This window comes from Loxodonta africana, chromosome 10 (assembly GCF_030014295.1).
Source record: "Loxodonta africana isolate mLoxAfr1 chromosome 10, mLoxAfr1.hap2, whole genome shotgun sequence".
Taxonomy (NCBI): Eukaryota; Metazoa; Chordata; class Mammalia; order Proboscidea; family Elephantidae; genus Loxodonta; species Loxodonta africana.
The window spans coordinates 4,110,399-4,237,084 of NC_087351.1; the positions used below are offsets into that span (position 1 = coordinate 4,110,399).

Genomic DNA, 126,686 nt, shown 5'->3' on the forward strand with positions numbered 1-126,686 from the left:
TCTGTGGGGCTCTTCTACTGTCCTATAGGGTCGCTTTGGCTGGAATTGACTTGATGGCAGTGGGTTTGGTTTTTTATTCTTTTATTAAAAACTTTGGAATTGCTGGGTGGTACAAATAGGTAAGTGCTTGACTACTGGCTGAAACGCTGGCAGTTTGAATTCACTGAGGAGCCTCCAAAGAAAGGCCAGGCCATCTGCTTTCAAAAGGTCACAGCCTTGAAAACCCTATGGAGCAGTTCTACTCTGCACACATGGAGTTGCCATGAGTCAGAACTGATTCAACTAACACTACAAACGCTGGTATTTCCATGTAGTCTTCTATTTGTACATGGAGGGAGAAAATGTGCCAACGTCAACTTCTCTTTTAGCCATTATAGTTCTCATTATATAGTAATAAGAAACACTGGTGGCATTGTGGTTAAGTTCTACAGCTGCTAACCAAAAGGTTGGCAGTTCGAATCCACCTGGCGCTCCTTGGAAGCTCTGTGCGGCAGTTCTACTCTGTCCTATACAGTAGCTATGAGTCTGGATCAACGCGACGGCAATTTTTTTATAAAGTAAAAACAGAGGTGTTTGTATTAGGTAAGTTTTCCAGGAACTTGGTCCTTCTGACTCCCTTCGTCTGAGCACCTCTAGAGCAGTGCTTCAGAAATTACCTATCATGAAAGACCATAAAATTCTTTATATAATAAAAATAAACTGCTAGAAAAGGCAAGTAAAACAAAGACATATGATACAAACTCAAAATTTTTATTAGATCCACACACAATATTACTGTTAAATTGCTGTAAGTTTCTGAATTCTTACTCTCAGTTTCTGCAAATGCCTTGCCACAGATCAGTAACAAAGGGTTCATAAACTGGCAGAAGCCATATCTTTGGTGATATTGCTCTAGCGTACTGAGAAAAATCAAAATTCTAAATTTGCAGGTCTGAAGGCAGTGCCTGGACCATGGGCATCCAACTGAAGGGTTGCCCTTAGTCCTGAGTGATTAACAGGCCACCTAGTGGCTTCTTAATGCTTCAAGCACGATAATGTAACTCCCAGCTCAGAAACCTTTGTTCCCCATATCTCTAGGGTATAATTCCAATTCTTTAGCCTGTCATCCAAGGTTGTCCAGGCTGATTCCAAACAAGTTTTATTTTTGTCTCATTTTCTACCATCTTCTATTCCACTAGATTACACTGTCCCATACGGCTGCAACTAGAATGTGGCTACTGAACACCTGAAATGTGAGTATGACTAGTAAACTGAGAAAATTAATTTTTAATCTTTAAAATTAAATTTGAAAAACTGATACTTGATTTAGTTATTGGGACATGTGTAAGTAGGTTTAGAATGACTTGGGTACGTGAATCTACTTTTTCAATCATGTATTTTATGAAATCTGAACACAAATCAACTATTGAGATGAGCTGTAAGTGCAAAATACTAAATTTCAAACACTTAGTAATCAGATACAGCACATAAAAAGACCCAATAAAACACTTAAAAATATTTAATAACTTTTATACTTACCACATATGTGAAATGGTAATATTTTGATATACTGGGTTAAATAAAAGATATTAAAGTTAATTTCATCAGTTTCTTCTTACTTACCATAAAAAAATAGCTACTAGAAAATCTAAAATTACACATGTGGCTTGCATTATGTTTCTATTGCACAACACCAACCCAGATAACCACACCCAATATACCTAGGAACGAATCAATCTTGATTCCTCTCTTTCCTTCACTTTTCACGTCTGATTGACTGGTCAGGTCTAATCACAAAATGTCTTGCATCCATCCACTTTCTCCATCGTTACTGCCAATATCCTAGCCCATGCTACTCCATTTCTTAAAACCCTTCAGTGGCTTCCACAGCACTTAAACCTTCTCACTAAGGCTGTGGAACTCTTCTACCATTTTTTTCTTTGCTCACTAGTCTTCAGCCACACTGGCCTCTTTTTGTTTTTGTTTTTTGTTGATACTGTGTTTACAGTATCATTTACATCACACTCAAGTAAAATTTTGCTGAAGATCATTCAAAAGCGGCTGCAGCAGTGTATCAACGGGAAACTTCCAGAAATTCAGGCCGGATTCAGAAAAGGACATGGAACCAGGGATATCATTGTTGATGTCAGATGGATCCTGGCTGAAAGCAGAGAATACCAGAAAGATGTTTACCTGTGTTTTATTGACTACGCAAAAGCATTCAATTCTGTGGATTATAACAAATTACGGGTAACATTTCAAAGAAAGGGAATTCCAAAAAGCTTAATTGTGCTCCTAAGGAACCTGTACATAGATCAAGAGGCAGTCATTTCAAAAGAACAAAGGGATACTGCACGGTTTAAAGTCAGGAAAGGTGCACGTCAGCATTGTATCCTTTCACCACACTTATTCAATCCGTATGCTGAGCAAATAATCTGAGAAGCTGGACTATATGAAGAACAGGGCATCATGACTGGAGAAAGATTCATTAACAACCTGCATTATGCAGATGACACAACCCTGCTTAAAGTGAAGAAGACCTGAAGCACTTATTGATGAAGATCAAAGACCATACCCTTCAGTATGGATTACACCTCAACAGAAAATTCTAACAAAAGGACCGATAAGCAACATCATGATAAATGGAGAAAAGATTGAAATTGTCAAGGATTTCATTTTACTTGATTCACAATCAATACCCATGGAAACAGCAGTCAAAAAATCAAAAGTTGCACTGCACTGGGGAAATCCACTGCAAACGATCTTTAAAGTGTTGAAAAATGCAAAGATGTCACCTTGAAGACTAAGGGGCACCTGACCAAAGTTGTGGTGTCTTCAATCGCCTCCTATGCATGTGAAAGCTGGACAATGAACAGGAAAGGCTGAAGAATTCGTGCCTTTGGATTGCGGTGTTGGCGAAGAATGTTGACTACACCACAGACTGCCAAAAGAACAAACAAATCTGTCTTGGAAGAAATATAGCCAGAATGCTCCTTGGAAGCAATGACGGCGAGACTACGTCTCACATACTTTGTGCATGTTATCAGGAGATATCAGTCCCTGGAAAAGGACATTATGCTGGTAAAGTACAGGGTCAGTGAAAATGAGGAAAACTTCAACGAGATGGATTGACACAGCAGCTGCAACAATGGGCTCAAACTTGACAATGGTTGTGAAGATGCTGCATGACCAGGCAGTGTTTCGTTCTGTTGTACACAGGGTCGCTATGAGTTGGAACTGACTCACTGGCCCCTAACGACAACAGAACACAACAAACTCCTCCTCACTTTAGGGCATTTGCTGTTATTTCTTTGGTCTGGCATACTGCCCGACTTCTTTCCACTCAGGTCTTAGAGAATACCTTCTCAGTAAGACCATGTCTGACCAACTATCAAAAATGTGCCTGCTCTCTCCCCTAGACAAACACTTTATTCAATTATCCTTTTATTTTCTCCATGGAACTTATCATGGGATATTATCTTTCCTAGTCTTTTTTTTTTTTTTTACTTGTTTACGGTCTGTTTCTCTCCAATACAAACAGGAGTAGAAACCCTAGTTGTTTTAATGCTACTATGTAAATGACGTGCCGAACAGTGACAGACAAGGAGTAAGTGCTCTTGAAACTGCTGAATGGACTAACATCTACCGGTAAGTGCCTACTGGCCACGTCTGCCTGGCTGGCTTACAGGCACTTCAAAGTCTACATGGCCAAAACAGAACCTTATTCCTACCCAACATGCTGATTTCTTATTCCCTTGTTTTTAATTTCAGTGAAGATATTAGCATCCTATGAGTTGCTCCGCCAACATATTTATGAGTCATCTTTGATGTTTCCCTCTCAGTCATTTCCTCATCCAGTCAACCAAATCACCAAGCTTTCTATATTCACTTTGCCCATGTTTCTTCACTCTTATTTGCCGCTACGAGTCGGAATTGACTCCGTGGCAATGTGTCTGGTTTTAGTGCGTGTCATTACTCACTTCTGCATCTGTGTTTTCCCCAAATGGTTTACCTTGCCTCCAAGTTTGCATTATGGTGCTCTTTCTAAAATGCAAATCCAATCCTATGATACTGTTTTAAAATCTCTCACTGGTTTCCTACTGGCTCTCAGAGACGAATTCCTGCACACAGCATTTAAGGCCCTTCATGACTACACAGGAACTATGTCTCTACATCTCATCTGAAACAAAACAGCATTGCCTTCTTCACCTAACAGTCTCCCTAGTGTGTTGCCTCCTAACGTTTGCACTTATTACATCCTCTGTCTTGAAGGCTCTTCCCTAGCTCCCCTATTAAACCTAATTGCTTCTCCAGTCCCACTCCATTCCTCCCTTTGTCCCTACCTTCCCAGGTAACGGGTTCCTCATCTATGAGATTCTATTCAGCAGCTTTCCACATTCATACTACTGATGATGCCTATTGACTGGTCTGCATTCTACTGCATTACATCAGGGGGCAAGAATTTATACCATTCATTAGCTGAACATTTGCTCAATGTTAAAGAAAAGCATGTGACATAAAAAAAAATCTGACAAATGTTTACCAATTGAAGCCATGGAAACTATCAAATCAAAACACAGAATATGTGCCCCTATATTATTTATAGTTTGCTTCTATTTTTGGCATAACTCTAATAAGTTACACAACGACTACAAATCTTTACTACACGTTACAAAACGGTAAGTGGAGACAGATTACTTATCCGAGGCCACACAAAATCAGCGGGGAATATAGTATGAATTTCATTTAAGTGCATCTCCTGTCCTGCATTAAACTCTTGGCATTGTCCCAGATATCCCCGACTCCTAGACATAATACCAAAAATACCACGATTAGCAGGTTGCGAAGCCATTCCCATGCTCCTCTGCTAAAAACATACCACTGTTGAGTTCCTCAGCAAATCAAACATGTAAATTAAGCCCATAAGGTATTTCACCAAAGCAAATCACCATTTCAAAATAAAACTTTGCTTTCCTAATAAAACGCAACACTTAACAAACATCTTGACGTTCTAGCCACGGAAAAACAGATCTCTACCTACTTGCTGCAGTGACAGCGTTAGCAATCCAGGGAACAGTTACAGGTTCTACGAATTATGGACACCACGTGAACATAGACATATGTATACGTATTTTAAAAAAGACTACAGGAACAGGTACATCCTCATCATAACGCTGACTGCTCAGTTCACGTGACGTGGAGAAGGAACATCCTTCGCTCCTCATTTTGTACCTCAATAGCGACTCCCGCCCCAGTCTGCCCAGCTGAACGTTGGGCCACTTGATGTTCAAAACTAGCCTCTTGAATGCCCTTCCAGTCTCCCAAGATTCTGCTAGGCCGCTGAGTTGGTAAGCTTAAAGCCGAAGGAGTCCGGATCCCCCGTCTTTCAACGGTCACGTCGGAGAGAGAAGGTGGTTAGCACACGCACCGCACGTAAGTTTCCAAACTCCTGCCCAGCAGAAAGAGGCGGGAAAGGTCTGCGGGCGCCCGGCAGCCCCGTCGCGCACATGGCCGGCCGCAGCTCCTCCACCGCTGCCGCGCAGGCGCCAGGCGAGCCGGGACTTGCGGTCGCGGAGAGCGGATCATTCCGCCGTTTCTTTGTGTGGCTGAGGCTTTAAAAAGTACATATTTTCCTCCGCTCCGTTAAAAAGAAAAATCACATCTCTCGCCCCTTTCTCCCGCCAGAATGGGGTCAGAGGGTGGGTGGGAAAAGGATCTACAGACGACGACAGGGGCGGAAAGGGCTGAGGCGTGGGGATTTAGAGGGCCGGTCGGGAGGGATGCTGGGAACTTTCACTCACTCGCACGCCATGTGTCCCTCCGCGCGCAGCACGGGGGACTTTTCGGTGGGGATTTTGGGCGCCGACCAGACGCGGCATTTTCGGAAAATAGCGGCCGGTGCAGCTGAAGCGCTTTGTGTGTAGCGGGGCCGCGTCAGCCCGGCCGGGTACGAGGCGCCTCGGGTCCCCGCACCACCTCCTGCTGCTCCCCCGTTGCCGCTCCCGAAGCTTTTCCAGGTCAGTGCGGGTCTGTGTAGGGCCCTGTTACCACCGGATGTGGAAGTTGATCTCTTCGCTGGTAAAAAATAATTCCACTTCCCCCGGAACCCAGATCATCCCCGCGATTTCCTGTTTATTGCATTAAGGCGCCGGGTTTCCGGGGCTCCTGGCCCCGCTTATTCCGTGGGGGTCGGCGGGGTCGGCCTGGCCCCCGGTTCCACCCGCGCTGCCGCCGTGCTTTGTCCGCTGGGCACCGCGCTTCTGGGAGGGGCGGCAGACATGGTGGCGGCCGCCGCCCCCTCCTCGGCCTTGCGCGCCGCGGCCTCCCCGCAGCTTCCTACCGGACCGGTCCCGAGAGGCAGGGCCGGGACGGGATCGCGCGGAGGCGGCCGGGGCTCAGCGGGCGTCGGGAGGAGGGCGGTGGGCGGAAGAGGGAAGGAGGCAGGCGAGGCCCAGACTCCGCGTTCATCGCCGCCCCCCCCCCCCCGCGCCCCTGCTCCTTCGGGCGGCCTGACGGCCCTGCCGGGCTCCCCGGCGCGGAGAAGGAGCGGCGGGCCCCCGGCGCCTTGTGCTGCGGGGCCCGCGGGGCTGGGAGGCGCTTGGGCCGCAGCGGGAGCGGACGGCCCGGAGAGGGTTAACGGGGGAGCCCAGCCCTTCCCGCGCGGGGCGGCGCGACGACAGCCTCGGCCTTGGGAACTCGGGTCCCTGAGGGGACGAAGCCTGTCCTTCTGGATGCTCGGGACTTACGTCTTAGGGGCTTTGCAGCGGGACCAGCCAGCGCACGGCTTCGGGAGAGAAGTTAAGAGTTTTGCCAGGTCATTTCTGCCTGGACACAGTTACTCTGTGTGTATTTCACGTGTTTCGTTGAAGCGCTCCAACCTTGTTGAATCAGCTTGCCTAGCCGCCCGGATGCATCGTGAAAACAAACCAAAGGAATGATACAGGGTGCTTAGTGTGTGTTTTCTCACTTTGCACTTATTTTCAGTATACATACCCTTGTTTTAAACCTGATTGGACTGTGACGAAACAGATATCTGTTCAAAGGAAGGGCCGAGACCACGATACTCCTGAAGAGGGCTTGGTATCGGCAAATATTTTAAGTTCTCTGTCTGGGGACTAATTTGCTGAGTCGATTCAGGCAAGTTACTTCCAAACGTACGGTGTTTTGTCTGGAAAAAGATTTGATATCGTTAGTAAAAGGTCCTTGTAAAACAGCTTTCCATTCCAGAGTTAAAGATGCGCCATAATTCATTATGTGGAAGTTAATGGTCAAAAATTGTTTTTGCAGATGCTTTATTAACTGACATGTAACCATCAGCCTTGATGCGTCCTCTCAGACTTTGAATTTAAGGAAGCTAAAAACAGCTTTATGTTTCTTAATTTTCTCACTGATTCATTACATGTTAGCATAAATGGCACATAAATGAAGAGTAACATTGTTTCGCATTTCTGTACATCTCTTTTATTATAATTTATTTTACTTTTGTTATTGAGAATATACACACTAGAACATACACTGATTCAACAGTTTCTACATGTACAGTTCAGTGACATTGATAACATACTTGGAGTTGTCCATCCATTGTCACTCTCCTTTTCTGTCTTGTTCCTCCCTCATTAACGTAAACTTGCTTCTACATATCTCTGTAATACTGGTTTAATAGAAGACAGATGGTTAAATCTACTTCTGCATTTAGTTTTGGGGGGTATCATACCATGTAACCGCTGTAGAACTCCATTGTATGTTCATAACCTCTTTTTTTTTTTTTTTTTTAAGTTAAGCTGAGAAATGTGTCATTCCTGTGGTGTCTTACCATACAAGTCACATTAAGATATTATGTAAGACACATATAAGAGATAGGAGTAAGAAGGTTGATTCCTGTACCTTTTTTCTTGGGCTGTAACTGTTTTCAAAGTTGGGATTTAGGTGCATATACAATATCAAAAATAAAGAATGCATAGACTGCATATGACCCTGGAGATTCAAAAACATTTGAAAATATTTTAAGGGGTTAAATTTAATTTTTAATTTCATTAGTTATTTTTGATGATGCACACAAGTTAACGCTCGATGGATTTTGAAAGCTTGTGTGTAAATACAATTTTTAAAGATGGGACACTAAAAGCACCAAAAGAGCTCCAGATTGAAAAGGAACTCTGCAGTGTAACCTTTGGTGAAACGAAGACTGCTTTTAGTAATGCATGTATGTACCCTTAGAGTTGTCAGTCTCCTTGAATTAATCTGGGTTTTCTAGGTTTAGGGACAATTATACTGTGATGTGTGAAACTTCTAAGGCCATGTTTACTTTGGTATAAATGGTTTTGAGAGGAAGCTGAATTCATTCCTAGTTGTTTCTGTGAACTCTAATCGGAATCTGTCAGTCTGTAGTTCTCTACCGTTCCATCAACAGGAAGCATCTGGTCATTCTTCATGTAATTGTTAGAAAATGCCAGGTATGTCTTTAATGTTTGCCGTTCGAATGGAAATAAATACCACATTGGATCTTGGTTCGTTTTACCTGATTGTAGCGCCCCCCGCCCCCCATCTCTAAGGTACCTTTAGAATTACTGAGGTGTTTTTAGGTTTCATCTCCTGTAGAATGGACTTTTTTTTTTTTCACTCTTGAGTATGTTGTGTGTTAGAAATAATAACGGGTAAAGCAGACAAGGCATTAAAAAAAAAAAAAAAAAAACTTGCTGTCGAGTTTATTCCACTCATAGAGACCCTATAGGACAATAGAATTGCCCCATAGGGTTCCAAGGGGCAGCTGGTGGATTCGTACTGCTGTCCTTTTGGTTAACAGCCTAGCACTTAACCGTTGTGTCACCAGGGCTTCACAAACAAGGCATAGGAGTTAAGAAATCATTACATGAAATTTGTATCATGGGTCCATTTTTGAGAATGCATGAGGCCCTTACCCAGCGCCCCTCCGCGGTATCCCCAGTGTGGATGAACTCACTGTGGGCATCATCTCTTTGCAAGCGTAAGAAACAAACCCAGAGAAGCAAAATCTTAAAAGTTCTGGCATAGTTTAGTTTTCTGGGTATCATTTCTTTGGCCTCATTGCTTTCCACTGGTAATAATTTGTTTTTATAGTACTTTGGGACCTGTAGTAGTATACTTTTCTGAAGATGTTCCATTGTGCTTTCTAGAAGTTAAGTCTGTTAGTATTAGGGCTTTGTGCTTCCTCATCGTGCTGACGGCAGTGCTCTGCGCAGAGATGTTCTGGTGCAATCAGCCATCAGTTCTGTGATTGGTGGAGTAGTGTACTTTTATTTGGTCTTAGTATGTCTGTGATATACCTGTAGAGGCTTGAGCTTGAAGTGATTTCTCCCTTAAAGATAAATCTGTTTGCAGGGCCTTTGGTAAGTTTAGAAAAATCTATTTGCAGGGCCTTTGATAAGTTTAGAAATCGAAATCTAAAACTCTTAGGCCTAGTTATCTTAAAGGCTGGCATTTAAGGGTCCAAAATACTAATATACAAAAAGAGGATGTGGGAAAGACTTGATCATTTTAACTGATTATATATTTAGTGTTAATCAATCCTGGTATAATTAAAGAAGTAAATGTAATTTTAAGTAGGTAGAACAGTGTATAGAAAAAGGAAGGTGTTAGCTGCTTTTTTTGTACTGGTCATATTATACTTGGAGTATTGTGTCAACTTTCTGGGTAGCATACTATCATAAGTAGTTCTTTACATCCATTCTCAAACTTTAGTATCAGAATCACCTGAAGAGCTAATTAAAAAACAAGCCCAGGCTTGGGGAAGTAAGACAAGATCTGGGCCTCAGTATTTCTCTCAAGATCCCGAAGATGATAGACACCCACGTTTAAAAACCACTAACTGTAGAGCATACTCATGAAGTAGGTAATACAATCCCATTTTTCAGAAGAGAAAGCAGGCATAAAAAAAATGAAGTGGCTTGCCCAAGGTAACAGCTGCTAAGTGGAAAAGCCAGGACTTGAACCCAAGAAGAGCCAGTATTTTTTTTTTTTTTTTTGGCATTCCACTTTTTTTTTTAAATTTTTTATTGTTCATTAAGCGAGAGTTTACAGAGCAAATTAGTTTAATTCCACACTTTTTTTCCTTACCGTTATGATTAATGGGATTAATTATGCTTTTTTTTTTTTTTTAATTATCTTCCCCATTTTTAAGGGTACAACTTAGTGACATTAAGTGCATTCACGATGTCATGTAACCACCATGATTCCCAGAACTTTTTCATCGTCCTAAACAGAAACTCTGCACCTATTAAACAACAACTTTCCATTCCTACACCCCTCAAGCCCTGGTAACCTCTAATCTATTTTCTGTCTCTATGCATTTGCCTAAGGATCCCTGGTGGCAGAGTGGATAAGCGCTCGACTGCTAACTGAAAGGTTGGAGGTTTGCACTCCCCACCCGCTCCCTGGGAGAAAGCCGTGGCAGTCTGCTTCTGTACAGACTACAGCCTTGGAAACCGTATGAGGCAGCTCTACTGTGTCCTGTAGGGCCACTGTGAGTTGGTATCAACTTGATGGCAGTGGGTTTATGGCATTTGTCTATTCTACATATTTTATGTATTCCACTTAACATAGTATTTTCAGGGTTCATCTCCGTCATACCATATATCAGAATTTCATTCTTTTATTGCTGAATAATATTCCTATTGTATAGATATGCCACATTTTCTTTATCCGTTCATCTGTTGATAAACATTTGGTTGTTCCCACCTTTTGGCTCTTGTGAAAAATGTACTGAACATTGGTGTACAAGCATCTTTTTGAGCTCCTGTTCTAAATTCTTTGGGTTATATAGTTAGGAGTAGGCACATTCTTTTCTATTACCATTTTCATTAACTGTTCCAAAGAAAGATGACATTTATTGAATACTTTTAAGCTCTTCCTGGGAATTGTGCCCTCGTCACAACCCTGTAACCTGTTGGTGTCCAGTTGGTTCCAACTCAGTGATCCTGTAGGACAGAGTGAAATGCCCCCATAGGGCTTCCAAAGGTGTGATCTTTATGGAAGCAGAATGCGCCATTTTTCTCTTGTGAAACTGCCAACCTTTCACTTAGCAGAGCCAGCACTCTTGATTGCTGTGCTGTAAAATTACAAACAACCAGCTGCTCCATAGTGATTGTTAGGGTACATCTCTGCAGTGGAGTACTATATAGCCATTAAAATAATGGTGTTAGAATAAAGTGAAGACACAAAATCATGTCTTAGCATATACAAGTGAAAAAGATTTAGAAACAGTATGAACAATATGATTTCATTGTGGTAAAAAAAAAAAATTCACATCTGAAAGGATATGTACTAAATTGTTACGTGGTTATTTCCAAGTGTGGCTTTGCAGGTAATTGTGTTTATCCAAATTTTCTAACTTCTGCAGTGAATTTGGGTTATTATGTGTACTTTTAATTAAAACCAGGTATTAAACTTGTTGCTGTGGAGTTGATTCTGACTCATAGCAACCCTGTAGTACAGAGTACAGCTGCCCCATAGGGTTTCCAAGGCAGTAAATCTTTAGGGAAGCAGACTGCCATGTCTTTCTCCCATACAAAATGGTATTAAGATGTTATATTTCAGTAAAAAAAATTAAAGGTATTGACCTAAGTTGAGATCGGATTTTGTACTATGTAATATATGCATGTTGACTTAGGAATTGCACACAGATGAGTTTGTAAGTGCATGAAATGCCTTTTTTTTTTTTTTAAGTTTGAACTCTCACCATTCAAGAAGTAATGTGTGTTAATTGAATATAGAAAAATATCACTGCCTTCCTACCATTCTACCCAAACCAGTTCTCTATTTTGTTGTGTTTTCTTTGTCTTAACGTGTAATATTTTAAATGTATTCATCCTAGAGTAATCCCTCTCTAGTTCTGTTAACTTCAGGCAATTTACTTAATTCCGTTGTGCCTCCTTTGAAAAACAGATAATTATAGTACCAACCTCATGATGTCTATGGAGATTAAATGAGTTAATGCACGTAAAAATGATCAGAACAGTGCCTGATACGTAGGTAACCGTGCAGTGAATGTTAGCAATTGCTGTTATAGAATCATAGTCTACTATCCAGAATTCTTGGGGTCTAATATGCTTTGAAGTAAATAGTTCTTCAGATTTTGATAAGGTAGTAATATTATTTAACCTTCAGTGGAGTCCAGCGCAATATCCCTTTTCAAATATGTTACTGTTTCTGCAGCAAAATATATAAATATTCATTCTAAATGGGTTAAATAGTTGGATGTCAGTTTAGGTAAGGTTTTGCTGCCAAATGAGTTTTGCTTTTTAGGGCCAATTTGGATTTTGAAATGGTAGGCAAGGAATCTCTAAAATATTTACTTAATTTTGTTGCTCAGTTTGGTGTTAAAATGTATACCTTTTCATGGTATTACGTAGCTTTATAATGTGTGGTAAACTAAAAATTAAATCAAAATGAAAATAATGGAAAATGTTCGCTTTAATATCTTTTGGTTAACATATGTTAAACCCATGGGTACAGTGAGACTAACATACTCTAAAATACGTTTTCTGGAAGAGAAGCTTGAGAGTTTCTCCAACTCTGTAGTTTTTTTCTGTCTCATCACACTTGAAGGATAAGATATTTCTGTCTTAGAGATTCTTAACGGGGCGTAAGGGGAGTCACCATGATACCTCTAATGCAACCCTCCCATTCTATAGATGTGGAAACGAAGGTGTTAACTTGCTTTAGATCATAATATTAATCATAGAACTGGACATTAGAATTAGGTCACTCCTCTCATGATGAACGTACTTGGATGGGCAGCCCCTTCTCATTCTTGTACTTTTTTGTAACTCTAACAGTTAGCTTGTATCCAGAATAGTGTGTAGTCAACAGACAGTAATGATAAGTTTGATTTTAAAAATTTTTATTTGTATTCCATCTCATTCTACAGAAGAATTTATGGTGACTTTTGAATATTCAGATACTATGAAAGTGTGAATGAGGGTTGAGGATAAAGGTAAGAAAATTAAGACTAGGAGAGAGATTAAACATGGGAAAAAATTGTATTCGAACCCTATAAAGTATAGGTGAATGATATAGACAAATCTCCCTTATATCCTAAATGGCTTATATGAACTTTTTCTATTGTGATTTTTATATATATCATCACTCAACCTCTGTTCCTTTATCCATTCTGGTCATAGAGACCCTCAACTTTTGTGCCTTAGCTTATACCTGCTTATTGTTAGGTGCAGTTGAATCAGTTCCTGCTCATAGTGACCCCGTGTACAACAGAACGAATCACTGCCTGGTCCTGCCCCATCCTCACGGTCTTCACTATGCATGAGCCCACTGGTGCAGCCACTGTGTCAGTCCATCTCATTGAGAGTCTTCTTCTTTTTCTCTGACCTTCCACTTAACCAAGCATGATGTCCTTCTCCAGGGACTGGTCCTTCCTGATAATGTCCAAAGTACGTGAGATGAAGTCTTGCCATCCTTGCTTCTAAGGAGCATTCTGGCTATACTTCTTCCAAGACAGATTTGTTCGTTTTTCTGGTAGTTCATGGTATATTCGGTATTCTTCATCAGCACCATAATTCAAAGACGTCAGTTCTTTGGTCTTCCTTATTCATTTTCCAGCTTTCACAGGCATATGAGGCAATTAAAAATACCACGGCTTGGGTAAGGCACTCCTTAGTCCTCAAAGTAACATCTTTACTTTTCAATACTTCAGCACCTTAAAAAGGTCTTTTGCAGCAGATTTGCCCGGCACAGTACATCATCTAATTTCTTGACTGCTGCGTCCATAGGTATTGATTGTGTGTCCATTTTGTCGTTCTACATTTATCATGATGTCACTTATTGATGAGGATTTTTATTATCTTTTTGTAGAGGTGTAGTCCATACCGAAGGCTGTATGGTCTTTGATCTTCATCAGTAAGTGCTTCAGATCCTCTTTACTTTCAGGAAGCAAGGTTGTGTCATCTGCACATCACGGGTTGTTAATGTGCCTTCCTCCAGTCCTGATGCCACATTCTTCATATAGCCCAGCTTCTTGGATTATTTGCTCAGCTTGAATAAGTGATGGTTGAATAAGCATGGTGACAGGATACAACCCTGATGCACATCTTTCCTGACCTTAACCCACGTGATATCCCATTGTTCAAATAACTGCCTCTTGGTTTCTGTACAGGTTCCTCGTGAACAAAATTAAATATTCTGGAAATCCCATTCTTTGAAATATTATCCATAGTTTGTCGTGGTCCAGAAGTCACTTCTTTTTTGTGTTGTACTGGGCTCCTGTTGTCAAATCTTTCTACCATCTATGTCCTGTGTTTTTCTTCACAGGTTGCAGCATATTTGTGGAGGAACGTGTATAGTTATGAGATTTCTTGTCCACTATAAATGTTTGTTGAACAATTCCAAATGGGCTTTTGCCACGTTGTGGCAATCTTTTTTTTATCTAATTTTTCTGTTGTGTATCTTTTTCCTCTTTAACTCTTAGTTGATGCGATTAACTTCAACTTAATTAAAAAAAAAAAAGATAAGTAAGGTACAAGCTTCCACTTTTTTCCCCCATTGCCACTATGACATAATTGTTTATCTTCTTATCTAATTTTATAAACTGAATGGAAGAGGAATCTTCTTAGGCTTTCCTGAGGAATCTTGCCGCCACACTTGGCCCTTCTTTGGTCCCTTTTATTATTATTTGCATTGGTTTTTTCCTCCCTACCTTCAAATTTGTATTGACTTATATTTTAGGTGGAAAAAAAAAAAGAAAAAACTTTAACTCCTGCTGTTTTTCTTTCCAGCTGCCTCATTCATTCGTCTGAAGACCTCAGTTACACTTGCTGCCCTCAGCTCTTTTACTGCCTTCCCCTTAACCTACTGCAGTCCAGCTCTTACTGCTTCCACCTGAACCTACGGCAGGTTTGGAATGTTGTTGCTTGCCCTCAAGTCGATTCCTGTCACATGGACCCCACGTGATAGAGTAAAACTGCCCCGTAGCTTTTTCTTGGCTGTAATCTTTATGGATCGCCAGGCCTTTCTCCCACAGAGCTGCTAGATGGGTTTGAACTGCTAACCTTTCAGTTAGCAGCCAAGCACTTAACCAGCTGCAGTTGTGGAATACCATATTCAGACTGTTACTTTAAAGGCTCAAGGAATTTCCATTACTTTTAGATTTGTTATTACCCAACCTCCTACCTACTTCCGGTTTTTCTGTCTTTGCTAGTTTCATATAATTATTCTTAAACCTTGAAGTTATCTGTAGTGTATACTTTGTCATTTCTTATATCTGTCAGTCAGCATGATTTTTTAAATTAAGGATCTCAATTTGTTCCGGTGTTTTACATTGCCTATTAATTGCGCTTTCTAACTTTATATTTTTCTTCCTCCCATCCATCCTGCATACGATTGCCAGAATAGTTTTCCCAAAGGTTTTTTGAATCTATTGCTACTGAACTCTAAGCAACCCGAGGAGAGAACAAAGTGTTGACCTTTGCACTCTACATTGTACTAAGCAAAGTGAATTGAACTTGTGCTGAATACATGTTTGGATGGGTCACCTTTTGCTCAAAACTTCTGTGATTCCCAATTTTCTGCTGGATAAAGTCCAAACTTTGTTTTCTGGCTTTCAATCATTTTCATATTCTGATTGCATTCTGCTTTCAACCTTGTTCTTTACTCTTTAACATAATCAAGCTGGTCACTTCTCTGTAGTATACCATGCCTTGTCACAAATCCATGTGTTCTTCCTTTTTCTTTGTCAAACTTATTTATTCAAGAATGTTCTAGTAACTCTTCTAGGTTTTGGTGTTTTAGTGAACAAAACAAGACAGTCTGTTTTCTTGGAGCTGACATCCTAATGAGGGGAGACAGTACACAAATGTAAGATACCAGGCGGTAGTGAGTTCAGTGAAAAGGAATAAAGCAGGGTAAAGGGATAGAGTGGTAGGAGGTGATTGCTAATTTAGGTAGCCAGGGAAAGCTTTCTTTGGGAGACCTGAATGAGGGAGCAAGCCATTCCATTATCTAAGTGGAGTGCAGAGGAAACAACGTGCAAGACCCGAAGGCGGAAACATGTTTGGCTCCCTTGAAGGATAGCCAAGAGACCTGTGTGACTAGAGCCCAGTGACTGAGGGGGAGTGGTAGATGAGCTTGGAGAGGTGGTGGGCAGTCAGATTATGCTTCACATATCCTTCATCTAAGAAGCCTTCCTTGATTTCTTCATCTTGTTTGTTACTTTAAACCTTCTCTGACTCCACACAGCAATTGAGAGTAGCTTTCAAATTATTATTTATTGAGACCCACAAATGTATTTTATATCATAACTGAGTATATATGTGATTTTATGTGTGTACTTATGTGGGATAACTAGAAAAAGGTTTCATGAAACAATATTTATATTTGCTACATGTGATATATTTTCTGTTCTGTTCTACTTAAAAAAATGTTCACCTTAACCCACTAAAGTGATTTCATAACCTGGTAATAGACATGACCCACAGTTTGAAAAACAGGGATGTATAGTATATACCCACTTTAAAAACAAAACTCAACTATAGATTGCTTTCTGATTATAAAATATTTTCGGCTGAGGATCAGGGCTTCCTTTTTTATAGGTTTTTTTTTTTGGTATAATGTTTAATGCTACATGGAGAATACTTGTTTTATTTAACTAATTAGAAACACATAAGAATAAGATAAATCCTGCCTGACATCCTAAGGCTTGTGGAAGATGACAGCTTGTAAACAAATCATATATGATGTGATGAAGTCCATAATAAGAGAACAGAGCAGTGATTATTTTTACTGAGAAGGTCAAGGGGAACTTGTTAGAGGAGGTAATGTCTGAACTGGAGGAAGAATAGAAATATTTGTCAGGAAAGTTGGGGTAAGGGGAGACTTCTTAGGCAGAATAACGTAAAGGGATGGTATCATGAGAAAGAATGGCACATAAAGGTAATTGTAGATAACTTTGTATTATTGGAATATAAAATCAGGGGGGACATGGTGAGTTATGAGGTAGGGACCAGGTCCTTTAAGGATGCATTAGAGTCACCACTTATTCAGTGAGCATGCATATAAAGTAAAAATGATGTATAGTCACAGTTACTCCTAGGAAGTTGCCTCATGGGAAGTAGAGATAGCGTTCTTCAATAAGTCCAATAAGGGAAGTTTTTAGTTTCCTCAGTTGTGCCCTAGAGGAAGTTAGCCTACATTTATGGGCTATGTTGAACCAAAAAAAAAATAAAAAAGGGCTCTTAAACATTAGATTCTCACCCATTGCAATAAGAAGTTCATAAGAAGCATTTGAGAACTGAGACTGAGGAAGTGGGAAATTCACATTTCAGGATAATCCTGGGATTTATGTTTATGAAATAGAATGGTAGATGGCCTACTATTTAATATTTCACTTCAAGTTAAATATAAATGATTCAGTTTTACTGTATTCTGTAGGTGATTGGAATACATGATACATTTTAGAAAGACATTTCATAAATACGACAAAACCAAAATTTAGGACTGATGTTCAAAATGGCATCCTGGCAGTGCAGTGGTTAAGAGTTTGGCTGCTAACCAAAAGGTCAGCAGTTTGAATCCACCAGCCGCTCTTTGGAAAACCTGTGGGGCAGTTCTGCTCTGTCTTACGGGTTCTCTGTGAGTTGAAATCGACTCAACAGCAATGGGTTTGGTTTTGGTTTGATGTTCAAAATATACAAATTTAAAACACTGGTAGGAATACTTGAAACATATATAATAAATCAGAAATACAATGCATTTCCACGAAGAGACAATGACAGAAAAATAGGTAAAGAATATAAACAGGCAGTTTCAGAAGGGGAAACAAGTGACCACCAAATATTTGGCAAGATATGCAACCTTATTAATAGTTTGAGAAATGCACATTAAAACAATGATAATATTTTTTACCCATCATATTGGCAAACATTTTTAAATAGCTTGATAATACTACGCATTGACCGTAATATGGGGAAATAAATATTATAAACTACTGTTGGGAATATAAAATGATATAGCCGTTTAGGGGTGTGAATTGGTGTGGGTAATTTGGCAGTATCCATTAATTTAAAATGCTTATACCCAACAATTTCGTAATTCCACTATCCATTTTATGCAGTAGAGAAGCACTTGTATCTGTATATAATGAGATATGTATAAGGATGTTCACTGCAGCATTGTTCACAATAGTGAAAAACTGGAAAAGTAAGCAAAAATGAGCATAAATAGAATGACCAAATAAATCGGTACATTCATACTATGGAATAGTGTGTATTGATTTAATTTAACAATTTACATGTACTGTTGAATGAAAACTTGTAGAACAGTACGTGTGTGCTGAGATAGCATTTATGTAAATAAGAAAAAAACAGAAAAACACTATATTTTGGAGGGATGTTACATAAGTAGTTAGGTGCCGTTGAGTTGATTTTGACTCATCGCACTCAGTGTAGTACACAGTAGACCTGCTTCATAGGGTTTTCTTTTTTTTTTTTTTAGTTTTTATTTGCTTTAAGTGAAAGTTTACAAATCAAGTCAGCCTTTCACATAAAAACTTACATACACCTTGCTACATCCAGTTGCTCTCCCCGTAATGACACAGCCCGCTCCCTCCCTCCACTTTCCCTTTTCATGTTCATTTCGCCAGCTTCTAAACCCCTCTACCCTCTCATCACCCCTCCAGGCAGGAGATGCCAACGTAGCCTCAAGTGCCCACCTGATCCAAGAAGCTTACTCATTATCAGCATCCCTCTCCAACCCATTGTCCAGTGCAATCCATGTCTGAAGAGTTGACTTTGTGAATGGTTCTGTCCTGGGCCAACAGAAGGCCTTGGGGCCATGACCACTGAGGTCTTTCCAGTCTCAGACCATTAAGTCTGGTCTTTTTATGAGAATTTTTTGGTCTGCATTCCACAGCTCTCCTGCTCCCTCAGGGGTTCTCTGTTGTCTTCCCTGTCAGGGCAGTCATTGGTTGTAGCCAGGTACCATCTAGTTCTTCTGGTTTCAGGATGATGTAGTCTCTGGTTTATGTGGCCCTTTCTGTCTCTTGGGCTCATAATTACCTTATGTCCTTGGTGTTGTTCATTCTTTGATCCAGGTGGGTTGAGACCAATTGAGCTTCTTAGGTGGCCGCTTGCTAGCATTTAAGACCCCAGATGCCACTTTCCAAAGTAGGATCCAGAATGTTTTCTTAATAGATTTTATTATGCCATTTGACTTAGGTGTCCCCTGAAACCATGGTCCCCAAACCACAGGCCCCTGCTATGCTGGTCTTGGAAGCATTCAGTTTATTCAGGAAATTTCTTTGCTTTTGGTTTAGTCCAGTTGTGCTGACCTCTCCTGTATTGTGTGTTCTCTTTCCCATCACCTAAAGTAGTTCTGGAAACCCTGGTGGCGTAGTGGTTAAGTGCTACGGCCGCTAACCAAGAGGTCGGCAGTTCAAATCCGTCAGGCACTCCTTGGAAACAATATGGGGCAGTTCTACTCTGCCCTATAGGGTCGCTATGAGTCTGAATCAGCTCAACGGCACTGGGTCTGGGTTTCACGTAGTTCTTATCTACTATCTAATTAGTGAATACTCCTCTCCCACTCTCCCTCTCTCCCCCCTCTCATAACCACCAAAGAATGTTTTCTTCTCTGTTTAAACTATTTCTCGAGTTTTTATAATAGTGGCCTTATACAACATTTGTCCTTTTGCATCTGACTAATTTCACTCAGCATAATGCCTTGCAGATTCCTCCATGTTATGAAATGTTTCACAGATTCCTCACGGTTTTTTATCGATGCGTAGCATTCCATTGTGTGAATATACCATTATTTATCCATTCCTCCATTGATGGGCACCTTGCTTGCTTCCATCTTTTTGCTGTTGTTAACAGTGCTGCAGTGAACATGGGTGTGCGTCTATCTGTTCGTGTAAAGGCTCTTATTTCTCTAGGATATATTCCAAGGAGTGAGATTGCTGGATTGTATGGTAGTTCTATTTCTAGTTTTTTAACGAAGCACCAGATTGATTTCCAAAGCGGTTGTACCATTTTATATTCCCACCAGCAGTTTAAAAGTTTTTCATTCTCTCCACAGCCTCTCCAACATTTATTGTTTTGTGTTTTTTGGATTAATACCAGCCTTGTTGGGGTGAGATGAAATCTCATTGTAGTTTTGATTCGCATTTCTCTAATGGCTAGTGGTCATGAGCATTTCGTTATGTATCTGTTAGCTATCTGAATGTCTTCTTTAGTGAAGTGTCTGTTCATATGTTTTGCCCATTTTTTAATTGGGTTATTTGTCTTTTTGTAATTGAGTTTTTGAAGTATCATGTAGATTTTAGTGATCAGGTGCTGATTGGAAATGTCATAGCTAAAAACTTTTTGGCTAAAAACTTTTTCCCAGACTGTAGGTTCTCTTTTTCCTCTTTTGGTGAAGTCTTTGGATGAACATAGGTGCTTGATTTTTAGGAGCTCCCAGTTTTTTACTTTTTTTAAACCAGTTATCTGGTTTTTCTTCTGCATTGTTAGTAATGTTTTGTATAGTGTTTATGCCATGTATTAGGGCTCCTGACATTGTCCCTATTTTTTCTTCCATGATCTTTATCATTTTAGATTTTATATTTAGGTCTTGGATCCATTTTGAGCTCCTTTTTTTGCATGGAGTGAGGTATGGGTCTTGTTTCATTTTTTGCAGATGAATATCCAGTTATGCCTGCACCGTATGTTAAAAAGACTGCCTTTTCCCCATTTAACTAATTTTAACTGTCTTATCCTCTAATTTTTTCATTATTTCTTTTGCCTGATTAAATCTGTCAGTAAGTCCTTCTATTGTGTTTCTCATTTTATTTATTGCCCCTTTCCATTGCAATGTCTTTTTTAAAAAAATTTTTTATTGTGCTTTAAGTGAAAGTTTACAAATCAAGTCAGTCTCTCATATGAAAATTTATATATACCTTGCTATATACTCCTAGTTGCTCTCCCTCTAATGAGACAGCACACTCCTTCCCTCCACTGTCTTTCTTCATGTCCATTTAGCCAGTTTCTGACCCTCTCTGCCCTTTGATCTCCTCTCCGGACAGGAGCTGCCCACATAGTCTCATGTGTCTTAATCCAAGAAGCTCACTCTTCACCAGTATCATTTTCTATCCCATAGTCCAGTCCAATCCCTGTCTGAAGAGTTGGCTTTGGGAATGGTTCCTGTCTTGAGGTAACAGAAGGTCTGGGGGCCATGATCTCTGGGGTCCTTCTAGTCTTAGCCAGACCTTTAAGACTGGTCTTTTTACGAGAATTTGAGGGCTGCATCCCACTGCTCTCCTGCTCCCTCGGGGGTTCTCTTTTGTGTTCCCTGTCAGTGCAGTCATTGGTTGTAGCTGGGCACCATCTAGTTCTTCTGGCAATATGTCATTTTTTAGATCTTGCATTGTTTTCCTAGTTTCTTTTAGCTCTTTGTTTTCCCTTAGTTCTTTAATTATGTTTAATGTTATTGTATTCTTTTTTTTTTTTTCATTATTTGCTTATCCCTAGATGTACTTTCACTCCCTTTGTCATGTTCATTGTGTGTCTTGTGATTTTTTTTGGTGGGGGGGCGAGGGGCATTGGATTTTCAAGGATGTTACTTTCTCAGTTTTTCCCAGTATTTGGTGCTTTTGCCTGCAGTACTTTCTGCAAGAAACTCTTAGGTGAGCAGAGCCTTCAACCTTTGCTTACCTTTTCCTCTCCTCTGTGATAGCCCCTTCTCCCTTCCTGGTTTAATTGGAATTCAGAAGTTCCAGATCTTGTTTTTCAACTTTCGGTCTCTCCCAAACATGCCAGAGAACACACTGTGATCAATCTGTCCACCAGCAAACACCATCACTCAGGTGAGAGAGATATCATATACTAATCCATCTGTCCACCAGGAGACGCACACAGTCCCCTCTCGTTGGTTATTACTCCCTTCCTTTTTCTGTTTCTGCAATCAGGTTCTCAGTCAGAAAACTCACACCCAGTGATCTCACTTGAGGGCTGGGTGTTGCCATCTGGTTTTGCCCAAGGTTTCTGTTCCTGCTCTGTGGGGGCTGCTTGTATCTGAGGTGGCATTCAGGAGAAGTATAGGTAGACTTTTCTTCTGTTTCAGGGAGAGGAGGGGATGGCACTCTCAGAAGGACCTCCAGAAGCTGTTGGTTTCAGAACCCCACTGGCCCTGTGGTAGCAGGAGCAGTCTCCACTTAGGTGACCCACCTTCTGATGCCACTGTAAAGAACTTCTGTAGGAGTTCATATCAGCCCAGCAGCCAAAAGTTACTAGTTGGGGAAGGGGTAGTCACACTCCAAATGGAACCGTGGGAGGTCTGCCTTGTTGCTATCTGAGCTTGCTCCATAGTATGTTGACTGTGTGTGAAACTTCCACTCAAGATGCCTGCTTCCTAGGATACAGCAGCTTCTGCCACTCCTGCTTCCTAGCAGCCTCAGTCAGCAGTCCTCAGTGCCAACTGAAAGCAGAGCAGACTAACCCTAATTGACCTCTAGGGAGATCTGTACTGTTGGTTTCAGAGACCAGAGCTATGAAGTATACAGGGAGGCAGGTAGAATGCTGACTGTGGGAGTGGACTCCACTGCAGGGCCCTTCTGTAATGATTCACAGCAGGCTTGCAGGTGACAGTGTCCAGGTTAGGGAGGGGTTGTCATGCTCCAAACGTACCTCCAGAGAGGTCTGCCTTGTTGCAATCAGAACTCTCCCTGTAGTATATTGGCTGTAGGTATAGCCTCCGTTAAAGATATCTGCTTCTTAGCACACAGAAGCATCATTCAGCAGTCCTCAGCCCTGACCTGAGCTGACTCCCCACGAGGTCTGTCCTGTTTGTTTCAGAGGCCTACACTATGGGGGTGCACAGGGAGGCCAATAGAGTGTTTACTGTGGGAGCAGACTCCACTGCATGGGCCTTCTGTAGCAATTCATAGTAGGCTTGCAGCCAGCGGTGTCCAGGTGGGGGAGGTGCTGGCAAACTTCAGATGGGCCCCAGGGAAGTCTGCCTTGTTGCTGTCCGAGCCTCCCCTGGAATATGTTTGCTGTGGGTATATTCTCCACTCAAGATGTCTGGCAGCCTCAGTCAGCGGTCCTTAACACAGAATGGAATGGCGAGCAGGCAGACCCAGACTGAATCCCTGGGAGGTCTATCCTGTTGGTCTCAAAGGTCTGAGGTATGCCGTGCACAGAGAGCAGGTAGAGTGTTGAATGTGAGAGCAGACTCCGCTTAAAGGGGCCTTCTATAGCAATTCACAGTAGGCTTAACAGCCAGCAGTGTGCAGGTGGGGGAGATGCTGGTATACTCCCAGTGGAACCCTAGGAAGGTCCTCCTTGTTGCTTTTAGAGCAGAAGCTTGGGGCCTTGTCATTCTTGTATAGGCAAGGCGTATGGTGGTTAGAAAAACAGGGTTTTTTGTGGGGCCACTTTCCCAGTTCACAACAGCCAGTGGCCCCTGTGGCTGAGGGGAGGGGTAGGGACAGTGGGAGAAGCTAATTTCCTACCACATGTGACTCATTGTTGATCTTTGCCTGTTTGTATTTCCCTGCTGTTTTCCTCTGAGCCCTGATTCAGAGTTCTTTAAAGCCAAGCACTGTTTCCTGGTTGTATTTCTTGTGTTTGTGGGGGAGGACCAGAACAATGGTTTGTTTACGCCATCATCTTCCCAGAATTCTCCAATGAGGAAAGCTCTTGTATAGATGAATGCCAGAAAATAAATGTAGAAGGAATTATAGAATTAGAAAGTCACAATTTGTTACAACACCTAATGGAATAATTGAGTTGGGTTAGGTTGATTGGAGCCCTCGTGGTGCAGTGGTTAAGAGCTCGGTTGCTAACCAGAAGGTCAGCAGTTTGAATCCATCAGCCACTCCTTGGAAACCCTATGGGGCAGCTCTACTCTGTCCTGTAGGACCACTATGAGTCTCAGTTAACTCAGTGGCAGTGGGGTGGGCTAGGTTGACTGGATATTCATATGGATATTGACATCAGTCCACAGATTACTAGTTGGTCTCAGGGGAAATAATATAACTTTTCAGTGGAAGGATCAGGCTATCACCAATCCAGTTATCAATATTAGTATCACTAAAAATGAAACAACTGAAAAACAAATGCTTCCTTATGTGATTGAATATCAAGTTTATGGCTTCAACTATGAAATATTTCTGTGCAAACTGTTTAATTTGAATTCAATAAAATTTTTAAAACTATCGGTTTACAAGATACATGGAAGCTAAAGAAGGAAATGCCATCCCAAGTAAGCAATCAGAAAAATCCAGAATGTGAGATATTCTACAGATGAACCGCCATTCTCTTCAAGAGATCATTCTCATGGGGTTGAAAAACAGGGACAAGGTGGATGGAGGAAAGGGATATCGTTCTAGGTTAAAATTTACTTAGAGATAAAACACTTGAATGCAGTGTGTCAGCTATAAAATAAGTTTTTTGGAAAGGAGTAGAATGAAGCAAGATGGTCAACTTTTAATTTAGAATGTGAGCTATGAGTGTATGAGCATGTGTGTATATACACACACATACATACAGTACATGTGTATATATATACTTTTTCTATATTTAAAAAAGTTTATAATAAAATTTAAATTTTTTCTGTTGATGGACATATAAGTTGTAGTTCCTTTTTTTCTATTACTAATGATGTTTCTATAAACATTAAGAATTTTCCTTCAATGTTTATGTATACATGTTTAAGAGTACTCGAGGAGATAGAATAGTTTCCTACTAGTGGAATTCCTGGGTTAAATGGAAGGCATATCTTCAACTCTGCTAGATAATGATAAATTGTTCTTTGAATGGTTGTACTGATGGGTTTTTTGAACAAGAGAACCACAAAATCTATGTTTTTACTAGATTGTGAATTTTTTGAAGGCTGGTACTATGTAGACACTCACATGCAGAAATATTTAAATTGATTGAAAGTATATTGTAAGGGGATTGCCTGGCAGCAGCATGGAAAGAGTGGAGTTAGGTCAGCCAAGAGGCCATTGCGACGTTTACAATGAGTGTGTAGGAGTGGAGATAGTAGAGAGAAAGGAATGAATATGAGAAGTCTTAGAAAGGAACAAAATGTACACATTTTTTTGATGGACAGGATAGTGATAGTTCACTGTTGTGACTTATAACAGCCAGCAATTTATTGACTTCACTTTGTAGTAAGCAGGTAAGTTGTGCTTCTCTGATTAATTAAAAAATGTCTACTAGCTTAGTTCCAGTAGAGTTATGGCCCTATCTCATTCTCTTCTTCTACTTTTTCAAGCCTCTTCTTGGGTACACTTCCTGGGTATAATATAGTAGCACATGTGTTTTAAAAGAGCCTAGTAGTTGAATGTGATAAAGTCAAAGTGCGTCTCAAAGATGAAGAGAATTTAGTAAAACCCATGGGTATCTTAATCCCCAAATGAATTTGAGGAGTGTTACAAGGACAAAGGCCATATCCTCCCATAGTTTTTAGAGAGAATTATCATAACAGGAATAACTCACCAAGTGCAGTTTCCCTTTTCTTTTTAACTCCACATATTTTATCTAAAAAGGTTATAACTTTTTGCAAATTCTAAAGTTGGTGCCTTCAAGAAGCTTTGGCTAATAGTTCTAGAACAGCTATGTCCAATAAAAATGTAATGCGAGCCACATATTTAATTAAAAATTTTCTGCTAGTCACATTAAAGAAAATAAGAAACAGGTAAAATAAATTTTAATAACATATTTTATTTAACTCAGTGGAACCCTGGTGGCAGAGTGGTTAAGAGCTCAGCTACTAAGCAAAAGATTGGCAATTCAAATCTACCAGCAGATCCTTGGAAACCCTATGGGGCAGTTCTACTCTATCCTATAGGATCACTATGAGTCGGAACCGACTTGATACCTGACAACAGCAACAACATTTAACCCAGTATAACCAAAATATTACCATTTTAACATGTAATCTACATAAAAGTTATTAATGAGATATTTTATACTCTTTTTGGTGCTAAATCATGAAAATCTGGTGTGTTACACTTAAGTCATTATTGTTAGTCGCTGTTAAGTTGGCCCCTCAACATGGTAACCCCATGCACCACAGAACAGAACACTGCCTGGTCCTTGGCTGTGATTACAGGTTGGGCTATTGTGATACCTAGGGTTTTCATTGGCTGATTTTTGAAAGTGGGTCACTGGGCCTTTCTTCCTAGCCTGTGTAAGTCTGGAAGCTCCGCTGAAACCTGTTCAGCATCCAGGCAACAAGCGAGCCTCTGCCGACAGACTGGTGGTGGCTGTGCGTGAGGTGCTTGTTCAGCGTCAAGGGAACAAGCGAGCCTCTGCCGACAGACCGGTGGCGGCTGTGCGTGAGGTGCCTGTTCAGCGTCCCGGCAACAGGCGAGCCTCCGCTGACAGACTGGTGGCGGCTGTGCGTGAGGTGCCTGTTCAGCGTCACAGCAACAAGCGAGCCTCTGCCGACAGACCGGTGGCGGCTGTGCGTGAGGTGCCTGTTCAGCGTCACGGCAACAGGCGAGCCTCCGCCGACAGACCGGTGGCGGCTGTGCGTGAGGTGCCTGTTCAGCGTCCCAGCAACAAGGAGCCTCCGCTGACAGACTGGTGGTGGCTGTGCGTGAGGTGCCTGTTCAGCATCAAGGGAACAAGCGAGCCTCCGCCGACAGACCGGTGGCGGCGTGAGGTGCCTGTTCAGCGTCACAGCAACAAGCGAGCCTCTGCCGACAGACCGGTGGCGGCTGTGCGTGAGGTGCCTGTTCAGCGTCACGGCAACAGGCGAGCCTCCGCTGACAGACTGGTGGTGGCTGTGCGTGAGGTGCCTGTTCAGCGTCAAGGGAACAAGCGAGCCTCTGCCGACAGACCGGTGGCGGCTGTGCGTGAGGTGCCTGTTCAGCGTCACAGCAACAAGCGAGCCTCTGCCGACAGACCGGTGGCGGCTGTGCGTGAGGTGCCTGTTCAGCGTCAAGGGAACAAGCGAGCCTCCGCCGACAGACCGGTGGCGGCTATGCGTGAGGTGCCTGTTCAGCGTCCCAGCAACAAGGAGCCTCCGCTGACAGACTGGTGGTGGCTGTGCGTGAGGTGCCTGTTCAGCGTCACAGCAACAAGCGAGCCTCCCCCGACAGACCGGTGGTGGCTGTGCGTGAGGTGCACTGGCAGGGAATTGAGCCCCAGCCTCTTGCATGGACGGTGAGAAGTCTGTCACTGAACCACCAATGTGTGGCACTTACAGCACATCTCGGTTTGGGTGAGCCACATTTCAGTGCCCAGCAGGCACATATACTAGTAGCTACTACATTGAACAACTCAGTTCTAGAAGATACTCAGATGAAGCCTTTGAACTCAGCTTGTTATTGATTTGATCCACTGTCATTGAGGGTGGCCCTGAGCTGATCTTGCTTCACAGTTTTATTTCTCGTTATTAAATAGTGGATTTTTTTTTTTTTTTTTTTACCCAGATACTTCTAACCTGGCAGGTCCAAGGGTCCCAGACAAAGCCAATATCCAGATTTATTATGTTTGCAGTTTTTTCTTTTGACTCAGAAAACATAGAATTGACCTCAGATTTTCTGAGTCAAGTTTGTCAGTTTGAGTTACTCCCAGTAAAAGGAGACAGCTTCAGGGGGTGTCCAATCTAATTTGATTATAAGGAATTTAGTTATAAGACAGACTTAGGAATTCAGTAAGCATTCTGTTAATTATGGTACTCCCTGGAGTTTGAGGGACAGTCAGCTTGTTTACTTGAAAAAAATCAAATAGTACTCTCTTGGTTATCCCTAGTACTTCTGGAGTTTCTGTGGTGTGAAACAATGTTTATTCATTTAGTGAATGAATATTTATTCAGCATTTACCATTTACCGGGGACCACAGTCCAGGCACAATATCAAGTCATAGCCATGTAAACAGGCAAATTTAATGTGGAATGGTAAATGCCATGATAGGGATAAACTTAGGACACTGGAAGAACACATGGGAAGGGCACTTTGAATTAATTTAGGGAGATCAAGGAAGGCATTTCTGAGGAGGTAAGCTGAATTCTGAAGTACTGGAAGGGGTAAGAATGGCAAAAGTGGGCATGAGAAAGAGAGCATTTTCCTGGCAAAGGAATGCTTTGTTTAGAGGCCCACAGGTGAGAAAAAGAGTGTAATATGACATGCTTTCAGCCTGTCTGGAGTATAGAGTTCAGTGAGACTGGGGATAAATAGTGGGGATGGGAGTGATGACAACAGATGCCAAATGTGAAAGGCCTTGTATGCCAAGCCAAAGAGTTTGACTTGAGCTGAGTTAACTGAGAGAAGGACATGGTTCTGTTTAATAATCATGAAGAAGTTTGGTAGCAGAGTGGAGAATAGATTAGAGGGGAGCAAGACTGAGGCATAGACACGTGTTTGGGGGCTCTTTAAGAGAAAGAGGTTGAAGGCATAGGCAAAGATTGTGACAGAGGAGAAAAGCCAGCCAACAAACATTTATTGGAGGCCAACTATGTATCAGTGTAAAGAAGTAGAAGGATTGGAGACAGATTTAGGAGGTAAGAGTGACAGCTCTTGGTTCATTGGAATTGGAGGATGAGGGAGAAGGAACCAAGGCTGACTTTAAAGTTTATGAGCCAGAGAATTAAGCTGATACATTTACAATTTGAATTTTATTTTTCTTAAAAAAAAATATTTTTTTGGTGAAATGTGTGTAACAGAATTTGTATGCCTTAAGATTTATAGGTGGAGATGTCTCTCTACAATTGCATATTTGGGTATGGTGCTATGGAGAGAGGCTTAGACTGAAGATAGAGTTTTGGAAGTCATTAGGTAATCATGACTAAGGAAATAGATAAAATTCCCTAGAGGAGAGAATGTAAAGAAGGAAAAAGAGGGCTGAAGATGGAACACTGAGGAACACCAGTCTTTAAGGGGAGAAGAAAAGGAACGCAATTGAAAGACATAAGCTACCGTCCTTGCTTCCAAGGATTTTATAATTTAGCTAAGACACACAAACATGAACCATTTGATGACCAAGAGTATAATTTGGTGCCAGTTTTGGTTGTATCACCTCTGTGTTCTGTGTGAATGAAGGTGGGTGGGTAGAGATAGTGATTAGTGTTTAGGCTAGGGAGTTGCACTGGTGGGACTACATTCAGTAGGGGCAGTCTCGCCTATGGTCCCTAGGAGGATTCAGACCTTGGGGTATAGCATAATGATTATACACATGGGTTCTGAAGCCAGACTGCATTGGTTCAAATTCCCACCAACACAATATGACCTTGGGCAGTGTGACCTTCTGTTATGGATTGAATTGTGTCCCCCCAAAATGTGTGTCGACTTAGCTAGGCCATGATTCCCAGTATTGTGTAGTTGTCCACCATTTTGTCACCTGATGTGATTTTCCTGTGTATTATAAATCCTGTCTCTATAATGTTAATGAAGCAGGATTAGAGGCAGTTATGTTAATAAGGCAGGACTCAATCTACAAGATTAGATTGTATCTTGAGTCCATCTCTTTTGTGATATAAAGAGAGAAAGCGAGCAGAAAGACAGGGGGACTTCCTACCACCAAGAATGAAGAACCAGGAGGGGAGCACGTCTTTTGGACTTTAGGTCACTGCACTGAGAAACTCATAGAACAGGGAAGATTGATGACAAGGACCTTCTCTCAGAGCTGACAGAAAAGGCCTTCCCCTGGAGCTAGCACCCTGAATTTGGACTTCTATCCTCCTAGACTGTGAGAGAATAAATTTCTCTGTTAAAGCCATCCACTTCTGGTGTTTCTGTTATAGCAGCACTAGATAACGAAGGCATCTTCTGTGCCTCAGTTTCTCCATTTGTAAAATGAGGATAATAACTCTTACCCTATAGTGTTTGAGATTAAATGAGTTAATGTAGCATTAACTGGCACAGTCTATATAGTATTATATGAATGTTTGGAATTATTATTATTTAATAATTGGTAATTTGGTGGGTCAGACGAAGGCCCATGTTTTGGACAGGATAGACAGATACTAGAGAAGGAAAAGCCTCCCAGACAAGGAATGCTCATTCCCTGTATAGAACTTAATGTGAACACATACGGTTTTGGCCAGGCTTTCACTGGTAAAGTGGGTGAAATATGCCATGACAGAATCTAAGAAGGGCATTTTTTGCCTGACTACCAGTCAAAGAAAGCCCTTTTAACACAGGCTGCAAAGGTGGTGTTAAAACAGTTGTATCCTTTACTTCTTGCTCTCCTAGTGTGGTAGTGGAATTCCCTCAGATCACAGTTACCGAAAGAGAGTTAGCCTGGAAGGGAGTTTTTCATCAGCTTTGTGAGTGTGACATCGCTGGATACTTGGTCTTGACTTTAACCGAACCAAACCCGTTGCTGTCTTGTCAATTTCAACTCATAACCTTGACTTTAGGAAGACTTAAATCTAGGATCAAGGTTCTGGCTTTGGGAGTAGAGACCTTGGATCCAGACTTTGACACATTAGGAATTCAGATTTCTGCAAATAGTATGATCAGGAGTAAGAGAAAACATGGAAGAGACAACAGGAAGGAGGAAAAATGTGAGTCAAAGCACCAAGATCTTAACCACGCAATGCTTATGGAGCAGTGGCCCCTTTAAAATTGGGGGTGGGGGGAGGGGGAGCTGGAGGCAAGAAGAGGGATTAAGAATATGGATATTATCTTTACATTGAAACTAATGATTTTTGGTAAATCTTTTTACTTCTTGTCACCTTTGCAAAATAGACACAGTAACTATCTTAGAAAGGCTGTTCAGATTTAATGGGACAGTGTAAATAAAAATTAGTATAAAGCTAAATGCCGGGCACTATTTTTATGATTTTTGAAATTTTCTTAGAAGATGTAGACAACTAAATTCTGATGCCCAAGAATATTTTCATGTATATATACATATACGTGTGTATATATGTATGATATAGTCACACACGTGGTTCTGATATGCTTAATTTTACTTGAAGTCACGTTCTACATCTTTTTATTATTTAAAAAAAAAGTTATTTCAACTTTTGAGAAGAACATCATGCTTGGTAAAGTAGAGGGTCAGCGAAAAAGAGGGAGACCCTCAGTGAGGTGAATTGACATAGTGACTGCAACAATGGGCTCAAACATAACAACTATTGTGAGGATGGCTCAGGACCTGGCAACGTTTTGTTCTGTTATATATCAGGTCACTGTGAGAGTTGGAACCGACTCAACGGCACCTAACAAGCCTCTCGGCAATCTAATTAATTTCGATGGAAAGCTTTCCTAAAAGTTTATTTTAAATTATGTGAGTAAACATATGATCATTATAGAAAACCTATGCAATAGAGAAGAGTAGACAAAAAGGAAGAAATCTGTAATTTTCATTAGCTTGGTATATAATTTCCAGACAGTTTCTTATGAATTTTTGTATAGTTATTCAAAGTGTATATACAATGTAGAGTCCTAATTCTTATATTGTTACATGCTATTTGTAAAGAATACTTAAAAATGGCTACAGTATTATGTGCAATAGATGTTTTTTATCTTTTAGAGCCATATATAGAAATATTTACAGATAAAATGTATGTGTAATTCTTGCTTCAAAATAATATGAGTGGGCAGGAAGTGGGCTGGCCATGAGCTAATAATATTTAAGCTGGGTAGTGGCCACGTGGGGGTCCATTATAGTACTGTGTCTACTCTACTCTTGTATATGCACAAAATCTTTCATAATAAAAAGTAAAAAAAAAAAAAGAATATAGTATTCCATTATGACATATCTTAATTAATCATTATAGTTGGGCATTTCAGATTTTCCCCATTTTAAATAATATTACTATTAATATATTTATGTTTCAGATAGTTTCCTTATGATGGATTTATATGAATGGAATTACCAGTCAAAGGGTATAAACATTTTAAGGCTTTTGATACATAGATATGGCTAAATTGATTGATGAAAAACTTTAGAAGAATTTTATTAAATTTATAGTTGTACTCATTGAGGAGAGGAGTGATATAGCAACTTTGTCTGCGAGACAACCAAGGTTTATTAAGTATATTACGTTGTTGAGTCAGCTCCGATTCATAGTGACCCTATGTACGACAGCACAGCCTTGCGCCATTCTCACAGCCCTTGTTGTGCTTGAACCCATTGTTGGAGCCACTGTGTCAGTCCATCTCGTTGAGTGTCTTCCTCTTTTTCGCTGACCCTCCACTTTACCAAGCATGATGTCCTTCTCCAGGGATTGGTCCCTCCTGATAACATGTCCAAAGTATGTGAGACAAAGTCTCGCCATCCTTGCTTCTAAGGAGCATCCTGGCTGTACTTCTGAGAAATTTTGTTCTTTCTTTTGGCAGTCCATGGTACAGTCAGTATTTGCCAACACCATAATTCAAAGGTGTCAGTTCTTCTTTGGTCTTCCATACTTACTGTTCAGCTTTTGCATGCATATGAGACAACTGAAAATGCTATGGCTTGGGTCAGGTGCACCTAAGTCCTCAAAGTGGCATCTTTGCTTTTTAACACTTCAAAGAGGTCTTCTGCAGCGAATTTGCTAAGTGCAATATGTTGTCTGATTTCTTGGCTTCCGTGGATGTTGATTATGGATTCAAGTAAAATGAAATCCTTGACAACTTAAGTATTTTCTCTGTTTGTGAGGATTTTTGTTTTCTTTATGTTGAGGTGTAATCCATACTGAAGGCTGTAGTTTTTTATCTTCATCAGTAAGTGCTTCAAGTCCTCTTCACTTTCAGCAAGCAAGGTTGTGTTATCTGCGTATCTCAGGTTGTTAATGAGTCTTCCCCCAATCCTGATGTTGCTTTCTTCTTCATATAGTAAAGGTTCTCGGATTATTTACTGAGCACGCAGATTGAATAACTATGGTGAAAAAGGATACAACCCTGATGCACACCTTTCTTGATTTTAAACCATGCAGTATCCCTTCGTTCTGTTCAAACAACTGCCTATGTCCAGGTTCCTCATGAGCACAATTAAGTGTTCTGGAATTCCCATTCTTCACATTTTTATCCATAATTTTTTATGATCCACATAGTCGAACGCCTTTGCATACATAATAAAACACTGGTAAACATCTTTCTGGTATTTATTGTCTGCTTTTAACCGTCTGACATCAGTAGTGATATCCCTCATTCCACATCCTCTTCTGAATCTGTCTTGAACTTCTGCCAGTTCCGTGTCGATGTATTGATGCAACCGCTTTTGAAAGATCTTCAGCAAAATTTTACTTGCGTGTGATAGATAGTATTGTTCGATAACTTCCATATTCTGTTGAATCACCTTTCGTGGGAATGGGCACAAATACGGACTTCTCCCAGTTGTTTGGCCAGGTAGCTGTCTTCCAAATTTCTTAACAGAGATGAGTGAGCACCTCCAGCTCAGCATCTGTTTGTTGGAACATCTCAATAAATATTCCATCAAGTCCTGGAGCCTTGTTTTTCACCATTCACTTCAGTGCAACTTGGACTTCTTCCTTCAGTACGGTCAGTTCTTGATCATATGCCACCTCCTGAAATGGGTGAACATCCAATTCATTTTAGTACAGTGACTCTGTGTATTCCTTCCGTCTTCTTTTGATGCTTCCTGCATTGTTCGGTATTTTCCCTGTAGAATCCTTCAGTACTACCACTTAAGGCTTGAATTTTTTCTTCAGTTCTTTCAGCTTGAGAAATGCTGAGCATGTTCTTTCCTTTTGGTTTTCTAACTCCAGGTCATTGCACACTTCATTATAATACTTAGTCTTCTCGAGCCACCCTTTGAAATCTTCTGCTCAGTTCTTTTACTTCTACATTTCTTCCTTTTGCTTTAGCTACTATATGTTCAAAAGCAGGTTTCAGAGTCTCTTTTGAAATCCATTTTGGTCTTTTCTTTCATTCCTATCTTTTTAATGACCTTTTGCTTTCACGTATGATATCCTTGATGTCATTGTACACCATGTCTGTTCCTTGGTTATTAGTATTCATTGCAGCAAATCTGTTCTTGAGATGGTCTCTAAATTCAGGTGGGATATACTCCAGGTCGTATTTTTGCTCTTGTGGACTTCTAATTTTCTTCAGCTTCAACTTGAACTTGCCTAGGAGCAATTGATGGCCTGTTCCACAGTCGCCCTGGCCTTATTTTGACTAATTATACTGAGCTTCTCCATCATCTCTTTCCACAGAGGTAGTCGTTTTGATTTCTGTGTATTCCATCTAGTGAGGTCCACATCTGTAGTCACCACTTACGTTGCTGAAAAAAAGATATTTGCAATAAAGAAGTCATTGGTTGTGCAAAATTATGTCATGTGATCTCCAGCCTCATTTATATCACCAAGGCCATATTTCCAACTACCAATCCTTTGTTTCCAACTTTTGATTCCAATTACTAGTAATTATCAGTGCATCTGGATTGCACCTTTGATTAATTTCAGACAGCAGAAGTTGATATAAATTCAATTTTCTCATCTTTGGAATTAGTGGTTGGTGCATAAATTTGAATAATAATCATATTAACTGGTCTACCTTGTAGATGTATGGATATTATCCTATGACTAACAGTGTTATATTTCAGGATAGATCTTGAAATGTTCTTTTTGATGATGAATGCGACACCATTCCCCTTCAATTTGTCATTCCCGGTATGATGTATGTCAGCTTCACTTGGCCATGAATCTCAGTGTTTATATGTGGTCACTCCTGTGATGGGATCTGGTGCGAGTGGCCAGTCGGTTGAAGGGGATTTTCCTTGGGGGTGTGGCTTGCATCTGAATATAAGCAGACATTCTGGCTTTTTGCGCACTCTGCATCCTGCGACTGCTTACTGTTCATCCAAACTCCAGTTCCTGGGACTTGACCTAATAGCTTATTGGCCAATCTTGGGTTCGCCAGCCCCTGCAGCTATGTGAATCAGGAGAAGCCTTGAGGTCTTGCCCACCAGTCTTGGCATTCATTGATATTCACAGCCTGTGAGCAAGAGCCCTGCTTTCCGACATGCTGATTGATCTTGGGTTTGCCAGCCCCTGTGGCTATGTGAACCAGGAGAAGCCTCTATCCTAATCCCTGGACTTGGGATGTTCCAGCCTCTACAGTTGCATGAGCCGTTTCTTTGATGTAAACCTCTGTATACGTATATATGCTTTACTAGTTTTGTTTCTCTGCTGAACCCAACCTCAGACATCTGGCGTAGTAGAGCATATGGTTGTCTGATTCGATATGGCCAATACCAATTCATTTCAGCTCAGTAATGCCTAGGATATTGGTGTTTATGTGTTCCTTTTCATTTTTTGATGACTTCCAATTTTCCTAGATTCATACTTCTTACTTTCCACATTCTGATTATTAATGGATGTTTGCAGCTGTTTCTTCTCATTTTGCTACCTCAGCAAATGAAGGGTCCCGAAAGCTTTTCTCCATCCACATCGTTAAGGTTGACTCTATTTGAGGAGACAGTTCATCCCTGGTCATATTTTGAGTGCCTTCCAAGCTGAGGGGCTCATCTTCCAGCACTACACCAGACAATGTTCCGCTGTTGTTCATAAGGCTTTCACTGACTAATTTTTTCAAAGTAGACCCCCAGATCCTTCTTTCTAGTCTGTCTCAGTTTGGAAGCTGCATTGAAACCTGTCCACCGAGGGGTAACCCTGTTGGTATCTGACATACCGATGGCATCACCTCCAGCATCATAGCAACATGCAATCCACCACAGTACGACAAACTGACAGATGCAGGGGAAAGTATATTACAATAGCCTTAAATTTTTCGGTGTTTTTTATTCATGCATTTTTATTTAAGAGTGCTGGTAACAATTCCTGAATAACTAGTACTTCACAGTCTTATAGAGAGTTTTCACATCCGGGAGATGCTGTCATCCTCACAACAACTGTGTGAGCTATGAATTACAAAAATCCAAAACAAAATAGACTTTAAGCTTTAAAGTGTGATTATTGGTAGCACTTCCTATTTCCACTAGATGGCCCTGTCAGCATGTACTTTGGAGCAAAAGTAGCTACTTTGTAGACATTTTGAAGTCTCCCTGTAGATCTTATTAAAATACATCTTAACTGGAGTTAAAAAATAATGATTTTTGCCAGATTGTGAGAAGTTTATTAGAAGTAGTAACGAAATTCAAGATTGAATTTATTAATGATTTTTTTTCGTGGTTATGTTTTTCCTTAAGAAGAAAGCAGAATTAAACTTGATGGCATTTAGTGTCATCTAGAGTAGATTTTCAGCATTTTCAACCTCGTTAGAAGGTATTGAATTACGCATCTTTATTTGATTTGAGGAAAAATTATTTGCCGTGCCAAAAAAAAGCAACATATTTTTATTGCTAACTCTATAAATGGGTTTATTTAAATTTAACACTTTACCTCTGAGGATTTAATATATATTGAACTGAGTAAATTGGGGGCCAAATCTGGAGCAATTAACCCTTGGTTAGTTTTGTTGTCTCATGCAATTGAACTTCTTTAGGGGTCGTAATTATTCTACTGTCATGTGTGTAGTTCCTGGCATGTGAGAATCAAAAGTGAAATTCTGTTTTGGTATTTTCATTATTTCAAGTGTTAGTACTTATATTGACAAGAAAATTGGAGTACTTTTGTTTTTGGTCTTATTTGATACCATGTTTGTTTTCTTCCACTGATTTTTTAATCTCATCAGATCCATTGTTACCTTTTTAGAATAAATATTTTTATTGTTCCTTCTGCTTACTTGAAATGAAAATCAGTTAATATTTTCTATCTGTATAATTTTAAAAAATTCACTACGATGCCCTAACTGTAATATAAAAAGAGAAATAGAAGGAAAAATTGGGGATTCATTAACACTGTGGAAAAAGGCATATTGTTTACATGTTAGTTAAGTTCCCGGTTTAGATATATTTAGTGGAAGCTAAATCATCTATGACATGTGACAATTCTTTGCCACATGGGATTGTTCTCTGCATTACAGGACCTATGGTATTGCTGGCATTTGCTCATTAAGTGCTAGTAGAGCCTCCTTCCAACACTGCCCCCCACCCCATAAATCCAAAAAATGCCTCCACAAATATCCAGAGGGTCCTCTAGGGAGCAGTGTTCCTACCGCTGAGAACCACTAATTTAAATTTCCAGCTACACTGGTCTACTACACAGCTGTATTGTGCGTGGACTTTTAAAGTCAAAGCACCTTTAAGTATACTAGGTCCTTAAATATGGCATGTTTTGAACAATTAAGATAGTTTCAGAATTATGGCAGAAGTTGATTTATTCAAATATTTCATTCTTAGAGCAGTAGTTTATTTTTAGCCCTCAATATCCTGCATTTTCTTATTTTTTCCACTTTTCTGTTTAGTCAGCCAGTAGTATATAACTTTCTTTAATGTCATTACTTTGATGGCAGTCATATAATGTAATTACCTTAAAAACACTTTTTAAATTAGGGAGATAATATAGTAGCATTATTAAGTGGAGATAAAATTTCTCATAATCATACCACTCTAATGATTGTTAATATTTTTCAGGGTTCTGTTCTTTATATGCATATTTTCACATTCAAAAATTAGTTTTGTATCTTAAATTTTCACTTAATATGGCACTAATTTTTTATGTGGTTATATGCCTTCAAAACTATTTTAAGTTGCTAAATCTCATTCTGTTAGGTTCCACAGTTTAGCCATTTTCCTGCCCTTATATTATTCACATTATAAATAATTACTATATATAATATATATGTGTGTGGAACGTGTGTATGTGTATTATTTTTATCTATAGATCTGTTTCAATATATACATATTTTTTCCTTAGAATAGATTCTCTGAAGTAGGATCATTGATTGGGTCAATAGACTTAGAGATTTTTGTAACTTTTGTCAATGTTGCTCTATTGGCTTAAAAAAATAAAATTGATCCACTTTATTTTGCTACTAGCAAAATGAGAGATGTCAGTATATGAAAGTATCGGTTTTCCCTCATCCTCGACTGCATTGGGAATTACTATAAAATTACTAACTTTACATTTATTTGGGTATCATTTAGGCTGAATATATTTTATACTTGTGAGTTATTCCTGTTTTCTCTTTGTTAAGTGTATGGTTATATCCTGTGACTAGACTCTTGGTGTTTATTTTTTTCCCTTTTCATTTTGAGTCATACCTTTTAAATAATTAAAATATTGATGTTACTTCCAGTAATTTTTATGGTAAACGGTTTCCCCTTCTGTCTTTTGATTTTATTTTTAATTCATAGTTTCAGATTTTTATGAGACGTGACAATTATCACATCTATGGTATGTGATATCAAAGGAAGAACATGGGATGGAGAATCCAAGAAATCATTTATGGAGGAAGACATTTATAATACATATACCTGACTCATATCCAGAATATACATACAGAAAACCCATTGCCGTCGAGTTGATTCCAACTCATAGCAACCCTGTAGGACAGAGTAGAACTGCCCCATAGGGTTTCTAAGGAGTGGCTGGTGGATTTGAACTGCCGACCTTTTGGTTAGCAGCTGTAAATCTTAACCACTGAACCCAGGGCTTACAAATCAATAAAAAATGGGGAGACAGCTCAATTTCAAAAATGGGGAAAAGACATGAGCAAGCACTTCATAAAAGATATCCAGATGTCTGAACTACCTGGCAGTATATGTTCTGAATGAATACAAACTGATTTTATACTACCTGTGTAAAACATGTTAAAATGGACTAAAATATACCACTGATCATGAAGATGGCATGGATTGCATAACATTTTGTACTGTTATACGTAACATTGACATGGGTCAGCCGCTAACAACAACACGTAGAACATTTTAAAATGTATGTTTCATATTTGAGATATCATATTTAATTTTAAAGCCAGATTTATGTTAAATTATGGCTATCCAGAGGAGACACTGTATTTGTTAGTGTGCAACTTTAGATTTTACTGTACTTCTGTAGGAGAGAGGTTAGTTTCTTTTTGCCTTATCCTGCCTTAGGCAGGATATCACTACAAGTTCTTTGCCTTTTGAACATGATGTTAATTTTTGCTGTTCAATTGCTCACATTCTCTAGCAAAAATCCTTCGTTAGCAATCACTAATCTGTTTATATCTTAATATCTTTAGCAGGATAAAAGACAGTCTTGGGATTCAGTGACTACACCAAGGTATAAATGTGAGAGAATGGAAGGAAAAAAGAAAGGAACCCAGAAATTCAAGTTTGAAAATATTGCACATGTCACACATACACCCTGAAAACACTCGCACACACAAAATTGCACAGAAACTCCAAGTACCTGTGGTGGTTTTTCTTATTCTTCACCATAGGATATATTCTGAAATATTTTTATCTTATCAATGGAGCAACTCTAAGAAATTCTTTCCTGTTTTGTGACAAATACCTGTCTTGGACATAGATAATCTTACCTCATTGTGCAAGCCTCCCAGTATTAGCTTCAGTTCCTGGTTACTCATTCTAGGCTTGATTGTTCCCATTTTAGGAAATCTACTAAAAATTTGTAGTAATCTAACCATAGTTCTGTATACTTTCAGGGACGTCTTTTCATATAATTACTCCTTTTAGATACCCTAACATCCTAATTGGAAACCCTAGTGGTGTAGTAGTTAAGTGCTACGGCTGCTAACCAAAAGGTTGGCAGTTCGAATCTGCCAGGTACTCCTTGGAAACTCTATGGGGCAGTTCTACTTTGTCCTATAGGGTTGCTACGAGTCGGAATCGACTTGACGGCAGTGGGTTTGGTTTGGGTTTGAACATCCTAATTATGTAGTACATTTTATTCCTTCCTGTCGTTGTTGTTAGGTGCCATTGAGCCGCTTCCGACTCATAGCAACCCCATGTACAACAGAACGAAACGCTGCCCAGTCCTGCACCAGCCTCACCATCGTTGCTCTATGCTTGAGGCCATTGTTGCAGCCACTGTGTCGTCCATCTCATTGAGGGTCTTCCTGTTTTTCACTGACCCTCTACCAAGCCTAATGTCCTTCTCCACACCTGATGGATTCAAACTGCCGACCTTTTGGTTAGCAGCTGTAGCACTTAACCACTATACCACCAAGGTTTCCAGTGCCCTTCTCCAGGGACTGGTCCCTCCTGATATCATGTCCAAAGTATGTGAGATGAAGTCTCGCCATCCTTGCTTCTGTGAGCATTATCATTGTACTTCTGTCATAGGGAGCACCATCTGTGAACTTTGTTCTCAGACACATACTTATCTCCCCTTCTTGAGTAATATCTGTTCATGAGATTGGGATGTGCTAATCAACTTGACATTCTTCTCTTATAACTTATTTCCCCCTTACATAACCTTCAAAGAGTATATACTTTTTGGGACAAATTTATTCCCCAGGCTTATTTTTTCATGTATAAATCTAAGAGGTTTTGTATCTGTCCCTCCCCATAGCCTTCAAATTTTACTTGTTACCTTTCTTCAGGATATTCCATATGTACATCTTTGGTAGTCTTGTGGCTCGATAGTCTTTCAGGATTTGGAAACTTTCATCTCAGAACTGTTATCCCTTGAAACTGAACATCTCTGATATGTTCAAATCTTTTATCACCTATGTACTCCTGTGATGATCCTTTTATAACTCCTATTTCTGTGTTTCTTATTCAATGTACACACATGCATACACTGTGCTGGGGATTAGCTTTTTCAGATATCTTGAGTTGAAGTGACATTGTATACTTTTCTAGCTTCTTTTATTATGTTTTGTTATTGAGAATAGACACAGCAAAAACATACACGAGTTCAAGTTTCTACATTTATAATTCAGTGACATTCATTACATTGTTCCAGTTATGCAACCATTCTCAACCTCCTTTTCTGAGTTGTTTCGTCCCATTAACATAAACTCACTGCCCCCTAAACTCACTATCTAATCTTTCGAGCTGCTATTGTCAATTTGATCCCATATAGATGGATCTTAAAAGAGCACAATGCTCAAGGCAGACATTCTTTATTGGTAAAACTAAACTATTGTTTGTTTTTAAGAAGACATCAGGGGATATTTTTGATTTAAAGATTATATCAGGGCAGTAGTTTCAAGGGTTCATTCAGTCTCCATGGTTCCAGAAAGACTGGATTCCATGAGAATTTGAAATTCTGTTCTGCATTTCCCCCCTTTTATCAGGGTTCTTCTATAGAGTCTTTGATCAAAATGTTCAGTAATGGTAGCTGGCACCATCCACTTCCTCCTCCTATTCTTGGCTCTCCTTATTCCTCTGTTTGTCCAGGCAAATAGAGACCAGTTGTTGTGCCTTGGATGGCTGCTCGCAAGCTTTTAAGACCCCAAGCGCTACGCAGTGAACTAGAAGGTAGAGCAGAACCACTAAACACGTTATTAGGCCAATTAACTGGGATGTTCCATGAAACTATAACCCTAAATCTCCAAACCAAGGAACCAAATCCCCTGAGGTGTTTGGTTATACATAAGCAGCCTCAGCAGCTACTGGTTTTCTTTTTTTGGTTGTAAATATATCTGTCACACATCTTTTGCCAATACAACTTTTTACAGTTATACAACTTATTGGCAGCACTTAGAATAATCAGCTATGCAATCCTACCCTTAATCAATACGATTTTTCCACTACCATAAACCAAAATTCATATTCTGTAATCAGTAATCTCCTCTTACCCCCTTCCTCCCATCCCTGGTAACCACTAAGAAACTTTGAACTGTCCATATTTGCCTGTTCTTGTCTTTTTAATATAAGTGAGATCATACAGTATTTGTCCTTTTTGTGATTAACTTATTCTAGTCAACATAATGTCTTCAAGCTCCACCTTATTGTAGCATGTATCAAGACTTCATTTCTCTTACTGGCTGAGTAGTATCCCATTGTATGTATTTATCAAATTTTGTTTATCCATTCATCCCTTGGTGCGCACTTTCTAGCTTCTTAATGAGACTTACACTGTATTCATAATACTGTTAGACTCTCTCTTCAGTTTTTTCTTAGAATGTGAATTGTGCTCTTTTCTGGAAGAACTTAAATGTATATTGCATGTACAAGGGTGAGAAATAACTTATCTCAAAATTCTGAACACAGTTGGCAAAAAAGTTATAGTAGATTTAATTTGTATCAATAACAGAGGACAGTATCTTGTACCTTATTTCTGTATTCTTTTGTGAAAAACTTTATTGCTACAACTCTTCCAGTGAAAACAATTAGTTGTCAAGTTTAAATTTTACACCAGCTTTTCTTTGCTACTTACCTCTTTTGTTCTTAGAAAATTCAAACTAACTTTTTATCCAGTAAAAAACTTAATGATAAAGGCACCCAACCAAAACTCATTGACCTCGAGTCAATTCTGACTTGTAGCGACCCCGTAGGGTTTCCAAGGCTGTAAATCTCTACAAAAGCGGACTGCCACATCTTTCTCCCACAGAGCCGCTGGTGGCTTTGAACCGCCGACCTTTTAGTTAGCAGTTGATCACTTTAACCACTACACCACTAGGGCTTCTTTGATAAAGGCACAGCTACTCCAAAAATCCACATATAAATTGCTTTTATGTGATGTGTAGTTTTAGATTAAACCATGCCACAACTTTTTGAAGAGATAATTGAGAAATGACATTAATAAAGACAAGAGGGGAAAAAAGTCATGTCATAACATGTAAATGGAGATGTTGATGTTAAGTTCATCTATATATATATATTTTTAGATGTCCCTGGTAGACTTGGGAAAGAAGCTTTTAGAAGCCGCACGAGCAGGTCAAGATGATGAAGTTCGTATTTTGATGGCAAATGGAGCTCCTTTTACTACAGACTGGGTAAGGAATGCTTTTAATGCTGTAGTGGTTTTTTTCTTCTCATTTTTGGGTTTTTCTAGATAGTAATTTAGTGTTGCATTTATAAATAGTAAAAATTAATTTTTTTCAAATTTGCTTGTTATTTTAGAATTTTAGCTATCTTTTAAAAGGAATGGTTTGTATCTTTTTTTTTTTTTTTAATTGAACAGCCTTATCCAAATATTCTGTCCACAGAGTGTTTTTGTTTTAGACTGTGGAATACAGTAGTATAGGATGAATATAAAATGTATTTGTTTGGGTTTTATCTCACATGTCTTACAAATAGCACAGGTGAAGTTTATAATTCAGAAAATAGTAAAGATTGAGGTTAATATTATGACTGCTCCTAAAAGGAAAAAAAAATGTGTTGCAGTTGATACTTGTAAAATCATTGTAATCATGACCAAATGGAAGAAAGGAAAGGGAACAAGTTCCTATATCTATAAAAGACAATTGTGAGGAAGGCAGAAAACATAACTGTTTAATTTTGGTGTTAAATCAAAAAAGGTCTTGGATAATGTGGGAAGCTAGAAATGTGGATGAACCCTCCCACTGCTAACAAGTAAAAATTCTGATTTTTTTTCTTTGCTTATTTATTCCTTTTCATTAAAAACAAAAAAGCACAGTTTTTATTATGAAAAATTTCAAGCATATATCAACCCTTGTATACCCTTCATCATCTTCAAAAATTACCAAATCATGGCAAATCTTATTTCCTCTATTAATTCTATCAATTTTCTCTGTTCAGTTTTTTTTAAGCATATCATTTCATCTATAAATATTTTAGCACCAATCTCTAAAAGATTGACTTTTACTAAACATTTTTAGAAAATCTTAAGTGCACTGATGATTTAGAAAGAAAGGGATTATCAGCCTGAAAAACTAAGTAAAGGCTGGAACCCAGAGAATTTTTACCCTGAGAGGATTTGCTGAACTGAGTAAATTCACCTGTTGGTTTTTTCACTTCTCTGGCAATGGGTTTGGATTTTTGGTGGCATGGGATGGAGTCCTGGTGGTGCTGTGGTTAAGCTCTTAGCTGCTAACCAAAAGGTTGGCAGTTCAAAGCCACCAGCTGCTTCACGGGAGGAAGATGTAGCAGTCTCCTTCCATGAAGATTTCAGCCTTGGAAACCCTATGGTGCAGTTCTGCCATGATCTACAGAGTTGCTATAAGTCTGAATCAACTCAATGGCAATGTTTTTTTTTTTTTTTTGGCATGGGGTACTGAAGACAAACCCCTGGGACCACTCGTGGAGAGAAATCTATTAGGAGATCCTCTCCCCATAATTTTGGAATGCCAAACAACTCTAACTTTAGTGTAAGGGTAGGCCAGAAATACCTGCTTTCCTACACCTACCTGCTCCTTCTCCTGCCTCTGCCCCTAAAAAAAAAAAAAAACTAGGGAACTGCAAAGAAAACTACCTGATTTGAACCAAGGCAATGAATGGAGAGAGGAAAAAATTATTGGTGAAAGTTGGGAATCTCAAGTCATCCCTCACACGTTTACAGCCTAAACTCAGTACTTGTGCATTCTGAAAAACTGTAAGCTGAGAAATTAATTTAGGACTAGGAAGTACCTCGGGTCCCTGGCAGAAACAAATGCATATCCTCTCTGGAGGAACCTAGCTTCATCCCAGGCTTCATATCTACAAATTAAATTCTAAGGAAAAGAGCAGTCAAAAATAAGTTAAACAAGGACACGGCAACTTGAGCAATAACCTACTGAAACAATCAACAACAGAAGGAGACCTACAGAAATTTTAGATAAGATTTTAATAGGAGATTAGAAACAACTAAAGAGAAAATGAGTAAACCAAAAGATATGAAAAAAATTATACAGAATGAAGCACAGAGAAAAATAGATGGAAAACATAAAAGAGAAGTTGGACCTTGAAGTGTAGTATGAGAAAGTTGTATATATCTAATTATAGATCTAGAAGAAGGAGCATGAGAATAGGGATGAAATAATTTAAAGAAGTAATGGCCGAAAATGTTCCAGAACTGATTAAAGATGACACCCCACAGAATCAAGTAGCCTAATAAATCTCAAGCAGGATCAATGAAAAATCTTTATCTAGACACATCATAGTAAAAAAAAAAATTTAGGAAGGGTTGGTGTCCAGAACATAAAGAATACCCGCAGATCAATAATAAAAAGGCAAACAAGACAGTAGAAGAATTGGCAAAGGACTTGATACAGTACCAAAGAAAATATTTGAATGATCAGTAAACATGAAAAGATACTCAGTTACATTAATAATTGGGCAAATGCAAAGTAAAACCATGAAATACCATCATATTATCAAAACAAATTTGACAGTACCAAACTTTGTTGAGGATATAGTAAAATGGGAACTCTCAAACACTTTTGGTGGAAGTGTCAACTGCTATAATTACTTTGAAGGACAGTTTGACAGTACATAGTAAATTTAAACATGTGCACACACTATAACCTAGCAATTCAGCTAAGTATATTCCCAAAAGGAAGTTGAGGCAAGCCAACATGACACCCTAGGCGGACGTACTATGCTGTCCCTCTGCAGCAGAGACTTGAAAAACTGAGTAAACAGATACAAACATCAGTTCTGGAACTCTAAGCATCAAATGAAGGGATAAATAACTAGATTAAACACCAAGTAGAAGAGTAGAATAGAAGAAGAAACTGACGGAAAACAGAGAACAAGGAGAGATACAGAGTGGAGGTCCTTGCCAACTAACATGGCACAGCATCACCATATTGGGATAAAGACAGCAGTGACCCCGGACAGGGAGTATGGGAGGGCAACTTCACAGAACTCCCATCTGGCACCAGAGAAACACAGTTTCCCACCCCTCACGCTTCTGGTGAGTTGAAGCAAGAAGCCCCCATCCAGGCAGCCCCTATCACCAGGGTCCACAGTATGAACCCCCTACCCCGGGCTCACCTGACCACCTCCCGCTCTGTGACCTTTATTTTTTTTCCTCTTCCTTTTCTTTTTCCCTCTCACCTAGCCTCATGCACCACCTCCCCCCTTCCCCACCGGCCCCCACCACACCACCATGGCTAGAGAGCAACCAGCCCACCACTGCCTTGGGTCTGTCCCACCCCCATCCACTGGCTCCTGCTGTGCTGCCATTTTTTTGTTTTTTTTCTTTTTCTGTCTTTCTCCCTCCAACCTATCCCTGTATGCTACCTCCCACGCACGTCCCACCAAACCCACCACGCCATGCTGGTGTGGCTAGAAAGCCACCAGCGCACTGCCACCCTGGGTCCACTCCGCCCCCACCCTCTGCACCATCATTTCTTTTCTTTTTTTCTTTCTCTTCTGTCTTTTCTTCCTCCTTGCCACCTAGACCCTTATGTCACCTGCCTTCCCACTAGCCCTCGGGTAACCCCTGCCCCTACTCACTGGCCCCACACTGCCATTTTTTTTTCCTTTTTAATAATTATATTTTTTCTTTCTTTTTCCCTCTTTCTTCCTTTTCTTTCTGCTTCCCACCTAGCCCTCTATGCCACCTCCCTCCCTTCCCACCAGGCCCCACCACACTGCCTGGGCTAGAGAGCCACCAGCCTACCGCTACCCCAGGTCTGCCATGCCTTCACCTGCTGAACCCCACTGCACCACTATGTTTTGTTTACTTCTCTTCTCCCTCTCATCTAGCCCCATACGTCACCTCCCTGCCCTGCCCACCAGCCTCCAGGTCTACCATGCCCGTGTGCACCGATACCCACCATGCTTCCTTTTTGTTTCCTTTTTCTTTTTTTATTCTCTCTTTCTTCCTTTTCTTTCTCCCTCACACCTAACTCTGTACACCATTTTCTCCCCTTCCATCAGCCCCTGGGTCCACCCAGCCCCCATCCACCGGCTACCACCGCACCTTCCTGTTTTGTTCTGTCTCTCTCTTTTCTTTCTCCCTGTCACCAACCCCCCTTCCCACCAGCCCCCTGCCATCCCACAGTGGGCACAGTGCCTCTGGCGATCGGTCTGCCATTGCAGTGGGCCTGCATTGCCCCTGCCCTCCCAACACTCTATCAACTGCTGAACGGTGGGAAGCAGGCTCACAACACTCCTCATATCACACCCCAGTCTATCTGGTGAGGGGCCCTGAAAGCTCCCACACTACTGGAACCAACATCAGAAGACTCACAGCACCTTCCCAGTCCACCCTCAGCCACCTCACCAAACCAATGTACAGAGAAGTGGGCTTGCCTTGCCTGCTGCTGGCCTGCTCACAGATGAGCAACGAGCAAAGCGTGCCTGCCCAGCCATCCTAACATCAAAACAAAACAAAAACGCAGGATGAAACAAACAATAATAAGTAAGAAAATAATACCTTAATATGTGGAAGACAGACAGCAGATAATATCAAAACATGTAAAAAAGCAGGACAAGATGGCTCTAACAAGTGACCAGAATAAAGAATCAGATAACCTCCTGGTAGAAGAAAAAGCAGTGGAACTACCAGATATGAAATCGAAAGACTAATGTTTAGGGCTCTACAAAAGATTATGGAAGAGATTATGGAAAACACAGACAAAACCAAGGAAAAGTAATAGACAAAATCATGGAAAACACAGACAAAACCAATGAAAATGTAGGCAAAATCAAGGAAAACACAGGCAGAGCTGTAGTAGAATTCAGGAAAATAATACAAGAACAAAACGTCAAAATAAGTAAACAATTAGAAATCATACAAAAAGGCAACTAGAGATCCAAAAGATAAAAAACAAAATTTCAGAAATGGACAGTGCAGTACAAGTTTTTGGAGCAAATTTGGAAAAGTGGAAGGCAGAATCAGTGAGATTGAAGACAAATCCATGGATGCCACTTTGAGGAAAAATAAGAGAAAAGAATAAAGAAATATATGGGACACAATCAAGAGCAAAAATTTGTGGGTGATCGGAGCTCCAGATGAGAAGGAGAAAATGGAAAACAGAGAAAATTTTTTGAAGATTTGCTAGCAGAAAATTTGACAAATATGAAAGACAAAAAACTGACCATCCAAAAAGCTCAACAAACGCCATATAGGGTAAACCTCAAAAAAAGATCACCAAGGCATGGTAATTACACTTGTGAAAACCAAAGACAAGGAAGGAATCCTGAGAACACCTCAAGAAAGATGAAAAGTCATGTACAAAGTGGAAACAAGATTAAGCTCTGATTATTCAGCAGAAACTATGCAGGCAGGAAAACAATGGAATGACATATATAAAACCTTGAAAGAAAAAAGCTGCCAACCAAGAATGATATATATGCAAAACTTTCACTCAAATATGATGGTGAAATTAGGACATTTCCAAATAAACAGAAATTAAGGGAATTCATAAAGACCAAATTAAACTTAACAAGAAATATTAATTTGGTGGTTTGGTTAGAGAACCAGCAACATCAGACAACAACCTGAGTCTAGGACACAGGACAACATCAGCCAGATACCACCCTAGGTAAATAACGCTCAATAATAAAGCTAAGAGTGAAACAGAAATGTCAATTGGTAATGATGACAATGTCAAAACAGTAAAAGGGGGAATAAATGGTATAGGTATAGAACTTTCAAAAGGAGAGGAAGTCAGGTGATATCAAGTAATAAAAACTGGTTAAAACATAGGGAGATAAGGGTAAATTTCAAGGTAATCACAAAGAAAGTTAACGAACTTACTCATCAAAATAAAAAAAGAAGAAAATCATAAACACCCAGCACATACAAGATCTGTAATAACAAAGAAAACACACAGCAAAAGGAACTGAGCACAGGAAAGTAAGACGAACAAAGAAAATGTCAGCACCACACACACACACACAAAAGCACAACAATATGACGAAAATAAACTCATACCTATCAATGATCACCCTGGCGGCAAAGTGTTTAAGAGTTCAGGCTGCTAACCAAAAGGTAAGCAGATCAAATCCACCAGCCGCTCCTTGGAAACTCTATGGGGCAGTTCTATTCTGGGTTGCTATGTCGGAATTGACTCATCAGCACACAACAACAGCATCGATGATCATATTGAATGTAAATGGCTTGAATGTACCTGTTAAGAGAAAGAGAGCGGCAGAATGGTTAAAAAACACAACCCCTCAATATGCTGTCTACAAGAGAAATACCTTAGAAAAAAGACGTAAATACATTAAATATCAAAAGATGGAAAAAAAATATATCAAGCACACAGTCACCAAAAAAGAGCAGGAGTGGCAAAATTTATCTCAGATGAAATAGATGTTAAGGCAAAATCAACTATAAAAAACAAGGAAGGACATAAAAAGGTTAAAGGGACAGTCTACCAAAACGACATAACCCTAATAAATATTTACACACCCAACGACAGGGCTCTGAAGTACGTACAACAAAATGTAACAGCATTGAAAACAGAAATAAACAGTTCCATGATATAGTAGGAGACTTCAACACACCACTCTCAGTAAATGATAGAACATCTAGAAAGAAACTCAGCAAAGATACAGAAGATCTGAAGGGGACAGTCAACCAACTTGACTCCATAGACATATACAGAACACTCATTCCTGCCAACAGCAGCAAAGCATGCATTCTTTTTCAAAGCACATGGAACATTCTCCAGATTAGGCCACATTTAAGCACAAAGCAAAGCTCAATAAAATCCAAAACATCGAAATAATACAAAGCATTCTCTCTAATCACAACACTGTAAAAATAGAAATCAATAACAAGAAGAGCAGGAAAACTGAATAGCACCTTGCTTAAAAACTACTAGGTAACAGAAGAAATCAAAGAGGGAATGAAAACAAAGTATAATCAAATGAGCATGAAAACACATCATACCAAGACCTTTGGGATACAGCAAAAACAGAGGTCAATTTATAGCAATAAATGCACAGAAAGGGCCAAGATCAAAACACTGGCCATACATCTCGAACAAGTAGAAACAGAACAGCAAAAGAAGCCCACAGGTACCAGAAGAAAATAAATAATAAAGATTAGAACAAAAATAAATGAAATAGGGAACAGAAAAAAAAATTGACAAGACCCAAGTTGCTTATTTCTGAAAAGATCAACAAAATCAACAAACCATTGGCCAAACTGACAAAAGAAAAACAGGAGAAAAAGCAAATAACCCAAATAAGAAATGAAATATGCACCATTACAACAGACCCAACTAAAATAAAAGAAATCATAACACAATACTATGAAAAATTCTACTCCAACAAATTTGAAAACCTAGAGAAAATGAACAAATTTCTAGAAACACACTACTTATTTAAAGTAACTCAAATTGAGTTAGAAAATATGAACAGATCCGTAACAAGAGAAGAGATTGAAGAGGTAATAAAATAAACTGTCAACAAAATAGAGTTGGGGCCTGGACAGCTTCACTGGAGAATTCTACCAAACATTCAGAAAAGAGTGTACTCCAGGTACTACTCAAACTATTTCAGAGCATAGTAAAGGAAGGAATTCTCCCAAATTCATTCTGAGAAGCCAGCATTACCCTGATACCAAAGCCAGGAAAAGATACCACACACACCAGAAAATTACAGGCCAGTATCTCTAACGAATATAGATGCCAAAATTCTCAGCAAAATTCTGGCAAATGAAATTCAGCTTCATATCAAAAAAAAAAAAAAATAATACACCACAACCAAGTGGGATTCATACCAGATAGACAGTGATGCTCCAATACATCTGTCAGTGTGTCGTGCTTTGGGGGCTTGTGTGATACTGGAAGCTCTGCCACTGGTATTCAGATACCAGCAGGGTCACCATGGCGGACAGGTTTCAGCTGAGCTTCCAGACTGAGACATACTAAGAAGAAGGACGTTCAGCATTTCTCAAGTTGAAAGAACTGAAGAAAAAATTCAAGCCTCGAGTTGCAATATTGAAGGTTTCTACAGGGAAAATATTAAATGACACAAGAATATAAAAAGAAGATGAAAGGAATACACAAAGTCACTATACCGAAAAGAATTGGTTGAAATTCAGCCATTTCAGGAGGTAGCATATGATCAAGAACCGATGGACTGAGGAAGAAGTCCAAGCTGTACTGAAGGCATTGGCAAAGAAAATGGCTTCAGGAATTGATGAAATACCAATGGAGATGTTTCAGCAAATGGATACAGCACTGGAAGTGCTTACTTGTCTATGCCAAGAAATTTGGAAGACAGCTACCTGGCCAACTGACTGGAAGGGATCGTATTTATGATTATTCCCAAGAAAGGTGATCGAACCGAATGAGGAAATTTTCAAACAATATCATTAATATCACAAGCAAGTAAAATTTTGCTGAAGATCATTCGAAAATGGCTGCAGCAGTACATTGACAGGGAACTGCCAGAAATTCAAGCCAATTCAGAAGAGGACGTGGAACCTGGGATATCATTGCTGGTGTCAGGTGAATCCTGGCTAAAAGCAGAGAATACTAGAAAGACGTTTACCTGTGTTTTATTGACTATACAAAGGCATTTAACTGTGTGGGTCATAACAAATTATGGATACCTTGCGAAGAATGGCACAGGACCAGGCAATGTTCCGTTCTGTTGTACACAGAGTTGCTATGAGTCAGAACCAACTCGACGGAACTTGACAACAACAACATAAAATGATGGTTCCATATTAGAAAGTAAATCAATATAATCCACCCATTTCTGGTTAAAAAAAAAAAAACTCTCAATAAAATAGGAATAGAAGGGAGATTCTTCAACATAATAAAGGGCATCTATACAAAACCAACAGCTAACATCATTCTTAACGGAGAGAGGCTGAAAGCATTTCCCCTGAGAACAGGAAAAAGACAAGGATGCCTTTTATCCCCATTCTTATTTAACATTGTGCTGGAAATCCTAAGTAGATTAATAAGGAAGAAAAATAAATGGCACCCAAATTGAAAAGGAAGAAGTAAAACTATCCCTTTTTGCAGATGTTGTGCTATAAATAGAGGACCCTGAAGATTCCACAAGAGAACTACTGGAACTAATAGGTTCAGCAGAGTAGCAGGATACAAGATCGACATAAAAAAAGTCAGTTGAATTCCTGTACAACAACGAAGAGAACTTTGAAAAGGATATCAGAAAAACAATACCATTTATATTAGCCCCTGAAAAGATAAAATATGTGGTAATAAATCTAACCATAGATGTAAAAGGCCTATACAAAGAATACTATAAAACACTGCTACAAGAAACAAAGAGAGACCTATATAAATCAAAAAACACACCATGCTCATGGACAGGAAGACTCAACTTGTGAAAATGTCAATTTTACCAAAAAGTGATCTACAGGTATAATACAATCCCAATCCAAATACCAACACCATTATTTAATGGCATGTAAAAACTAATCACCAACTTTATATGGAAAGGAAAGAGGCCACAAAGAAGCAAAGCATTATTGGAGAAAAAGAAAGTAGGAGGCCTCACACTACCTGATTTCAGAACCTACTATACAGCTACAGTAGTCATAACAGCCTGGTACAATGACAGACACGTAGACCACTGGAATGAAATTGAGAACCCATCCAATAAATCCATCCAGTTATGGTCAGCTGATCTTTGACAAATAACCAAAGTTCATTAAATGGGGGAAAGATAGTCTTTGTAACAAATAATACAGGCAAAACTGGATGTTCCTCTGTAAAAAAAATAAACAGAGCCCATACCTCACACCATACACAAAAACTGACTCAAAATGAATGAAAGACCTAAATATAAAACCTAAAATGATAAAGACCTTGAAAGAAAAAATAGGGACAATTCTAGGGGCCCTAATATGCAGCATAAATACAGTACAAACAGTAACTAACAATGCACAAACACCAGGAAATAGGCTAGGTAACTGGGAGCTCCTAAAAACTAAACACTTATGCTCATCAAAAGACTTCAGTAAAAGAGTAGAAAGAGAACCTACATACTGGGAAAAAAATTTTGGGCTACGTCTTATCCTATAAGGATCTAATCTCTAAAATCTCTAAAATACTTCAATGCCTCAACAACAAAAAGACAAATAATCCAATTAAAATATTGGCAAAGGATATGAACAGACATTTCACTGAAGACATTCAAGTGGCTAACGGCTCAAGATCATTAGCCTTAGAGAAATGTAAATCAAAACTGCAGTGAAATACCATCTCACCACTACATCAAATATTGGAGAGGTTATGGGGAGATGGGAACTCTCATACAGTATGCGCTGCTGGTGGGGATGTAAAATGGTACAACCACTGTGGAAAACTATATGGCACCTCCTTAAAAAGCTAGAAATAGAAATACCATACGATCCAGCAATCCCAATCCTGGGAATATATTTTAGGGAAATAAGAGCCATCACATGAATAGGCATATGCACACCCATGTTCACTACAGCATTATTCACAATAACAAAAATTTGGGAACAACCTAAGTGCCCATCAGCAGATGAGTGGATAAACAAACTATGGTACATACTGTAGTGTGATAGATCACTTTCGTGTGGCCTTTCTAGCCGTGATCTTGTAACAGCCGTCCTCATGATTGGGTGGGACTGTGTGATAGGGTAATTGTGGCCCACCAAAAGGATTGGTCAGTTTTGCCATCCTTCTGGGTTTGAAATGATCTACCCCAGAGAAAGGAAAAGAGAAGGTCCCCCATCACCAAGGAAGAACAATCAGGAGCCCGCGTGCCATTTAGACCTGGGATCCCTGTGCTGAGAAGTTCCTGGAAGCAGGATACTGAGAGAGAGAGTCAATGAGCTGTAATCCCGAAGGTGGTGAGAAGCAGTGGCATGAGAGACCCAAGAGCAGGAGATGGCACAGAGAGAGAAAGGTGAGTGCCTTTGGGCAGAGGCCTACAGCCAGAGATTGGTCCTGTCCTATCTGGAGGAAAGGAGAATGAAGAAAACCAGAGACACAAGAAAAATATTAGTGCAAAGGACTAAAGGACCGCATAAACCAGAACTTCCACAAGCCTGAGCCCAGAGGAACTAGATGGTGCCCGGCTATCACCACTGAAGGCTCTGACAGGGATCATAATAGAGAGTCCCAGACAGAGTGGGAGTAAAATGTAGAACAAAATTCAAACACACACAAAAAAGTAGACCAGCCTTACTGGTCTGACAGAGACTGGAGGAACCCCTGAAACTATGGACCCTGGACAGTCTGCTAAATCGGAACTGAAGCAACTCCTGAAGTCTACCTTTCAGCCAAAGACTAGACAGGCCTACAAAACAAACAATAACACACGTGAGGAATGTCCTTCTTCGTTCAATCAAGCATGCTAGACCAAATGGGCAACACCTGCCCAAAAGCAAAAACGAGAAGGCAGAAAGGGACAGGAAAACCGGAGGAATGGACATGGGGAATGGGTGGCGGGGGGGTGGAGAGAGAAAGGGGGAGAGTGCTAACACAATGTGGGAATTGCAACCAATGTCACAAAACAATTTGTGTATAAATTTTTGAATAAGAAACTGATTTACTCTGTAAACTTTTCACCTAAAGCACAGTAAAATTAAAAAAAAATAAACTCTTGTTTATGAGCCTAAGGCATATGCAGTACATTTTAGCAGCAGCATTGTTTATAATAATAAAATACTGGAGACAACCTGTATGTTCACTAGTAAATTTGTTAAATTAATTGTGGTTTAGTTGTTGAATGAAATTTTATAAAACAGAAAATTATTGAACTACACTTACATTCATCAACATGGATGAATCTCATGAATGTAGTATTAAATAAAAGGCAAGTCACAGAGAAATGCATGGAATGATTCTGTTTAAATAAAGGTCACAACAGGCAAAACTAAAGTATATTATTTAGAGACGTATAAGCAATTAAACAAAATAAAACCAAAGATATGATTATCACAAAATTCAGAATAGTCGTTAACTTTTGGGACTGAGGGAGGGACTTGTGATCAGGGAGTGGCATGTGGGAAGATTTTAAATAACTGCCAATGCTTTATGTTTAGGCCATTGTGGTCGTTTCATGGGTGTTTGCGTTGCTATTTTTTTTTCAGGTACATATATGTATGTGTGAGTACTTTCAGCAGCCTAAAAGGGAAGGTCTGAAATAAAAAAAACACAAAATGGACTGTAATATCACAGTAAGCAAAAGTTGTGGTTGCCAAATGGGCTATTGAGATACTTCCATTAAATCTTAGAATTTTAAAAGTGTAGAAAGGGCTCTTTATGGAAAAAGATGAGAAGGAATGGAGAAAGAATTCTTCAAGAATCTTTTTTTTTTTTCCCTGCTAGAATGACCTTCTCTTAAAAATATAAGGTTTTTAATAATAACAAGATAGTTATTCCCAGGGCAAGTGATTTCCATTTTGCCAATTACTGAGAGAGGACAGAACACATGCCTAACTTTGTATAATGGCTCTTACTTGTGTGACTTTAGACAAATTACTAACCTTCTGCCAAATAAGGATTATATAATAGGACCTATCTTATGAGGAAATTCAATGAGATAGTATGTGTAAAGGTCTTAGAATAGTGCTCAAAAAACCTTAGTTGCTGTTATTACAGTGATGGTTGTAGCAAATTTCATGTCCTACGTGAAATATCTTTGGCTCTTTGGAGCATCAGGGAGTTGGTAATCAGAGTTGTAGTTACTTTTTATACCTCTGAAGACATGTAATATAACAATTCTAATTTTCACCTATTAAAAGTTATGCCTCTGATATGGCTGTCCCTTTACTCGTATTGGAAACCCTGGTGGCGTAGTGGTTAAGAGCTACAGCTGCTGACCAAAAAGGGTTGGCAGCTCACATCCACCAAGTGCTCCTTGGAAATTCTATGGGGCAGTTCTACTCCGTCCTATAGGGTTGCTGTGTGTTGGAATCAACTCAGTGGCAACGGGTTTGGTTTTATTTGGTTTTACTCATGTTAGGAGTCCTTGATGACACAAATGGTTAAGAGCTCGGCTGCTAAAGGAACGGTAGGCTGTTCGAGTCTACTCAGAAGCCTCAAATAAAGGCCTGGTGATCTAACTCCAAAAAATCAGCCACAAACAACCCTGTGGAGCACAGTTCTATTCAGACACACTTGGAGCCATCATTAGTCAAAATGGACTTGACAGCAGCTGGTTCACTTTTTGGTTTTTTACTTATATTTTAGTACTTTCCTTTTTATATTGTGGATGTAGTATCAATTCAGTGGGTATGCCACATGGAACCAATTTCAGGAGAACTAGGCTGTTTTGTTTCTGTCCTGACTTACTTTTGGCAAGTGGACTTAAGATTTTGCCCTTGAAAGATGACTATGAGTTCCTTTTGAAAAGATAACTGAGGTGCTTTAATTTATTAAGTCCTGCAAAACAATTTTGATCCATTCAACATAAAAATGTGCACTTTGGTCCATTTAACATAAAAATGTGCACTGTTACATTTATTTGGTATGACTTTTATAGATAGAAAGAAGTTAATATAGCAAGCTTTGAGTGATTGATTCAAGGAAAACATTTTAATACTCAGAAAAGTTTCTCAAACCCTAATTATCTGAAATTAATCTTATTTAGGTTATTTTTCTGATAAACTAATGAAGGAAGCAAGTTTGAGTTAAAGCAAATGCTAGCATTTCTTCTTCGCTGAAAAGTATATGGAAATTCTTGGCCTCTAGAGGATGTGTTAAGCATTAATTTATTTCAAGTTTTGAGTTGCTTTGTAGACAGATAATATAACCTGTTTACTCTGTAAGCAGGAAATATAAAAGGTAGTAGTAGTAGTGTGTGGAAGTAGAAGTGACTACAAATGTGGATTTTTTCCTGTGGCATAGCTGGGAACTTCTCCACTTCATCTGGCAGCACAGTACGGACATTATTCCACAACAGAGGTGCTCCTCCGGGCCGGTGTGAGTAGGGATGCCAGAACTAAAGTGGACCGGACACCATTACACATGGCAGCTTCTGAGGGCCATGCCAGGATAGTTGAGGTGTTGCTTAAGGTATGTTTTTTCTCTTTGCTCTTTGCTTTTGAAAATAAGCCCCTAACGCTTTTATGGTTTTATAAAAGAGAGAAGAGAGCTAGTTTCATTGAATGTCTACTTAGTGTTTTTCCTATGTTCTTCATTTTGTGTGTGTGTGTGTGTGTAAGTCCATCAAATGAAAATTATCTTAAAGTTTTCCTTTGTCGGTGGTGGGAGGGGGGGTGTTCCTTTACGTATAGTCTTAGTTAAATGAACAATTGATGTTTTAGACCTTGAGGCACTCTATGGTAAGGGGCTACAGCTTTGTGTTCTGCACTTTTGACTGTACTCAGTATACTGTTAAAATGCTCATGGAAGGTAACATTAGGACTGAATGATTGATAAACAAATGGGAATTTTTCTGTAGTCATCTAAGTGCCAAAGAGTTATATAGAAAACTGTGAAATGGAGAGTGTTAGATTTAGACGCTATTCGTCATCCTTTTTATGCTGGAATCTAGATCAGTGCTATCCAAAAGAAATAGGTTGTAAGCCACAAGTGCAAATCACGCGTAATTCTAAATTTTCTAGTATCATATCTACATTTAAAAAAGTAACTTTAATATTATATTTAATTTAACCCAATATGTGCAAAGTATTATCATTTCAACATAATATAAAAATTATTAATGAGATATTTTACCCTTTTGCTGCTACTAAGTCTTCTTTGGAACTCAGCGTGTATTTACACTTACAGCCCATCCCTATTCAGACTATTACATTTCAAGTGCTTAATAAGCACATGTGTCTGGTGGCTACTATATTGGACAAGCCTACCCCTAGATGATAGCTCCCTTTTAATGCCTTCTGTTGAACTGGTTTTGAAAGCAAAGGATATATTTGTATAAATGAGGAACAAGGTAAACAGCTCCTTTAACAGCGTTAAAAAAGAGTTTGGAGGACTACTTATATTTTTCCTTCCCTTCTGATGCCTTTTTAGCCCTTCATGCCCATAGCTGGATATTGAAAAAAATAATTGCTGGCTTCCTATGAAATTAGAAGGAAAGCAGTTAGGAAAGTCAGCATGATAGAAAAATGATTGACAGATGGGTGGTGGTGATTTCTGGAATTTATGGATTATTTAACACAAAGAAATGAATAGTTTATGTTGGTAGCAAATTTTTGCTTTGAAGCTTAGTGGCTAGTATTTTCAAATGAGAAATTCATTATATTTCATATTTTAGCAATCTCTTATTTTGAAATAATTTTGTAGCATGGTGCTGATGTCAATGCGAAGGACATGCTGAAGATGACAGCTCTACACTGGGCCACAGAGCACAATCATCAAGAGGTGGTGGAGCTTTTAATCAAATATGGTGCTGATGTACACACACAAAGTAAATTTTGTAAAACTGCATTTGATATTTCAATAGACAATGGGAATGAAGATTTAGCAGAGATACTACAGGTAACTTTTGGCTTTTAACTTAAGAAAATCAACAAAAGGAAGGTTTTATTTATGGCTTTCTGTCCTGTGGATAAGTTGAATTATTTAACTTCAAGCTTTTCATTTTGAACTTAGTTGCTTTGGATAGGTCTTTTCCTCTTTTACTTTGTCTTTGTTCATTACCGTTCACACTTATGAGTATATAACCACAGTATTTTTTTTTTTTCCTATTATTCATTGTTATATTCCTCAGTGCCTAGTACAGTGATAGATAACAGGTAAAAAAGAACCAACAAACAAAAACAAACCCATTACTGCCAAGTCAGTTCTGACTCATGGCCATGCCGTGTGTTGCAGAGTAGAACTGCTCCATCAGGTTTTCTTTCTTTTTTTTAATTTTATCGTTGTTGAGAATATATACAGTAAAACATATAACAATTAAACAGTTTCTACATGTACCATTTAATGATATTGATTACATTCTTCAAGTTGTGCAACCATTCTCACGCTCTTTTTCTGAATTGTTCCTCCCTTATGACATAAATTCATGGTCCCCTAAGGTTCCTATCTAATCTTTCAAGTTGCTGTTGCCAGTTTGATCCTATATAGATAGTTCCTTTGTTGTGAGGTGCTGTCAAGTTGGTTCTGACCCACAGTGACCCTATGTACAATAGAACAAAACACTGCCCTGTCCTGCACCATCCTCACAATTGTCATGCTTCAGCCCATCATTGCAGCCATTGTGTCAGTCCATCTCATTGAGGGTCTTAGTATTTTGCGTTGACCCTCTACTCTACGAAGCCTGATGTCCTTCTCCGGGAACTGGTCCCTGCTGATAACATGTCCAAAGTACATGAGATGAAATCTAGCCATCCTTGCTTCTAATGAACATTCTGGCTGTACTTCCTCTATTGACAGATTTGTTCTTGCAGTCCGTGGTGTATTCAGTATTCTTTGCCAACACCATAATTCAAAGACTTCGATTCTTCTTCAGTGTTCCTTATTCATTATCCAGCTTTCACATGCATAGAAGGCAATTGAAAACACCATGGCTTGGGTTAAAAAAAAAAAACCCATTGCTGTCGAGTCAATTCCGACTCATAGTGACCCTATATAGGACAGAGTAGAACTGCCTGGTAGGGTTTCCAAGGAGCTCCTGGTGGATTCAAACTGCCAACCTTTTGGTTAGCAGCCAAACTCTTAACCACTAGGCTACCAGGTTTCCATGGCTTGGGTTAGGCACATATTAATCTTCAAAGTGATATCTTTGCTTTTTAACACTTTAGAGAGATCTTTTGCAGCAGATGTGCCCAATGCAATGTGTCATTTGTTTCTTGACTGCTGCTTCCGTGGGTGTTGATTGTAGATCCAAGTAAAATGAAATCCTTGACAACTTCGGTCTTTTCTCCATTTATAATGATGTGGCTTGTTGGTCCAGTTGTGAGATTTTTGTTTTCTTTATGTTGAGGTGTAATCCATAATGAAGGCTGTGATCTTTGATCTTCATCAAAAAGTGCTTCAAGTCCTCTTCACTTTCAGCAAGTAAGGTTGTGTCATCTGTACTTCTCAGGTTATTAATGAGTCTTCCTCCAATCCTGATGCCATGTTCCTCTTCATATAGTCCAACTTCTCAGATAATCTGCTCAGCATACAGAATGAATGAGTATGGTGAAAAGATACAACCCTGACACACACCTTTCCTGATTTTAATCCACATGGTATCCCCTTGTTCTGTTCAAACAACTGCCTCTTGGTCAAAGTACAGGTTCTTCATGAGTGCAATTAAGTGTTCTGGAATTCCCATTCTTTAAAATGTTATCCATAATTTCTTATGGTCCACACAGTTGAATGCCTTTACGTAGTGAGTAAATCACAGGTAAACATCTTTCTGGAAACCCTGGTGGTGTAATAGTTAAGTACTACAGCTGCCAACCAAAAGGTCAGCAGTTCTGATCCACCAGGTGCTCCTTGGAAGCTCTATGGGGCAGTTCTTCTCTTCCTGTTAGGTCGCTATGAGTCGAAATCGACTCAACGGCAGTAAGTTTGGTTTGGTTTTGGGAAACATCTATCTGGTATTCTCTGCTTTCAGTCAAGGTCCATCTGACATCAGCAATGATATCCCTGTCCCAAGTCCTCTTCTAATCCGACTTGAATTTCCGACAGTTCCCTGTCCATATACTGCTGCAACCACTTTTGAATGATCTTCAGCCAAATTTTACTTGCGTGTAGTATATTGTTGATAATTTCCTCATTCTGTTGGATTACCTTTCTTTGGAATGGGTGCAAATATAAATCTCTTCCAGTCGACTGGCCAGATAGCTGTCTTCCAAATTTCTTGGCATAGACTAGTGAGCACTTCAGCATTGCATCCGTTTACTGAAACATCTCAATTCATATTCTGTCAATTTCTGAAGCCTGTTTTTTTCCAGTGCCTTCAGTGCAGCTTGGACCTCTTCCTTCAGTTCTTCAGTTCTTCAGTTCTTGATCAGATGCTACCTCCTGAAGTGGTTGAACGTCGACCAGTTCTTTGTGGTATAGTGACATTGTGTATTCCTTCCATCTCATTTTGATGCTTCCAGCATTGTTTGGTATTTTCCCTCTAGAATCCTTCAATATTGCAACTTAAGGGTTGAATTTTTTCTTCAATTCTTTCAGGTTGAGAAATGCTGAGTGTGTTCTTCGCTTTTGGTTTTCTATCTCCAGATCTTTGCATGTTTCATTATAATACTTTACTTTGTCTTTTCGAGCCAACCCATGAAATCTTCTGTTCAGTTCTTTTGCTTCATTATTTCTCTTTTCGCTTTAGCTACTCTGTGTTCAAGAGCAGGTTTCAGAGTCTCTTCTGACATCCATTGTGGTCTTTTTCTTTCTTTCCTGCCCTTTTAATGACCTCTTTCTTTCTTCATGTATGATGTCCTTGATGTCATTCCACAAGTCATCTGGTCTTTGGTCATTAGTGTTCAGTGCATCAAATCTATCCTTGAGATGGTCTCTAAATTCAGGTGGGATATACTCATGGTTGTACATTGGCTTTCATGGACTTGTTCTGATATTCTTCAGCTTCAGCTTAACTTGCATATGAGCAATTGATGGTCCATTCCACAGTTGGCCCCTGGCCTTTTCTGACTGATGATATTGAGCTTTTCCATCATCTGTTTTCACAGATGTAGTCGATTTGATTCCTGTGTATTCCATCTGGTGATGTCCACTTGTATACTCACCATTTATGTTGGTGACAAAAAGTATTTGCAATGAAGAAGTCGTTGTTCTTGCAAAATTCTGTCATGTGATCTCCCCGTCGTTTCTGTCACCAAGGCCATATTTTCTAACTACCAATTCCTTCTTCTTTGTTTCCTACTTTCTCATTCCAGTCACCAGTAATTATCAGTGCATCTTGATTGCATGTTTGATCAATTTCAGACTTCAGAAGTTGGTAAGAACCTTCAATGTCTTCATCTTTGGCCTTAGTGGTTGGTGCATAGATTTGCACAATAGCTGTATTAACTGGTCTTCCTTGTAGGCGTATGGACGTTATCCTATTAGTGACATTGTTAGGTCTCGAAATGTTCTTTTTGACGATGATTGTGACACCATTCCCAATCTGTCATTCCTGGCATAGTAGACCATATGATTGCCTGATTAAGAACGGCCAGTACCAGTCCATTTCAGTTCACTAATGCCTAGAATATTGATTTTTTTGTGTTCATTTCATTTTTGACAGTTTCCAATTTTCCTGGATTCATACTTTGTACATTCCATATTCCTGTTATTAATGGATGGTTGCAGCTGTTTCTTCTCATTTTGAGTTCCGCCACATCAGCAAATGAAGGTCCTGAGAGCTTGACTCCATCTACGTCTTTAGGAGGCAGCTTTGAGGAGGCAGCTCTTCCCCAGTTGTATTTTGAGTGCCTTTCAACCTGAGTGCCTCATCTTCCAGCACTATATCAGACAGTGTTCTGCTGCTATTCATAAGGTTTTCACTGGCTAATTTTTTTTCAGAAGTAGACTGCCAGGTCCTTCTTCCTAGTCTGTCTTAGTCTGAAAGCTCAGCTGAAACCTGTCCACCATCAATGAATCTGCTGGTGTTTGAATGCTGGTGGCATAGCTTCCAGCTTCACAGCAGCTTGCAAGCCCCCACAGTACAACAAACTGACAGATGGTTGGGGGAGATAGTTCTTATAAGAGCATAATGCTCAAGGCAGACATTTTTTTTTTTACTAGTTAGACTAAACTATTGTTTCATATAACCACAGTGTTTTAATGTAGCATCGGAAGATTAGATAAAGTGATTACTCGGCATGTTTTAAGTTCCTAAATTCCTCTTCTAGATATTTGATTCTATTAGGTATTTTGTTGCATTATTTGGATCTCATACGGGTTTTTCAAAATCTCTTACACTTTCTTTAAAAAATATTTTTTTAGCGAACATGATAATATCCATTAAGTGAGTGATGCAGCCTTTATCGTTCGTTTCTTTTATTTATCACCATTCTCAAAGGTCTGTTTGCAACCATAGTTATTTCTAGTTTTAAGCAGATTTTTCTAGTAACCAACATTATTTCTCTTTTCTTTGGTTAGGCGACATTGATGTAAATTATCTTCTTTACTTACTGTCTCTTCTTTCCTATCTTCTTGTTTCCCTTCTCAGTGGAACTCTTCCTCCCTCAGACCATTTGACTGCATTGAACTTTACCTAATTGCTTAAAAGATGCTCTGTGTTCAAGATAATGAATTTTGCCATGTCTCTTCTCATTCTTTTACTCCTAGGAGTGTAGTTTGGGGGCTGGGATTGAAGATAGGGAACAGTAATTGGGAAGATTTGCCTTATATATGTTATGTAATGCTGAATATAGCAGAGAGGAAATAGCTTGATCATTGTATTTCTGTAACCACAGGGTGGCAGAATATCTTTCAATGTACAGTACATCTCTGTTCTTTATAGCCTTTCAGATACCCATTTCTGCTCCCATGGAATGTTGCTGCTTTACCAGATAGAGGAACTCAGGATGTAAATTCGTAACTGCAGTTTAGCACTATGCTCTCAGTAGACCATGAGGAAAGGTGTCCATTTTGTATTAGATGCTTCCTCTTAAATTAGAGAACGTTCTTTTTCATGTGTATATACTACATTGAGAATCTGTGCTATACGTGCTGGTTATAACTCTGAAACCATTGTGGTGACTTGTCCTCTAGATTGCAATGCAGAACCAAATCAACACAAACCCAGAGAGTCCCGACACTGTGACGATACATGCTGCAACACCACAGTTTATCATCGGACCTGGAGGGGTGGTGAACCTAACAGGTCTGGTATCTTCAGAAAATTCATCCAAGGCAACAGGTATTGAGATGCATATAGGGTAGCTGTTGGACAGTTGTTATGCTTTTAGTAGGCATTCATCCTTTTTAAGAAAGGACTGTTGGAGAATGAGGGTAAGATTATATCAGCTGCGTTGGTCTTCTTTGTATCATTGGCAGAAACAAACTTTTTTGAGACAAAATAATCTAAAGAAGGAGAATATTGCAAACACACTGCAATATTATCTTTCAAAAACTAATGCTTTCCAAGCTTGTTTTTTTATAAAACAAATACTATCCAAGCTTCATGTAAGAGCTGAATAAAATAGAGCATCAGGAGTAAGCATTTCATTAAACGCCTTAAAAATTCAAACCTATTTTTTTCTTTTCTCATAGATGAAACGGGTGTATCTGCTGTTCAGTTTGGAAACTCATCTACATCAGTGTTAGCTACGTTAGCTGCCTTAGCTGAAGCATCTGCTCCATTGTCTAATTCTTCAGAAACTCCAGGTTAGAAAATCAAGTCAAATATGTACATTAGAAGTTGCAGATTCCAATACTTAGAAAGGCTGGGCAGACTATGTGGGCAAGGTCGAGATTATGTTTGGTGGAGAGCGTGGGGAAGTGCAGGGAGGCACATGCTACTTGCCTGTAGTGGGTTATAGCCGTGCACCTGGTTTATCAGATTCTCTCTTTTCAAGGGAAGCTGGAAACCTATATTTTAAAATATTAAATCTTGGTATTAAATGTTGGCCACTAACTGAAATTAAAAAAGAAACTTGTGGCTCACAGAAAACATATCCATGTGTCCAAATTGGCCCTTTTGAATTAATAAAGTAGATAATATATATGAAGTTCCTCTCTTTTTCTTAACTTTTAATTTATGGTAGTTAGAATCACATAGAATCTTAGTGACAGAACCAGGAAATAGCCTACCAAAACCACCATTAAAGGAACATCTGTTAAATGATGACCCCCCCCGACCCCCCCAAAAAAAACATTGCCATCGAGTTGATTCCAACTCATAGCAACCCTGTTGGAAGCGTAGAACTGCCTCTTAGGGTTTCCAAGCAGCACCTGGTGGATTTGAACTGCTGACCTTTTGGTTAGCAGCCGTAGCTCTTAACCGCTGTGCCACCACGGTTTCCAAATAATGACCAGCAGTATGAATTAATAGCTGCTGTTTTTTTTTTTTTTTTGTAGACAGGGATTTCCTTTATACTTAACCAAAATACTTATTTTTTAAAATTAAAATTTTATTTTATTGTGGTAAAGTATATATAACATAAAATTTGCCATTTTAACCATTTTTAAGAATACAACTCAGTAGCATTAATTATATTCACAATATTGTATAACCATCACCATTCTTTATTTTTAAAACTGTCTGATTGCCCCAAACAGAAATCTCATACTCGTTAAGCAGTAATTCCCCATTCCTCTCTACTTCCAACCTCTAGTAACCTCTAATATACTTTTTGTCTCTGAATTTACCTATTCTAAGTGGAATCTTACAATATTTGTCCTTTTGTGTCTGGTTTATTTTACTCAGCATGTTTTCAAAGTTCATCCATTGCATAGCATGTATCAGAACTTCATTTTACTTTTATGGCCAAATAATCCTCCATTGCATGTGTATATCACTTTTTGTTTATCCGTTCATCTGTTGATAAACACTTGGGTCGTTTCCACCTTTTGACAGTTGTGAATAATGCTGCAGTGAATATTGGCGTACAGGTGTCATTTGAGTCCCGGTTTTCAATGCTTTTTTGAGTATATACGTAGAAGTGAAATTCCTGGGTTTTTTGGGAATTCTGTGTTAAAGTTTTTGAGGAACCACCACCAAACTGTTTTCCACAGTGGTGACACCATTTTACATTTCCACCAGTAATGCCCAAGAGCCCCAGTTGCTCCACATCCTCACCAAGACTTTTTTTTTTTTTTTTTCTTTTAATGATAGCAATACTAGTACATGTAAAGTAGTATCTCGTTTTGGTTTTGAATTATATATTCAAAATGACTAACGTTGACTGTCTAGTCATGCACTTATTGATAATTTGCATATCTTCTTTGGAGAAATGTCTAATAAGTTCTTTGCCCTTTTTAAAATTGGGTTGTCTTAAGTTGTAGGACTTCTTTGTATATTCTGGTATTTTCCATTCTGTAGGTTGTCTGTTTACGTTCTTCATGATGTCCTTTGATGCATAAAAGTTTTTAATTTGGATAAGGTCCAGTTTATCTCTTTTTTCTTGTTGCTTGTCCTTTTGGTGTCATTTCTAAGAATCCATTGCCAAATTTAAGGCCATCAAGATTTACCCATATGTTTTCTTCTAAGAATTCCATGGTTTTAGCTCTTGTAGTTAGGTCATTGATCCCTTTTGAGTTAATTTTTATATATGGTGCAAGGTAAGTGCCCAACTTCATTCTTTTGTGTGTTAAAATCCAGTTATTCTAGTACTATTTGTTGAAGAGACTATTCTTTCCCCATTGAATGGACTTGGCACGCTTGTCGAAAATCAAGTGGCCATAGACAGATGTATGGGTGTATTTCTGGACCCTTAGTTCTATTCCATTGGTCTGTATGTCTACCTGATGCCACTACCACACTGTTTGATTGTTGTAGCTTTAAAGTGTGTTTTAAAATTGGGAAGTGTTAGTCCTCCAACTTTACTGTTTTTCAAGATTGCGTTAGCTGTTCAGGGCACTTTGCAAATTTAATTCCATGTGAACTTGAAGATTGGCTTTTCCGTTTCTGCAAAAATGGCTATTGGAATTTTGATAGGAATTTTGTTGAATCTGTAGATCACTTTAGGTAGTATTGATATCTTAACAGTATTAAGCCTTTAGTCCATGAGCGTGGAATGTGTCTTTCCATTTATTTAAATTCTCTTTAATTTTTTTCAAGGAGTCCTGCTGGTGCTTTGATTAAGCACTTGGCTGCAAACTGAAAGGTTGGTGGCTCGAACCCACCAACCGCTTTGCAGGAGAAAGATGTGACAGTCTGTTTCTGTAAAGATTACAGCCTTGAAAATCTTACGGGGCAGCTGTCCTCTTTCCTGTAGGGCCTCTATGAGTCAGAGTCAGTTGAGTTGCAGTGGATATTTGGTTTTCTAAGATGCTATTGTAAATGGAGTTATTTTCTTAATTTCCTTTTTGTGTTGTTCATTCCTGATGTATAGAAACACAGTTGTGTGTTTATCTTCTACCCTGCAACTTTGCTGAATTCGTTGATTAGTTCTAGCTTTCTTGTGGATTCTTTGAGGTTTTCTATGTATAGCATCATGTCATCTGCAAACAGATGTAGTATTACTTCCTTTCTGATTTGGAAGCCTTCTATTTTCATTCCTAATTGTTCTGGCTAGAACTTCCAGTATAATGTTGTTGAATAACAGTGGTGAAAGTAGCCATCCTTGTCTTGTTCTTGATCTTATAGGAAAGCTTTCAGTCTTTCACTCTTGAGTATATCAACTGTGGATTTTCCATAAATGCCCTCTATCAGGCTGAAGAAATTCCGTAATGAAATACTTCTTGCTATAATTATTATGTAAGTAAAAACTAAAATTTATTCAGGAAATTAAATTAAATTAAAAAACTTCAATAAAATGTTCATTTTAATACAGTTCTTAAGCCATTATATTTGGATCAATTCTTCAGTCTTCCTTATGCTTTTCATGCTTCCAGCTTTCACATGCATTTGAGGTGATTAAAAGCACAATGGCTTGGGTCAGGCACACCTTACTCAGCAAGGGGACATCTTTGCTTTTCAACACCTGAAAGAGGTCTTTTGCAGCCGATTTGCCCAGTGCAATGTGTCTTTGATTTCTTGACTGCTGCTTCCAAGGCTGTTGATTGTGAATCCAAGTAAAATGAAGTCTTTGACAACCTCAGTCTTTTCTCTGTTTATCAGGATGTTGCTTATTGGTCCAGTTGTGAGGATTTTTATTTTATTTTATGTTGAGGTGTAGTCCATACTGAAGGCTGTGGTCTTTTATCTTCATCAGTAAGTGCTTTAAGTCCCCTTCACTTTTAGCAAGCAAGGTTGTGTCATCTGCATAACACAGGTTGTTAATGAGTCTTCCACCAATCCTAATGCCTTATTCTTCTTCATATAGTCCAGCTTCTCAGATTATTTGCTCAGCATGCAAATTAAATAGATATGGTAAAAGGATACAACCCTAACCTATACCTTTCCTGACTTTAAACCATGCAGTGTCCCCTTGTTCTGTTCGAACGACTGCCTCCTGATTCATGTACAGATTCCTCATGAGCAGAAGTAAGTGTTCTGGAATTCCCATTCTCTGCAGTGTTATCCGTAACTTTTTTTATGATCCACACAGTTGAATGCCTTAGCATAGTCAGTAAAATACAGGTAAACATCTTTCTGGTATTCTCTGTTTTCAGCCAGAGTTCATCTGATATCAGCAATGATATCCCTGGTTCCACGACCTCTTCTAAATCCAACTTGAATTTCTGGCAGTTCCCTGTGGTTATACTGCTGCAGCCACTTTTGAATAATCTTCAGCAAAGTTGTGCTTCCATGTGATATTGGTGATATTGTTCAACAATTTGGTCATTCAGCTGGATCACCTTTCCTGGGAATAGGCATAAATATTGATCTCTTCCAGTTGGTTGGCCAGGTAGCTGTCTTCCAAATTTCTTGGCATAAACGAGTGAGTACCTTTCCACAGATGTACTCAGTTTGATTCCTGTGTATTCCATCTGGTGAGGTCGATGTGTATAGCTGCCATTTATCTAGGTGAAAAAAGGTATTTGCAGTGACGAAGTCGTTGGTCTTGTGAAAGTCAATCATGTGATCTCTGGGATCATTTCTATCACCAAGGCCATATTTTCCAACTACAAATCCTTCTTTGTTTCCAACTTTAACATCATCAGTGCATCCTGATTGTATGTTTGATCAATTTCAGATGGCAGAAGTTGGTAAAAATCTTCAATTTCTTCAACTTTGGCCTTAGTGGTTAGTACATAACTTTGAATAATAGTTGTCTTAACTGGTCTTCCTTGCGGGCGTGTGGATATTATCCTATCGCTGACAGTGTTGTACTTCAGAATAGATCTCGAAATACTCTTTTTGACGATGAATGCAACATCATTCCTCTTCAAGCTGTTGTTCCTGGTGTAGTAGACCATATGATTATCTGATTCAAAATGACAGTAGCAGTCCATTTCAGCTCACTGATGTGCCTAGGACATCGATGTTCATGTGTTCCATTTCATTTTTGATGATTTCCAATTTTCCTAGATTCATACTTCGTGTTCCAGGTTTCGATTATTAAAGGATGTTTGCAGCTGTTTCTTCTCATTTCGAGTTATGCCACATCAGCAAATGAAGGATCTGAAAGCTTGACTCCATCCACGTCATTAAGGTCGACTCTACTTTAAGGAGGCAGTCCTTCCCCAGTCATGTTTTGAGTCCCTTCCAACCTGAGGGGCTCGTCTTCCGGCACTGTGTTAATGTTCTGCTGCTCTTCATAAGGTTTTCACTGGCTGATTCTTTTCAGAAGTAGACCATTGCTGGGTCCTTCTTCCTAGTCTGTCTTGGTCTTGAAGGGACATCTAGGGCTAAGGAAATATAATGAGACCCTCATTTTTCATCTGATGAAATTGAGGTTTATGTATAATAAAACACTCCTGGATACCAAACAGCTAGAATGTACCTACAGATGGACTTTTTTTATTTTTTGGTACTTTAGCTGAAGGTTTACAGAGCTAACTAGTTGCTCATTAAACAATTATATACATATTGTTTTGTGGCATTGGTTGCCAACCCAACAACATAACACTCTCCCCTTCTCAACCTTGGGTTCCCCATTACCAGCTTTCCTGTCCCCTCCTGCCTTCTCATCCTTGCCCTGAGCTGGCGTGCCCATATAGTCTTCTTTTCTTTTATGGACCTGTTTAATCTTTGGCTGAAGGGTTAACCCCAGGAGTGACTTCATTCCTGAGTCATAAGGTGTCCAGGGACCATACTCTTAGGGTTTCTCCAGTCCCTGTCAGACCAGTAATCTGGTCTTTTTGTTTTTTGTGAGTTAAAATTTTGTTCTACATATTTCTGCAGCTCTGTCCTGGACCCTCTATTGTGATTCCTTTTAAGACCCCCGGTGCTACTCACCAAAGTAGAATGTAGAACATTTTCTTTATAAACTATGTTATGGCAGTTGAGCTAGATGTTCCCCAAGACGATGGTCCCCACAGCCCTCAGCCCAGTAATTCGATCCCTCAGGGAGTGTGGATGTGTCTACACAGCATCCATGATCTTGCCTTGGACAAGTTGTGCCAGCCTCCCCAATAATGTGTACTGCCTTACCCTTCACCAAAGTTACTAATTATTTATTGTCTATTTAGTATTTTTCCCTCCCATAGTTCCCGTCCCTCGTATCCATCAAAGATTGTTTATTTTTCTGTGTAAACCTTTTCATGATTTTTATAGTAGTGATCTCATACAATATTTGTACTTTTGTGATTGACTTATTTCACTCAGCATAATGCCCTCCAGTCATCCACTTGTAAGATGCTTCGCAGATTCATCATTGTTTTTTATTGATACGTAGCATTCCATATTGTGTGTGTATCATAGTTTGTTTATCCATTCGTCTGTTGATGGGCACCTAGGTTGTTTCCATCTTTTTGCTATTGTGAACAAAGCTGCAGTGAACATGGTGTGCATATGTCTATTTGTGTGATGGCTATTATTTCTGTAGGGTATATTCCTAGGAGTGGGATTGCTGGATCATATATTTCTATTTCTAGCTTTTTAAGGAAGCGCCATATCGTTTTCCAAAATGGTTGTACCATTTTGCATTCCCACCAGCAGTGCGTATGAGTTCCAATCTCCCCGCAGCCTTTCCAACATTTGTTATTTTCTGGGTTTTTTTTTTATTCATTCACACCTGTAATGCTGGGGTGAGATGGCATTTCATTGTGATTTTGGTTTGTATTTCTCTAATAGCTAGTGATCACGAGCATTTCCTCATGTATCTGTTACCACTTGAATGTCTTCTTTGATGAAGTGTCTGTTCATATCTTTTGCCAATTTTTTATTGGATTATTTGTCTTTTTGTTGTAAAGGTGTTGGATTTTCATATAGGATTTAGAGATTAGACCTTTGTCAGATATGTCATAGCCAAAATTTTTTTTCCCAGTCTGTAGTTTCTCTTTTTACTCTTTCGATGAATTCTTTTGATAAGTATAAGTGTTTAATTTTTAGAAGATCCCAGTTACCTAGCCTATCTTCTGGTGTTTATGTATAGTTAATTATGGTTTATGTCCTATTAATGCTGTATTTTAGGGCCTTTTTTTTTTTTTTTAGTGTTGATCCTATTTTTTCTGCTATGATCTTTATAGTTTTTGGTTTTATATTTAGGTCTTTGATCCATTTTGAATTAGTTTTTGTGTATGGTGTGAGGTATGGGTCCTGTTTCAATTTTTTACATGTGGACATCCAGTTTTCCCATCACCATTTGTTAAAAATCCTATCTTTTCCCCATTTGGTGGACTTAGAGACTTTGTCGAAGATTAGCTGACCATAGGTGGGTGGATTTACATCTGGCTTTTCCATTGGTCAGTGTGTCTGCTGTTGTACCGGTACCAGCCTTTTTTGACTACCATAGCTGTATAGTAGGTCTTGAGGTCTGGTAGTGCAAATTCCCCTACTTTATTCTTTTTCAAGAGTGCTTTACTGATCTGGGGCTTCTACCCTTTCCATATAAAGTTAATGATTAGTTTTTCCATCTCGTTAAAGAGTGCTGTTGGTGTTTGGATCAAGGTTGCATTGTATTTGTAGATCACTTTTGGTAGAATTGACATTTTCACAATGTTAAGTCTACCTGTCCATGAATGTGGTATGTTTTCCTGCTTGTGTAGTTCTCTTTTGGTTTCTTGCAGTACTGTTTTATAGTTTTCTTTGTATAGGTTTTTTACATCCCTGGTTAGATTTATTAACTATTTTATTTTTTTTATAAATGGTATTGTTTCCCTGATTTCCTTTTAGTCATTTTTTTGTTGGTGTATAGGAATTCAGCAGATTTTTGTATGTTTATTTTGTATCCTGCTATTCTGCTGAATCTTCCTACTAGTTCCAATAGTTTTCTCATGGAGTCTTTTGTGTTTTCTCTGTATCACGTCATCCACAAATGGTGACAGTTGTACTTCTTCTTTATCAATTTGGATGCCCTTTATTTATTTATTTTTCTTGCCTATTGCGTTAGCTAGGACTTCTAGCACAATGTTAAATAGGAGTGGTGTTGAAGGGCTTCCTTGTCTTGTTACTGTTCTCAAGGGGAATGTTTTCACCCTCTCTCCATTAAGAATGATGTTTTCTGTTGTTTTTGTATAACCCAGTGCATGCCCTTTATTATGTTGAGGAATTTCCCTTCATACCTATTTTATTTAGTGTTTTTATTAGGAATGGGTGTTGGACTTTATCAAATGCCTGTTCTGCATCAATTGAGATAATCATATGATTTTTTTCTTTTATTTATGTGATGGATTATGTTGATTGATTTTCTAAAGTTGAACAATCTTTGCATGCCTGGTATGAATCCCACTAGATTGTGGTGTATTTTTTTTTTTTTTTTCTATATGATGCCAAATTCTATTGGCTAAAATTTTGTTGAGAATTTTTGCATTTATATTCATAAGAGACATTGGTCTGTATTTTTTTTTTTTTTTTCGGTGATGTCTTTGCCTAGTTTAGTATCAGGATTATGCTGGCTTCATAGAATGAATTTGGGAATATTCCTTCTTTTACTCTACTCTAAAATAGCTTGAGTAGTACTGATGTGAGCTTTTCTCTGAGTGTTTGGTAGAATTCTCCAGTGAAACCATCTGGCCCAGGGCTTTTTTTTCGTGGGAGTTTTTTTATTACCTTTTGAATCTCTCTTCTCTTATGCATCTGTTCAGATTTTCACCTTAGGGTTTTTTTTTTTTTTTTCCAATTTGGGTAGGTAGTGTGTTTCTAGAAATTTGTCCATTTCCTTTAGGTTTTCAAATTTGTTGGAGCATAGTTTTTCATAGTACTGTTAAGATCCTTTTTATTTCAGTTGGGTCTGTTGTAATGTACCCCGTTTCATTTCTTATTTAGGCTGTTTGCATCCTCTCCTGTTTTACTTTTGTCATTTTGGTTAGAGGTTTATCGGTTTTGTCGATCCTTTCAAAGAACCAAATTTTGGCTTTGTTGATTCTATTATTTTTCTATTCTCTCTTTCATTTATTTCTGTTCTGATTTTTATTACTTTTCTGTGATTAGAACATACTTGTATTGTCTCAATGTCTTGGGTTTGTTGAGGGTTACCTTGTGGCCTAAGATGTGGTCTATTCTGGAGAATATTCCATGAGCGTTGGAAAAGAATGTGTTCTTGGCTGCTGTTGGGTGAAGTGTTCTGTATGTCTGTCAGGTCAAGTTGGTTGATTGTGGCCTTTAGATCTTCCATATCTTTGTTGAGTTTCTTTCTAGATGTTCCGTCCTTAACTGAGAGTAGTGTGTTGAAGTCTCTTCTACTATTGTTGTGGAGCTGTCACTTTCTCTTCCATGCTGTCAGAGTTCATTTTATGTGTTTTGGAGCCCTGTCATTGGGTGCATAGTTATTTAATGTGGTTATGTCTTCCTGGAGGATTGTCCCTTTAGTCATTATATAATGCCCTTCTTTGTCTTTCATGGTGGATTTTGTTTTAAAGTCTATTTTTTCTGACATTAGTATTGCCTCTCCTGTTTTTTTTTGGTAGCTGTTTACTTGATGTATCTTTTTTTTCCATCCTTTGATTTTTAATAAATTCTTTGTTTCTAAGGTGTGACCCTTGTAGACAGCATATTGGTGAGCCCTGTTTTTTTAATCCATCCTGTCACTCTCTGTCTCTTTATGGGTGTACTTAAGATTTGTGTTCAGTGTGATTAGTGATAGGTGTGAGTTTATTGTTTTCATTTTGTAGTGCTTTTTTGTGGTGCTGATGTTTTCTTTGTTTGTCTTATCCTTCTGTGAATTCCTTTTTTTTTTTCCTGTTTTTCATTTGTGTAAATTTTGTGTTTACTGAGACTTTATGTTTTTCTTCATTTTGATGAGTGCATTTGTTAACTTTCTTTGTAGTTACTTTGAAATTTACCCCTATCTTCCTAAATCTAAACTGGTCTTTTATTACTTGGTAAAGCCTTGACTTCTTCTCCAGTTGAAAGTTCTATACCTACATCGTTTATTCCCTTTTATTGTCCTGATGTTGTCATTTACAGATTGACCTCTCTGTTTCCCTGTTGCAATACTTTTGATAGTCCTTGAGAGTTCATTTCCTAGGTTGGCATCTGGCTGATGGTGTCTTACGTGCTGGATTCAGGTTGTTGTCTGATGTTATTGGTTCTCTAACCGAAGGACTACTTTGATAATTATTTTAAGTTTGGTTTGGTTTTTGTATTCCCTTAATTTCTGTTTATCTGGAAATGTCCTAATTTTACCATCATATTTGAGTGAGAGTTTTGCAGAATATATTATTCTTGGTTGACAGTTTTTTTCTTGCAAGATTATGTATATGTCATCCCATTGCATTCTTGCCAGCATGGTTTCTGCCGAGTAATCAGAGCTTAGTCTTATTGTTTTCCCTCTGTATGTGACTTTTTGTTTTTCTTGAGCTGCTCTCAGGATTCTTTGTCTTTTTTTTTAGTGTGATTATGATATTTCTTGGGGATCTTCTTTGAGGGGCCTATCCTGTATGAGGTTTGTTGAGATTGGATAGTCAGCTTTTTGTTTTTCATGACATTAGGAAGATTTCTGTCAGAAAATCTTCAGTGATCCTCTGTGTTTTTTGTTTTCTCCCCATTCTGGAACTCTGGTCACATGCAAATTTCTGCTTCTGTTTGTATCCCACATTGTTCTCAGGGTTTCTTCATTCTTTTCTCTTATTTTTCCTCACACAAGGTAGTATCCAAGGATTTCTCTTCGATTTTCTGATCCTGTCTTCCATTGTTTCAAATTTGCTCCTAAAACCTTCTATGACAATGTCCATTTCTGAAATCTTGTTTATATTTTGGATTTCTAATTGCTGTTTTTATATGATTTCTAGCTGTTTGACATTGTTTTGTCTATCTTTTCCATGATTTTGTCTATTTTTTCCTTAATCTTTTGTCTGCATTTTCCTTCATCTCTTGGAGAACCCTGAATATTAGAGTTCTGAATTCTGTATCAGGTAGTTCTAGTGCTTTTTCTTGTAGCAGGTCATCTGGTGTTTTATTTTTATCCCTTTCTGGAGCCACAGTCTTCTGTTTTTTTATATGTTTTGATATTGTCTACTGTCTCCAAGACATTCAGGAATTATATTCATTTAATGATTGTAGATTTGCTTGTTTCATCCTGCTTTTTTGTTTTATTTGGTTATTTCTGGGCAGGCACACTGGGTGTGTTTTGTTGCTTGCTCGCCTGTGGGCATGGTACTTCTCACCACCTTTTCCTGATGTGCAGGGCTGGTCACTCAGCTATGGTACAGCAGGGCAGGTCGAGTGGGGATAGAGGGGTGGGGGTGGTTAGTTTGTGGCACAAACTGGGGGTGATGGAGTGGGGCTGGGGAGCAGTGCATTGTGGGGTCTGGGGAACCATGTCAGTACTGCTCGGGGGTGTGGCACTTGGTGCATTGTGCAGATAGGCAGGAGGGAAAGGAGAAGATGTGATGTGCAGAGCTAAGTGGGTGGGTAAAAGAAGAGAGAGAAAGACAAAGGAAAAAAATGTGTTATAAGAAAAGCAAAAAATGAAATAAAAAATAATAAAAAAAGAAAATGGCGGTGCAGTAGGCTTCGGCAGATGGGGGCAGTATAGACCTGATGAGGCTGTCTGCTGGTGGCTCTCTACCCGAGTACTGTGGGTGGTGCACAGGTCGGGGTTGGTGGGAGAAAGGAAGGGAAAGAGGGGGAAGAGAAGAAACCAACAGCCAAAGAAACAAAGAAAAAATAAATAGATAAAAATTTTTAAAAAGCTAATAACGACAAAAAAATTATAGGAGTGGCACACCAGCTGATGGGGGGGGCAGGATAGAGGTGGCGGCGAGTCGATGCCTCTTTTGCCAGGTGCACAGCATGGCCCGTTAGGAAGGGGTGGAGGCAACATAAGGCTTAGATGGGAGAATGGGAAAGAAAAGTAAAAGATATAGTGTTTAGGGAGCTGGCCTGTGGGTGTGGCACAGACCCTGGGAGGCCATGTGCCAGAGGCTCTCCAGCCAAGTGGTACAGGACAGCCCACCAAGAAGTTGGGGGCGGTACATGGGGCTGGGTGGTTGAGAAAAGGAAAGGGAAAGAAGGGAGATAGAAAGAAGAAACAATAACAAAAAAAGAATTAAAAAAAATTAATTTAAAAAATGGCACTGAGGGAGCAAGTCAGTGACACCGGCGCAGACCTGGGGAGGCTTTGCGTAGTGACACTTCAACTGAGCTATGCAGCATGGTCACCCCAGTAGAGGTGAGGGTGGTGCACAAGGCTTGGTGGACGGGAGGGAGGAAAGGAAGGAAAGAGAGAGAAAAGAAATAGAAAAAAAAGCAGTGAGGCCAAGATTGCGGAGTAGTCGGGTGCTTCCAGTGATCTCTCTTACAACACAGACCTGAAGAAACAAATGAATCGATTATGTGTGACAACCTAGGAGCCCTGAATATCAAAGGCAAAGTTGAGAAATTGGACTGAGTTGCAGGAGGAGGGAGACGTGGTTCAGAAGCAGTGAATAGTTGCCAGACCTGACCTACTGGGTCATTAGATCAGATTGGCTGGTGTGCATGGTGAGGGAAGCAGTGGCATTTGGGACATGTTTTCCACATGGGGAGAGATCAGCAGTGGAGTTTACTCAAGCCTTCAGAACCAGTGAAAAGCAGTGCTCTATTGGCAAAAGAGAAGTACATGTATCTAATCTACCACATGGATCAAAAACCACCCCATTGGGGAAGAACCTCTCCCAATTATCTGCTCCCTCCCTGCTCTGCACCAGGTCCAAAGTCGGCTTCAGCAGTTGCCACTTGCTGCTTACCCTGGGCCGGAAGCAGGACCCATTATGTGTCCTGAGCCATTCTCCTTGCCTTGGAGAGGGAACAAATTAACAAACAGGAAAAAATAATCTGCCAGCTCCCCTAAGCCGGGAACTCAGGGCAGGCACAGTTCCTTTGCCTAGACACAGGCATAAGCAGTCCACGGACTTTGAATGCCTTTCATCTTGCATAGACCTATGTGGGCCCATTTCAACAGCATAGGCCCTCATTAGCACAGTACAACAGAGTATACACCTGAAGCCTAATTTCACTGTATCAGTTATATGGTAGAGTGGCACATTCATGACATTTGACACTGCTCTGCACATTAAGCAGGGTCCTCACCTACCCACATCAAGGGCCTTATGGACTGGTGGCTCCATGCACACAACCTAGCCACCTGCGACAGGGGTCCAAGAGTAAATGGTTCTTCCCAGTACTTACAGCCAAAAGTATTAGGTGCCCGTAGTCTGGCTGTAAAGCCCACACACCTACGCACGTTAGGGAACAGGGACACACTTTCCTCTCAGACACTCAGGTCAGCCGTCAGCCCCCTGGCTTGCTCAACACATGACCCCCTACTGCAGCCAGATACCTGTGCCTACCCTAATCACCCCTGCCTATCTAGGACTGTGAGTGAGAGCCTGCACCATGCACTCAGCGACCAATGACCTGGACACCTGAGCTGAATCCATGCAAGAAAAGTAAACAGACTCATGGGCTCACATACTCAGTAACAGATCTAACCACCTGGTGAGAGGATGTTAGAGCTTCAAAGGCACCGATAATCAAACTAGCTCACACAAGCAGCCTATATGGGCATATAAAAACAAAAAACAAGAATCTAGGACATACCAACCAAACATATAATAAATATAATAACTTATCAGTGGCTCGGATACAACAGTCAATATCAAATCACATAAAGAGGCAGACCATGATGGCTTCAGCAAGCTCCCAAAACAAAGAATCAAGAAGTTTCCCAGAGGAAGGTAATTTCATGGAATTATCAGAGGCAGAATCCAAAAGATTAATATACAGAATCGTTCAGGAGATCAGGCAAAACGCAGAAAAACCCAAAGGAACACACAGGCCAAAAGCAGTAGAGGAACTTAGGAAAATTATAGAAGAGCACAAGAACAAATTTAATACCCTACAAGGATCCATAGAGAGACAGCAAACAGAAATCCAGAGGATTAACAATGAAGTTTCAGAATTAGACAACTCAGTAGAAAGCCATAGGACGAGAATTGAGGTAATGGAGGCCAGAATTAGTGAGATTGAAAATAAAGCACTTCACACTAAAGTATTTAAGGAAAATTCAGAAAAAGAATTAAAAAAAATGAAGAAACCCCAAGAATTATGTAGGACTCTATCAAGAGGAATAATCTATGAGTGATTGGAGTACCAGAACGGGGGGGATAACAGAAAATACAGAGAGAATTGTTGAGGATTTGTTGGCAGAAAATTTCCCTGATATTGTGAAAGAAGAGAAGATATCTATCCAAGATGCTTATCAAACCCCATACAAGGTAGATCCCAAAAGAAAGTCACCAAGACATATTATAATCAAATTTACCAAAACCGAAGATAAAAGAATTTTAAGAGTGGCTAGGGATAAACAAAAAGTCATCTATAAAGGAGGGTCCTAAGACCAAGCTCGGAGTACTCAGCAAAAACCGCAAAGGCAATGGGATGACATATACACAGCCTTGAAGGAAAAAAACTGCCATCCAACGCTTACATATCCAGCAAAACTGTCTCGCAAAAATGATGGTGAAATCAGGGGATTTTCAGATAAACAGAAGTGCCCTGAGGCACCCTGCTCCGCCAGGAAGACTCCTGCAGACAGGCACTCAACTCTCGTGCTCTGTGGGTCGGCAAGCCTAGCTTCACCAGTAAGTGCCCTGAGGCACCCCACTGCGTCAGGAAGCCTCCTGTGCACAGGCACTCAGCTCTCTCGCTCTGTGGGTTGGATCCAGTGCTGTGTCGCGCTGTTCTCCTGGTTCTGCTGCTCCTGGTTCTCTGCTGTTGCTGCTTCTCTGCTGCACTGGTCCTCTGCCACTGTCACAACTCTATCCGTCCACAGTTTCAAAACCACTTCCACATTTTAGATATCTGTTAGAGGAGCACCCCACTCTCTCGTTACACCACTACTCTTAGTCATGTAGTGCTGCTATAACAGAAATACCACAGGCGGGTGGCTTTAACAAAGAGAAGTATATTTCCTCACAGTAAAGTAGGCTATAAGTTCAAATTCAGGGCATCGGCTCCAAGGGAAGGCTTTCTCTCTGTCAGCTCTGGGGGAAGGTCCTTGTCCTCAATCTTCCCCTGGTCAAGGAGCTTCGCAGGTGCAGGGACCCCATGTCCAAAAGACACGCTCTCCTCTTGGTGCTGCTTTCCTGGTAATATGAGGTCCCCCACTCTCTGCTTGCTTCCCTTTTCCTTTTTATCTCTTCAGAGATAAAAGGTGGTGCAGACCACACCCCAGGGAAACTCCCTTTACATTGAATCGGGTAGGTAACCTGAGTAAGGGTGGCGTTACAATCCCACCCTAATCCTTACTACATAAAATTACATTCAGGAAAGGGAGGACACCAAGACAATACTGGGAATCATGGCCTAACCAAGTCAGCACATATTTTAGGGGGACACAATTCAATCCATGACAGTAGTCACAGATCTCTCATATGGAAAGGAAGTCGAGGCAATATAAAGAAATAAGAGATTGGTTTGAACTTAGAAAAACAGGGTTAACTATTAAGGTAACCACAAAGGAAACTAATAATCCTACACATCAGAATAAAAAACAAGAAAAACATAAAAACTAAGCAAATACAAAATCAACAACAGTGAAAAAGATGAAAAGAAAATACATAAAGGAAACTGCCTCAAACTAGAAAATTAAGTGGAACAAAGAAACTGTCAACAACACACACACACACAAAAGAATACATCAAAATGACAGCACTAAACTCATACTTATCAATAGTTACGCTGGATGTAAATGAACTGAATGCACCAATAAAGAGACAGAGTGACAGAGTGGATTAAAAAAAACATGATCCATCAATATGCTGCTTACAAGAGACACACCTTAGACTTAAAGACACGAGCTAAATTCAAAGGATGGAAAAAAAATATATCAAGCAAACAACAATCAAAAAAGAGCAGCAGTGGCAATATTAATTACTGACAAAATAGACTTTAAAGTAAAATCTACCACAAAGAATAAAGAAGGATGCTATGTAACGATTAAAGTGTATACCAGGAGGATGTAAGCATGATAAATATTTACACACCCAATGACAGGGCTCCAAAATACATAAAACAAACTCTAATAGCATTGAAAAGAGAGATAGACAGCTCCACAATAATACTAGCAGACTTCAACACACCACTTTCAGTGAAGGACAGAACATCTAAAAAGAAGCTCAGTCAAGACACCGAAGATCTAAATGCCACAATCAACCAACTTGACCTCATAGATATGTACAGACCATCCCACCCCCACAGCAGCCAAGCATACTTTCTTTTCCAGTGCACATGGACCATTCTCCAGAATCCAAAGCATCAAAATATTACAAAGCATCTTTTCTGACCATAAAACCATAAAAGTAGAAATCAGTAACAGAAAAAACAAGAAAAAAATTCAAACACATGGAAACTGAAAAACACTTTGCTCAAAAACTACTGGGTTATAGAAGAAATCGAGGATGGAAAAAAGAAATTCACAGAATCAAATGAGAATGAAGACACTTCCTATCACAACCTTTGGAACACATCAAAAGCAGTGCTCAGAGGTCGATTTATAGCAATAGATATGCAATAAATGCATGCATCCAAAAAGAAAAAAGGGCCAAAATGAAAAAAAAAAAAAAAAAAAAAAGATTGACTCTACAACTCGAACAAATAGAGAGCACCAGAAGAAAGCAAATAATGAAAATCAGAGCAGAATTAAAATGAAATTGAGAATAGAAAAACAACTGAAAGAGTTAAGACCAAAAGCTGGTTTTTTACGAAGATCAACCACGTTGATAAACCATTGCCCAAACTGACAAAAGAAAAACAGGAGAGGAAGCAAATCACCTGAATAAGAAATGAAATGGGTGATATCACAACAGACCCAACTGAAATTAAAAGGATCATAACAGAATACTCTGAAAAATTGTACTCTTAATGAATTTGAAAACTTAGAGGAAATGGACAAATTTCTAGAAACATACTACCTACCTAAACTAACACAAACAGAGGTAGAACAACTAAATAAGCCTGTAACAAAAGAAAACATTGCAAAGGTAATTAAAAACTCCCAACAAAAAAACAACCCTAGCCCTGGGAGTTTCACTGGAGAATTCTACCAAATTTTCAGAGAAGAGTTAACACCACTAGTACTAAAGGTATTTCAGAGCCTAAAAAACTGTGGAATACTCCCAAACTCATTCTATGAGGCCAGCATAACCCTGATACCAAAACCAGGTAAAGACATCCAAAAAAAGAAAATTACAGACCTATATCCCTCATGGAAATCCTGGTGGCGTACTGGTTAAGTGTTATGGCTGCTAACCAAAGGGTTGGTAGTTCGAATCTGCCAGGTGCTCCTTGGATACTCTATGGGGCAGTTCTACTCTGTCCTATAGGGTCTCTATGAGTCAGAATCGACTCGATGGCACTGGGTGTGGTTTTTGGTGTAAACCTCATGAGCATAGATGCAAAAATCCTCAACAAGATTCTAGCCAATAGAATTCAACAACAAATCAAAAATATAATTCATCATGATCAAGTGGAATTCATACCAGGTATGCAGGGTTGGTTCAACATTAGAAAAACCATCAATGTAATCCATTACATAAATAAAACAAAAGACAAGAACCATATGACCTTATCAATTGATGTAGCAAAGACATTTGACAAAGTCCAACGCCCATTCATGAAAAAAACTCTCAGCAAAATAGGAATAGAAAGGAAACTCCTCAACATAATAAAGGGTATTTATACAAAGCCAATAGCCAAAATCATCCTAAAATGAAAGAGTCTGAAAACATTCCTCTTGAGAACGGCAACCAGAAAAAAATGCCCTTTTGTTACCACTCTTAATCAACTTTGTGCTGGAGGTCCTAGCCAGAGCAGTTAGGCTAGAAAAAGAAAGGGCATCTAGATGGGTAAGAAAGAAGTAAAAGTATCTCTATTGGCAGATGATATGATCTAATACACGGAAAACCCCAAAGAATCCACAAGAAAACTACTGGAACTAATAGAAGATTTCGGGAAAGTGTCAGGATACAAGATTTGTTGTTATTGTTGTGAGCTGCTGTCAAGTCCGTTCTGACTTATAGCAACCCCGTGCACAGCAGAACGAAACACTGCCCGGTTCTGCGCCATCCTTACAATCGTTGTTACTCTCAAGCTCGTTGTTGCAGCCACTGTGTCAATCCATCTTGTTGAGGGTCTTCCTCTTTTCCACTGACCCTGTGCTTTGCCAAGCATGATGTCCTTCTCCAGGGACTGATCCCTTCTGACAACATGTCCAAAGTACGTAAGATGCAGTCTCGCCATCCTTGCTTCTAAGGAGTATTCTGGTTGTACGTCTTCCAAGACAGATTTGTTCGTTCTTTTGGCAGTCCATGGTGTATTCAATATTCTTCGCCAGCACCACAATTCAAAGACATCAGTTCTTCTTCGGTCTTCCTTATTCATTGTCCAGCTTTCACATGCATATGATGTGACTGAAAATACCATGGCTTGGGTCAGGCACACCTTAGTCTTCAGGGTGACATCTTTGCTCTTCAACACTTTAAAGAGGTCCTTTGCAGCAGATTTACCCAATGCAATGAGTCTTTTGATTTCTTGGTTGCGGCTTCCATGGCTGTTGATTGTGGATCCAAGTAAAATGAAATCCTTGACAACTTCAATCTTTTCTCCGTTTATCATGATGTTACTCATTGATCCAGTTGTGAGGATTTTTGTTTTCTTTATGTTGAGGTGCAATCCATACTGAAGGCTGTGGTTTTTGATCTTCATTAGTAAGTCCCCTTCACTTTCAGCAAGCAAGGTTGTCTCATCTGATAATGCAGTTTGTTAATGAGTCTTCCTCCAATCCTGATGCCCCATTCTTCATATAGTCCGACTTCTCATATTGTTTGCTCAGCATACAGATTAAATAGGTATGGTGAAAGAATACAACCCTGATGCACACCTTTCCTGACTTTAAACCAATCAGTATCCCCTTGTTCTGTCTGAACAACTGCCGTTTGATTAATGTAAAGGTTCCTCATGAGCACAATTAAGTATTCTGGAATTCCCATTCTTCGCAATGTTATCCATAATTTGTTATGATCCACACAGTCGAATGCCTTTGCATAGTCAATAAAACACAGGTAAACATTCTTCTGGTATTCTCTGCTTTCAGCCAGGATCCATCTGACATCAGCAATGATATCCCTGGTTCCACGTCCTCTTCTGAAACCGGCCTGAATTTCTGGCAGTTCCCTGTCAATATACTGCTGTAGCTGTTTTTGAATGATCTTCAGCAAAATTTTGCTTGCGTGTGATATTAATGATATTGTTCTATAATTTCTGCATTTGGGTTGGGTCACCTTTCTTGGGAATAGGCATAAATATGGATCTCTTCCAGTCAGTTGGCCAGGAAGCTGTCTTCCATATTTCTTGGCATAGATGAGTGGGCATCTCCAGCGCTGCATCTGTTTGTTGAAACATCTCAATTGATATTTCATTAGTCCCTGGAGCCTTGTTTTTTGCCAATGCCTTCAGAGCAGCTTGGACTTCTTCCTTCGGTACCATCAGTTCCTGATCATATGCTACCTCTTGAAATGGTTGAACATCGACTAATTCTTTTTGGTATAATGACTGTGTATTCCTTCCATCTTCTTTTGATGCTTTCTGCATCGTTTAATATTTTCCCCATGGAATCCTTCACTATTGCAACTCGAGGCTTGAATTTTTTCTTCAGTTCTTTCAGCTTGAGAAACGCCGAGCGTGTTCTTCCCTTGTGGTTTTCTGTCTCCAGCTCTTTGCCCATGTCATTGTAATGACAGGGTACAAGGTAAACATGCAAAAATCAGTTGGATTCCTGTACACCAACAAAGAGAACACAGAAAAGAAATCACCAAATCAGTACCTTTTACTGTAGCCCCAAGCAGATAAAATACTTACGAATAAATCTAAGGAAAGACTTAATAGACCTATACAAAGAAAACTAGAGGACACCACTGAAAGAAACCAAAAGAGACATACATAAGTGGAAAAACATACCTTGCTCATGGGTAGGAAGATTCAACATTGTGAAAATGTCAATTTTACCCAAAGCGATCTACAGATACAATGCAATCCCGATCCAAATTCCAATGGCAGTTTTTAATAAGATGGAGAAACAAGTCACCAACTTCATGTGGAAAGGGAAGAGGCCCCAGGTAAGTAAAGCATTACTGAAAAAGAAAAACAAAGCGGGAGGCCTCACACTACCTAATTTCAGAACCTATTATACTGCCACAGTAGTCAAAGCTGCCTGGTACTAGTACAACAGCTGACATAGACCAGTGGAACAGAATTGAGATCCTGGATGTATATTCATCCACCTATGAGCAGCTGGTATTTGCCAAAGTCCCAAAGCCCGTTAAATGGGGAAAAGACTGTGTCCTTAATAAATGGTGCTGGTATAACTGGATATCCATCTGCAAAAAAATGAAACAATACTCATAGCTCATATCATGTACAAAAACTAACTCAAAATGGATCAAAGAGCTAAATATAAAATCCAAAATGCTATAGATCATGGAAGAAAAATAGGTACAATGCTAGGTGCCTTAATACATGGCATAAACAGAATACCAAACATTACTAACAATGCACAAGCACCAGAAGAAAAACTAGATAACTGGAAGCTCCTTAAAATCAAACACTTACGCTCATCAAAAGACTTCACCAAAAGATTAAAAAGAGAAGCTACAGACTGGGAAAAAAGTTCTGGTTATGACATATCTGATCAGGGTTTAATCTGTAAAATCTACAAGATACTGGAAAACCTCAACAACGAAAAGACAAATAACCCAATTAAAAATGGGCAAAGGATATGCACAGGCACTTCACCAAAGAAGATATTCAGGCAGCAAACAGATTCATGAGGAAATGCTCATTATCATTAGCCGTTAGAGAAATGCAGATCAAAACTACAGTGAGGTACCATCTCATCCCAACAAGGCTAGCATTAATGCCAAAAACGCAAAATAATAAATGTTGGAGATGTGGAGAGACTGGAACACTTATACACTGCTGGTGGGAATATAAAATGGTACAGCCACTTTGGGAACTGATTTGACGCTTCCTTAAAAAGCTAGAAATAGAAGTCCGTACAATACAGGAATCCAGTCCTTGGAGTACATCCTAGAGAAATAAGAGCCATCACATGAATAGATACATGCACACCTGTGTTCATTGCAGCACTGTTTTCAGTAGCAAAAAGATGGAAACAATGTAGATGTCCATCGGCTGGTGAATGGATGAACAAATTATGGTACATTCACACAATGGAATACTATGCAACAATAAAGAACAACTATGAATTTGGGAAACATCTCATAATATATGGATGAATCTGGAAGGCATCACGATGAGTGAAATTAGTCACAAAAGGACAAATATTGTATGAGGCCAATATTGTAAGAACTAAAGAAAAGGTTTAAACACAAAAAAAACATTCTTTGGTGGTTACGAGGGTGGGTAGGGAGGGAGTAGGGTATTCACTAACTAGGTAGTAGATAAGATTTATCTTGGTGAAGGGAAGAAGAACACACAGTACAGGGGAGGTCATCGCAACTGGACTAAACAAAAGCTAAGAATTTCCTGAGTACAACCAATCACTTCAAGGGACAGAGTAGCAGGGACGGGGGTCTGTGGACCATGGTTTCAGGGGACATCTAGGTCAACTGCCATAACAAAGTTTATTAAGAAAATGTTCTGCATCCTATTTTGGTGAGTGGCGTCTTGAGTCTTAAACGCTTGTGAGGAGTCATCTAATTTTCATTAACTGGTCACAACCCACCTGGAGCAAAGGAGAATGAAGAACACCAAAGACACAAGGAAAATATTAGCCCAACAGGCTCAAGGGGCCACATAAACCTGAGACTACATCAGTCTGAGACTAGAAGAACTGGATGGTGCCCCACTACCACGAGTGACCACCCTGACAGGAAACACAGCAGTGAGTCCCTGATGGAGCAGGAGAAATGTGGGGTGCAGAACTCAAATTCTAGTAAAAAGACCAGACTTAATCGTCTGACTGAGACTGGAGGAGCCCCTGGCTCTCTGTGAGCCCAGAACTGAAACCATTCCCGAAGCCAACTCTTCAGAAGTTAGACTGGACTGACTATAAGACATAAAATGATACTCTTGAAGAGAGTGCTCCTTAGTTCAAGTAGATACATGGGACTAAATGAGCAGCTCCTGTACAGAGGCGAGATGAGAAGGCAAAATGGGACAGGAGTTGGTTGAATGGGAACGGGAAATCCGGGCTGGAAATGAGGAGTGTGCCATCTCATAGGGAGAGCAACTAGGGTCACATAACAATGTGTGTATAAATTTTTGTGTGAGAAACTAACTTGAACTGTAAACTTTCACTTAAAGCACAATGTTTAAAAAAGAACAAAGCAAACAAGCCAAAAAATCACAGCCTGTCAAGAAGGGGAGGGGATGTCACAGGGGACTTGCTGGGTGGCGGAAAGGAAGGAAGGAAGAGACAGGTAAGCAAGAAAAAAAGCCCCCAAAACAATATCAAAAAACAAACAAATTAAGAAAAAAGACACAAACCGCACACACACACACAAAAGATGAAGAAAGCAAACCAAAAACATCATAGCCCATCAAAAAGGGGAGGGGATAGCACATGGGGCTAGCTGGGCGGGAGAAAGGAAAGGAAGGAAGGAAGAGAGAAGTAACCACAAAAAGCCCCCCCCCGACCAAAGAAAAATAAAAACCAAAAAAATGATGCTGAAGGGGCTGGCCAGTGGGGACGGGGCAGATCTCCAAGGCAGGGAGCTAATTTCTCTCCAGCAGAGCAACTGTTGCCTGTTGGCAAGAGCAAGCGGGGACTGCATAGAGGGAGAAAGGATGAGGGATGGGAAAGCATGTATCCCTGGTTATCGGGAGCCCTGTCTCCTGTTGGGAGCTCTGTGAAGTTGCCTTCCTGTTCTCCCTGTCCAGAGTTCTTTGGTAGCTGTAGGCCAAGATGGTGAATCCGGGAGGCAGTGAGCTGGCATCCATCTGGCCGAGTGACTGTGGAGCATTGGCAAGTGGCAAAACTCTCGTACAGGGAAGAAGGAAGTGAGGTGGGAAAGCATGTATCCCTGGTTACCAGGTGCTCTGTCTCCTGATGGGAGCTCTGTGAAGTTCCCTTCCCTTACCCCCTGTCTGTGTTCTTTGGTGGCTGTAGCCCAAAATGGCAAATCCAACCATGTTAGCTGGTATGGGACCTCCATTCCACAGCTCTCCTCATTCTCTGTGTTCTCTATCAGTTTCTTATTCCGTTCGGTGCTTGATTGAGTTCTCTATTCCTTCATTTGGGGTTCCAGGATTGACATTTAAATCTGTTTTACTTAGTTTTTCTGGGCTTGGCTGCAGAGAGACGGTGTGGTGCTTCTGTCTATAGTGCCTTATGGCTCTGCCTCCTGGACTGCATTTTTACAGGTATGGTCCTATATATACAGAGAAGACACTTGTGAGAGTCTAAGGTACTGTGGCTTTCCACTTGGAAACTACGAGTTTAAATAATACCTTCAGACTACTTCGTTAGGACCATCTTTGACACCTAAAATGAACTTCAATGTTAGTCCAATGGGAGCCTGATAAAGGGAATTAGTCTATTACAATGCTTTGATTACGAAACCAAACGGTATCTTTGTCTTTTCTTGACGTTACGAGCAAATACAACTGCACGATGTTAATACTTGATCATTTGTGTGTCTTATTGGATTGCTCCCTTAATAGCCTTTTTTCATGAAATATTTAGTTTTATCTTTTCCTGATGAACTTTTATTTTTCCAACTATTTAACTCCTCAGGAAAGAGATAATAGTAGCTTGGGTTAGGATTGTGTCAAAGAGATAGTAAGAAGTGAATAGATTTGGGAGTTTTTTGGATATAGAATTGGAAGTTGTGATTGGTTAGATGTGAGCCTTACGTCTACTGTGTGATCTTCTTTGTACTCTTTAATAAAACACTATTTTGTGGATCTAGCCTGCAGTCCTATATCAACTACTCTTTGCTTAACCTTATCCTTCCTTGTGACCCAGCTGCATAATCCTTTGATTAAGTAGACACCTGTGACCATCCTTCTCTTCATCTTTAGAGCAGTTTCTGCTAATCGCTAATAAGGTGGTTTCTGTAAAGGTGTAACAGATCTAAACCAGTTGCTGTCAGATCGATTCTGACTCATAGCTGCACCATGGATAGCAAAGTAGAACTGTGCTCCATAGGGTTTTCAGTGGTTGATTTTTTTGGAAGTAGATTGCCAGGCCTTTCTCCTGAGGTGCTTCTAGGTGGACTGGAACCTCCAACTTTTTGGTTAGCAGCCAAGCGCATTAACCATTGCACCAGCCAGGGACTCCTACGATATGTCTAACCCACTGCCGTCAAGTCAGTTCCGACTCATAGTGACCCTATGGGACAGAGTAGAACTGCCCCGTAGAGTGTCCAAGGAGCTCCTAGCGGATTTGTAGTGCTGACCTCATGGTTAGCAGCTGTAGCACTTAACCACTGCGCCACCAGCGTTTCCATGATATGTCTAGTAGCTGATAAATGTTCTGTTCTTTCTCCCTACTAGTGAAATTTGAACCAGGTCCCTTTTACACATTGTGTTTTTTTGGTCAGTTCCTAAAATTGGGCAATATAAATGAATTGGCTTTAAGGAATGAGTTATGAGGTTGTTTTGTTTTTTGCTTTTTTACTTTTAATTTCAAGTTCAATTGCAGGCATGATAAATTTGAAATGTTATCTTTTTTCTGTAATAAACATAATTTCTATTTTATTGTTGAAAATATTTCTATATAGAATTTTTAATCTTTTAGAATATTTTTACAAAGTTTTTCCCAGTCTTACTTGAATCTTATGGCATTACAATCAGAAGTCATGTTGAACAAGAGAGATTTTTTAAAAAATGGTATTAATTATCTAGTCTCTCTTTGAATTTTACAACTTGACTTTTTAATCAAATCAATGAATATTTATGATAGTAGCTATTTTTATTTAGAGGTTTTATGTTTGGGAAAATATATTTTAAAACAACACTCTTTAGAGTTATTAAGCTTTCTGTTTTATTCTTACATGTTTCAACATTTTACTATTAGGTTGTCTGTAGAGTTTCTGGGGGGACACTTTGTCTTCTTACGTAAAGGTTTCTTTGTAATTTTTTCCTAAATTCCTTGCCATAAAATAGCACAACTTAAAAAGAAAGCTCTTTAGATGAAAAGTAAAAACTCTATTATTTTAATGACAGTCATTGAAAATAGGGCAAAGATGAAAGTTCTTGAGTCGTGCCTTTATTGTGTGTAATCTCAGAAATTTCTTACATATGATTATGCTTTAGGATATTTACTGTCTGTAGATAGTATTCAGCCAGAGTGGACATTTCTTTTTCATATGGATATTTTTAAAAAATCAAAGCAATAGTTAATGTGTTTGAAAACCTCAGTAATTGCTCCACTGAGTATGTTACTATTTTGTACCCTACATTATGTTTTGTAATGACTTTCTTGAAATTTTCTTAAGTACTTGGTTATAAAGCCAATTATAGTTTAAAAGCAAACAAAAATAATGAGAGAACTCAAAACATAAATGTTGTTTGCATTTCAGATGTTATCTTCTGTGGTCTGTATGTGACCCTTGAGTATGAAATGGCACAGTAATAGAGTAGAAGCCAGGCCTGTTGCCATGAGTACAGCCTTGAAAACTATGGTCCCAGTATTTATCTTGCCTTTTTTGTTTGAAGGAGTTCATATATTTATGACCTCTCTTATTACTGATATTCATATATTCTGCTGTGAGTTGGTAGCAACTCAGAGAGCATATTTCAAAGCACTTGAGTATCTGAATGGTAGCTTGACTTCAGTAGAGAATGATTTTATTGAGTTATACTTTTTATAAAGTGTTAACTTCAAATAACACTTAAAAAATATTTCATTTAGAAGTAGTTTTTATGTCATTTCTTTTATCTGAACTTACCAGTATTACTTAAAATTAATATTTTTCTCTTTCAAACCCACAGAAAAATTGGAAGATGAGCAACATAGTGAACTTTTTATACCTTTCACCTACATTGACCAACTTTAACATATTGCAACACTCGCATGCCCTCTCTGACACACACCTCCCCAACGCTTCCATTTTGCCAAATTATCAGAAAGTAGGCTACAGACATCATGACAACTTCATCCTTAATACTTCAGCATCTATCTCCCAAGAGCAAGGACCGTACCCTACACATCCGCAGCTCTATTATATAACCTCAAAACATCAACATTAATTTAGTAACATTATCTGACATATGACCCATACTCAGATTTTCCCATTTGTCTCCAAAATATCCTTCATAGCCATTTGTTTGTTTTTGATCCAGGATCCAATCCAGGTTTACACTTTGTATATGGTTATTGTGTATTTTAGTCTCCTCCAATCTAGAACAGCCTTACTGCCTCCTCTTTTTTTTTACGGGAATGAAATCTTGGTATAGAGTTCAGGTCACTTGCCTGCAGGACAAATGGGTGCATAATCTATATCCATTTGTTTCTTAGGGATTAGATTCAGATCAAGCATTTCCAGGAAAAACACAGGTGATATTTTGTAAACTTCTATTGGCATCACATCAGGCCATCCTGATATGGACCACTTGGTAAAACTGGTGACTACCATATATTTATAGACACATTTTCCCCTTTGTCACTAATAGTAATATTAACACTAATATTAATAGTATTAATATTAATATCGTGTGATACTTTGAGACCATTTGAATATCCTGTCCCCTAAAAACATTTTAGTGATGATTTTAGCATCCATTAGTGATCCTTGCCTAAATCAGTTATCACATTGGGAATTACGGTATGATCTTTCTGATTTTGTTAGGCCTTCTATGTTAAATAGATGTAATTCTTCCATCAAGAAGATTGTACCCTTCCCCTCTTTTTCATGAGATAGTAGTACTACAGACAAATGGATTTTTAGAAATTTAGTGTTATATAATTCATTACTATCATTATTCCTTATGGTTTTTTTCTTGTTGAAGTGTATCATACTGTCTTAGTTATCTAGTGCCGCTGTAACAGAAATACCACAAATGGATGGGTTTAATAAACATTTATTTTCTCACAGTTAATTCAGTGTGCCGGCTCTAGAGGAAGGCTTTCACTCTCTCTGTCTGCTGTGGAGAAAGGTCCTTGTCTTTTCTGAGCTTCTGCTCCTGTGCAGTCTTCATGTGGCTTGGCGTATGTCTTCCCATGTCTCTGCCTCTTTTGCTTGCTTGTTTAATATCTTTTATATTTCAAAAGATATTGACTCAAGACACACTATACTAATCCTGTCTCAGTAGCATAACAAAGACAGCCCATTCCCAAATGGGATTATAAGCACAGACGTAGAGATTAGGATTTACAACACATGTTTTTTGAGCACGTAATTCAATCCGTAACACATACTTACAGAAAAGTATATAGGTCATGTAAGTGTACATTTTGATGAATGATCACAAAGTGATCACAACTGTGTAACCATTGATAGGTCATAAATGGAAAGCAGGCAGTGAATACTTTTCTGTGTCCTCTTACATCACTGAGCATTATTTTTGTTATATGTAGTGATTTTAATTAACCATATAGTATCCGGGAAACCCTGGTGGCGTAATGGATAAGTGCTATGGTTGCTAACCAAGAGGTCAGCAGTTCAAATCCATCAGGTACTCCTTGGAAACTCTACGGGGCAGTTCTATTGTGTCCTACAGGGTCGCTATGAGTCACAAGCAACTTGACAGCAGTGCGTTTGGTTTTTTTTGGTTGTGTAGTATCCTAATGTATGAATCTACCATTATACTATGGGTGGATATCTAGGTTGTTCCTGCTTGTGACTGGTATAGGTAGAGCTGCTGTGAACATTCCTGTGTGTGTCTTTTAGGGACAGAAGTTGGACATAGGATTGCCTTTGGCAAAGGATTTTGGCACTATTGTGATTTTTTTACTTTTATTACAGTTTCCAACTGCCAGAATCTTCTCTAAGCCTCTCTTATAAAATATTAAGAGCATATTTTGGGATATTATTTATGTAAACATTAATATATTATTCATTGTTATACAAATATCACATCTGTGTGCCACTTATTATCAAGGCAACCCTTGATCACTTAATTCAAAAAGGGAAAAGTGTTTTTTCTGTCTACTTTAAATACACAAATTTCCATGTTTTGTTGAATATGGAAATATATGTAAACTCATATGTCAATGAAGTATATAATCACGTATGATGTTCTTTTTTGTATTGTGGAATTTTATTAATCAGATGTAACCTTTGCCATAACCTGTGACCTTAGGAGATTTTGTACTTTATGTAACTAAATAAAGAGAAATTATTTACTTAAACATGCATATGCATAGATAGATATTATATTTGAAAAGCATTTGGCTTAATAAGCATTTAAAAAATATATCACTGTATTCAAGGGTGTTTTCAATAAATAGGAGCTAACTTATTATAAATTGTGGGACTTGTAGTCAGCTGTTCAATAGCCATCTGCAGCACCACTGGGGACTGAGTTTAAAAACACACAAAATTTTCCTGTGTGAGAAGCAGAGAAAGCAAAGGTAGCAGAAAAAGCAAAAATAAAGTTTTACTCATTCTTTTATATATGTTCACTGATTTTTATATACTTCTTTTTTTCCAGTAGTGGCCACAGAGGAAGTGGTTACTGCAGAATCTGTGGATGGTGCAATTCAGCAAGTAGTTAGTTCAGGGGGTCAACAAGTCATCACAATAGTTACAGATGGAATTCAGCTTGGAAATTTGCACTCCATTCCAACCAGTGGAATAGGTCAGCCCATCATTGTGACCATGCCGGATGGACAGCAAGGTTAGTAGTAGACATTTACATAAAGTTTATGTTTATTTTCAGTTCTTACTTATATACACTAATGCAGGAAATTGTGATGTTTCCCAAATCATTTATTTTTGCCTTAAATTATATTACTGTAACCTGTGCAACAGATTTAATTGCCTAATTTTATTTTGCTTACGCTAGTATTAAAATTAGCTTACTTTCTCTGCATATACACTAGGTAGAAAGAAGAATTGGCCACAAAGTATTCTGGTTGAAAAATGAGCTTAAATTTTGCCATAAATAATACACTAAATAATTAAAAATCATCATTGGGCTCAAAAATCAGCAAGAAATATACACTCCCAGAAAGTTACAGTCTCACCCTAGTAAGAACTGCTGCAAACAAGGCTAAGATAGGCTAGGGCAAGAAGGCTGGGGCAGCCATAAAGAGAAAATGCTTATTTCTGCAAGCATCAACCCCTGCCACCCTCCAAAAAGTGTGTGTACACATAACCCTTTAGAAAATGACTAGGATCACAGACAGTGCGTCCCTTTATGGCCACTGAAGGAACCCAGGAAAGGAAGGCCTGGAGATACAATCTCTTCTATCTGGAGATAGAAGTGTGGTTTTTGAGTGACGGAGGAGGTATGACACTATAGAGACACCATGTTTCAAGTAGAGTTTATTAACTTAGCAATAGAGGAGGGAGCCCTGGACTTGTGGTGCCTGGGAGGACTTTCTCTCCTGCTCTGCAGAAATCTGCTGATAGTTGGTCCAAGATTTGGATCAGGCCCAGGTGCTTCTACAAAACTTTAAAGAAACAATTCCAATGGCATAGAAAAGAAGAAAACTTTCAAAGCAAATATAGCGTTGTTTCTAAAGCCTGACATTGTACAAACAGTCTAATCTCACTGATGAACAAATGCAAAGAAACCCATGAAGACTCAGTGTCATAAAGCTATCAATGCTCTGTGATTTAACAAACTGATTCTAAAGTTTATGTTGATGGGGGAGGGGTTAGAGGAAGAAGAAGGAGAACTGTGGAAAAGAAGAGCAATGAGAGGGCCCTAACCAACTAACTGCAGACCTTTTGGTTAGCTATAGCTATAGCACTTACCACTACACCACCAGGGTTTCCAAGAGGGCCCTACTATATATTAAAATAAACTTTTGAAGCCTCCTTAATTAAAAATATGTAACTAACACGAGGAACCTGGGTGGCACAAGCAGTTTGTCATCTGCTGCTAACCTGAAGGTTGGTGGTTCAAACCCACGCAGCCACTCCACGAAGAAAGGCCTGGCGAACTGCTTCCATAAAGCTTACAGCCAAGAAAACCCTGTGGAGCATTTCTACTCTGTAACACATGGGGTTGCCATGAGTCAGGGGCGAACTCGATGGCACCTAACAACAACAGCAGTTGTATGAATATAAATATACAGACAGTACAATGAAACAGATGGAAAGTGCAGAAATAAGCTCTTTTAGGTGCCGTTGAGTTGGTTCCTATCCATAGTAACCCCTTGTACAACAGAATGAAGCACTGCCCGGTCTTGCACCATCCTCACAATCATTGCTATGCTTGAGCCCATCGTTGCAGCCACTGTGTCAGCCCATCTTGTTGAGGGTCTTCCTCTTTTTTGCTGACCCTCTACTTTACCAAGCATGATGTCCTTCTCCAGGGACTGGTCCTTGCTGATCACATGTCCAAAGTACGTGGGATGAAGTCTCGCCATCCACACTTCTAAGGAGCATTCTGGCTGTACTTCTTCCAAGACAAATTTGTTCATTCTTCTAGCAGTTCATGGTCTATTCAGTATTCTTTGCCAATACCATAATTCAGAGGCATCAGTTCTTCTTCAGTTTTCCTTATTCATTGTCCAACTTTTACATGCGTGTGAGGCGAATGAAAATACCGTGGCTGGGTCAGGTGCACCTTAGTCCTCAAGGTGACATCTTTGTTTTTTAACACTTGAATGAGGTCTTTTGCAGCAGATTTGCTCAATGCAATATGTCATATGTCATTCGATTTCTTGACTGGTGCTTCCATGGGCATTGATTGTGGACCCAAATAAAATGAAATCCTCCCTGATTTCAATATTTTCTTCATGAATGGATAGATATATAGGTAGGTGGGTGGGTAGGTAGGTAGGTAGGTAGGCAGGTAGGTAGGTAGATGATAGATAAACAGATAGATAGATATAGAAAAAGATGGTATCTCAAATCACTGGAAAAAAGATGATCTCCTTAATAAATGGTGTTGGGGCAACAAGATAGCCATCTAGAAAAAAACTGAATCCTTACCTTTTACTGTACATTCAGATAAAATCCAAAATGGCACAAAGATTTAAATTTAAAAAACAAAACTAAGAGTGTAAGAGTGTTAGAAGAAAAACACAAACTCTTATACCCTTGGTGTGGGGATGGCCCTTTTAGCCGTGATGCATAAATCCAGAAAACAAAAACTTGATAAATTTAGCCACATAAAAATCAAAACTTTTTGTACGGTAACTGACATACCATAAGCAATTTCAGAAAACGGAAACAGAAAAGATATTTGACGTAAAGGCAGAGGACTCAGCTCCCTACTTTAAAATACACACATACATACACACACACATAGAGGCAGTCCTCACGTCGCACAGTTCCAGTATGCGCTAATTGCAGTTTCCCCAATTTGGTTAAATAACGCCAGCCTTGTTAGCAATGTCGTTCAAATTTCACTTACGATGGTACGTTAGCTGTGGTAACTGCATAAAGCACCAACTTCCTTGATAGCTCTTTAGCCTACAAATCACTGTGTGACTAAGAAACACACATAGTGGTCAGTGACTAATCACATCACTTTTTTTCAAAGCCTGTCTGTGATAGATCACTGTGTGTCTATGGTTCAGTTCATGCATAGACAGCAAAGCATGGAGCTGTATTACTTCTTTGCCTCTTAGTGATAAACCAATGTGACATCTTAGAAAAATGGATAATCAAAACAGGAATTGGCCAACAAAGATGAAAGGACAAAGAAAAAAAAATAATAATGCTAGAAGTAAAATGTGACTCAAACATAAATAAAGTTAATAGAACAAACAGCTAACGATGGGAATGTTTACTCGGTTGCTATTCAGAAGACTGTAATAAGCAGCCAGAGGAACTTGGTGAAGGAGAACTTACCAACATAAATGAGGAAAGTGATTTTGATGAAAAGAATGAAGATGTCCCAGAAGTGATGCCAGCAAAAAAACTTGGTATTAAAGGAACCTTCAGAGAGAATTCATGGCATTGAAGATGCAAAGGGTAAAATTTGGAAGCTGATCCATACTTAAAAAGGATCATGATAGGGCAATAGTTCAGAGGGTTCATCCAGCCTCAGTGGCTCCAGAAAGTGTGGATTTACCTGAAACCTCAAACAGACTTACCTGAAGTCTTCTCGAACCAAATAATATTTTAGCTTAGTTAGTGAAGTATGTCTGCCTTGAGCATTGTGCTCTTTTAAAGAATTGTCTGTGTGGCATCAAATTGGTAACAGCAGCTCATAAGGTTAGATGAGAAGCTTAGAGGGTAGTGAATTTATGTTAATGGTGGTGGAATAATTTGGAAAAGGATAGCGAGAATGGTTGTACAACTTAAAGAATGTAATTAATGTCACTGAACTGACATGTAGAAATAGTTGAAATGGTGTATCTTTTGCTGTGTATATTTCCACCAAAAGTAAAATAAATCCAAAAAAAAGAAAGGGGGAGGGGAGGAAGAAAAAGAAAGTAGAATGGTAGGAATTATTTCTCTGACTAAATTCTATGATATTAACTGACTTTAATAAAAAGTAACATTAAAAAAAAAAAAGATTCCTGCCCTGCTTAAAAAAAAAAAAAGTATGACAGTTTGCCAAGGCATAGAAAAGATGCTTGCTCAGTATGGTAACTTAACAAAGAAGGCAAAACTGGTCAAACTACTCTTGATAAATTTTTTACAAAAAAAAATTTTAATTCCCAATCTTTCTAATGTTTTAAATGGCAGTGTACTAAGTACTAGTGTTACCACTTTTTTCCATTTCGTTGTACATAAAACTTGACAGTAAGAGAGGTTCAATGTTTTGACAAAAAATTTTAAAGTTCATGAAACAATTTTAATTTCCTACATGGGTTATTAAGATTGCTTTGCATGGTTTTGGCTAGCCCAGTCATTTTTATGTGCAAAGTGAGGACTGCGTATATCTATATATATATATAAATTTTATATTATATATATAATATATATAGCAGGTTTCTGTCACTTATTGAAAGATAACCCATTTGACAAGTGTCAGTCTTCTTTAAGAGGATCACCCACCCCAACTTGGCATTTACATATGTATATATAAAATTATATATTTTATATTACATTTATACAAAGAATTAACTAAAAACTGAGACAAAGTCCAAAACCCAGTAGAAAGACCAGCAAATGTTATAGAGCAGACAGTCCAAAAAATGTGCATGGTACATCCACATAATTGAATATTATACAGCTGAACAAAGAGAAGTTCTCTATGCACTGGTAACAGAAAGATACCCTAGATATATGGGGTGAAAAGAGCAAGATGCAGAACAATGCATCTATATACATATGCTACCTTTTGTGTACAAATGGGAGAAAAATGAGATTCCATATTCATGTTTGTTTTTGCGTGAATGAACACATGAAGTAACATAAGGAACTAATAAAAATGTTTATCTGTGTTAACAGGGTGGGAGAGAGACCTCTCAAAGTATGCTCATTAAATATTGTTTTGATTTTTCAGCCATATAAGTGACTATATTATCTATTAAAATTAAAAATAAATAAGTACATACCAGTAATCAGATTACTGCAAGAAAGTGAAGAAGATGAATATAGATATGCTCACAAAAACAAATCAATATTTTGAAATTATTATTTTGGAATATATTTGAGTTCTGTTGTATCTGCAATGGCAGGACTAGTTTTATTTCTATTAAACCTATCTGAAGTGAAGTAATGTATTATTTTTTCATTTCAGTATTAACAGTACCAGCAACAGACATTGCCGAAGAAACTGTTATAAGTGAAGAACCACCAGCTAAGAGACAATGTATCGAAATAATTGAAAACCGGGTGGAATCTGCAGAAATAGAAGTAAGGAGTCTTTTACCCGGTGTGTTTTGCCGCAGTCATCAGAAATAAATTCAATTTGGTTTTGTTTTGTTTTGTTTTTTTTGTCTTTTATATTTATTACAGAAAGTGTTTTGATATAGAATGAAGGTGCATAGTATTATCATTTTGTCTATTTTTTTTTTTTACCTTATACGTATAGCAAGCCCTCAATAAATAAATATTGAATGAATGAATGAAGAATTTGTTTGTAACAAGTCTGTCATTATGTTAACATTGGATGTCTTTGGTTCTTGCACTCCATCCTTTATTTTTATTAAACTTGGATATATTCATTCTCACAAATCACCGAAAGAAAACGTCACCATATATGACTAAATTTTTTCTTTCAAAAATGAAATGTAAATGCCAAGTTGGGGTAGGGGATCCTCTTAAAGAAGACTGACACTTGACAAATGGGGTGTCTTTTAATAAGCGACAGACACCTGCTAATTTCACTGGTAAGTCCTTTAAGGAAATTAAATTAATTTAGACTAACTATTCATAGGATTCAACTTTTTTCCCCTCTCCCAAGCTAGTTCATCAGTTTAACTCAACTGTAGTTAGTTACCTCATAGGGTTTTTTTTCTCATATGGCTGTACATCAAATTATGTCCCCTGAATTTGATATCAGCTGACATGAAAAGTAAACTAAGCTATTGAGCAACCGCTGTGTAAAGAGCAGAGCACTGGACTTGAAGTCTAACGAGCTGGATTTGAATCTCAACTCTTGCCCCTTTTAGCTTTGAGGCAGCTTATTTCTCTGAGCTTCAATTTTATTTTCTCCCAGTTGGCATTTAGAATAACAGTATCTACTTTTTAGGGTTTTTATGAGAATTGAAAAAGTTAATATACTCACTTATACATATATTCATAGTGTCTGATATATATATATATAATTAATGAATGTTGGCAAATATTTAGAAATTCTTTGTAAAGGGTCAGTTATTATGGAAAAGAGAATATTAAAAATAAAATCACTGGCAGGTACCATAATTCTGATTGAAGACAATTAGAAAATATCTTTGCTCAAACTCATTTAAATATAAGACTGATACATCTTTGGAAATAACATATTATTGAATTAAAAATGATCTGATTCATGATTTAACCAGGAAGTTTGGTAGAATTATGACTTTAAATAAAGTTATTGAAAGTTGTTTTATTTTTTTAAAAAACTTAAAGTGATGTTCAGGATGTTGAAGTTCTTATTCACAGATTATTAATTTATTCCACTGAACAAGATTGGTGCACTTATTATTTAATAAATAATCTTTTTATTAGCTTATCTTTCTGATGAGGTAGAAAAAAAATTTTTAGGCATATAAGTGGAAAAAATGTTATGTACGCTACTTTGATTTCATTATCTAGCAATACAGATTATTTTTCAATTGCATTTTAATTCAGTAAAAGCTTACTCAATTCAACAAATTTTATTTTTAAAACAGAATGACTGAGCAGCTAATTTAGACCTTTATTTATTTAATGACCAGTAAGAGTTGCTGTTTTCCTCAAAGTTCAGCCCAATCCCTCTCTTACAGTCTTTCAGAGCCTAGGAAGAAATTAATAATCACAAAAAATAGGAAAGTGTTAACGGAGGTATTTAATTAGGACCAAGGAGATGGGACTTTATGGTAATGGAAGTTTAGCTTGGTGTAAAGAAGAGTGTTTTTGTTAGTTTTGTTTTCACTAATTAGACCTTTCTGGCGATGGAAATCTCATTCTCCATCTCTGGAAATGTTCAGGTCAAGGTTGCATGACTTCCTAGGGCTATAACAGGGAGACCTTGAAGCATACAGTGAGGATAGATGGTAGAGACAGGCTTGAGGATGTAGAATGAAGAGATGACCTCCAATGTTTTCATCAAACAAGGTAATTATTTCCTTATATGCTTGAAGGGGTTCTTTTGATTTATTTCCTTGGTGACAAATAGAGCTGTTTTGGAAGCAGACTTTTATACTTCTAAGTGACAGCTTGGCCATTAACCCAAAGTTTCTCTAAAGCAGTGGTGCTCAACTGGGATGATTTGGTTGTCATGACTGGTTGGGGGGGGGTGCCTCTGGCATTTAGTGGGGAGAGGCCAGCAGTACCACTCAATAACCTGCAGTGGATAGGACAGTCCCTACAACAGAGAAGTACCCAGTCGGAAAATATTAATAATACTGAGATTGAGAAACCCTGCTCTAAAGGGATTAAAAAATCACCTCATTATACAGAATCTACCGTGTTTGGGTTTGCTCTATGTGTGTGTGTGTCTGCGATCACCAGAGCACCTGTCTACAATGAAGGTGTTAAGAAACTATATATATGATTTCCCAGCTGATGATGGAAAATTAGTTTAAATTATAGAAAATTTACTATGAATTCTGTGGATTTTACATCTACATTATAGCAATATAGGAAATGAAATAGGTTTGTTTTTTGAAGAGAAAGGTATGAATAAGACACTAAATTGCAGTAATTGTGTCGTTTTGTTGTCAGCCCTTGATATTACCGTATCAGAGATATCTCTGAAGGAAGCATGCCATTTGCAGATTTCGCCCATAAGTAAACAACATTAGCCTGTTCTGAGTTGAGCTGAAAACCGGTCTCTCTAAATGTGGAAGAAAATGCAGTCAGTGCGTTAGGACAGACAGATTTTCTCCATCACTTGCTATCTGTGTGACTTCAGTTAATACTTTGACTTTTTTCTTGCCATGAAGGTTAGAGATGGGTATGTTTATTAGTAATTTTTTACTTGTTTATTTTTAGTGGAGTATATGTGTCCTTTAACCAGTGATAGATTGGGATCCTTACTGTTCTTTTACAAAAATTGATTTGTATGAGCTCTTTATTCAGTGTTTTATTGGATGCAAAATTAATATATGCCAAAGTTTTAAATATTTCTGTAGTCTTCTCCTTGATAACTTTTTCTTTTAGAACAAGGGTAGGCAATTTTTTTTCTGTAAAGGGCCAGATAGTAAACAGTTTTGGCTTTACAGGCCTTGCAATCTCTGTTACAGTTACTCAGCTCTGTCATTGCAACAGAAAGGCAGCCACAGACAATTTGGGAAATGAATGGGTATGACTCTGTTTCAGTAAAACTTTGTCTATAAAAGCAGGACTATGTTTGGCCTGTGGAGGTTAGAAAACTGATGTTTACACACAAGCAAAACAGCTCACACACCCTGCCCAGTTTCTCTTTCTGAAAACAATACTTAGAAATACAGGTATGGAATTGGATTTGGGTTGGAATTTTAATTTATAATTTCCTGATCTTGTGACCTTAGGCAAGTTATTTAAGCTTTCAAGACTTGGCTTCCCCATCTGTAAAAAGGAGAAAATAACAGCACTTACGGGATTGTTGTAAGGATTAGATGATAATGCGTGTGAAAAGCTTGTACATTGGCTGGTATATAGTAAATGCTCAATAAGTATCAGTATTATTACTATCCTTCTAAAATTATATCGAAGTATGGTAAAAGATAAATCACTGTGATGATTTTTGCTCTTATAATAACCAGAACAAAATAGACATTTGAGTATTAGAAAATTATATATTAAAAATTATAAAACTAGAGTTAATTGCAGCTAGCTGGAACAGAATTCAAGAATCATGTGTGAAAATAAAAAACCAAACTCAAGTCTATCCTTGCTCTGTTATCTCATTGCCTAATCTAATAGTGATATAATACTTAAGTTTTGAATTTTAGCATAAGATAAATAACTTCCTTGTTGCTACCAAATCTTGATTATCAACAGAATTTATTTTTCCTGGAATTCTTCAATGTTAGACTGTTAAGGGAAAAATAGTACTACATACTAGTAGGCTAAACTATGTTTATGTAAAAATATCAAAATCCTTTTTATTGTGGTTTTATTGCAAAAGGTTAAACCCACTGGATTGGCATTTCTTCTTAAATATAAGCCTCAAATATCAGTCTTTTGTACCATTCATGTGTGAAACAGCCAAATTACTGTTTGCATTAAGGAGGTGTCTTGCATGTAATGTATGTTCAATGAACATTTAATGAATAAATTTGGAAACAAAGGATCTCTGAGTAAAATAAGAAATTATAATTCTACTTCTCAGAGATTTTTATTTGCTTTGAAAAGTGAGATAACAAAGAGATTCTCTTCCCAAATGCCTGAGTAGTAGGTAAAAACTGAAAGCACTTAAAAATATATATCATAATGTTAACCATGCTTGCAGTCTCAAGAATTAAATGTATTCAAAGAGTAGAGGTAAAGATCTTTCCCTTTTACATTTTGTAGATTTAGCTAAAGATGCATTGTAAAAGGAGTCTTATTTGGCCCAATAGGCCAAAAGGAGCTATCTTTTCATTTATATTAAAATATATTCTACTTCTCGAAATACAAATTTGCAATAAGAAAAATAGGGTTAAACTGTATTTGCTGTTGGACTGTTTACCTCACTGAGTTTGTTCTTCTAAAATAATTGTGTATTCTTTGCTGGTAATATTTATGGTTCTAAACGCTAATAAATAGTACTAGACGACACTTAAAGTGTTCATCCGTTCCCATATTTCCTATCAGTCATGGCAAATTTTTATCCATATTCAAAATTTTTGCTACCGAAGAATCTTATCTCTTGACACATGCAAAATTTTAAAACGTGTACATGGCTGTGAGTGCTCCTGCCAGAGGTGGGCTCTAGTTACCCCTATCCTTCATCCCCTCATCCATCCCACTAGTGTATTCAAAGGCTTGTATAGTTCACTGGCAGGGTGATGGGCTTAATTTCTTACATGAGGCCAGTCTCCTGGGTCTCCTTTCTACTTGTTCCTACACTGTCATCCTGTAGTTAGGGTAAGGAGGTAACCACAGGATGTCAGGGGTGGAGAGCAGTAGCAGGGAGGGTTGTGGGCATTGCTTCAATTGGAGATGAGGGACACACCTTTCTTCACTTGTACATTTTATGTAACTGGGAGATTTGTGGATTGCTTGTATAATCAATCACTTTTAGAGCTGATAGACTTGTGGGAAAAAGAAATGTCTGATGTAGTGTCATTCCCAGTGTGAGGAAAGGGGTGCAATCTGGGGAAGGCAGGAGGATTATATATGCTTTTCCTTGTGGCCCATGTGGGTAATGAAGGGGAGGGACTTTTGGTGTTAATAATAGGCGAGTGTCAAGGAGGCAGGGTACAAGTAGGAAGAGACCTTCACACAGTCCCTCTTTTCAGCAGGCTGCTGACCCCTCACCTTCGATTCACTCTGGTCAGTTATCTTGTCCATTGTGAACCTAGCCTTTCTTGTGTTCAATAGTTCTCCCCCGCCCCTACCTTACTCAGAGGTCCTGGGTCTTTGCAATGAGATGGCTTCACTATGGAGTGTTCCCTTAACTGGGGCCCTTACAGGTGGAGCTTTTGTCCTTGTGCGCACCAGAGGTAAAGGAAAGGATTCTTTGAAATGCTTTCCCTGAAGGGACTGAAGAGGGGGAGAGTGGAAAGGAAGAAATTACCATTCTTATTGGACTAGAGTTCTGTTTCAACTCGATTTACCAAGTAGTTTAATACATATGTTTTATACCAGTATAATTTTAAGGGATCAGAGTATAGAATTGAGACATTTTAGTGGTTTTTAAATGATGTGATCTAAGAAACACTAATCCAGATTACCACTTTCATTTTAAAGGTGAGGAATCTTGCTTGTTATCATAGAAGAATTTAGATTTAAAAACAGTAATATCAGAACCCCATAAACCCAACTCCTCACTGTGTAATGTTGGGAAAGCTCCGTCATCTCTGAGCATCATTTTTCTCATCTGTAAATGGACATATCTATCTTAGAGGCTTATTATTAGAAATCACCTAGTTTAGTCATATAGTAGGTGCTCAAAAAATATTGTTTTATTATTGTTACCTTTAGGCAAAAACATCACAAATATAGATATGAAGAGTTAGGATTATATGTCTCTCCCACCTCCACCCCTTTAAAACTCTTCACTAAAAGTACAGTCGATTTGTGTTCATTCTGTTAGTCTTATTTCTAATTAGGAAGTAATTTCCTTAAGCCGTCATCAAATGCAACATAGTGTGGAGCCCAGAATGAGGGTTTAATTGATACTGAACTGGTTAGAAAGAGAAGATGTCTAGGAAACATCAACAGGGTGGCTGCTTTCAGCTGCTGCAATTTTTTTTTTTTTATTTGCAGGATGCGTGCTTGTTGTGTTAATAAAGTTCTTGTGCTAAAATTGAAAATAAAACTTTTTCTTTTTTAACTAGGAGAGAGAAGCTCTTCAGAAACAGCTGGATGAAGCAAATCGAGAAGCGCAAAAATATCGACAGCAGCTTCTAAAAAAAGAACAGGAAGCAGAGGCCTACAGACAGAAATTAGAAGCAATGACTCGTCTTCAAACTAATAAAGAAGCTGTTTAATTGAAATGAACATGTAGTTTGATTTTACTTTTGGTCAAGAAAATACAATCTTGAACTGTACACAGTATGGGTACAGTCATGGGAACACAGGATAATAGAAGAGACTACAGTTGATAATTGGACTTAAGCCATGAGCTCTGAATTCTTGTAACATAAAACTTTAGAAGTTGTGAGATGTATTTAAAGCCGAATTCTGTAAATAGTTGTTTGTTTGTTTTTTTTTTTTACGGTTCCAAATGAGTTGATAAAAGATTGTTGAAGAGATCCAAAAACACAATAAGCCACTGTTTTTGTGAAAGCCTTTTGATTTTAGTATGAACCTTAATTTCCCAGAAACAGAACAGTTTTAAGGGTGATCGTTGTTGATTAGACCAAATGTTGTGTATAATTATGTGGCGAACCGATGCTGGAATTATTCCTGTAGGTATAAACTTCAATATGAAGAGAGGATTTCTCCCAGGAAATCTTTGTACAGCTTAAGTTGTCTCAGATTCTCTGAAAACATTTTTTAGAAAGCAAAACTTTTATATTTGTTCAATTTCAGCTATACCCGAGTAGATTTACATGTATATGAAACAAATATTTTTTAAACTTTCTGTTTGTAAATATTTTGCATGTTTTCTAATTTCAAAATGCATCACTTGCATACGTATTTTTCCCACGAAGATGATGAAAGTTACTAAGGAAAAAAAAAAGCCTTTTATTCTATAGGTCATTGAAATTAAGTAAGCTGGCAGCCGGTTTTATTGGAATGACAATGTTCTCGGAAGGAGCAGCTTACAAGATAACTTGAAATTGCAAAATCTATGTTTTGTTTTGTTTTGTTTTTAATTTCATAATGGGGACGTGAACCTGTATTCTGTGCCTTCCATCATGATTTCCACATGAAAGCACTTTAAGGCACTGGATTTTAAGATAATGTTTTTGGAAAACTCAATGCATGTGGGCTTCTGAAATACTTCATGGACTCCTTTCTCCAAGCCCCTGCCTCCCAGGAAATTATTCTTATGGAAAAAAATTGCTTTTGTATGTAGAACAAGAACTTTTTGTACTATAGGGATGCCATAGATGTGTCTAATGTAACTTTTACTTTGTGAAAGCTGTGTGTCTGTGCTGTGACTTGTTCTCATCACAAGATTGTTAAATCCCACAATGTATAGACATAAAACTCTGACATACTGTTCATTCTTTTTTGTAAAACATAACTTCAGGCTCCTTTTTCTTGCTTTATTTTTAAAAATGTTTTGTCGCTTTATGAAAATGTTTAACCCTAAGACCCCTTTAGACTGTATGAAGAAGCAATTACCCTTAAAACTGTACTCTGGCCTACTTTTCTATTTTACGATTAAATATCTTTTCCACATATATTCAGTGTAGACTTATATTTTTGACCACATCTTAATCGTACATGAAAAATTTAATCTGTGTATTTGAGCCATATTCCACCATATGAAAATATTGTATATTCTTCACACTGTATCTTAAAATCACTGAGGCAACTTGGCTGTATTTGTTCCTTGGGGCTCATTCTCTTACTGCAGTTATCAGTAGAATTGTTAACGTAATAAAAGGATTGTGGGCTACCAGTTGCAATCTCTTTGGAAACTTTCAAGAAGATTTTAGGGTGGATTTAAGAACTGTATAAGCAAGAGAAAAACGTCAGTTTTACAGTATATTTGACATGTATTATAAATTCTCCAAAACTATAGATTTTACAAACGCCAGTCCGCATTTTCAGTAGCATCAAGCTATCTTTTCTGCGGTCCTGAAAAATTGCTAATGTTTGTTTTTGATTACTTTAGGGGGATTTATAGATTTTTTAGGTGGGGTGTTGGTATAACAGTCGTGTACCTTGACATAGATGGGTGGGCACTGTTGGAGCAGAGAGTGGCCAGTGTGACCACACAAGAGTGCAGCCGCTGTTGGGTTTTGCTTCTAGACCAGGTTGGCCCTGAGGAGTGCCAGGGTGGTGCTGGAAACAAGCTTCTGAAAGCTAATTTAATGGCTTCTTTGACTCTCCTGTTTTCTGTTCTGCTAGAGAATTTACCTGGTGCAAGAAAAGAGTTTTGGTCTCTAATAACAACTGCCTGTGACAGTTGTTGGTTGCTATAAAGTTGATCCCAACTCATGACGACCCCATGTGGACAGAGTAGAACTGTTGCGTAGGGTTTTCAAGGCTGTGACCTTTTGAAAGTAGATCACCGGGCCTGTCTTCCAAGGCACCTCTTCGTGGGTTCGAACCACCAACCTTTCAGCTAGTAGTGGAGCACTTAACCGTTTGTGCCACCCAGGAGTTCCAAGTCTGACAGTATGAGGTACATATTCAGATATCTTGGGGAAGTTCACTTTTCCAGGGTCTGATTGTAAATCTTGGGCTTTCATTCCTCAGTTGACACTTGAGCCACTGAACGGTGAAATCAATACTTAGACAAGAGTTCATATAAGTAAATTCAAAATGAGCCTTTTTCATTTTAGTTTCTTTCACACTTTTCAAGAGGGGTGGAATTTTTTTTTATTCTAATTGTTCTCAAAGGTTTTCTGAGCAGAGGATTAAAAGAACTGGCAGAATAACAGCTTAGAGTTTCACATGAACATGTTTCCACTGCACAGCAATGGATTTGTAGTTAGAGGTCATCTGGTTGCCACATTATTGCTGTTAGGTGCCACTGAGCTGGTTCCAACTTATGGTGACCCTATGTACAACAGAACGAAACACTGCCAGGTCCTGTGCCATCCTCACAATCTTTGTTATGCTTCAGCCCTTTGTTGTAGCCGCTGTGACAATCCATTTTGTTGAGGAATGTAGAAACTGCGTGGGAGCGGTGTCTGACCTCTTACTTCACAAGGGGGAAGGAGAATCAAGATCAGTGCTGATTCCTATGAGGCGGAGGTCAGATAGGCCTGCTCCCTCAGCCATCTTTACCAGTTCTGACACCAACCGTTCCTCTGACGTCACTCTCTACTTCTCTGCTGGGTTTGATAATTCATTGCAATGGCCACAGAGAACTCACAGACCATACTCACGGTTATGGGGTTTATTAGGGAAGTAACTTTTTTTTTTTTTTTAACAGGTTACAAGCCAGGATCAGGAACACTCAGGACACAGTTCTTCCACCAGGACAGCCTCTTCCCAGCCATGCTTGCAGGCATGTCGCTCCCTGGCCCTAGGCCTCCGCCCAAAGGCACTCAGCTTTCTCACTCTGTGGGCCGGAAAGCCCACCAAGCTGTTTTCCTGCTGCCAGGTCTCTGTCGGTGATTCTCGATGTCTTCAGTGTTACAGTTTGCTCGCTGGCTGAGTCTCCTGGTTCCAGGAGCTTCTCAGTGCAGGGGTCCCAGGTCCAAAGGATGCCTCTCCACTCCTGGCTTTTCTTCCTTGGTAGTGTTTGGATCCTTTCTTTCTTGCCTCTGGGGTGGCTCATTTCAAGCTCAGCAGAGTGGCAAAACTGACCAATCCCTTTGGTGGGTAACAATTACCCTATCACACTGTCCCAGCCAATCGCTTGGGCAGGAGTTAACAAGACCATGGCAAGAAAGGCCACATAAAAGTGATCCATCACACCACAAGGATCTTATTCTCTTTCACTGATCCTCTGCTTTACCAAGCATGATGTCTTTCTCCAGGAACTAGTCTCTCATGATAACATGTCCAAAGTATGTGAGACGAAGTCGTCATCTTGGCTTCTAAGGAGCATTCTGATTGTACTTCCTCCAAGACAGATTTGTTTGTTCTTCTGGCAGTCCATGGTATATTCAGTATTCTTTGCCAACACCATAATTCAAAGGTGTCAATTCTTCTGCCTTCCTTATTCATTGTCCAGCTTAAGGATGTATATGAGGCAACTGAAAATACCATGGCATGAGTGACGTACACCTTCCTCAAAGTGACGTTCTTGCTTTTCAACACTTTAAAGAGGCCTTTTGCAGCAGATTTGCCCAATGCAATGTGTCGACTAATTTTTTGACTGCTGCTTCCATGGACATTGATTGTGGATCCAAGTAAAATGAAATCCTTTACGATCTCAATATTTTCTCCATTTATCATGATGTTGCTTATTAGTTCAGTTGTGAGGATTTTTTTTTTTTTATGTTGAGGTGCAATCCATACTCAAACTGTAATCTTTGTTCTTCATCAGTAAGTGTTTCAAGTCCTCTTTACTTTCAGCAAGTAAGGTTGTGTCATCTGCATATCTCAGGTTGTTAATGAGTCTTCCTCCAATCCTGATGTAGCATTCTTCTTCATATAGTCTAGACTCTTGGATAATTTGCTCAGCATACAGATTGAATAAATATGTTGAAAGAGTACAACCCTGATGTACACCTTTCCTGATTTTAAACCCTTGTTCCATTCAAATGACTGACTCTTGGTTTATGTGAAGGTTCCTCATGAGCACAATTAAGTGTTCTGGAATTCCCATTCTTCACAATGATATCCATAATTTGTTTTGATCCACACAGTTGAACGCCTTTGCATACTCAAGAAAACACAGGTAAACATCCTACTGGTATTCTCTGCTTTCAGTTAAGATCCGTCTGAAATCAGTAATGATATCTATCCCTTGTTCCATGTCCTCTTCTGAATCCAGTTTGAATTCCTAGCAGTTCCCTGTCGATGTACTGCAGCAACCACTTTTTTTTTTAATTTTCATCTTTTTTTTTAATTGTGCTTTAAGTGAGCACATAGGTGGGTGTGTTTTGCAGCTGCACTATAGGCACCCAATGCTGTTGGCTGTAAGGTTTGGGAGGCATGACTTATCCTTGGACCCCTGTCACTGGTGGCTAGGTAGCATGGGTGGAGCCACCAGTCCTCAGGTCCCTGATGTGGGTAGGGGAGAACTCTGCTTAATAGGCAAGGTGGTGTCAAATGTCACAAGCCTGCCTTTCCACCTCGTAGCTGAACCACTTGAAGTTAGACTTCAGGTATATACCTTGTACTGTGCTAGTGAGGGCCTACACTGTTGAAATGGGCCCACAGAAGTCTGTGCAGGGGTGAAAGACATTAAAAGTCCATGGACCCCTTATTCCTGTTCCTAGGCAAAGGAGCTGTTTCTGCCCTGAGTTCCTAGCTTAGGGGGGCCAGTAGATTATTTTTTTCCCCTGTTTGTTAATTTGTTCCTTCTCCAAGGCCAGGAAAATGGCTCAGAACAAGCAACAGGTTCTACTTCTGGCCTAGAAGAAGCGGCTATCATTGAAGCCAACTCGGGACCTGGAGCATAGCAGGTATGAGTCAGATAAATGGCAGAGATTTTTTCCCAAAGGGGTGTTTTTTGCTCCACACAGTAGATTAGATGCAAGTACTTATGTTTAGCTAATTGCATGCCACTTTTTGCTGATTCTGGAGGCATGAGTGGACTCCCTGCTGCTTGGTCTCTGCTGATGTGGAAAACATGTCCCAAACATCACCGCTTGCCTCACCTTGCTCACAACAGTGAGTCTGGCCTGTGGGTTGCTGGTTTCCACTGGGTCAGGTCTGGCAACTCCTAGCTGCTTCTGAACCGTCTCTCCCCCACCACTCAGTCCAATTCCTCATCTTTGCTTTTGATGTTCAGAGCTCCTAGGTGTCATACATAATCAATTCACTTGTTTTTTTCCAAGTCTTTGTTGTAAAAGGGACCACAGAAAGCTTCTGGCTACACTGCCATCTTGGCCCCACCTCCTCTGCAACCACTTTTGAATAATCTTCAGCAAAATTTTACTTGTGTGTGATATTAATGATATTGTTTGACAATATCTACATTCTGTTCAATCACCTTTCTTTGGAATGGGTGCAAATATGAATCTCTCGCAGTCGGTTGGCCAGGAAGCTGCCTTCCAAATTTCTTGACAGTGCTGCATCTGTTTGTTGAAACATCTCAATTGGTATTCTTTCAATTTTTGGAGCCTTGGTTTTCGCCATTCCCTTCAGTGCAGCTTGGACTTCTTCTCAGTACCATCATTTCCTGATCATATACTGCCTCTTGAAATGGTTCAAAGTCAACTATTTCTTTTTGGTACAGTGACTGTGTGTATTCCTTCCAACTTCTTTCGATGCTTCCTGCATTGCTCCATATTTTCCCCTTAGAATCTTTCAATATTTGAGGCTTGAATTTTTTCTTCACTTCTTCAAGCTTGACAAATTCCAAGCATGTTCTTCCCTTTTGGTTTTCTGTCTCCAGGTCTTTGTACATTTCGTTATAATACTTTACTTTGTCTTCTGGAGCTGCCCTTTGAAATCTGTTCAGCTTTTTTACTTCATCATTTCTTCCATTTGCTTTAGCTACTCTATGTTGAAGAGCAAGTTTCAGAGTCTCTTCTGCCATCCATTTTGGTTTTTCCTTTCTTTTTTGTCTTTTTAATAACCTTTTGTTTTCTTCATGTATGATGTCCTTGATGTCAGTCTACAAATCATCTGGTCTTCAGTCATTGTGTTCACTGAGTCAACTCTATCCTTGAGATAGTCTCTAAATTCAGGTGGGATATACTTCAGGTCATATTTTGGGTCTCGTGAGCTTGCTCTAATTTTCTTCAGCTTCAACTTGAACTTATTTGCGAGCAATTGATAGTCTTTTCCGCAGTCAGCCCCTGGCCTTGTTCTGACTGATTATATTGAGCTTCTCCATTGTCCCCATCAAACTGATGCACCTGTGTATTACATCTGGTGAGTTCCACATGTATAGTTGCTGTTTATGTTGTTGAAATAAGGTATTTGTAATGAAGAAGTCGTTGGTCTTGCAAAATTCTATCACGTGATCTCTGGCATCGTTTCCATCACCCAGGCCATATTTTCCAACTATAGATCCTTCTTCTTTGTTTCCAACTTTCTCATTCCAATCACCAGTAGTTATCAATGCATCTTGATCACATGTTTATTCAATTTCAGAGGGCAGAAGTTAGTAAAAATCTTCAATTCCTTCATCTTTGGCATTAGTGCTTGCCATATAGATGACTAATTATGTCCATTTATGTGTGAACAAACACCTTCTAGAGCACCTCTTCTCAACCAGGCTTCTGAGAGAATTAAGCTCTAATGCCCTAAGCCTTAGTAAAACACGCTTTGTAATGAACTGCTTTCTGTCTTGTGTATCTAGAATGGCAATAGTTATGTACTGTCAAGACACAGATCTCTTTAGGTGTCTCGATTGCCTAATTACTTGGTCCAGATTTAACACTTCCTGGCCTATTTCAGATTTTAGGTTGGGGCTGTGATGTTTTCAGAAAGCCTCATCTGACAACTGGCTGGAGTGGTCTGTGCAGGTGCTGTCCTTCTGAATTAATTTTCATTTATTTATATCTCACCATATTTACTTCCAGAAAGAACTTGAGATGTTATTTTTTTTTTCACTGGTTCTTGGGAGTTATTTTCTTAATTCATTTTTTTTTTTTTTTTGTGATACAAATGACAGAATGGTTGTTCTCTTACTTTGTCAATGGATTGTTCTATTTCTTTATGGTGGTGGGAGGTTGAGAGTTGAGGACCTTTCTTCCGTGACATTCAAAAGAACGAAATTAGAGAAGGGAATAAATGGGCCCATACCCATTGCCGTCGAGTTAATTCCAACTCAGAGTGACCCTATCTAACAGAGTAGAACTGCCCCCATAACGTTCCCAAGGTTGTAATCTTTACAAAGGCAGACTGCCACATCTTTCTCCCATGGTGCAACTGGTGGGTTCGAACTGCCAACCTATTGGTTACCAATGAAGTGCTTAACCACTGTGCCACCAGGGCTTCTTCAATAAATGTGAAATCCATGTAATAAGACTATTGCTGTTTGTAATAAAAAAGTTCTACATACATGTAAGTTTATCCAAAACATACTGCTAATGAAAATCTGTGTCAGCTTATGTGTTTCTTCAACAAAATCATTTATGGTTTTGTGTATTGAAAATTAGAAGGAATTCTTGGCCATAACAAGAATAGGTAAGCAGATAGAACTGTTATAGATGCTCTAGGCTGATATGACTGATTTTACCTGATGTACTCTGTACAAAATTTCTTCCTGATAAAATCTATTACATTTCTTTGTGGTTTAATGAGTGGAAAACCCTGAGAACAGACTCAACAATATAAAATATATCAAGGAGGAGAAATCTTTTCAGCTAAAACAGCAAAACAATTCTGGGAACTTTTATATCCATATGGATGGGTTCCCAAGGCATTAGCTCTCAGGTTTATGTAGCAAATAAAAAAAAAAAATCTATTCTATTTACCTAGCTTCTATGAATAAATACCTCCTTTCACTGTGTCAGATCAACTTAGGAATGGACTAACTGATACAGTTGTTGTTTTATGAAGTAATATTTACTGTACTTGGATTTCATTATAGATAGCTTTGAATGATGTTTGCTGTTTGCTTTCTCTACGTTACATGAGAACACCTTGATGCCCATGGATACAGTTTGACGTAAACTCTTTGAATCCATCTTCAGATTACTCTGTGTAACCTATGATGGAAAACAGTATCTTCACTGGGAAAAGGTCACATATGCTTCTGGTTCCAAATCAAAATTTTGATGTTTTTGTGGCTTATTAAATAAAACTATTTTCCAAACACACACATACACATAAGATTTTTGATCATTTTCATACTCTAAGCTCCTTTAAAAAAGTTGCACTTTAATAATAATTAAATATTGAATATAATTTAGATACAGTTCCCAGAAGCTCTTAATTTTTTTATACATATTATAACCTCCCCCCAAAAACTGCCATTTACTTCGCAAAAGGATTTTGACCTAGCCTCTGAGATTCCATGTTTTATTAATTCCTTTCTCATTTTTTATTTGAATAGTTTTGATCTAATGAGCATGTTTGATATATGATATATTTTCTACATACATTGTTGTTGTTAGGTGCCATCTAGTCAGTTCCAACTCATAGCCACCCTATGTACAACAGAACAAAACACTGCCTGGTCCTGCACCATTCTCACAATCATCGTTATGCTTAAGCCCATTGTTGCAGCCAATGTGTCAATCCATCTCACTGAGGGTCTTCCTCTTTTTCCCTGACCCTCTACTTTACCAAGCATGATGTCCTTCTCCAGGAACTGATCCCTCCTAACAACATGTCCAAAGTATGTGAGACGTAGTCTTGCCATCCTTGCTTCTAAAGAGCATTCTGGTTGTACTTTTCTCAAGGCAGATTTGTTTGCTCTTTTGGCAATCCATGATATATTCAATATTCTTCTCCAACACCATAATTCAAAGGCATCAATTCTTCTTTGGTCTTCCTTATTCATTGTCCAGCTTTTGCATGCATATGACGTAATTGAAAATATTATATCTTGGGTCAGGTGCACCTTAGTTCTCAAAATGACGTCTTTGCTTTTTAACACTTTAAAGACATATTTGGCAGCAGATTTCCCAATGCAATGTGTTGTTTGACTTCCTGACTGCTGCTTCCATGGGTGTTGATTGTGGATCCAAGGAAAATGAAATCCTTGACAACTTCAATCTTTTCTCTATTTATCATGATGTTGCTTATTGGTCCAGTTGTGAGGAGTTTTGTTTTCTTTATGTTGAGGTGTAATCCATACTGAAGGCTGTGGTCTCTGATCTTCATTAGTAAGTGCTTCAAGTCCTCTTCACTTTCAGCAAGAAATGTTGTGTCATCTACCTGTCACAGGTTGTTAATGATTCTTCCTCCAATCCTGATGCTACGCTCTTCTTCATATAGCCCAGTTTCTCAGGTTATTTACTCAACATACAGATTGAATAAATATGGTGAAAGGATATAACCCTGACACACACCTTTTTGGTTTTAAACCATCCCCTTGCTCTGTTCAAACAACTGTCTCTTGGTCTATGTACAGGTTCCTCATGAGTATGATTAAGTATTCTGGAATTCCCATTCTTCACAATATTTTCCATAATTTGTTATGATCCAAACAGTCGAACAATTTTGCATGGTCAAGAAAACACAGCTAAACTTCTCCCTGGAATTATCCTCTTTCAGCCAAGATCCATCTGACATCAGCAATGATATCCTTCATTCCATGACGTCCTCTTCTGAATCTGGCTTGAATTTCTGGCAATTCTTTGTATATGTATATCTTTTCCAGTTGGTTGGCCAGGTAGCTGCCTTCCAAATTTCTTGGCATAGATGAGTGAGTACTTCCAGCACTGCATCCGTTTGTTGGACCATCTCAATTGATATTCTGTCAATCCCTGGAGCCTTGTTTTTTGCCAATGCTTCCAGTGCAGCTTGGACTTCTTCCTTCAGTACCATCGGTTCCTGCTTGTATGGTCCCTCCTGAAATGGTTGAATGTTGACTGGTTCTTTTTGGTATAGTGACTCTGTGTATTCCTTCCATCTTCTTTTGATGCTTCCTGAGTCATTTAATATTTTCCCCACAGAATCTTTCAAAATTTTAACATGAGGCTTGAATTTTTTTTCTTCAGTTCTTTCAGCTTGAGAAATGCTGAGTGTGTCTAACTTTTGGTTGTCTAACTCTAAAAAAAAAAACTCTAGGTCTTTGCAAATTTCATTATAATACTGTACTTTGGCTTCTCTAGCTGCCCTTTGAAATTTTCTGTTCAACTCTTTAACTTCATCATTTCTTCCTTTAGCTTTAGCTACTTGATGTTCAAGAGCAAGTTTCAGAGTGTCTTCTGACATCCATTTTGGTATTTTCTTTCCTGTCTTTATATATATACATGTATATGTATACATTTATACGTATATATTTTTTTATAAAGATAGGAAAGAAAATACCAAAATGTATTTGTTTTACATAATTCTAGCCTTAGTACTCAATGAGTACATGAAGTTTATTTTGAATTTTATGGATTATTTAAATATGTTCTTGATTCTTTGTAAGAATATAATTTTCTTATATATATTTGTGTGCCAGTTAAAAGTCAGTTAAGCATCCATCTTTTTTGTATTGTTGCTTTTCCTGATTATTCTAGAGTTGCCATCCTCATCATAAGTCTCAAGAATTATTTCAAGTTCAAGTTGCATTCACTTATTATTTTACTATAGAAAAATATCATATATTAAGAAAGCCCACACTTGAGTGAACTTACAATTTAAAAAAAAAAAAAACCTCTGTGAGAGAACTGACTTCACTTCCAAACATTTCTGTCCAGCAGCATAGAGATACATAGTATCAAACACTGAAGCATATTATTAACTCTGTTTACTACCTTGTTAGGTACAATTCAATACCCATTTTTAAATAAAAACTTCAAAACACACAAGAGTATAGAGAATAGCATAACAATCATGTACCTACCACTCAAATTTAAGATACCTTAATTTTGCCTTCTTTGCTTTAAATATTTGCTCTTAAGAAATAGAATGTTACATATATAGTTGAAATCCTTTCATTCCCCTTCTGATTCCATTTACCTCCCTCTCTCCTAAGCAACAACCACTATCCTGGAGTCAGATGTTTCATTCTATCTACATTGTTATGCTCTGAGTACATATTCGAATTCATAAATATGCTACATAGGAGTTCTTTACAGCCCCGTGCTTTCCCTATTGGTAAAAAGGTGTGGTTGTCTCTTGTCTAAAGGCAGTGTTTGTCAACTCTGTCATTAAGGCACACTCCCCAAGCGAGCTGTTAAAGCCTGATTACTCTTTGTACAGCTGGTTCTTCTCTGGAAGAACCTGGACTTTCTTTTGCCTTCATCACGTAGCCTCTCCTAGACTGACCCCAGCTCACATTTGCACCACATCTGTATTTATTTAAGGGCATAAATACTATTACTGTGAGCACAAAAATCCCCTATCAATATGTGGTTGAAAACGAAACCAATTCTTCTATTCTAAGCAATCCTTACAGATCCTTTCTTGACTTTAGGCCATGCAATATCCCATTGTTCTGTTCGAATAACTGCCTCTAGGTCCATGTACACGTTTCTCATGAGCACAATTAAGTGTTCTGGAATTCCCATCCTTCACAATTTATCTATAATTTGTTATGATCCACACAGTCAAATGCCTTTGCGTAGTCCATAAAACACAGCTAAACATCTTTCTGGAATTATCTGCTTTCAGCCAAGATCCATCTGACATCAGCAATGATATTCCTTGTTCCACAACATCCTCTTCTGAATATGGCTGGAACTTCTGACAGTTTCCTGTTGATGTACTGCTGCAACCACCTTTGAATGATCTTCAGCAAAATTTTACTTGTGTGTGGTACTAATGATATTGTTTGATAATTTCCTCATTCTGTTGAATCACTTTTCTTTGGAATGGGCACAAATATAGATCTCTCCCAGTCAGTTGGCTAGGAAGCTGTCTTCAAATTTCTTGACAGCGCTGCATCCCTTTGTTGAAACATTGGTGTTCTGTCAATTCCTGGAGCCTTGTTTTTTGCCATTCCTTTCAGTACAGCTAGGACTTCCTCCTTCAGTACTATCAGCTATTGACCATATGCTACCTCCTGAAATGATTGAAAGTCGACCAGTTCTTTTTGGTACCCTGACTCTGTGTATTCCTTCCATCTTCTTTTGATGCTTCCTGCATCGTTCAATATTTTCCCCGTATAATCCTTCAATACTGCAACTCAAGGCTTGAATTTTTTTCTTCAATTCTTTCAGCTTGAGAAATGCCAGTTCTTCCCTTTTGGTTTTCTAATTCCAGGTCTTTGCACATTTCATTATAATACTTTAGCTTCTAAAGCTGCCCTTTGAAATTTTCTATTCATCTTTTTTACTTCATCATTTCTTCCATTTGCTTTAGTTATTCTATGTTCAAGAGCAAGTTTCAGAGTGTCTTCTGACATCCATTTTGGTCTTTTCTGCCTTTCCTGTCTTTTTAATGACCTTTTAGTTTCTTCATCTATGTAATAGACATCTCAAAGTTGACGTGCTCTAAGTGGAACTCCTCATATTTTCTTCAAAAACTTCTCCTGCAGTCATCCCCATCTTGGCAGTTGGCTACTCCATCCTGATTACTTGTGTCACTGAACCTTGAAATTATCCTTGACTCTTCTTTCTTTCGTACACCATATTCAAACCATCAGCAAATTTTGTCTGTTCTGCTTTCAGAATATATCTAGAATGTGATCACTTCCACCACTCCACTGGTACAATGACTTTCTCTTACGTAGATTATTACAATAGCTTCTTATCTGGTCTCCCTGATTTCTTGCTCTCCAAAACAAAGTCCCAACATAGAAGCCAGAGAGTTCCTTTCAAGGCTGATGTTGAATCATGTCGCTTCTTTGCTCAAATATTTCCATGGCTCCCTATGCTACCCTGAGTAAATATTAGAGTACTTGTAATGGTTTAACTTACCTTATGGATCTGACTCAGCCCTCTTCATTACTTTTCTGACCCCTCCAGTTTGTCATTCTATGGTGGATTGTGTGTAGCTGTGGTGCTGGAAGATATGCCAGTGGTATTTCAAATACCAGCAGGGTCACTCATGGTGGACAGGTTTCAGCTGAGCTTCCAGACTAAGACAGACTTGCTGAAAAGTGAAGAGGTTACTGAAGAAGATTAAAGACTACAGCTTCAGTATGGATTATATCTCAACATAAAGAGAACAAAAGTCCTTACAACTGGACCAATAAGCAACATCATGAAAAACGGAGAAAAGATTGAAGTTGTCAGGAATTTCATTTAACCTGGACCCACAATCAACACCCATGGAAAAAGCAGTCAAGAAATCAAGTGATGCATTGCTTTGTGTAAATTTGCTGAGAAAGACCTCTTTAGAGTGTTAAAATGCAAAGGTGTCACGTTAAGGACTAAAGTGACCCTGACCCAAGCCATGTTGTTTTCAATTGTCTCATATGCATGAGAAAGCTGGACAATGAATAAGGAAGACCAAAGAAGAATTGACACGTTTGAAGCATGGTGCTGATGAAGAATACTGAATATACCATGGACTTCCAAAAGAGCCAACAAACCTGTCTTGGAAGAAGTACAGCCAGAATGCTCCTTAGAAAAAAGGGTGGTGAGACTTTGTCTCATGTACTTTGGACATGTTATCAAGAAGGACCAGGAGAAGGACATCATGCTTAGTAAAGTAGATGGTCAGCAAAAAAGATGAAGACCCTTATTGAGATGGATTGACCCACTGGCTGCAACAATGGGCTTAAGCATAACAATTATTGTGAGGGTGGCACAGTACTGGGCAATGTTTTGCTCTGTTGTACATAGGGTCTCTATGAGTAGGAATCAACTGGATGGCACCTAACAACAACAACGTTCCCTACTAGTCTCCCTGACCATTACTTAGCTCCAGGCAGATCGTGACCTCCTTGCTGTTTCTTGGGCACTCATGGCTTGCTCTCATCTCGCAACTTTGTACTTACTGTTCCTTCTGCCTAGAGCAGTCTTCCTCCAGATATACCTAAGACTTACTATCTTACCTCCTTCAGATTTTTTCATATGTCACCTTTTCTGTGAGGTCTTCTGACGTGTCCAGTCTTGCACTCATTTTACCCTTCCTCTGATTTTTTTCCTCCACTGTACTTATTGATTTCGGACAGACCATATATATTTTCTTTGTTTACTTTCTATCTACCCCAATCACTGTGTCATCCTGAGCACTAGCAACAGTACCTGACACTAGGAAAGTACCTGACAGGTATTTGTTGAATGAATGAATGTCAGTTCTGGTTCTCTGGGTGGTGGAATTCTTACTTTCTCCCCTGTGTATTGGAATTCCTAATTTTTCTAGATAATTTTTTTTAAATGAAAATGTTAATTGTGTCTATTACAGGTAGAGAAATGAGAGAGATAGAATGACTTACCTAAGTAACAAGTGTAAGAAATAAACCCTAGCTCTTTTCATTCTTTTTCCAGAAAAAGTAGAGTTTCTCAACCTTGATACTCTTGTCCTATTAAGCACCTTCCACTGCTTTCCATCTCCTGCATGTTTATCTGTGAGGAAGAGCCTGAGCCAAAGGAGAGATGTTGGAGCCCGGATAATTCTATCCAGTGCATTGTAGGATGTTTAGCAGCATCCCTAGCCTCTGCACCCTCCTTCTCAGTTATGATAAACAAAAGTGTCTCCAGATTTTGCCAAATTCCCTCTGAGTGAGCTTCCAGATATGGCTTTTTGTCTAGAGTCTTCATCCATCCAGGAAAAGGAATTCAAGGGGATCCTGGAGAGATGAATTCTGGTGCCCAGCCTCATTGTAATTGCCTCTGTAGATGACCCAACTGCTTTCAGGAATTATGGCCTTAGAATACACAGGTTGGGGAGTTGGGGGAGGGGCACCGAGGCACAACAGAATAGAAAAGACATACAAGGGGATTTTCCAGGTAGGCAGTTGGATATGTCAAAATTAATAGAAGATACAGTTAAATTTTTTAAAAAATGATTGAAGTTTATTCTTATCACAATTTGCAAACTGGAGAAGCACTGTCCACTCAAAGTTAAGAATGCCCCCAAGAGAGGATTTTGCATAGATTTTTATAATGCAAGTCAGTGCAGATGTAGGTTATAAATACTAGGTATAAAACAAGAAGTTACATATCTCTCTTGGGAGAAAAATTCATGTTTGATCAAGAAGAACCCTTTTATGCCATTAAATTATTATGAGAAAGAACTACTTCTTCTATCTGAAATATTTTGCTAATCAACCATCCAAGACAAGATTCTGTGAGATTTGGTTATGAAAAATTTTTGTGATTTTGAGTCCTAGGGTTAAGGCAAATCAGGGTAATGATTCATGGACTATTGCTCTCAAAGGTTCCAACAAGTCTGAAATTTATGAGAAATTTAGTTTTGTTCTTACATTCTCTCCTTTTGGTCAGGATTCTGCTATAGAATCTTTGATCAAAAAGTTCAATATGTGTAATCGGGCACCATCTCGCTCTGATCTCATGATGTTTCATATGACTGTTTAGACATATCGTCTAATTCTTCTTTTGAATCAAGATCTTCTCTATTCTTTTGTTGTGCCAGATGAACAGAGACCAATTGTTTCATCTTACATGGATGCTTGCAAACTCTTAAGACCCCAGGGACTACACAACAAACTAGGAGGTACAGCAAAAATACTAATAAAAGTACCAGCCAATTATCTGAAAAATGCCATGAAACGGGGTCCCCATCTTTCCAAACCAAGAAAATAAATCTTATGAAGTTTCAAGTAGGCAACATCAACAGTTGTTCTTGCTGCTGACAAATGCTGAGTCTGAGAATTTTTTGATAGTTCCTCTACTACATGAGGGACTTGTAAAATCAATGGGTTGTGTAAGACTAAACCGGAGGAAGTTTCTACAATCAAAACAGCCACTACTATAGTTTTTAGACAGTTCGAATAGGCTTGAGCTACTGAATCTAATTTCGGACTATAATAAGCAATAGGCCTCCAATTTCTTCCGTGTTCCTGAGATAACAATCCTAGAACTTGTCCACCTTTTTCCTGTACTAAAACGTAGAACGGTTTCTCGTAATTTGGAAGACCCAAGGCAGGTGCATTACTTAAGTGACTCTTTAGGTCTACAAAGGGTTATTCAGATGTTTCATTCCAAGGCAATGTTTCATGAACAGAATTTTTAGTTAGATATAAAGTGAAGTTATTGTCTTAGGCAGGGTTCTCCAGAGAAGCAAAACCAGTAAAGAGTATAAATATATATAGAGAGAGAGACAGAATTTTTAGTTAGATATAAAGTGAAGTTATTGTCTTAGGCAGGGTTCTCCAAAGAAGCAAAACCAGTAAAGAGTATTATATTATATATATATATATATATATATAGAGAGAGAGAGAGAGAGAGAGAGATTTATATCAAGGTAACAGCTCATGTGATTGTAGAGCCTGAAACATCCCAAGCCCATGGATCAGAGTAGAGGCTTCTCCTTATTCATGCAGCAGCAGGGTGAACTCAAGATCGGCAGGTTGGAGAGCAGGGCTCTTGCTCACAGGTTGTGAAGATTGACAAATCCCAAGACTGGCAGGCAAGCTGATAGCTCATATCCCAGTAACTGTAGGTCAGATGAACAAGAGACAGCCACAGAATCCAGAGTGAGCAAAACCCAGAACATCTGCTTATATTTTGATGCAGGCCACACCCCCAAGGAAACTCCCTTTCAACTGATTGGCTACTCACAGCAGATCCCATCATGGAAATGATCACATATAAACACTGAGAATCATTGCCCAGCCAAGTTGACACAAAATCTTAACTATCACAGTCCACCCCTTGTCAACTTGGCATCTGTACACATCTCCTTAAACCACACATAATCTCTGAATAAAGACAATTATGATGTCATACTTGTGCCTAACATGATACAACCAACACACGTACAACTGAAAACACACTGGCCCATTTACATCTTATATTTTATAAGTGAAGAAAACAAAAATATTTGATGCACACATACAAAGCAGAAATACTCGTAACAATTACAATCCTGATTTCTGCAACTGGTCACGTGGCCATAGCTAGTATTTAGAACTACCTTCTTCCATTAACCATTCCAAATTCCCTTTGCCCTCAGCAAGCACCTCAGCTAGTTGTGGTTCTTTGCCTGGTGGGGTGAACATGTTTTGCATGCTGCAAGGATGTGATTTTTGGGGGGCCAAAGGGTGGAATATCGTGGATTGAATTACATTCCCCAAAAAATGTGTGCATCAATTTGACTGGGCCATGATTCCTGGCATTGTGTGATTTTCCTATATGTTGTAAACCATGCCTCTATGATGTTAATGAGAGAGGATAAAAGCCAGTTGTTTTAGTGAGGCAGGACTCACTCTACAAGACTGGATTGTGTCTTGAGCAAGCTATTGTGATATAAAAGAAAGAAGAGAGCAGAGAGACGGGGGGACCTTATACCAATAAGAAAGCAGTACCAGGACCACAGGGTGTCCTTTGGACCTGGGGTCCCAGAGTGGAGAAGCTCCTAGTCTTGGGGGAGATTGATGAGAGGGTGACAGAGAAAGAAAGCCTTCTCCTAGGGCTGACTCCCTGAATTTAGAGTTTAAGCCTACTTTACTGTGAAGAAATAAATTTATTTGTTAAAGCCATCCACGTGTGGTATTTCTGTTGTAGCAGCAGTAGGTAACTAAGACAGCTATCAAAGAAAAATTCAGTATCGAGCCTGACAATACTTTTCAAACACTTTGTCCATAGTGTTTCAGGGCCTTGATTTCATTCCTCACAATATGTCAGCATTCTTCTCATTTCCACCTTGAGCTTCCCATTTCCTTTCATCCTGATTTTTCACAATTTCCTGTCTTCTTATCTTTACTTTTGATCAAATATTGCCCTTTTGATCTTGTATAATTGATTGTTCTAAGAAGCACATTCCTCTCGGGTGTTATTGTTTAGTTTTTGGGTTTGTCTATTGTTTGGCTGGGAGGTGGTCTCCCGGAATGGCTTCAGTTCCAAGTCAGAAAGACCACAGTCTTGGGGGCTCCTCCAGTCTCTATCAGATCAGTAAGTATGGTATTTTTTTGTGAATTTGATGTTTTGTTCTGCATTTTTCTCCTGCTCTGTCTGGGGCCCTCTACTGTGATCACAATCGGAGTGGTTGGTAGTGGTAGCTGGGCATCATCTAGTTCTTCTGGTCTCGTGGTTATGTAGGTCATGTGGTCAGTTAGTCCTTTAGACTAATTGCTCCCTTAAGTCTATGGTTTTCTTCACTCTCCTACAACCAATATTTGTAACTTAGATGGCCACTCACAAGCTTTAAGACCCCAGATGCTACTCACCAAAGTAGGATGCAGAACATTGCCTTTATGAACTATCTTGTTCTAATTGAAGTAGGTGTCCCCCAAGTCTCTAGTTCTTTACCTTCGAGCCTAGGAACCTGATTCCGTGAGGTGTTTGGTTATGTCTATGAGGTTTCCCTAACTGTGCCCCTTGAATGCTCTATTGTCTGTATTAATATATGAGGAGAACTTACAGTCATGTATGTAGAAATATCCACAACCAAACCTGTATCTGTCAGTGGATATGCTCCCTTACACTCTCCCATACCTCTCGGAATATCTATCTACCCAAGTATCCATTTGTAAATTATTGCTTGTTAATACTATTGTTGCAGGATTATCTATGCTATAGTAGTTACCGTAGGTGCCCTTTGTTCTTGTGTTCCTCTCAGTGTCCTCTCTTGCTTTGGTCATGTTGTGCTGATTTTGTGTATTGTGTATTGCCTTTCCCTTCACCAATTTTAGCACATCTCTTCTATCTATTTGGCAATTTTCCCTCCCTCCTTCTCCCATCCCTGGTAACCACCAAAGACTGTTTCTTCTCTTTTTTCTGCATGTAAATTTTTTTGTTGTTAATTTATAAAAGTGGTCTCATGCAATGTTTGTTCTTTTGTGATTGACTTATTTTATCCAGCATAATATCCTCCAAATTCGTTCATGTTGTTATTTTGTGGATTTGTCATTATTTTTTATCATCATTATTTTTTATTCCTTTGTGTGTATGTACCACAGTTTGTTGATCTATTCATCTGTTGATGGGCTCTTGAGTTGTTTCCATCTTTTTGCTATTGTGAATAATGCTGCAATGAACATGGGTGTGCATATGTCTATTCAAATCACAGCTCTTATTTCTTTAGGGTGTGTACCTAGGAGTGGGATTGCTAGATCATATGATATTTCTATTTCTAGCTTTCTGAGGAAGCACCATACCATTTTCCATAGTAGTTGTACATTTTACATTCCCACTAGCAATGTATAAGAGCTTATTCCATTCTTAGATAAATTATGTCCTAAGTAAGCAACAGATTCCTGTACAAATTGCAATTTCTCCTTTGAAACCTACGCCCTTTTTTTGCCAACTGCTTCAACAAATAAATTGAATCCTTCAAGGTGTTTCATTCAGTGTTGGAATATAAAAGTCATCCACATACTGAATTAAAGTTGAGTCTTAAGAAAAATCTAGAATACTAAGATCTTGATGTAAAGTTTGGGAGAAATAAAGAGGGTGCTTCAGTAAAACCCTAAGGCATAACGGTGGAAGTGTATTGTAAATTTTCCCATGAAAATGCAAAAAAATATTGGCTAGCTTTGTCTACAGGTATGCTAAAAAAAAAAAAAAAAGGCAGAACATAAATCTATTACTGTAAACCTTTTAGAATCTAGGGGAACTCTAGAAAGTAAAATATGGGATTTGGAACTACTGGAAATCTAGGAATAACAATTTTGTTGGTGGCCCTAAGATCTCGTACAAATCTCCATCCTCTACCATTTTGTTTTTCTTACTGGCAGCACAGAAGTGTTGCAACGACTAGTACAAGGTACAACTAGTCCTTTCCTAATAGAATTGTCCACTATTGTCTCAAACATTCATTATCCTCTAGTTTGAGTGGCTATTGAGGAATCCTAGGCAAGGGTTTAGTAGGATCAGTCTGAACTTTAATTTGTTCTGGACTGCGAATGTACCCTACATCTATAGAACTCTTGGCCCATAATTTATCTGGCAATTTTGATAAATATGATTTAATTTTACCATTTTTGATCAGAGAATGAGATTCTATTCCATTCTGTACTAAACAAAATAATTCAAGTTGTAAAGAATTGGGAATTTCTAACACCATCTCACCTTAATTTTGATAAAATGTCTCTCCCAATTAAATTTATTGTGGTAGTTTTACAAAGCAAAAAGGAATGTTGGTCAGTTAAAGGGGTCACTTAAAGGTCATGATTTCATTGTTACCGGTTCAGAGTAACGTATTTTCTGAACTGTATTTGCAATTCCCACCACTGAAACTATTGTATTACTCTGTGGAACAGATTGATGTTTAAAGTTGAAATAGTTGCACCATTGTCTACCAAAACTTCACAAGTTTCCCCATTAATAGTTATTTGTGTTTCTGCTTTAGAATTTAAAGGAATTAAGGGAGGAAAGGCAGTATTTAGTTCCCCTGAGCAACATCAGTCATTAGGTCCGCAGAAAATATCTTTCATGGAGGGTTCGGTTGGTTTTTGTTTAGATTGATTTAATTTTTGTAGGAATTTAGGACAATTCCTTTTCCAGTGTCCATATTGCTTTCACTGTAGACATTGATTTTTCTTTAAGGGATTTTTTTGTGACTGAGACATAGGAGGGCAGGGCAAAGGCTTATAAGAAAAAGATCTATCACAAGAATATCTTTTACGTCCTTGCGGTTGCTGCAACTGCAGTATCATTAACTTTTCTTCCCTTTATCAGCTTCAAGTGTTTCCTCAAAATGTTCAGCTAATTTAAGAATTTCATCTAAAGAGGCTGCTTCCCATTCTAATTTATGTTTTTTCACTAAGGTACTTAATTCAGGTTTTAGTCTATTAATAAATAGGGCAGTTAAGGCCCTTGTCGTTCCAGGGATAGTCACATCTAAACCAGGATGTTTTTCAAATAACACACTTAGGAGTTCTGTAAAGTCTCATACTGTCTCATCCTTATAAGCTTTCAAGCTTATAAGCTTGAAAGAGAGACGAGTCAGGTTTTTTTGGAAAGACTTGGGGAATAGCACCTAACATCCAGTCAGGGTGCATCTAACAAGTTTTTACCAACTGGGCAAGCACTTTCAGATGCATCCTGACTGGATGAGGTGGTAGGATCTTTAACATCGTCTTCCAGTGTTTCCCATTTTGCTTGTACTATCCATTTTCTTGCTTCCCTTGCTCCCAAAAGTATGTATAAAAATTGTCGTAAATCAGAGAGCCCTGGATCACATGTTTTAATTAAAATGCTAAATTCTTCATAAAATTTTTGTGGGTTATCACGGGGCTGAGAAAATTCTTTTATGGCAGTCTTAATTCAGGGTTGGTTGAGGGGATATAAGTGACTTGAGTAGACATTCCTGCCATTTCACTAGGTCTCACCCTAAAAGGAATTTGTGGTATAGCTTTTCCCTTTCAGAAAGGGAATTTGGATAAAAAATTCAGAGTCTTTATGAATATCAGAGCAACTAGATAGTGAAGGATAAAGAGAAGGAGCTATAGGCAGTAGAGGAGCATAATCAGGCAAAGATTCAGAAAGACAGACCCTATTTTCCAGCATTTTAAGTTTCTCATTAGCTTTCTGTAAGGATTCTTTGAGAGATGCAATTGGACTCTCATTTTGCCTTTTTTGAGTTTTAGCATACCAATCAAAGTACACATTCCATTGGTTTTGATTAATTATTGATAAGATTTTCAGTTTTCCTCCTAAGTAAGCTATTTTTCCCAAAGAGAAAACTCCCCATTTTGGCCACTGAAAATTCAAATTATCTTTAGTATAATTACCCCATTTTTTTAAATAAAAACTTTTTAATAAACAAGCAAGTAAGTGGCCCATACTTCTTGTTTGTATACCCAACCAGGGTCCCAGAAGGGGGGGGGGTTCCAAGCCCAACACTTTTAGATTTTAAGGACCCGCATTTTTCCTTTGGTTGAATGTTATGGGATTTAGAGCTAAAACGCCTACAGCAGAAAAGCTCTGAGAGTCCTACAAATCAACCAAGTGAAACCTAGTTTCACTTTGTACCTTGCTGGCTTCCTAGAGACCCAGTCTCCTTTATCATTGCCAGCTTCCTGTAGGCTCAGTCTCTCTTATAACTTCAATCAGTTTCAAAGGGTATCAACACAAAGGCATGGAGCTCAGAATTCAAGAGGACTTATCAGTGATTCCAAAGAGTCTGGAAAGAACCAGCTGATGATTCAGGGCTGGAGGAAAGATGTCTTCAAATCCAATTTCTGACACTAAGTTTCTGTCAAAATTAATAGAAAATTGAGTTTAATTTTAAGAAAATGATTGAAGTTTAGTATCACAATTTGCAAACCAGAGAAACACTCTCCACTCAAAGTTGAGAATGCCCCCGAAGAAAGGTTTTGCATAGTTTTTTTTTTGTAATCAAAGTCATCACAGATGTAGGTTTTAAATAACTATGTACAGAACAAGAAATTATATATCTCTCTTGGGAAAACAACTCATGTTTGATCAAGGGGAATCCTTTTACACCATTGTTATGGATTAAA

General features: G+C 38.8%; 1 protein-coding gene across 8 annotated transcripts; it reads left to right on the forward strand.

Moving 5' to 3' along the window:
* The first annotated feature begins 5,197 nt into the window (after nucleotides 1-5,197).
* Nucleotides 5,198-105,203, forward strand: GABPB1 (GA binding protein transcription factor subunit beta 1). Of its 8 annotated transcripts, none has more exons than XM_023539054.2 (9): nucleotides 5,198-5,412; nucleotides 42,536-42,643; nucleotides 56,360-56,527; nucleotides 57,761-57,955; nucleotides 63,128-63,275; nucleotides 63,629-63,742; nucleotides 92,166-92,351; nucleotides 97,329-97,444; nucleotides 103,684-105,203. In XM_023539054.2, exons 2-9 carry the CDS (start codon nucleotides 42,536-42,538, stop codon nucleotides 103,834-103,836), a joined length of 1,188 nt encoding a protein of 395 aa, XP_023394822.1. In that variant the 5' UTR covers nucleotides 5,198-5,412; the 3' UTR covers nucleotides 103,837-105,203. The 8 variants fall into 8 exon arrangements, with proteins under 8 accessions (XP_023394822.1, XP_003420206.1, XP_023394821.1 ...); XM_003420158.4 differs by lacking the exon at nucleotides 5,198-5,412 and adding an exon at nucleotides 5,810-5,996; XM_023539053.2 differs by lacking the exon at nucleotides 5,198-5,412 and adding an exon at nucleotides 6,924-7,116.
* Nucleotides 105,204-126,686: the final 21,483 nt, after the last annotated feature.

What these genes read in the sequence shown, in the direction of transcription:
- GABPB1 (XM_023539054.2), top strand. Translation starts at nt 42,536, where the DNA reads ATGTCCCTGGTAGACTTGGGAAAGAAGCTTTTAGAAGCCGCACGAGCA. An exon ending in CTCCTTTTACTACAGACTGG is followed by an intron (nt 42,644 to 56,359) that starts GTAAGGAATGCT and finishes CCTGTGGCATAG; the next exon opens with CTGGGAACTTCTCCACTTCA. An exon ending in TAGTTGAGGTGTTGCTTAAG is followed by an intron (nt 56,528 to 57,760) that starts GTATGTTTTTTC and finishes ATAATTTTGTAG; the next exon opens with CATGGTGCTGATGTCAATGC.